This window comes from Elaeis guineensis, chromosome 10 (genome assembly GCF_000442705.2).
Source record: "Elaeis guineensis isolate ETL-2024a chromosome 10, EG11, whole genome shotgun sequence".
NCBI classification, from domain to species: Eukaryota; Viridiplantae; Streptophyta; class Magnoliopsida; order Arecales; family Arecaceae; genus Elaeis; species Elaeis guineensis.
Window position 1 is genome coordinate 26,306,855 of NC_026002.2, and position 144,179 is coordinate 26,451,033.

General features: G+C 36.4%; 6 protein-coding genes across 12 annotated transcripts; 2 read left to right on the plus strand and 4 right to left on the minus strand.

The window, feature by feature from the left end:
- Positions 1 to 2,459: 2,459 nt before the first annotated feature.
- On the minus strand, positions 2,460 to 24,152 carry LOC105059934 (nodulin homeobox). Of its 2 annotated transcripts, XM_010943455.4 has the most exons (19): positions 23,855 to 24,152; positions 16,593 to 16,718; positions 16,362 to 16,517; positions 14,043 to 14,126; positions 13,880 to 13,949; positions 13,721 to 13,776; positions 8,779 to 9,003; positions 8,255 to 8,386; positions 8,062 to 8,157; positions 7,828 to 7,989; positions 7,428 to 7,743; positions 7,204 to 7,326; positions 7,033 to 7,102; positions 4,865 to 4,925; positions 4,625 to 4,684; positions 4,349 to 4,535; positions 4,074 to 4,273; positions 3,951 to 3,985; positions 2,460 to 3,330 (listed from the first exon to the last, which is right to left on the minus strand). In XM_010943455.4, exons 1-19 carry the CDS (start codon positions 23,894 to 23,896, stop codon positions 2,751 to 2,753), a joined length of 2,781 nt encoding a protein of 926 aa, XP_010941757.1. In that variant the 5' UTR covers positions 23,897 to 24,152; the 3' UTR covers positions 2,460 to 2,750. The 2 variants fall into 2 exon arrangements, with proteins under 2 accessions (XP_010941757.1, XP_019711197.1); XM_019855638.3 differs by lacking the exon at positions 3,951 to 3,985 and having other exon boundaries at positions 3,122 to 3,330.
- A 5,361-nt stretch (positions 24,153 to 29,513) lies between these two features.
- On the minus strand, positions 29,514 to 35,231 carry LOC105059935 (uncharacterized). Of its 3 annotated transcripts, none has more exons than XR_834345.4 (7): positions 34,788 to 35,218; positions 31,448 to 31,505; positions 31,067 to 31,375; positions 30,938 to 30,986; positions 30,761 to 30,855; positions 30,529 to 30,664; positions 29,514 to 29,847 (listed from the first exon to the last, which is right to left on the minus strand). XR_834345.4 is itself a non-coding variant. In XM_010943456.4 (7 exons), the coding sequence occupies exons 1-7, from the start codon at positions 34,931 to 34,933 to the stop codon at positions 29,790 to 29,792; spliced, it is 870 nt and encodes a 289-aa protein (XP_010941758.1). In that variant the 5' UTR covers positions 34,934 to 35,231; the 3' UTR covers positions 29,514 to 29,789. The 3 variants fall into 3 exon arrangements, 2 of the variants coding, with proteins under 2 accessions (XP_010941758.1, XP_010941759.1); XM_010943456.4 differs by having other exon boundaries at positions 30,529 to 30,683; positions 34,788 to 35,231; XM_010943457.4 differs by having other exon boundaries at positions 30,529 to 30,653.
- Positions 35,232 to 39,183: 3,952 nt separating this feature from the next.
- LOC105059936 (sucrose-phosphatase 2) lies at positions 39,184 to 50,518 on the minus strand. The gene is made up of 9 exons (XM_010943460.4): positions 50,380 to 50,518; positions 49,792 to 49,877; positions 49,404 to 49,703; positions 49,188 to 49,289; positions 48,830 to 49,024; positions 48,428 to 48,718; positions 47,886 to 48,072; positions 39,596 to 39,642; positions 39,184 to 39,480 (listed from the first exon to the last, which is right to left on the minus strand). The coding sequence occupies exons 2-9, from the start codon at positions 49,849 to 49,851 to the stop codon at positions 39,388 to 39,390; spliced, it is 1,275 nt and encodes a 424-aa protein (XP_010941762.1). The 5' UTR covers positions 49,852 to 49,877; positions 50,380 to 50,518; the 3' UTR covers positions 39,184 to 39,387.
- Positions 50,519 to 57,369: 6,851 nt separating this feature from the next.
- LOC105059938 (NPL4-like protein) lies at positions 57,370 to 66,858 on the plus strand. The gene is made up of 2 exons (XM_010943461.4): positions 57,370 to 58,496; positions 66,366 to 66,858. Exons 1-2 carry the CDS (start codon positions 57,504 to 57,506, stop codon positions 66,618 to 66,620), a joined length of 1,248 nt encoding a protein of 415 aa, XP_010941763.1. The 5' UTR covers positions 57,370 to 57,503; the 3' UTR covers positions 66,621 to 66,858.
- Positions 66,859 to 79,062: 12,204 nt separating this feature from the next.
- LOC105059939 (syntaxin-132) lies at positions 79,063 to 96,806 on the plus strand. 4 transcript variants are annotated; one of them, XM_010943465.3, is made up of 14 exons: positions 79,063 to 79,304; positions 82,562 to 82,672; positions 82,810 to 82,866; positions 84,406 to 84,454; positions 84,581 to 84,669; positions 85,454 to 85,527; positions 85,625 to 85,667; positions 88,819 to 88,879; positions 89,007 to 89,032; positions 89,125 to 89,202; positions 89,362 to 89,442; positions 90,590 to 90,655; positions 90,860 to 90,941; positions 91,180 to 91,656. In XM_010943465.3, the coding sequence occupies exons 1-14, from the start codon at positions 79,287 to 79,289 to the stop codon at positions 91,206 to 91,208; spliced, it is 864 nt and encodes a 287-aa protein (XP_010941767.1). In that variant the 5' UTR covers positions 79,063 to 79,286; the 3' UTR covers positions 91,209 to 91,656. The 4 variants fall into 4 exon arrangements, with proteins under 4 accessions (XP_010941767.1, XP_010941768.1, XP_010941765.1 ...); XM_010943466.3 differs by lacking the exon at positions 91,180 to 91,656 and adding an exon at positions 96,790 to 96,806 and having other exon boundaries at positions 79,064 to 79,304; XM_010943463.4 differs by lacking the exon at positions 91,180 to 91,656 and adding an exon at positions 91,677 to 91,983 and having other exon boundaries at positions 79,064 to 79,304.
- A 10,826-nt stretch (positions 96,807 to 107,632) lies between these two features.
- On the minus strand, positions 107,633 to 132,911 carry LOC105059993 (pentatricopeptide repeat-containing protein At4g35850, mitochondrial-like). Its single transcript, XM_073245168.1, has 8 exons — positions 132,801 to 132,911; positions 131,073 to 131,270; positions 116,683 to 116,759; positions 109,504 to 109,594; positions 108,753 to 108,818; positions 108,592 to 108,669; positions 108,141 to 108,242; positions 107,633 to 107,889 (listed from the first exon to the last, which is right to left on the minus strand). The coding sequence occupies exons 1-8, from the start codon at positions 132,909 to 132,911 to the stop codon at positions 107,794 to 107,796; spliced, it is 819 nt and encodes a 272-aa protein (XP_073101269.1). The 3' UTR covers positions 107,633 to 107,793.
- Positions 132,912 to 144,179: the final 11,268 nt, after the last annotated feature.

Below are 144,179 nucleotides of genomic sequence, written 5' to 3' on the forward strand. Positions count from 1 at the left end.
TTTTTTATTTGAATTAAAGTTAATTTTTTTTTAAGTAATAATTATAAATTTTATTTTTTTACCATTCTTTATTTGAATTATAATTAAAATTTTTAATTTTTTAAATTTAAAATTATAATTTTTATTTTTAAATTAGAATTACAATTTTTATTTTTTTCAATTCAATTCTTTTCTTTTTTTTCTTTTTTATGGTGTTTTTTATTTTTTACACCAATTTTTTTTTTTTCAGATATTTTTTTAAAAAATAATTTGAAATGGAAAAAATAATTTGAAATGATATTTTTTATTTTCATTAAAGTTAAAATTTTTATTTTTTTTAAATTTTTATTTTTTATTTTTATTTTTTTTTCACTTTTTTTCTTTTTTTTCACTTTTCATATGGCATTTTTTTCTTTTATTTTTCTTGAATTTAAATTAAAATTTTAATTTTTTTATAACTTAAAATTATAATTTTTATTTTTTTTCTCATTTTTATCATTTTTTCTATTTTTATAAAATTTTTTTGAGATATTTTTTTATTTGTTTGAAATATTTTTAAAAAAATTAATTTGAAATAAGGAAAGTAATTTGAAATGATGTCTTTTATTTTAATTAAAATTAAAAATTTTATTTTTTTAAATTTAAAATATTAATTTTAATTTTTTTTTACTTTTAAAAATTTTTGACTTCTTTATGGCACTTTTATTTTTTTATTTTTTTATTTTTTTGGACATCTTTTTTTTAAAATTAATTTGTAACGGAAAAACTAATTTGAAATGATGGTTTTTATTTGAATTAAAATTAAAATTTTAATTTTTTAAAATTTAAAATTTTAATTTTAATTTCTTTCTCATTTTTTCTTTTTTATGGTATTCTTTATTTTTTAAATTTTTTAAGTTTTTTTAGATATTTTTTTAAAAAATTAATTTTAAATGGTCAAAATAATTTAAAATTTTATTTTTTATTTGAATTAGAATTAAAATTTTTATTTTTTAAAATTCATTCAAAATTTTTATTTTTATTTTTTTCTCAATTTTTTCTTCTTTAATGATATTTTTTTAAAAAAATAATTTGAAAAAATTAATTTTATCGTATTTTTTATTTTATACTATTTTTTAATATCTTTTTTGAGATATTTTTTTAAAATTAATTTTTAAATAATTTTAGAATTATAATTTCTATTTCTTTTTGATTTTTTTTAATGGTATTTTTTTTTTTACATCAACTTTTTTTCAGATATTTTTTAAAAAGATAATTTGAAATGGAGATACTAATTTTAAATGATAATTTTATTTTTATTAAAATTAAAATTTTTATTTTTTTATAAATTTAATTTTTTTTTATTTTTTTTCATTTTTTACCATTTTTTTTTGAGGGGGAAAACGTCAAATAATATGGTGTTTTTAAAAACGCCATTTGATATTTTTAAAAATACCATATTATTTATTATTATTTTATTATTTTTTTACGTGGTCTACGTGGAAAATAGGGGGTGACGTGGTCATGATAAAACGCCATTCAAAATGACGTTTTATCGATTTTATATTATTCTAATAAATAAGTTAAAAATTAAATTATTTAAATAAATAAATTTTTTTATATTAATTAGAAAAATAACTCATCGTACCAATGTATGTACGCCCAAAACAGGCAGGATTTGGTGCCTGTGGGACGTTGCCAGAAGGTAGATGAACAGACGGAGCCTAAGCGTAGCAGTTACAGGGGAGCGGCACGTGCGATGCGATTCAGGATGGGAGGGAGTGCTACAAGTCGAACAATTTGGTGGGGCATGCTTGCTACGCGTCCAATTTGTACGAGCAGCGGTTTCGAAAGTCCAGTAGGATTTGCCTGCTTCTTGCTTCTTTGATGACCTAAATTCCCCCTTTTTTATTTATTTATGCCTATTAATTTGCACCCGGAAAAATTGCAATGTAACCGATCTCCAGCAAAATCATCATGATTAACCGTTATAATGGTTAACAGCTATCGTTTGACCCACAACATACTATTTCAAATTTTAAGTATTAAAATTATGATATTATACTAGCTATAATATAATAAAAACAGCAGATAATCATTGAAAAATAATGATAGTTTTAATAAAAATATCGTTCTTCTAGATGGTACAAACTTTTTTGGAAGGAAAAATAGTTCAGAAATAAAGAGCTATGTCATCGGGAAAAACAAAATATTTACAAATATCGGTCATTCTGTTTTGGAATTTTAAAACTTGCATGTGGGTGAATAAGTTGCCAATTTTCCATGCTGGTACAATCCCATTTGTATCAACCGGACTCTCCAGTGATTTTATGAACAAGAGAGCATGCCAACCTGAATTTCTTCAAAAAAATTCACAAAGTATCACAAACTTCGATGTCAGAAGAAATTTGACAAAAAACCCCAAATCTTCTATCCATCTCTTTGTTCAGGGGTCAAAGAGTGGCTCTTCTGGGTTTCTCTATATTGCAAATTACCTGAAATTTGATCATTAACAAAGGGAGCTTAACTGTATATAAATTCAGAATGTCTATTCGAAAAAACAAAGAAAAAAGAGAGAACATAACAATAACAGCTACTTCTCACAGTGACTTTATATTGATACAGCAATGTCACAAAGCTTAAAATCTATCTTCTGAAATTCTTGCTGCTCTCAAACCACATCAGGACCTCTCTATAAACACAACACTAAACCCGGAGCAGCACCGTGTATCAGCTAGCTTCCTCCACCGTCAGAAGTAATAAACCTTCAGTTATGCATTTGAAAAGATGGTTTATCGAGACAACAAGACGATTCTGATGACATCCCATGCTACCCTCATAACACCCCCATTCCTCGCAGCAGCCTCCTCAAATGTCCTTCCAGCAGCTTCTGAAGGGTGTTGAACCTCTTTCCACTTATCGGTCTTGAGCTCTGTGACCTCAACAATGCACAAGCTACTATCATCCAAGTTCTTGCCATGCCATCTACCTTCTACCTGAAACACCTTACCCTTTGCAACTTCCTTTCCTTCTACATCTACCAGCATAACAAACTGGCCCGGTTCAAATGAAACAGATCTTGCTGAAGGGCGGTTTAGCTGCATCCCATGAACAAAATCGGATGGAGGGATCATCATGTCATTATCCTCATTGCTTGATGCTCTTGTCATCATGCCGCCAGATCTGGTAATGGATTGGTGAGTGCTTCCTCTGGTAGGTGGAACATAGAATTCTTCGCCAGCACTCTCTGGGGAATCATAGAAATGGGATACACTTGCCCCACCAGATTTTTCAGGATAGACAGTTTCTCCTTCAGATGGAGCTCGGGCTTCCCTGGCAGCACGAGCAAGCCTCGCTTTCCTATTGTTCAGCCTGCAATTCAGATCAATCATGTTACACAACCATCAGAGGAATTGCTGAAGAATAACAGAACAAAAGGGGAAAAGAAACTGAGGTAAAATGCCAACTTATGGCAACATTTAATGGAAAACATGTCCATCAGTTACAAAGGGAAATAATACCCAGAGACTTAGACTAACAGATGACTTCTTGTAAAAGCTGTTAACTGTTTCCTTTTTATGGGGAAAATATCTCATTGCAAGCGACTATGGAAGACATCATGATCTATGAAAATCTGTTACTCAAGATTGCTATATTCAAGTTCTTTCATGATACTACAAGAAAACTTCATAAATTTGCTCAATGTGACTATTAAATCCTAATACTGAATTAGTAGGAAAGAAAAAAGAAAGAGCAGGCCATAATATCAGAGAGCTCTCCTTGATGTCACTAGACAACAAAATACCATGAAACATTGCAGCACAGTGAAAATGGTCACAATAAGAATAGGAAAAGGTGGGGTGGGGGGGAGGGTGCAAGAGGGGAGATTCCTGCTAAAAGAGCTCAGAGCCGAGGGAAATGACTTGTTAAATTAACACAATAATGCGGGTGAACTTTAAGAAAATACTAACATAAGAATGGTGCTCTCTTACCAGTTCTTTAGTTGAGAGGATGTAATTTCTGAGCCCTGGAAAAACATAATAGCTCAGAACGGACACTAAAAAGGTAGTGTCCAAAAAAAAAGACGAAATAAAATTCTAAACAATAGTGAGCACCTGACAACTCAGCTTATCTGCCCATGACTGCAATGAAGCTGCATTTCTCTGCATTTCAGGTTCCTCAAGAAGGGCCTTCTCAATTAAAAAGATCTGTCTCTCATTCATAATATTTCGCTTTCTCTTTCTTGGTTGCTTTTCTTCACCCTGAGCACTCTCTGCTTTGTCATCTTCTTGCAAGCCACTTTCTTTTGCATGCTCTGATGATGTAGAGAACTCCCCACTATCAGATAAAAGGTAAAGATTGATTTTTGCTGGAATTCAATTCTTTATACCTCTTGTTTCAAAGTTCTCAGTAGGATCACTTGCAACTTTGAGCTGGTCCATCTCTTGGAGCGAACCTTCTAGAGTTCTCCCTTTTGCATCAACATCATTAGTATTGAAGATTAGAGCCTCATCTTGAGCACTTGCATCTAGTTTTCTCGGTAAAGATGGTGCAGTCCTCCCGTTATTTTGAGTATCCTGTTAACAAATGATTTTCAATTTACATTATGAGGGAACAATATTCGACATTACCTGATTATTCTGCAAAATGAAGTTTGAAAGATTACCTGGTGCATGGGATATCCATCCTTGTTGTCTGATGTACCTTCATCTTTGACAAGCAGTGCCTAAGCCATCATTCAATTTGGGACATGTGTGAAAAATCAAATTAACAAAATGAAACAAAAACATTAATCTAAATAATAAAAAATAATTTCATAATACTGTTAATTGAGTGTTGTTATGTTACAAATTTGCATCCGTCAGTAAGTATGTATATAAGGGTGACGGTGGGTGTTATTGCCTACCTGAACCAAATTATTTCCAATTTGTGGTTCAGCTAATTTTTTTAGTTGATCAGAGAATCCACTGCAAAGAAAATTTAACCAATGAGAACACAGAAGTCATTTTCAACAAACAAAATATCATAGGAAGAAAATGCACTAAATCTAACTAGCCCATAATACTTTCACTAAGTATCTTTCTCCTAATAAAAGGTACATGTTCATCTGAATTCCTATCTCTGCATACATCTATAGATATACACATGCATTCATACACACATTCATGTACACACACAAACAACAGTTTCTGGGATGAGATTTAGATTTCAATTTGATTCTTGGCTTACATTCTGTGCCTGAGGAATGTACCAAATTCCACCATACCAAACCTTGTCATCCTCCCTCCTTGTCCACACTCAAGTCTTGAAATTTTAATGGGTTCCTCCCTGTTTACATGAGCACTAAATGCAAGCAATAAGGTAGGTTTACCTACAAACTAACTAGCCTCCTAAGTTTCATAGCAGGCCTATCTCTTGCCTAACTTTACCTTAGCTATGAATTCCACAGCAGTTCTTAGAGCATTGACATCAACTTGACTGTTTGTCTTAAAGTACTACGTCTGTCCTAGTACTGTTGTGCTCCATAATTGACCCTATTTTAGCGAGAAAGAGAGAGAACAATGGTGACCACATAATGGACCTAAGAACAATCATCAAAATGGTGTGCAAAAACAAGATTATTCCCATTTTTGGCTCACTACAAAGTAATAGGATTCTTTGTAAATTAAATTTCAGTTGAATCAAAGTATGGAACTAGAAAAGAGAACTTTCTATGGGAAGCTAGTAAGGCAAGTAATCAATAACCTGTATTTAGAAATGTAAATCTGAATTTCATTGTTTATCACTATTCACTAGAAAGGACTTCTAGAACTCAGATCAGAATAATGAAGGCCAAACACTATGATGTAGATCCCATCTAGCAGCCAAATATACAAACGTGCATGGATGATAACTGAAATAAGAAGATTGAAGATAGAAGATACAAGAGAAGAAGACCGAAGAGAGATGATACAAAGATGAGAGATGATGCAGAGGCACAGGGACTACGTTACCTTTGCACCTACTTTCTTTACTTTTATGGTAGTGCATTCCCTTTCCAGTCAGTCTATGACCAAAAAAAGCCCTTGAGGCAGATACAGATAACATAAGTTGGCATGGTATTAGGACAAACATTAAGGCCAATAATATGCCAGGAGGCCCGTATACACTATGTATCATAAAAATGCAGTAAAGGAACATATTCAAGTGATAGCAACATGCTTTTATTTAAGAGTTGGATGGATGAGGAAGATAACCTATGCAGGACCTTCTATCTGGAAGGTGGAAATTATCTGGGCAATGAAAACAAAGTATTGGCAGTCATGCCAATTTTTGGGCCAGTAAAAAACTAACGCATTACACCAAGCCATGCCAAGAACTAGCACTGGTACAGATTGATGCACAACAACACTAAGACAAAGAATGCACACAACTAAACTTGCAGAAAACTATTCAAACATTAATCCAGATTATTTTTCATGTTTTCATAACGAAGTGTCATTTTAGTTTCCCATCCAACCAAATGCATCCCAATGGTCTCGAAAATGATGGTTCACTGTCTCAATATCAGACCCCATACTGGTACCATCTTGTTACAGCATCAGTACACCATTCAGTATGATACTTTGCAGCGTACTGGTATGGTACAGTGCGCCCTATACTGGGCCGTACAGCAGACCATGGGTACAGGGAATATATCAAGGACTACAAGTACAAAATACACAGTTTGCAAAATGTACACTCCATGTACAAATTCCTACAAAAAGTGTAATCATGAATCAATAGGCTATAATAAGTATATGATACAACAAGCTACTACACTGACCTTCTCAACAAATCTGACCAAACATCAATAAATCTGTAACTTGTCATATTCAAGCATGCTACTAGACATTAGCAAGCACATTTGATCACTCTAGTTCCCACTTATTTATTCTGGTATGCATTTGAAAAGTTTAAAATGAATTTGCAATCTAATCACAACCATGAACGTTTTTAGTGTGTTGCCTTTCATATGAGTCCTAGGTCTTAGTGAATTGAAGGAGAAAGATACTTGCACATAACTACTATTGCTTCACAAAGTGTTTCGATCACCTCAAAAGATGCACATCCTCATCATTTAATAGGTTGGGAGTCAAAGATCTCGCATACTCAGCTAAAGAACCTGCATATCCACGTCAATGTTTTCCAAGGGTTCAGAAATTATTCTATTACCTAGGAATGTCAAATTTCACAAACTTAACCAAAGCATCAGGAGAAGTATACTTAAGTTTTTACAAATTGTGGTAGCCTTCTGTATACCAGAACTCGAGGGGTATCTGGATAATTGAAGAATCTCCATAAGCATATACTTGTGAAATTTGTTAAGGAATAAATCCTTTTCTTCTTCTGTTGGTTATAGCACAGAACTCAATTAGAGGGACTCGATAGCTTCACAACTAACAAGATTACAATTAACACACATGAAAATAATGGACAGAAGATGTTACCTTCACATATATTAGGAACAAAAACGTGCAAATTTGCTATTATTTTAACCAAATATGATGTTCTTTGTTGTGCATATGCAACTGAAGGTATGCCACTAAAACTGCTTGGGCAAGCATAATTAGTTTCAGTCAGAAAAACAGGTGCTGATTGAGCAGTCTCACAGCCATCGTTTAGAGTACACAATGCTGCACCAGCTGTAGTAAATGGGTCATACTCAAGATTAGCATCTTCCTCTATCATTGGTATATTGACAGAGCACCAACTTGATAGGAACTCATCATGGGGAATTGCGAAAATGTCGGCAAGAACTGGAATCTGGTAAAAAAGACGATGGAGTACTGAACAAAAGCATATAATATATCAGTTAAGGACTAAGATATTGAATTACAGATAGCATACTGTATTAGTCATAAAGAAAGACCGGAAATTTGAATCATCAGAAAATATATCAGCTAGGCGCAGTGCATTAAGAAGCACGAGGCCCATCCGGCTACTCTTGTCATGAGAATCACCAAGTTGTTTGGCCTCCTGTCTGAATGCATTCTTCAGCGAATCAAGGAACTGCAATGGTGACATATAAACTGATGAATAACAGCTCAAAGTTAAAAATAAACACCCTTCCAGGGAACTTACCTCTAATGCAACAGAATTTGCCAGATGCATGGTCTTTTGGGACCCAGCAACCTCATCAAGGTAAGAAATACTCTCTGCTTCACATAGCTGCAGCAACTGCATATAAAAACATTGATGACTGACCACAATACTGAAAAATATGGCAAGGGTTTAAAGAGAGTTGAAAGAAGTAATGTGGTGGTTCTGGACTTACAATAGACAGAATTTTTGCCTTTAACCTGGACACGGTAGCCACTATGTCAAAAGACTCCTTAAAACAATCTGGAATGTTTAACTTTAGAATCATACAAGCCAGTAAAAGAATGCCCCCATTTTTACATAGTTCCTGTATTAAGGTTAGAGACTTGAGTAGTTTGTCAAGGAATAGATCAATGGATATTACAAGAGTCCAAGCAATACTTAAAGGGCTGCATAAAAGGATCAGATGTTACTCTCTGAAGTTGATCGAATGAGTAAGACTAAGATCTCTTCTAATATATGTAGTGCACACTTCATTAGCTGTGTGCCACCCAGTAATCATGGAATACTAGGGCGGTAGGGCCTACCCTTGCCACCAGCATTCTGTGACAAGCAATATAATGGTGGAAATGATGGTGCCACCATTTTCATCATGGACAGCGATGCTGCCCAAGTAGATATGTTATACATACCAGCTCATTTGCAGAGTAATGGAGTTGCATTCTCATAAGAAATATGCACTCTGTTAAGATATTCCACCTTGTGTTTAAGGACACGATCTCGGATCACCTTTTGCTGGCACAAGGATAAAAGGAACTGCAAGGAAGCCTCACACTGTTGACAAATATAGTGGGCAGTTCTTTCAGCAGCACGGAGACTGGATTTTTCACATAGGACTTCATTGTTTAATTCAGATAGCTTGCTATGTAATATCCTAATGTCTTCTTGCATGGCATCAAAAACTACATCCATAAATATATCAACCTGAAATTGAAAGCAATGGTAGTGAAATAACACCGTTGCAATACATGATAGACAGAGATGCAGAAGAGGCAAATATTTTGTAAACACAGATTTGTGTACTTGCACGCAAATAAACTGAGAAAGATATATTTTGAGAGTTGCAAAAGAATTCCTTCTCAAGGTAATACCACTGAAATATAAGCAATGGTCTGATCCAGGTAGTCTTTTAGAAGCACGCTCTCTATCAAGAATTAATCCATTACATTATGAAATGAATCATTAAGTTTGTAGTAGATGTAGAATGTTAGTCACCATACTTCATATCATCTTAGAAGTCGAATGCAAATCCTATAGGTATTAGAAAGTCAACTACTTCACCTAATGCTTGCTTAAGCACATCTTTGTTACACATGCAATATTACACCACTACAAGCTAAACAAGTCCACCCTCCCCCTTTCGTAATTTTTCCTTTTCATTTTTTTTTTTTAATTACATGTAATAGCAATATTCAAAATATTATTTACCTATTGGACCAAGGAAAACATTTTTCTCTAATAAGACATGTCAAATACCCATGTGTCTACGGTAAGACAATAAGTTACCTAAATATTAAAATAAAGAGTTCATTTTCCATTAAAGCCTTCTCAATAAAAATGCTATAGTAAAATATAAAAATTCTTGTTTCAACAGCCGACATTGACCCTCACCTAGCCCAAATTAGTTTTTAGCCTTTTTTCAAGTAAACAATATAGGAGTATAACCTAGTATGATTTAATATCCAAGCATCAAAAATATTTTCCTGTCTGACAAACTTAAGTCTCCGAAAAGTAATATTTGAGCCATTGTAGATCTATTGCTCCTCGATTTTTTTTTTTTTAAAAAAAAAATCAAGCTGAAACTCCAAAGTACACACCACAAGACTTCAAATAATCACCTGGGATGACAACTGAATCATTGACAAACTATCATCTTAAATAAGAGTAATATCTAGGAAGAAAGAGGAGGAAATTATTTACAAATGATAATAGAACCTCCAAGAATATATTCACTATTAGGCTTGGATTTTGCAAGTTCTAAGAAGTGAAAACATATGGGTATATGGTTGTATTTTGTCCTAGTAAGGCTCACTATGGGCTGGTCTGCAGCTCTAGTTTTATTACAGGTCTTGGCTTTAAAATAAAAATCTGGACTTACTTGAGCTAAAACAAGCCTGTTAGCAGCCTTAGTTCCAAGAAGTTCAAGATAAAGGTAAATTTTCACAATGTGTCTGACTCTTTGGATTTCTAAGGGACCTTCTGAAAAAGCAAAAGAAGAATGATTTATGGATTAAATTGAGCTTCTCAGAGCCTATATTTGCTAGATTTGTGGTCAGTTTGCAAAGGTTGAGTTAAAAAGCATAGAAAATTGGAACCAAAGGAGTTAAATTGTCACAAACTATCGAATGATGTAATGCATTCTTAACATGGTGCGAATTATTAATTTTAAAAGAATCTGTTTTTTGATTGTACAATCTTGTGATAGCTTCAACCTGAAATCAGGAGAAAAAAAAAAAAAAAACTACCAAATGTCATAAACTGAACAATATACTTTGTTGACTTGTTCTTTCCTTTTCTTAGCAGTATTTTGAGATGAAGACTGTATAGACATGTATGGTAAAACTCTAAAGAGGCTAGAATAGGAGAGGTTTTCAGAATCTTTGTTGAGAAGTTCGTAACAAGATGGGGACAATCAAAGTAGCATGGATAGAACTTGTGAGAAAGGATTTGGAGAAGTTTGCAATACCAACAAAGGTAGCACTTAATAAGAATGATTGGGAAATGGACATCCTGAAAGCTGACAACAAATAGTTAGGACAAAGCTATCTGAATATGGTTATACATTTAACTAAGAAGTTATCACGGCCTTGCGGCCCAAACTAGACCAAGATTCCCACAGTAATTACTAAAGAAAATTTTATTCTACCTAAATAAAACCAAAGTTGAAACAAAATTCTAACTGTAGGGAAGTGAAGAAATAATAGTAAAGAAAGGAGAGAAAGAAACTCAGTTGGGAATGATTAATCTTGCAGTAGTTTTTGCTTATATCAGATGAATGTGGCTGGCTGTTTGATAGTAAAAAGTAGATAAAAGAATTACAAATCAGTCTTTGCACGATGATTGGTCCATTATACTGGATGAAACCAGTTTATAAAAATCTCCCTCCAGTTGATTTGGAGATATTAATCATAATTAACTTGACATCAAATTCTTTAAAGCAAGCACCACTAAATTTTTTGGTCAAAACCAGACCATTTAAACAAGAAACAGTAGTCTTCAACTCCTTCCTTTGGAAAAGAAGCAAAATTAATACGCACGCACACACGCACACACACGCGCACACATACACGCGCATATTGCAGCCACCAATATATTCTCACCTTTCCTTCTTATCCTCTAGATTCCACTTCTTCCTCCACAGTTTCCCTCATTATTGCCTTAATTTCCTCCTATTTTAGGAGGCTTTTTGCTGTAATCAGCTTCGTTAAAATATTTCAGATCAGATCTGAAATTGTAGATCTGCCACAATCCCCAAAAATGGTCAGCATCTAGAATAGCGTACATCATTGCCCAGAGTATGCAGTAAATTAGAAACTTCATAGGTGCCTTGCAAATGCTAGTGCGCCCTTGAGTTTCCCAATGTATAGAGATGCCTAAAAAAATTCCTTAACTATCCCTAGACCAACCTTTGCCATCTCCCCAGTTAATATGTTCCAGCTGTCCATAGGCTTACACAGTGAATAAATTTCAAGAGGTGCATTCCAAATGCCAACAGGCCATGCACATCTCTTTAACTTCTTCAAATGTGGATCAACCTATAAAAACTCCTCAAATATCTCTAGCCTAAAGCTCGCCATCTCTTCGATTGGTATATTCAATCTAGCTTTGCATGTTCCTTTAGCACCCTGAACAGGGCATTGAATCCAACTTCACATTTTGCAACTAACATCATCGGCTTCATGCACCCACAAGTCTCCTAGGTAATTCATAAAAGCATTCATGTTACCCTCGATGACGTCTTTTCCCTGATAAAGCTGATGGAATCTAATAAATAAGAATTCCTAGTAATCCATGTGAAGAGCCTCCCAGTTTGTGAGGCCTTCATATAATTCCACCAAATGTGCAGTCTTCTTCAAGTTAGCAATCGAAGACTGCACACTTTATTATTCTGATAGCTAATGATAAGAAATAGTCAAGAAAAATGGAGAACCAAATAAAGGAAATTCCCAGTTTATCTCACCATTGAACTTTGCCACCTTTAAATCCACATCCTTTTCAGTTGCAAACTACCATTTTAATGAAAAATCTGCAACAAGAGGATTCACCCAAAAGACCCATTTGCTGTCCAAATCTTTTGGAATGATGCAGATTGCTATCAGTGCCATTTAAATCCACTGCTTCACTCTCCACAGACATTAATCCTCTTGGATGCTGTCCTTTGACATCAAACAATTGTTACGCCGTCCAGGGCATGAACTTTTTGCATATTGACACCCCATGGACAAGAAAATCAGCACTTAATTGCATACAGATTCCACAGAATGTGCCAACATCAAGTTGCAACATGTGCTTTCACATATCAGAATACTGCACCCCTTTGTCTGAAAAATCAGTATGTTTTGCAACAAGCTAGGAATTGGTCATTCATCCAACTTCCAGAATGAATTGAAGCCACTTTTCTCCTCAAAATCAGAAAGGACAAAATTTTATATTTTGTTTTGTCATTTTCCTTTAAGTAGGTGATGAGATCATCAAGTCTTACCATTAGGTCATTTATTCACTTTGTTTCCTCATCAAATTGCAATCTTCAACCTGTTCTGCAACATGTTGAAACATCATAATCCACGTTATCGCCATATCGCAGAACATAGATCTAGTTAACCTGACCATGATGCTATTATAGCAAGGTAATTTCAAAAAGTTTCCAGTTTCCAAATCCAATTAATATCAAGTTTTGCTTCAGCTCTGAAATGAAACATGCTCCATGCCTGAAATAAATGCAGGTTGCGTACAAAATACAAATTCCTATCTACAAGGTCAAATACAATACCTATAGGGTGAACGTGAGCCCATCGTTGAAACAAGCTTATGGATGATCAAATGGAGGGAAAAACAGTAAAAGTAAATGCACAAATGATTACACTGACTATGCATTTCCTAATTCATGAAATAGATCCACAAAATGATCACAACGAAGAGATATGGTTCAATGTGTGCATTTTATAAGGTTGATGTTATTATGAATGCCTATGGATAGTTCCCAGGTTTGCCGTACCAACTGTACCATAATGCATTGGTAAGGTACCAGTATGGTACCAAGGTCCGATTCAATATATGAGCTAAACCAGTACATACCGCTCCAAACCAAGTGGAACTGTCCCGTAATGCTTGGTAAGAACCCATACCACCCATTTTGGGCAATACTGCAGCTGGGAATTAAAAAAGTGTGGAAAGCTAACTCAGTACAAGATGCATATTGTATGGTATGACCATATTGTACAAACTGGTAGCGTACCGATACTGTTTTCAGTACCAGTAATGTGCCCAATTAATGAAGTAGCCTACAGGTGATTGCAAAATAAGCTCCAAACAAAGAGAGGAACTACATAAGAATATGTGATAACCAGCGAAACTCAGAGAGTATATAAATTGCTAATGAAAAAAGAAAATAAGAAGCACGAGTTATGGGAAGATCTTGTACCTTGGGATGTGCATTCAGAATAAGCACAAGTTCATGCCACTGGGATGAAAAATAACCTGTCAAAAGGAAAATAATATGCATGAATTATGGGAAGATTTCATACCTTGGGATATGCACTTAGAATAAACACAAGTACATGCCACTGGATGAAAAAAAAACCTGTCAAAACATGAAGACTACAGGCAACAAGCACCGAATGCAGAACGGGGGAACTTCCGATATGTTTGTCCTAATTCAAAAAAAAAAAAAATCAAAGAAAAAAGTTACAAAAAAACCCTGCAATTGGCAGTAGTGGTGAGGAGGTGGTTGGATAAGGCTTAACCTGCTTGCAATAAGCAAGAACAATTAACATATAGAATACCAGATCCAGTATTTGTTCAGACAGCTTTACATCATCAAGAAGAATCTGGAAGATCAGATATTAGAAAAGATCATTTTTCCCCAGATATTTTATTTAAGCATGATAAAATTAATTAAAGGAAATGTAAACATCAATATAAGCGTTAGATTGCAAAACATCTAGTAGCCACACTCCACAGCAGCAGGAACCCATTAGATGGCTGCAGAATATCTAAATTGCTAAAGTCAAACACAGCTTCTAATTTTGACCTGTATTTAGTGATAAACATGTAGGTCATACAAATAATTATAACAACTTCAGTTCTGGCAACAGACAGACACATACATACATACATGCATGCATGCATGCATATATATATATATATGGTATAATAGTAAGTTTACTGTGCTCCGCTATAGCCCATCTCTTGCAGAATTATCACACAAGAATGTCTGATCAGTAGACCTATTCAGCTGATAGTAACAGAGAATATATTTGGATTCTGGATAATGCCCGACCAGGGAAACCTATTTTTGGTAATATGGCAACCAAATAGCGCAAAGCCCTTGTTCAAGGATTGGTGGCAACAGATTAATCATGGCAAATGTTAGGGTTGCTAAACTGGTCAGTCTCTCCATATTAATTAATTATGCCATTAACTGATACATAAGAATTAGCAAACCAGCTAAAGAACATGGGGAGAAAAATTATCTAGACAATTACTACATAGATTCTAATATGATGGTTGACTCACTTTTGTGCCCTATGCTTTCTACAATTACTCACTATCTATTAAATCCATTTGTATTTATAGAAGTATTACTAAATGGTATTCCAAAAAGCCTTCAGCAGCAGGATCATCTCTTTCAAATTAACTGTGTGCGGGCACCACCAATGCATTTGGACACTCTACTCTTCAATATATCACTACTACTGGGACAGCTTGCAGACCCTAAAGCTCACCACATCAGAAGATGTAACCACGAACCAGCTAATCGGTTGGCAAATGTGGCAAGAGAGAAGAGATGGCAATGTGTACAAGATCCTTTTGATCAGCTTCCTTTAAGCTTAACAGCCTCATTAGAGCTGACTGTGTTGTAAAAAATTTTTGAACCATTAATTCTAAATACCTATGGGCCTTTTCCTAGCACCGAAAAATAAAGGAAAAGAAAAGAGCAGAAGACACCATTCTGCAATGATAATCCCACCCTCACTATGGGGAAAAAACTGGACCAGTTTTAACATCTAATAGCATGCCAGCAACTGCTAAAGCACCAAAAATGATACAGAGAATGTCTCAAAGAAGATCCTAAGCATCAAAATGGAAGTCCAATCAAAGAGATTTATGACGTGATTAGTTACGAATAAATATAATGATAGATGCAGTTAGGTACTATATTGAAATTCCTGATATGTAGGATTTGTTAACAACACTAAACCATATAGCTAGCTCCAAGGTTCACCGAACCATCCCAAACCACCTGATTTGGGGCATGCCGAACCGTACCGATAGCCAATCAGGATGGTTCTAGCATTTGAAATGAATTACCGAGGAGGACAGGGGGAAAAGAAGAAAAGAGAGAAAGAGAGAGGGGGAGAGGGAAGGAGAAGAAAAGGCCAAGGAGGCTGTCGGAGGCCTGCTGAGGCCTCCGGAGCTCCACCCTCCTTTGGAGAAAAAATATATATATATACATATATATATATATATATATATAGAGAGAGAGAGAGAGAGGGGGGGGGGGGAAGGAGTGGGGAGTCCGGCAGGGGCTGCTGAGAAGTAAAATCCGGCCATCCAGAGGCCTCGACGGCCCTCCATCAGCCCCCGCCAAACTCCCTGCTGCTTCCCTCCCTCCGCCCCTCCACCCCATCTCTCTCCACCTCTCCAGTTCTCTCTCTCCCCCACTCTCTCTGCTGTGTCGGTTTGTGCCTGATAAGAATAGTACGGAGGTGTACCGAACCATGTTGCCAACCGCCCGATATGGGCCCCAGTACGGGCACAACAAACCTTAGCTAGTTCTTTATTATCCAGAGCTTAGCATATTAGGCATGACATCCATCTTTAAGGAAAACATATAGTAGAACATATATAATCGTCTGCATAAATAGACCGCAATGCATCAGTTAATTACCCTCAAATGGCTCACAGTCCTTTTCCAAAATTGTTCCCAAAAAAACAAAATAAAGGGACAAAAGGAAACCAAATTATAAGCAGATCATGCAATAAATATACACCATATTTCTTATGTTAGATCTGTTTCCCAATAATTCTTAAGAAAGGATGAGATTAGCAAGGATGAAAACCTGCTCAAGTCTACCATGGCGAATTGCTAGGTCAGACAATGTATGCAAAAGCCTGAAACCACGAAGCACATGTCCCATGTGCATATCCCTATCAGGTGACAACAGTACAGCAATAAGGTGCAGAGGGAGAGAAGACGCAAGTTTTTCCATGTCAATCTGAAACCAAAAACAATGTCAGGCAGAAAAGTTTGAATATAAAATTTTCATGAAATAAAGTGAGAAGAAAATTACCTGCCACAGAAATCCCTTTACTGTCTTGAATTGTATGGTGAAATTCTCAGATTCTTTCAACAACTTATTCAGTTCTCTCGAAGAAAGTCCATTTAACTCTCTAACAGCTGAGATTAAGTCAATAATCTGTCCAGAAAATAGTGAGGGTTGTCAGGTTGATAATTGTTTCAGGCAGCTAACTAGACCACCAAGAAGGTCTATCAGAAACAGGGTAATAGAATTTCTAGAAAAAGCATAAATATATTCACTTTGTATTTCAACTGAAATGATCAATAACTGTACTCACGACCAAATGATAACATAAGCAGCCAGCCTTCACAGTTTCAGAAATATTGCCCTTTTAGAATAAGAATCCATATATAATTACTTTGATGGCAATGAAAAATGAGGAGAAGGAAAAGAACTTGTATATATTTTTTTCAAGGTACTAAACGGATCTTACATCCAAGCAGAAATGAGCTCCAAAACACTAAAGGTTTGCCAGTGGTTTTCAATAATAGGTGGGATACCTTGCAGATTGTTTTGTCATAAGACAATCTCGTAGGTGAGTAGCCATTTTGCAGCCCATTTGGTAAACAAACTTCAAAGCAAACGACATGAGAAAGGAACTCGAGCTCAAGTACAAATTTCAGATTTGATTTTACAATGATTCCCCCAATTAGTTAGATGACCCCCAACAAGTTAAATTTTTCACATTTCGTGTTAGCTGCCATTACACAAACTAGGCCCTTCAGTGCCAATTTGCTGCAGACTGTTAATAAGAAAACCAAAAGAGTGGATGTCAAGGTATAGAATCATGCCCTATGAGGAACTTATAAAAACTATTCGGTCATATATATAACAGCGAATCTAACAACCATTTGGAAATTTGTAAACCCTATACATTACATGATCCATTATGATCATTCAAAACTATAAACATATCTTCTCAGAAATCACTTTTGACCTGTTATCAATCAACACCTTAGTTGAACTTAAAAAAGGCAAGTGGAATGCAGCTTTTGTGGATTTCTTACACCTAGCAAGCAGATGGAGTGAGTAACAAGTAATTTCGTAACCAATAGTTTTAAATTGCTCAATTACATTGTACCAAAAGGATAAAAGAAAAAAATAAATGACACAAAAGGGTCTAAAACTAAGCTTATAAAGTGAAGGTATGCCTTTATAGGATTATGTGATAGTTGAATAACATAAAAACTTGCAGTCTCTAAAACCAATCTTTTTTCATGAATCAGAATGTTGAGTCATAAGAGAGTAATTAAGCATAATATGGGCATAATGGATTTTGTCAAATGCCACCTAGCTTATATTTTTTTCAGGGTTTTCAGAGCATAGATAGTTGGACACTTTATATGAGAATCTGATACAAAAGACAATCCTTAGCAACCAAAAGAGAGTGCATGTCTATAGCAGCCCAAGATGTCAAATACTTAGCATGACATTTTGGAGTGAATTGTTAGATCAAAACTGGCATGCATGATGAAAACTTCAACTCTCCACAATATATCTCCAAATTTACAGACGCTTACTAGCTAAGTGTCAGAAGTTAATATGGTTCATTAATAGAATATGAGTTACGAAGGCATAGATGGTTGTCAAGGAGCAACTAAGATTAACTAAAATGGATTTGGAAGATTGTGCTCGCGAATGATGGTAAGTGCTTCACCTTCAGTGTAGACACAAAGGTTCAGGTTCTAATACGAGCCCATGTGCAGTTAGGCTATGGTATGTGATACGCTAGGGTGAACAGTTGTGGATGGTGCTTGTGATGACGACTTTGTCATTATTTTATATTGTTTTAAAAAAGAAATGAAATTTAGTGGTAAGAGTTCACATGTATTGGTGGGGCATGGAGTGAAAGATTTCTCAAGCTAGGTGCAGATTAAAAGCTTATTACAAGCGCTTCATTAGGAAATGTGTAAAGAAGTAAGAAACCAATCCAGAAATATGTGAACCATTATAAATTATGTAGATATGATATAGTTGGGATTGTGTAGTGTTTTCTGAGTGTTAGAATTAGGCAACAGGAGATGAGAGGCAAGAAGATCAAGTTAGCTAGGCGAATATTTAGTTTTTTGCTTTGAACCCTTGGACAAAGTGTTGGCCATGATGTTTGCTATAAGTAGATTTAGATTTCAGAATATAAGAGCAAAATTAAACCAAGGAGCAGCCAATTTTCCAAAAACTGTGCGGCAAGTAAATAGTGGCTAGGGGGTTCACGGCAAGCAGCGGATGTGTGCACCATGGTGGGTGACCTAAGCCAAAGGCAGGCCTTTAAATTATATTAGTTTTTCATCAAAGTAATCTATTCAATGACTATGTCAATAATCAATAAATCAACAATCAATTACATTAGAGTTTAATTGTGCATAACCATATTGTTTTATCAGTTGTTTTTTCCTTGTAGCTTGGAAAAAAAATATAACCATATAAGAATAGAGCACAAAACAGCATTGCAACATATAACTACTACCAAAAAATGAAGAGCAGAAGCACAATGGTAGTAGGAAAGTGGGCTTCCTTCAGCTGCCAAGAGAGGAGTGAGAAAAGGGAAGCGTAAGCACAGAAGAGGGAAGAAAACTGAAAAGGGGGAAAAAGCAACTAGACTTCTCCAATAGATATCAGTGCGTCTCTTCTCCTTCAGTAACCAAAAGAGGAGTAAAAAGAAAGAGGCGACAAAAAATGTATTTAAAAAAGAAAAAATAATACGAAGTAGCTGACTAATTATCAAAAGACCAGTAATCTTTTGAAGTAGCAGCTTTTGACTTGAACAAAATCACCTATCCCTTCTAAACAAACAGGCAAGCCTACCACGGGCTCATTGCAGCTGCCATGACATGTTCAGGCCCACCACACCAGCACCATGGATGTGGATGTCATGTCCAGCCGCCAACAGCCATGGCATGGCCGTGGAGGTTCTAAAGTACCATGGCAGCCACTACAACCTTTCCAAACACTGGCACCATCTATGGTGATAAGATATTTTCTTGTCCCCTGAATTGGGTTGGTAGTGTGTTAGGATAGAACACGCGAAGTGTTACGTAATGAAGTACATGTTCGAGGAGATAGATTTCATTATCATGTTCCATGATGTATCAATTGCTTATGGATGGCAACATGGCATATTATTTTATTTTTCATGGTGATTTTGTAAGGGGCTTGTTGTATTTATGGGTTGGAATCCTTGTTTTAAAAGGGATAATCTAAACCCGTTAGACAGTCCACCGGCTGCCCTGCATAGGGCTGTTCCTGCAAGGAACCCCCAGCTACAAGAGCTACCTGCATATCAGGTGCACAAGCAGCTTGTCTAGGCCTTGGCAGCCCAGGCAGGTTAGGTCTTGAACTTTTTCAGAAAATTCAGAAAAGGGTGGGCATCAATTGGAATACCATAGTAACAATTTGCAAGTGATATTAATTTTAGAGTAATTGTCTATTTCCAAATTTAAAGACTTGTATGCATGATTCATCATTTGTCAAACACCCCATTTGCATTAACTTAGGAGTATCAATAAGGTGAGATAGCCTAGTTACTTAAGAAGGTCAGATTGTCCTCTATAGGGGCTTTGACAGGGTACAACAATCCACAAACCAGGCGCTGGCTTTGTTCTTAGCCCATTGGGCCATGAGCTTATAAATTAAAAATATTAAGCATTTAAATAATTATACAATGTAAATTCGTCTCATGTATACACTCCCTAAACAGATTTCTGCAACCATATATCTACCACAAAGTAATGGCAGAATAATGAAATAGTGGAACTGCTCACACAAAAAGTGTAGCACATGCATGAACATCGAGACAGCAACTTGGGCTTGGCAAAAAACTCTTCATGGAGTGCAAGGCCTAGCTTCAATCGTTATTTATGGTCCTAAGTCAGAGCCTTAACAATGAGGTCCATTTAGGGCCCACACCAACTATTGTCCAGCTTAAGCATGACTCGTTGACAACCTTAAATTTATTTGGATCATTAAGCACTTTTCCCCTGAATTTCATTATTGCTTAAGTTGTAGAAAAAAGGCTAAATATTACTAGTTGACATGTTATGTCAACTAAAAATAGGTCCTTGTTAACTAACAAGATAAAGGTCCTTTTTCAAATGTGAGTGCTTCGTTGATGTACCTTTCTTCCTTTAATTAGTTCTAATTTACTTCAAAATTCAAATCTTCTAGTGAATTTTACATAGTTATGAACTTTAAAATCTATCTAGGATTCCACCTAAGTACTAATGAAATCCTCATGACTCCTACATATAACAGCTGCTTTTCAAAACACAATTTAGAATGTATCCATGAAATAGGCATCCATAGGCTAGAAGCAAATACAACAAACTTGGACTCTTAGTACATATATCAATTTTAATGGGTTGAACATATGCTGTGGCCTGGATGTATCCATGGTTACTCAGTGACAAGGTTTGAAGAGTAAAGTAGGGGATAGGTACACAACATATCATTATTTGATTCAGCATCTTCATTTATATTATCAGCAATGTTACCTGGTAACTCCGAATTTTGGATCTTTTGATGTGTCAAAGACCTGGACAATTGGGACACTTGGAACACATCATGATACTCCAATGACACTCTTTGACACTTTGTAGTTTGTACTATCAAAATTATGATGTCATCATCATTATGCATTTGACACTTTGTGGTTTGTACTACCAAAATTATGATGTCATCATCATTATGCACCCATCTTTGTCACTTCTATATGAAAATCTTCAATTCTAATATAATAATCAGCAATCATTTTATCAAATTTTATGAACTTAAGGAGCATGGATGAAGCTCATTATTTATAATATGCATATACGAATACACATCAACATGTCTCCGTGTCCGAGATTTAGAAGATTCCCTGTCAGATTCTTTTGGACACTTGACACCCATATCATGTGTCCAACTAACATTTGTCATCCGATTTTCATACTATTTGGATAAGATAGCATTCTGAAAAAACCTTAAGACATCGACGGTGATCCTAAAATTTACAAACCCATTTAGGATATACCAAAGTTTGTGAAAAGTATAATAAGATCATAACAGAGCGTTGAAGAAGTAATAACATATTGTTGTACCGGCTCAAGTGACAGAGAGTGCTGAGTTTCATCCATCCTTCTCGGAGGTTGGAGTTCAGGTCTAGGTTTTGAATGAAACATCTTCCACAGTCACTTGTTTAATACTTATACAAGGTTTTTGTTTTAGTTTTTTAATATAATAAAACTTTTCGCTCATGATCTCACTCCCTTGGTAGCATCAATGTGCTATTAAAAAAAAAGATATTACCAGAAAATATTTTATATGTACACACACAGATATGCATACACATATTCAAAAAATATTATTTTTTTACATATTGTATGGGTATCACTGCACATATTGATATAAACTTACATATATAATCACATTGTACATTTACATGTCCATATATGTATATAATTATGCATAGCTATACATGCATATTTTCTTATTTATGTGCATGTTTTTGTATTTTTACGGGTCTGTCTGATGTATGCATGGATGCTGATCCAAGCAAAGGTTGCAAGGCATCCATAGACATGTCTATCATGCAAGTGGTTGCCAAGAAGCCTAAACGACCTCCTATAATGACAAGTATCAAAATAGTCTTGGTTTCAAAAAAATGAATTATTTCCATTGAACTTAGACAGTGAAATTAGTCAATTGGCTTCATGGGAACACAAAGAGGTAATTTAGGCTCACAAGAATATGCATGAATGTTGAAATGTGGCGGTTCCTCCTGAAATTTTTCAAACACAATCTGCAAATTGAAGAAGAAATTGGGCCAAGGGATGTTGCATGGTGAGTTGGTTTGTTCTAATGGTAAATGGACGACAATTAGGATGCAATTGGACCAAGATCCAATTGTAGTTCTTAGTCACATATCCATTTTAATTTAAGGGGAAAAAACACTTAGGAATGACATATAAGGAGAAAGGTTATGGAGAAATCATGTAAAACTAGTTAGTATGGATCTGTTTGACAAAAAAGTCAAACGAGATAATGATCTTACATGATATGAGTGCACTTGGCATTCATAGGTAAAGTGGCAGGCCCATTTGATCAACCCTAACAGTATATTGCAGAGTGGAGAGGTTATGTAAGGTAGACAGTTAAGATGGCATTGATGAGTCCTAGCAGTTTGTCATGGCTAGGACAAAGTTAAGGAAAAGAGTGACTGTTTTGATTGGTCAGTATACAGGGAGAAAGGGGTTCCCATTAGATTAGGTTCATTCTATGTCTTGTTCGAAGTATCAAGCGGCTTAAAAAACAACTTCATGCAAATCAGGGCATCTATAAGCTGTTTGCACTTCTTTTATGGAGAATGAGAATGATGCGTAATTGAATGGCCCAAATGATTCAATCATGTGAATGACATGATTAATTTAATTTACCTAGTTAAAACATAATTAATGGTTCCAAGTTTTCTAACAACTACTAATGACGCTAGTCCGGTAGATCATGTGCCATAACCTAGTACATTTTTCCTAGTTCATGCAACCTAGCTCCTGTGCTGAATAGCCATTTTGTGAAAAGCAGGTGCTTTATTGGTCACAACTTGTGATGGACTTTAATCCATCTGCTGAGACAAAAAGGAGAAGGCTTTTCCTGTTTCCAGCCAACCTGGATCCATTTTGCAGTGGCTCATTGTATCATATGAATGATACAATTCATGCATTACAAGGAAATTTTAGACATGTTAAAAATTGTTGTATGTCGTTCCCGCAAAATAGGTCCTTGTACCCCAATTTCAACAAAATTTTTTTAAAAAAAAAGGAAGAAATTCCATGTCTGTGAAGCTCATTTGGCATCATAAAGATAGTATAATTCAATGTTACATGGGCAACTGCTGTCTCGAGGCTAGCAAACATCAATATTCGATGATTTAAATTACCTACTCAGGGAAAAACCTAGTATTTATTGCATTTTGATTATCATGCACTTGTGCAACGCTTGTGTGTTCATGTTCCATATGGTGAAGATTTCCAGTTCGCACTAACTTTCATGTAAAGGAGACTAGAGCCATCAACCCAGAAGATCAAACTCAGAAAGTACCAAGAAAGCAAACAATTTCGGCAACTTTTTTTAAAACAAAATCTTATTGGATTTTATTTTCCAAATTCTAACATCGACCGAAAAACGGTTGTTTTCATAATACCAATAATCTCTACCAAAAAAAAAAAAAGGGGAGAATCGATAACCAGATTGAATGATGAATGGAGTCACCACCCAGAACGAACCTGATCCTTGCCAGACGAGGATTCCTCCTTGCCATGCCTCATCTCCGGAAACCAAATCGACGCGAGGGATCCCGAAAGGCTCACCGACTCCGAGACCCGGATTGCTACCGAGAAGCCGAGCCTTCGCGAGAACGAGCGACAAGGATGAGATGGGCGGTGCCGATCGCCGCGTATTCTGGAACGGGGACGGTGGAGACGTCACGGCAAGGTGAGCTTTTGGGTCGGAGAGGGGAGAGAGACGAGGGGAAGCGGGAGTATTGGGGTCGGTGGGGCGGGCTACGGACAAAAACCAAGAAGTTTGCACTTGGCTTGGGGGTGGAAGGGGATAGAAGCGACTTCGGGTTGACGGATTGAAAATTTTAGAAGAAGAGTGTTTTCCTTTTTTTTTTTTTTTTTTTTGATAAAAGTTTCCAAGAACAGTTTCCTGCGAGTCTATGGAGACAAGTGATTATGAGCTTGACTTGGATCCTTCACGAACTTCAGGACATTGAAAATTTTAATGATCGATACATGAATTTTGGATTATTTTCTCTTTTAATAAGAAAATAATCTCCTCTTTTGATTCATTTCAGCAAACAAGAATCTAGCATACACCTCACGTATAGGAATAGATTAAAATTGAGTTACAAAGGTTTTGCACTTGTCCCGGGTATAATACTTGCCACAAGTTTTGCCGTAGAAATTCCCTATAGCGAGGGTCGTAGAGGATTCGTTCTTGGCTCAAACATAGTTAAAGTAATAATTTGTCGCAAGATACATCCTTTTGAGGTAGTGTATTGTGTGACAATAAAATCTACATAAAGAAATTTTTTCACCTGGAGTAGAAAATGATGTTGAAAAAAGCAACTCATTGGAGCTAACCTAAATCTTACCTGTTAAATCACCAATACTAATGGTTAAGGAAATTTGAGAGGATTCTTCCAAATTTACTTTGAGAAATACTTGGCTCCAAAACTTAAATTTTTTTTATTATTTCCTCGGAAATAGTTTTCTGTATCAATATAGACCGGCTATCTGGTTGGCTCCTAACATCATTTTAGGGGACTAGCTCAAGAGATGAAACTACCCTTATTCCTCTGGAGGGTTATGGGTTTCCACTAATTGTTTTAGGGAAGAATTAAAGGGCTCCAACCCAATTCCTTTCTGCCACCTCCTTCCCCATCTTGTCCTAATCTGAACATTAATCAAGATCAAGTGCCATTTTTACAAACGCAGAATTGTACGACTCTAATTCTTTCACTAGTTGGTGTGAGGCAATACTTAAGCAAGAAAAGATAGTCTCTATGGAACATTGAGCACTTTGTTTTGGACAAAAATTTAAGAATGATGTCTAGGCTAAGCTAGGTCTAGACATAAGCATCAAGTTTAATTTCTATTATAGAGCTTATCTCGAGTCCAACCCAATTTGGTGTTTAACCAATTTTAGTCGGGATATTGTTTTTTCTTTTTTTGGAATTTTGATGAATTTTTAGTGAGAAGTTTAGCTACCGTATCAATTAAGCATGGAGATACTGCACTATTTGCTTTGACCTCGAGTCAAGAATTCATCTAGGAAAACCCAAGGAATCTCATCTTTATGTTAAAACTCTTTTTTCAGCTTACTTCATCTTTCTTAAACCAAGAAGCTCATTTAGGGTCATTCTAATCTTCGGACTTGTCAATGATCTTTTGTTGAATCCAAAGAAGTGCTTTTCTTATTGGAAAAAAAAAAAAAAAAAAGATAAATCTTCACTTGGAAGTCTTGATCGACAGTCATTCTTTGAACTTCAGATCGTCCTTTGCAGATTCATATATGGGAGGAAAAAAAGATAGAAAGCTCCAAGTCCTAGATCTGCATCATCATGTTTAGAATTACAATAAGTAAAGCATAGCCTAGTTAGAGTAGCTCGGTTGGGTAGAACGTGTTAACCACGAGGTCAAAAGTTCAAGCCCTTCCTTTCAGGGTTTATGTTCTTTGGCCTTTTTAAACAATAAACATTAGTTTTAGATTATTTCTTAAAATATAATACTTTTATATAAAATAAAATAAATATTTTAAAAACTTGAAAACAAAATAATCAATATTTTTCTTAAAAACTTGAAAATAGTATCCAATAAAAATAGGATTTTGTAGTTATTTTATTATATTTAACATTAAATGTCCTTATCTTCATGTATTATACTATGATATAAAATGGTTTTTATTTCTTAAAGTAAACAAAAATAATTCTTTTATCATTGGTAAAATAAATTAGTTTTAAAGTAACAAACAAAACAAAAACTATATTTTGTTTCACATTATTTTGTTATATTTTAAATATTAAATATTTTAATCTTCATGTATTGTACCGGGTCTCATTATGAGTTTAGTTATTTTGTACCATTATCTAATCACAAAAATTAGGTCTATTCTTCTTTTTTTTTATTGCTTAAAGTAAAAATAGTTTTAAAGAACAAATAAAACATATATTATATTTTGGTTTTAGTTCTTTATAATCATATTTTAAATACTGAATTATTGTCTTCATAGATTATATTACATAATATTATTGGTTAGCCACACTAATCATGTACTCTCAAGGAGGGGCTTTTACTAGAAAAAGAAAAAAAAAATTACTTTTTGGTTTGTCTCGCTAAAATACATGTTTGGAAAGGTGTCTATGGGAAATAATATTGATTTTAAATATTTTATATATTTATATTAAAATTTAAAAATATAATAATAAAAATAATTTATTATATTATTATCATTATCATATGTTTTAATAAATAATTAATCTATAATAAAGTAATCAAACTTTCTTTTCTCTACGAAATCAATTATTCATATCACACAAACGTTTACCTCTGATACCAACTATCATGTACCTAATTAAAATAGCATAATAAAATATAAAAAAAATTAAAAATATCCATATTGAAAAGAACCAATCTCATAAAATCTCTCTGAGAAGGCTTCCACTCATCCTCTCTAACAATTGGTTGGCTGAGGTCGGCCACCAAACCCCTCCTCCATTCTTCCTCTTTTTCTTTCTCCCTCTCTTCTTCTCTTCCTCCCTCTATCCCAATCTCTGATATTTTTGATGATTGGATCTAGCCAATCGTCGACTAGATCTAATCATTGACAAGCCACTGGACTTCCTTCTCTCTCCTCCATCATTCTATCTCTCATTCTCTCTCTTTCTCCCTCTCTATGGAGGAATTTTTCATATATACTATTTTCACCCTTTTGGACCCTTCCGGCCTAACTTGACCAAAGGTTCCCCATCCTTGCCACTCCCTAGTCTTCCTCCCTTCTCTTCTCACACATCCTTATCTTGACCAAGGGTACCCTCCCTTCTCTTTCTTTCTTTCCCCTTCTTTTTCTCTCTAATATACCCCCCACCCCAAGCCTCTCCGCATTGCAAGGCCTATGTTGGCCCCTTCTTGAATGGCTCTTACCCCACTCCCTCCTCTTGTCTTCTTCTTCGGGTCCTACTCTTTGCCTCCCTTTATTTCATAACTTCTCTCTCTCCTTTTGAATTTCTCTATGTATCTAATTTCTACATAGCTCCGTTCCCTCCCCTTTTTTCTGTTGCCTTCTCTTTTTCCTCCTCTCTACTTTAGGTTGCTATCCTCTCTCTGTTAATCTTTGAGCCACCATGACCTCTTGTCCCCTTTTCTTCTCAATTGCACATTGTTAGTAGTTACAATATGATCATATTGGGTTAAAATACACCAAATAAGCAAACTGATGCCAATTTCTAGCAATAGGCATTGATATCAGCAGGGTTTTTTTTTTTTGGTAATAAAATAAGAATGGGGGTGACCAACATAACAACCCCCTCTGAGTGTGACCATGAGGGCCCCCATCTCGCTGGAAAATATTCGTTATGGGGCGACAACAAAGATGGCTCAGCCCTTCTCCACCATGTCCAAATGGATCAGACGAGTACAGCCTCCCAACCCCACCTCAACACACGGAGGATCAGATACCATATCTTTCCCTCCCCGCACAGGCATCGGAGAAATTAATCCCCTCATTTAAACGACTCTCGCAGGCTCAGACCTGCGATGCAAGGAAAAGATGCCAAGACCCATTCCACCCAGGCTACCACCGTGATGGTATATCAGTGGGGTTTCTCTATCCCTTTTTCTCTCTACTTTCCTGCATGATGACTTCCAAATTTGATAGACTCCCCCTTCCTCCTTAAAAATCTCTCCTCTCTCTTCCATTCCAATGTGATTGGCTCCCCTTCTCTCTATATATGATCACTGTTGGTAAACTACTCTACCAACATCAATGGTCCAACCATGCTCTCTTGGCATTTCCCAATGGCATAATCTTGATGTGCTTCTCAAAAGCGAGTCGTCTAGTGACAACCTGATTTACAATTTAAAATTTATTTTTTATTAAAGCTTAAATAATACTTGATGATCGTATGAAGAAATTTTGAATTAAGGCTTCATTAATAGATAATTGTGTGGCCAACTAATGAGAGTTCCAAAATGACTGGTATAGTTTAGCAAAACTTCTTAAAGCAAGGATTTAAATGCAAACAGAATGGCATAGTACCATTGATCACATATGACTCTAACTTGAAACCAGCATCAGTACAAATGCAAAATCATTAGAACATAGAACAGAGGCAATTCGCATCCAAAGAGGAGGTAGGGGGCCAGCATCGAAAACATGGAAGATATGAGTTTGCATTTCACCTACAATAGATGGAAGAGGCCTAAGAATGGAGTTGAGATTATGAAGATTGGGTTTAAGAGAGAGAACTAGAATGCTATAGAACATGGTCAATTTTCCAACAAGGGTTTCTTCAAAGAAAAAAAAAAAAAAAATCCATTAGCTGCCGCTAGAAACTACATTGAAATTGTTCATCTTATGGCTTCCAGCGCTTCCCTGTCTACTTACTGTACTGATAGGTACAGTGCACCATTTGAGATCAAAATTGGTCCTGTATTTCTGAGTCTTGGACCACTTGACCTCGGGCATGCATATCAGGACTTGAGAAGATGCACAATGGATGGCCTTTTACCTCAATCTAGTTCAATATAGATTAGTGTGGTCTCACCTAAATAGAACATTACATAAGACAATGTGATCCTTGGAGCATCCTTTAGAAGACAATCAGAGAATCTATGCAGCACTGACACCAGATCACAAACTAATGTGGGAAGAAAAACCCAAGCAGAACCTGGCATTCCTTGGTGGACAGCTTGAGAAGTAAAACATGTCATCACATTCAATAACATACGGAGAGGAGAAAACTTCAATGGAATCCATGGTGACTACTGATTAGTTACAAAATGGAATTTAATACTTGACAGCAACTTATAGAAACGGAGCAACACCTGAAACCTACCTATGCCTTGAATAACCTTCCACCTGATTTGTACACCTCCTAATTCATAGATTCACCTCATACATATTCGCCGGTACAGTCAATTAGTTTTAATTTTCCTTTCTTAACCTGATCACTTGCTCTCCTCTTTGGAGAGGATCTGAACTCCTTTGGATGGAGTTTGTACTACTGCTGTCTTTCTTGTTTTTGGTGCATCTGACTTTAAATCACTAATAGAATAAAGGAATTAAGCTAATGAGGATAAGAGATGAATCAAGCTATATAGCGACTAACATGATAAGAAGCTTATGTGGTATGCTGTCCCTACTTCAAAACAAGCAATTACATAATCCCAAGGATAATGGCAATCCTTTAATGGCTCAATCCTTCTACATATGTAAGGCAATGATACACCAGAGAATGAAACTCTCAATCACGACAAAATGCTGCATCAAATCCTTTGTACCCCAGAAGAACACGCACAGAAGCACAAACCTCTATTTGGAGAATTGATAGTTTTATGGTTGCTTCTTTTAACTCATCCAAAAGTAGTTAAGAGGAAAACTGGAAAGGAACAGAAGCAACACACCAACAATCTGATATGACATGTGGATTCTGACGTCTCAACATTCTATTGGGGTCTTAGAAGCCAAACCCTTAATTATATGTCTGCACTGGAACCTGGGATAAGAATCAAAACAAGTTAATATTTATGCTTGAGTAATATTTGAATGGAGCAGGTGATGTAAATTGTGTCACTGGACAGTTGAACAAAATATGTATATATACCTGACTAATGAAGTTCTTTTTCAACATCCAATCTCCAATAGTTGAAATTATTTATATTTATTCTTTAGAGCAACAAGGTAATAATAAACTAGTCTAACAAGAGAACTTGACAACTGTAAGATACAACTTGTATCATGCCTAGATTCTAATTTTTTGAAATTAGATTTTGCCTCTATTCAAACATCATCTCAGCCTAACCTGCAATAGATGGATACAGATAGGATTGCCTGCAAAGACAGGTTAGTTGGTTTCTACCAAAAGAAGTTATAGCATCATTGTTTCCTGTGCTTTGAGAGCCTAAACTTCGACCTGAGTTTAAAACTGCAAAGATGCACCCACATCTGATGAGAAAGTTTATACACGAAAGACATCAAATTTCTTTTGCCTTTGGTATCCTAAAAAGTATGTAAATTCATTCTATTATCATAAATAAAAGAATGCTTCTAAAGTACAAATAGGCCTGTCCTCTCTTTGTTTTGGGCCAAGTTGCTGGAAGGAAAAAATATTCTCAGACTACACAAACACATGTAGATCATGCAACAATAATTGAAAGTCACAAATGAGATTAAGTACCAGATGACATCATTCAGAGTGGAATCTGAGAGGCAAGAGGAACTTGCAACCTTTGAAGTATGTTGTGAATCATTGATGACTCGATCTGGAATCTTACACTTTATATTCAAGTTGAATGGTGCAATCTGTAGTGTTGCTACAAAATGAGGAAAGTTCTATAGATGCACAGCTGCAGGAGAACGTGAGCATAGAAATGCTAGAACACAAGAAATTGTCTAGTAAACAATAATACCTTCTTGCTGTAATGGAAATCACGCTTGGGCAGGAAATGCAGGGGTAAGTTGAAGGTACTTGTACTTTTGACCAGCAAGAACAATTTAGATGGGCCTGTAAATAATTTAGAACTTTTCAAAACAGAGTTTGATTAATCTTTTGCATAGAAATAAAAATGGCATATCAACAAAAAAACCTGCATAGGAAGAACTCCCTGCACCACTTGATATTAGGGCTCGAATAGCCTGTTCATAGTTCAAAGTTAACAGAAGGGGAAACCATTTCCCATGAGGGAACAAAGAATATGGCAGTAAGAGAAATTAACCTTTCTTGAAAGAGCTTCAGCAACTTTACTCTTAGTGCTGTCCTTTGCACTTCCATAATCAAATTTCCCATGGAAAAATAACATCTGGTAAACATGTTGAGGTCGTAGAGGACTTGCTCCAAGAACCATAGTAACTCCCTGGATGTTAGGCATTTCATCCAGTGCCCCTTGAAGAGCAGAAAGTAAACTAGAAATGGAATTCATCAATTTTTCCAGCCTCTTGATTCCCTGTTTCACCTCTCTTTTTCTCAAGTTATGCTTCCTCTGAAAAGACGGCTTCGATTCTATAGGTTTTAAAACTGTCTCTTCCTGAAACCGGACAATATTATGATCAGAATATTACATCCCAAAAATTTTAATTCTGAGAGATTGTTAACATACCAAGCTTTTATGCTCTTCCTTTAGAGTATCATATTCATTTTCAAGGTGCTGCAAAATCCTGTAAAGGGGACAGCAGGAACATTATAAAATATTTCAATTCATATTCAAATTTAATTATTGCATTTCTGTGAAAGGCAACAAGAATAACTATGGCGAATACAAATTCAAATAGATGAAGAATTTCATGCTTGCTAACATTAAAAAGCTCTTTAACAATCTTGCAGAGCATAAATGAGGCTTTCAAGGAACTTTTATACTTTGGTTGCTGATTTGCTGGTGATATCTAAAGATTGCATATTAATAAAAATTTTACTATTCTTTCAAAAATTGCCAAGTTTTATTTGAATAACATCTTTTATATGTTAGAAAAGATATGCATGTTTGGACATAATTAAAGATCATAACAATTCATAAAGTTATGTGCTTTTTAAATTTGAAATAACAAATTATGTTTTTACAGATTTATATGTTTGGCTATGTGGTGCTAATCCAAAAGTTCTCAAATATAATAGAATCAGAGATTCTACTCTTACAGAATTTTCTCCCATCTTATCATTTTCTGTCTTTCCGATTTTGATCATTTTACATCTCACAGACAAACACCTCTTATCCAGAGCTCAAGTACTGGAATGGTACTGGCACCTGCATCTGTTAGGTACCAACATGGCATTGGATGCCATCAAAATAAAGGCTACACCAACTATAATATGTTGATATGATATGGTACCAAGGGGCATATCAAATAGCAATGTTCTACGATACAACCAGTGAGGACTGGTACAAACTAGCACTTCAATCCTTGCCTCACATAAAAAATAAAGGGTATCCCAATGCACAAGCCTCTTGCCGCTGCAAAGTCTGGGAAGAGTCTAATGTATGCAGCCTTACCCCCACATGTCAAGAGGCTGTTTCCATGTTCCAACTTGTGACTCCCAAATCACAATGGAGTATCATTATCTTTGTGCCAAGAGCTGCCCTTTACAACCCTTTCCTCATATAAAATATGAAATCTAATTCAAAAATTTTGAATTAAAAAAAAAAAAGAGTCCTGATTTTGAAATTAAAAACCTTCAAAAGCAGCCTAAAATTCAGATGAAGATGTTCTTCAAAATGAAGCAGGAAAACTTAAACAAATCAGACCCAAGTTATGGAAGGATGTTTTTTTTTAAAAAAAAAAAAGAAAAAAGAAGAGTAAGAGGGGGAATATACAAAAGAAAAAAAAAAAAAAGAAGAAAAATCAATACATGAATCTTTACTCGGATTCTTTACGTCAAAACCATAGTCTGTATATTATACTTCCGGTTTCCAAGTTTCTAACATACTCCCAAGCATCCCTGCTCAAGGATCTAAATCAAACTTGTTGGTTTCAAAATTAGTCCTCACCTTATAATTGAGTTATTAAAATATAGGGTACAGAATTCTCCAAAAACTCAGCAAGCATTCAAGATCCCACCTCTCATAAAAATCTTAGATAAGAAGACCAGAAATTTGTAGCTTACTCACTTATATAGGTTTAGGAAACCAGCAAGGAAAATATATTGATTCCCCATTATTGCATATGCCATATTGGTGGATATCATAACTGTTTTTGACTCCATAAACTTTAGTATATTGACAACTAAAAAAAAGAACCCTACCCCATTTGAGTTATCAAAGGCTAGATATTTAAGCAATTAGATATGCCAAATTTAAATGACTTTGTTCAAATTATTCCTTTCTCAAGTATGAAATTAGGAATGACATGTTGCATATTCATCTTAAGTCTGAAATATATGTTCCAGAAGCAAACAACCATACACATTATATCAGTTGAACCAATAAACAACATATAACAACCATCAATCTGCAACTACAAGCTCTGTCCTCATTTTTCGGGTTTTGTTATATGAATCCTTCTTTGCATTCAACTCCTATAATATTAAGGGCCCTGGTATAATGAGTCTTATAACATTCATGTATGATGGTTTAGGTCTTCCTCTCCTTTTCCCAAACTCTAATCCTCCAACACTAATGCAAGCACCTCTTCCTTACCAAGTCATCCTCAGATACACAAAAACACACACACACATTTTGATTCTCTCACTTATCATCAAGCACACTATGCAAGAAATGCAATATGATGATGCCCAGTGTGACCAGCTAAGGCATCAGTTCAAGTAATTTAATCATCAGAAATTGAATATAGTCAGAAGAGTTCCTCCATGGTGCTTTGGCAAAGAAACCAATCAAGCAACAGGTTTTGTGGAAGAATGATGGGGCAATACCATTGCAGCATGCCTTACAAGAAACTTTGCAAGAAGTAAAATATATAGAAGATAAGAAAGGAAAGCCTCAAGAAACTCCTGGAGAATAAGACAAAATAGGGTATCAGCAGTGTCTGGTAGTTATATAGGTTGAGACTTCGATAAAACTGGTGGCGGACAAAGCGTTTATGATACTGCCCTGAACTAATATGGAAACACATATAGGAACATCATTGATAAGGGTAACATCAAGAATTTTGCATCTTAACAGCTTAGTTGCCAATTTGATGTAAAGATGGGAACAAGCCTAAGCCATGTCAAGTTTTATGTGACCGTAATGTGTCTGATTCCCATCTCAGCACAGTATGCATGTGCAAGAAGGTGACTACAACTAAATTTAGAGAATATGTGTTTACTTATTCCTCAATTTCCCTTTTCACAATTGTTTATGTAGGATTTGGAATATAAAATTTCCATTATGTTGATTAGGACATCCACTAGCATGTGGAGATATTGTTCTAATTTAGTGTCTCAGATTGTTTCTTGCATTGTTCCTGAGGATTTAATCTTCAGGAAGGCCTTTGAAAGTTCTTTTTTCTTGCTTTAATTTTTTTTCCCCTTTTCTGGTACAATGAACCCGAAAATCTCAATAAGATAAAGAATCCAGGAACTTCCTGGAAATTGCAGAAAACGCTGAAAGAAAGATACATCTCAAGTGGTGGAGAAGTTAGAGAACAAATTCCAAGTTCCCAGATAAACAACAGATTCAAGCCACCATAAGGGTTTAAAATTGAGAAAGAAACCAAAGTCGAAATTCTCGTCTATCCAGAAAATAAATCATGAGAGATAAGGCATGCTGGTCTCGACATTCGTACCAGCAAGGGGATACGATGCACAATTTTGATTAAGCCTGTCACTTTTCTTTGATTTGTGATGTATAGAAACGTTTTCACCAAACACACTTTCAGCATCAATAGATCAACAAAAACTCTCTTTTTTATTTCTTTTTTTCTCTAACGTCCCTCAAAAGGATTAAGACTTCCAAAATCCCACAACCCAGCAATCCAACAAAAAATAGAGCCAAAATTAGGGCTTACGAAGGGATCTGGTGGTGCATGTAGAGGACGAAACCGAGGATCTCCTTGACTATGTGAAAGATTTCCGATCTTCCCAAGCCATCGGCAGCTGTTTCGATCTCGGTAACCCTTAAACCGACTCCGCCTCCTTTCCCTCTCGATTCCATTCCGCGCGTCGGGACCGTAGCAGGGACGTCGTCCCAAATTTGAATATCCCTAGCGGACGGAATTCCGCGACCGATGAGGGGCACGTGAAACGCACGTGATTATCAGGACACGACCCCACCCCATTGCCTGGGCCTGGTACTGTACACGAGGCTGGGCGCAACAACGCCGCCCGAGTCCACGCAGGGACGCCGTAGGCCACCACGTCATGCATGAAGTTCTGCCCAAAATCCGAAGGAAAATGAACTTTTAAAGGGCTTGTTTTGCAAGAATATCCTCGTCTGGCCGTGCGCCTGTTGGTCTATGAGAAGAACAAGACTCATGAGGATCTTTTTGTCTTCCTTCTGGGATTCAAGCTTGGAGGAGTGGGGAGGGTTGTTGAGCTGATGTCGACTTTCGCCCTTGTTTCGATCTTGAAGAGTTTAAATACAAGGAGGGATAATGTGGCGAGTGGCTATTGGCTCGGTCCATAGGCCTGGGTCCATCTAATAATTTCTTCGTATTTAGATCTTGTTTTACTCATCTATCTTCGTATCTTATAAAGATTTGCCAAAGTTTCAGCCTAAATCTTAACTTGTGGATCTTCCAGTCTACAAGAAGAATAGAACCAATGGAGATCGTTTTATCTTCCTCTAGGATTCCAACCTGGGAGGAGGGGAGAAGCAGCATGCTTGTTGGGCTGATAGGAACCATGGTTAAATGGACTTTGCAGCCCACTAATCCAAATAGAAATTCAGCCCAAATCCTACTAGATTATCCAAATGGACTCTTAATAAACCACTGTTTGGTAAACATGCTATCCAAATTGTCTTCTAGTTTTTCTCCTATTTCTGGATAGGGCCAACATTGGTCAAATTGGAAACTATACTAGGTCAACTCTAAAAAGAGTGCAGATATCAAATCATCGATGCCTTTTCTTTGCTCAACTCTCTATTCTATGTAGAAATGAAAAAATGAAGGTGAACTCTAAAAAGAATGCAGATATCAAATCATCGATGCCTTTTCTTTGCTCAACTCTCTATTCTATGTAGAAATGAAAAAATGATTCAATACACTCTTCTGAGAAAGGAGCATGAGGGAGACAAAAGGGAAAATTTTAGGGCTTGTCTCGGTAACCTAGCAAACTTTAGGCTGAATTTCTTATTAGATTGGTAGATTGGGAGTTTATTTGAGCATGCCATATCAACCCAACACCACCCTAGCCTGAACATGTGGAAAAGGAAAAAGAAGACCACCAAGCTAGGATTTAAGCCAAGAACCCAAACAAGTAGGGATTTAGGTTGACGATTTAGCAGGTGCTTAGAACATGGCCAATAGGCCTAATTCCTACAAGATATTCCTGGATTAATATCCTACCCTCAAGTATTTTTTATTTTTTTAAAAAAAGAAACGGTAGGATTCAAAACCGTGACCCACTGTCCTCTTCTTCCCCATTTTTGACAATGATCTCTCTCTCTCTCTCTCTCTATATATATATATATATATATAATCAAGTTGGATTTTAGCTTTTTACGTGCAAGCGGCCCAAACCCAACCCTCAACCCAGTAAGACTTGGATTCTAATTTTTAGAACCCAAATCCCATCAAATTGCTTATCTTATTCATTCTTCATACTCAATCCATATGTTTCCAGCGAGATTCGAATTGAATGAGCAGGTTATCTACCTCCATTGACACCCCGACTCCTATGGTCAGACCAAGTATCATACAACTGGAGTCATTGGCCAGGAAATTCTGACAAGCCATTGGCAACAACTGAACCATGGAAAGTTCGAACTCTTTTGATTGTCCCTTTATTGTTCTTGTGAGGTCATGCAAGCTTACCTCCTAATTAAAGCATAAACCAATGTTTTCAGAATCAGACCGGATATCAAACCAAAATGAAAAAAATGTAAGGGGTCAACCGGGTCAACTGACTGGCCCGATCCATTGACCCATGACATCAGCATGACATGGTCGAGGAGGGTGAGGAAGAGGGGGAGGAGGGTGCAATTGTGTAAGTCATCCCAATCACCAAAGTAAAATAAATAAATAAATAAATAAATAAACATTCATCTCTCTCCTCACTAAAAATCTAAAAGGGGTGGTATTAAGGAAATCTTATATAAGGAAATAACAAATCATTCCTCCATTAAAAGAAATACAGAAGGTAAGATTTATATACATGTTTTTCTTGTAGTTTTCTTCTTGGAAACATCAGGCTTCCACTTTTATCTGCGGTAATGATTGTTGATGGACATACTAAATATTACAATATATTATATAGAGACAGTATCAGTAAGAATGTTGATATCTGATCCTACTTCTATATTTTTTATAAAAAATAGAGCTTGATAAAGAAGTACTCTTTGCATATAGGAAAAACAAAGTATTTGAAGCCATAAACCTATGGACAAAAATCCAAAAAGAGGAAAACAAAAATGACCAGAGTAAACCGAGACAAAGATTGAAAGATAAAAAGTGAAACTCATCGGAAGAGGGGAAGCAGTTGCTTTGAATTTCCCCTCCTCTGGAAATCCATCGGGTTGAGAGCGGCAGCTACCACCTTGACGAGGACTTGATCTTCCTTCACCTCTAGGACCCACTTCACCTCTAGGACCCAGACCCCCTTGCTGAACTGCAAGACACCGGCGGCTCTGTACTCGTTGTACACCCAAGCCTCTACTCATTGTACACCCAAGCCTTTATTTGGAGGGGATTTCTAAACCAGTCGAAATGGTTTCTACCGAAGGAGTAGACTGAGGGCTTGCTACAGAGACTCTGAGAAGAAGGCTCTTGCAAGCTTGGATTCTTCATCCAATTCTCCCACAAGATCGCCTATGGAGAGAGAGGAAGGCAAGAAGGTGGGTTTGAGAGAGGAGCTGAGGCTCTGGGAGGAAAGGCGGTGGGTTTAGATAGGTGTGGTGGACTCTGAAGACACGTCGAAAATGAAGAGTCGGCACCGATCCAGAATACCCTCGGTGGTTTTTTATCCACAAATGATTAACCTATCATCCGACTGGTTCATCACGGGCCAACCGATTCACCAATCTTTTACAGGTTGAAGATCAACCGGATCCAACCCAAGTTCCGCTCCAAGAATAAAACTGATCCCTGATCGACCGGTGGACCTGACCGGTCCGATCCGATTATGAAAACATTGACATAAACTAAAATTTACCAATTGCAATGAAAAGAATTCTAACCATGCACCCAAAAAAAGAAAAAAAAATAAAAGAAAAAGATAAAGCTTCAAAAATATATACATGCAACCAAAGAATACAGAAAACTGACATGAAACCACACAAAATGTTCAATCCTTGGTCATAAAGCAAGGGGGTGAAAGAAACAACAACAGATGCAGAAAGAAGATAAGAGTATTCTGGACTCAAGCTATTTCTAACAGATTAAGGTAAACCTAAAGAATTAAGCTCAAGCTTATATATTTTTGGACTTAACCAAAAGAATTAAGTTTAAGAAGAATAATCACCGTGCACATTTTTTTTAGTCATTAGATGGTACCTTGATATGACCACTAACCTGCATCAAAAATTTGGAAACTACCAGTGCATAATAGGCAGCATCATTTTTTTCCACATCTCGCACCACTGATTTAATGCTGACATGCCAGTTCAGATGGTAAAATTGCTGAGAGCTATTACCAATGACCTGAATTCTAGCTCGCCTTGCACTGTTTTAAAGTTTGTTAACTCAATAAATTGGAAAGGGGGGGAATCAACATTTATCTTGAATATTTAACATGCAAAATGTGACAAGCTTCAAAAAAAAAAAAAAAAAAAAAAGAAAAGAAAAGAAAAGAAAAGAATGTAACAGAAACAGGAGACTCCAAGTCTGACACAAAAAGAGAAAATGAAAGAAAAAAAATCCTTCTTAAGAAACTGCATTTGCATCAAGCCTTTATTGAATTTATCAATTGTTACAGGAATACCAGATTTACATATGGGAAGCCATCAGCTCTGAATCTAATCAAGTTTGCTGGTTGAGGATGGCAACCGTTTATATACAAAAATATATACTTGAACTGCTGCAAGTTTGGGTCCATTGTGCAGTGAAAAAATACAAAGCACCATCACAATAAACAATGAAAAGTTTTGGTCCTTCTAAAACTCAGAATCCCCATCAAATTTCTGATATTTTAAAAATTTAGATTGTTAGCCATATATGGCACACAAGAATCTGTCCTCAAACCATCCTTAAAATACGCCATCTCAAACAGTGATGTAAAACAATCAAGATGGTACTGTTAACACCATTCTCACAGAACTCCTCAGAAAATATAAGACTGCAAGAGCAGTTTTACATCCACAAACTGAAGAAATATTAAAACGTTCTCTGAACAGCTCCAACACAGCATGACTGGACAAAATGGCTCAAAAATAGAGCACTATTCTAGTCCATAATTATTATAGGTTAAACAGATAAAATTCTCTGGCAGTTATTGGGAAAAATGCATGACCTACAAGACCCAGGCACGTTGATCATTCGCCACATATCCTTCAAGCCATGTCTGATGGACATGCACCCAGACAAAGCCACCCGGATTTTCAGGCTGGCAAATAATGCAAATCAGACATCTCAGATATAGAAGCACAACATGCCAAAATGAGAACACATTATAAAGCACAGTATATAAGAGTAAGAAATCATTCTTGCAATCGGTTTACCTTTGATTTCAGAAGAACACTAGTCAAACAACATTGCCGCCCTTCATCTGCAACAAAAAGACCAGCAATGATGAGGCATGTCTCCATGGAAAAAAAGGGGGAAAAAAAAAAAGGAGAAATGGAACAGATAGAACAGCAGCATTCTCCAATAACCCTTTAAGCAAAGCAATAGAATGGCACCACTGTTAAAAGCTGCCTTAGATTGGCAATGGCTACTACCAACTTCTGTACCAACTGGAAAAATGTACAATACAGCATGTTCACATTGCTGAGTCATATAACTCCTAAATTTTTTCCCTTTAGCTTTTAACTGATCTCACCATCTAAAGCTCTTGCTGTTTCTTTCAAAATTCAACTCTGTAGGCCACACTCCAGTAGATGTGCTTCCTTGCATTGTATTTGTATGCTTGCAGTATTTTTCAGCAGTGGATTTCAAATGATGACTAATCTGTGTTAACCTTCCAAAATCAGGAAGGCTACTGTATCACAATGCAAATTAGTCCCACTTTATGTACAAAGGGCAAAAGCTTGCACCTTTTAATTTCAGCCTATAGAAGGTAGTATACTTATACATACTTCTAACCACCATAGAAAGGTATACGTCAACAGAGGCACAAAGAAATCATTCAGATCATGAACACAATTGCCTTTTAAAGCCAACAAAACTTTTTGAACTTCAAGAAGAGCACAACTCTCAAAAAGGCCTAGCACCCTAAAGATGAATACTCAAATTAGCCCCACGTCCATCCTCCACCACTATGAGAAAGAAATAAGGGAAGAAAGAACATTTGCTCCACCCCCACGACAGCAAAACACATGCATAGGTGCATGCAAGCACCAGCACACACACCAAGAGCCAAATGCACATGCAAGCATGCCCAAGCATATATTAATGCATATGTGCATGCATGCTGACATGCTTGTATACAGCGACATGCACATGAAGATTAGTAGAGTGCCTGAAGAATGAAAAGAAAAACAGCATAAATACTTGTTGCTCATTAAGTCATGTTATCAAGCAGGTAACTTGATACCAGGACTCTTTAGATCATCTCCTCCTTATGAATGAAATGTCTGCCTTTTTCATGCTCATTCAAATAATAATAATTGTTCGCAAAGCCATTGGTTTGTTATCAGCATCCAACTCGTAAAGCCAAAAATTACACATCGTCCCATGTGTCCTAAAACTATCCATGGCACAAATATCATAGAAGTCATTGGATCTCTCCACATGGACCTTTTCTCTTCCAACAACACTAAAATATAGCAGGCACCAAATTCTATGCAAACTCACTACAATTCACTTCCCTCAACACCAAAACATGATCTCCACCTACCTACTACATAAATTCCCTCACTGCCTCCCCACACTCCTATTAATTTCTCTAGCAAATATGTATCTTAGATTTTATATAACTCATTACTTTTACTTCTTTAATTTTGTCTTGCATATATTGGATGGGCTTTGGTTTAGAGCGATCCATCAATTATATTGAGTCTTGTGGAATTCAATTTTATACTAAAAAAATTCCATGAGCAAACCTGACTACTATTCCTAGTTTTATCCCTTATAAAATGATATCTTCTTTTCTTACTACATACATTATGCATTATGTTGTTTTATGCCTATCATAGGTGACAGAAAAATGTAATTACCTCCCAATAGGAATTAAAAATTGAATAAGCCTGCTTCTAGAGCATAAATATACAACTCAGCGATGAAAGACTGATTTTAAGGGAATGATTATTGTGATAATCCGGCCCAATTGAGGCCCAAAACCAGCTCAAAGCCCACCCGAAAGAAAAAAAAAAAAAGAAAGAAAAAAAAACAGAGCAGGAAGACTCTCGATCGGAGTCTTCCTCTTCTCCGATCAAAAATCGGAGTCCTAGGGCCATTAAAAGACCCTAGGATGAACCCTATAAGAAACCCCTCTCTCTCCTCTTTGGGTAGACCCTTTAGTCGCCGTCGATTGCCGGAGATTTTCTCCGATTTTCCCGTTTGAAGCCGTGACTCCTCGACCCGTGTTCGCCGCGATTTCTCGCCGGTGGGGGTCACCGGAGGTTGTGGTAAGGTCTCCCTCCTCTCCCTCTCTTCTCTCCCTTCTTTCCCGTGCCGGTGAGCACGATGGCCGGCGACGGGTGTCGCCGGATTTAGTTGGAGAAGAAAACCCCCTGTTCGCCGCCTCTTTCCTATGATTTTCCGGCGCCGACGGTCACGCCGACCGCCGGCCCTGGTCTCTCCGAACCCGGGAGAGCCGGTCGTTGCCGCCGGCCACCACCGGCCATGAGATGGCCGTGATCGGCCGATCAAGGCACGGGGACCTCAAGGTCCCCTGTTTCGGCCCAATGAAAGCCCGGGAAGAAGAAGAAAAGAAAAGAAAAGAAAAGAAAAAAGAAAAAGGAAAAAGAAAAGAAAAAAAAAAGAAAAGAAAAATATAATAATAAGAAAAGAGAAAATTTTCCTCTCTCCCCTCTTTTTTCCCTCTCTTTCTCTCTCTCTATTGTCTCTCTCTAAAAAGAAAAAGAAAAAGAAAAAGAAAAAGAAAATATATATATAAATATATAAAAAAATAATAATAATAATATATATATATGTGAGAGAAAGTTTTTCTCATCTCTCTCTTAAGTCTTTCTCTCTCTAGAATTAGACTTTTTCTCTCTACCTTCTCTCTACATTCTCTCTCTAAAATTTCTTCCTATTTTCTCTCTCTAGACCTTTCTCTCTCATTATAGATTTCATCTCTCTAGGGTCATTCTCTCTCTCTGATTACATCACAAACCCTAGGATAAACTCGAGATGAAAATATGATGATCTGGAACTGCTCCGAAATTCGTGCAGTAGATCGGATCCCGATCCGATTCTTTTTCGAAATTGATAATATCAATCATGGTTAATCTATATTGAGTCACCTTGATATGACCTCTGATGATCTCAATCGTGATTGCCATTTTTAAAAGATACGAAGATTCTCTCTCCACTTTCTCTCTCTACTTTCTCTCTCTAAAAAAAAAATCCTATGAATCCCTTATTAGGCTATCTTCTTCACTTTTAGGGACCTATGACCTTAAATCAGGTTAGAGCCGAAGGGAGAGATTTATTGGACTGATTATCAAATCGATCATTTCTTTATATTATGTAATTTTATTAAAAAATATAAAATTTATTAATGATTTAATATTTTAAATAGGACTGTCTGATTCTTTTAAGGAAGATTAAAAGGTCCTGGATGATCGAGGTAAGTAGATCCTATGCTCCTTATTTATTTTTTTAAATGATCATGTTTTTATGCAAAGAATTGCTATTGATGAAATCATAATTTTTCATAAAATAAGGATCGGCATATGTGATATGAAAAAGCATGTTTTATTATGAGCATTGATTTCATAAATATGTCTTATGAAAATAGCATGATTATGAAACATGAATTTCATTGTTTTTCCATCTATGTATATGTATGCTTTAAGAAAAGATATAATGATTTCAAAGGCTCTCAGATGGCTATGAATGAATTCCTTCGGGAAGGTCGACATCCGAAGCTAGCATCCACACGAAACATGGCCCTGCCAGCGGGTATAAAGTTGGCACATGAATTAAGAACTTTGTCGATTAAGAAACATGGCCCTGTCACGGGTATAATAGTGACCTTAGCAAGAATGTCTTTGAGCAATGTTTTGAAACATGACATGAATACATGATGAAAATGATTTACGATTCATAATTGTGAAATATACATGATTTATGCATGCATGATGAGCTTATAACTTGTTTTATTATATGCTCTATGAAATATTTATTTTTGCAATAATTGTTATTTGCTAAATGATACATCATCATAGAAAACTTATGCTTGATCCGGTAAGGAAGCGGAAGTCTACTTACTGGGCTAGTGTAGCTCATATTCTTTTTGTTTTCTTTTTGTTTGAACAGAGAAATAATGTTAGGATCGGCAAAAGGAATCCAAGCTTGAAGATCGGCATAGCAAGCTGAAAAATTTGACAACAGAAGTTTAATTTATTTTATAATCATGAATTTGTAGTTATTTATGAATGTTGAGATTCGGGTTAGTACTTGCTTTTGGATTTAGATGCTCTGAACCCATATTGGTTCGATTATTTGATGAATAATAGAATTGAATCTTTTTATTTGACGGATTTTAGATGATTATGATGAATTGGCTTCGTGTTATCGTGGGTTCCATCCCTCGGTAGCATGGCCGTGTTATGTCCCGGATTTGGGGCGTGACATTTTATGGTATCAGAGCTTAGGTTATAATCTTTGGAGATTATGATATAAATAATATAAATGATTAGGATATGATAGATTAATATCAGAGCTTAGGTTTAAGATCATTGAGATTATAAAGTGATATCAAAACTTTATGTATGATCAATAGGATGTGACCGAGTGGAGTATAATGGATAACATCAGAGCTTAAGATTATGATCATTAAGGACGTGATAGAATGATATAAAGTTTAGGTTATGATCACTAGAGAATATGACTTAAGTGGTATTTGAGCTTAATGTTATCATTATTCGGGATTGTGACTTTAGTGATATGTGAATTTGAGGCTAAGATCATGAGGAACATGATAGATATAAAAGAAAAGATTCAATAATTTGATTTCAAATCAATAGGTATTATGATGAAATTTATGCATAAGTGGCATATGATGTCTATAATAGAATTGATGAGTTATATCTTAGATTTCAATTAGCAAGGTTGATCTGAGTACGAGAAGTGTTGACCCTAGAATGAAGTGGGAGGTATTGATATATTATGTTAGGTATATTTGATGACATTGGAATGCTAAACCTATATGGATAAAGGACATGATAACTTTGCTGATTTTGATGTTAATTTTTTTTACAAAGAAAAGTTGGTTTGGAAGTTATCTAAATGATTATAAGGTAACTCGAAGGTTAACTCAAATTAATTCTAGACATATTGGATTCTTGAGGAGTGATGAAGCTTATGTAATAAGTTCAAACATAGAAGGGGAATGAAGATTTAATTTTGATGTGCTATGTTTAAGAGATAGTAATAACAAGAAAATCTTAAATTTTATCGTAAATTGTATATGAAATATGAAAGTTGGATCTATCTTTGATTGATTTAATATACAAAGATATATTTTTTATTTTTGATAGACTTAGATAATTTGGTAAGTTGAGATCAGAGTGCGCAGCAAAAGCGTGGTGGTCTGAATTGATTAGAAATATTAATCTTTTAAATTTAAAGATATTATGAAATACGTTAGTTGGAAATAAGGAAGGATTTTACTGATAATAAATGGATGCTAGAAAAAAAAAAAAAAATTTCCTCCGAATTATTGATCGAAAAGAGCAAGTTCTAAGACGGCGTATCATTCCGTATGTAAAAATTCATTGGAGTAATCATGAAGAGAGAGAGGCTACTTGGGAGCTTGAAGACGATATGAAGACGAGATATCCACACTTATTTGAAAATGAAGGAATGTTAAATTTCGAGGACGAAATTTTTTTTAAGGGAGGTAGAATGTGATAATCCGGCCCAATTGAGGCCCAAAACCAGCTCAAAGCCCACCCGAAAGAAAAAAAAAAAAGAAAAGAAAAAAAAACAGAGCAGGAAGACTCTCGATCGGAGTCTTCCTCTTCTCCGATCAAAAATCGGAGTCCTAGGGCCATTAAAAGACCCTAGGATGAACCCTATAAGAAACCCCTCTCTCTCCTCTTTGGGTAGACCCTTTAGTCGCCGTCGATTGCCGGAGATTTTCTCCGATTTTCCCGTTTGAAGCCGTGACTCCTCGACCCGTGTTCGCCGCGATTTCTCGCCGGTGGGGGTCACCGGAGGTTGTGGTAAGGTCTCCCTCCTCTCCCTCTCTTCTCTCCCTTCTTTCCCGTGCCGGTGAGCACGATGGCCGGCGACGGGTGTCGCCGGATTTAGTTGGAGAAGAAAACCCCCTGTTCGCCGCCTCTTTCCTATGATTTTCCGGCGCCGACGGTCACGCCGACCGCCGGCCCTGGTCTCTCCGAACCCGGGAGAGCCGGTCGTTGCCGCCGGCCACCACCGGCCATGAGATGGCCGTGATCGGCCGATCAAGGCACGGGGACCTCAAGGTCCCCTGTTTCGGCCCAATGAAAGCCCGGGAAGAAGAAGAAAAGAAAAGAAAAGAAAAGAAAAAAGAAAAAGGAAAAAGAAAAGAAAAAAAAAAGAAAAGAAAAATATAATAATAAGAAAAGAGAAAATTTTCCTCTCTCCCCTCTTTTTTCCCTCTCTTTCTCTCTCTCTATTGTCTCTCTCTAAAAAGAAAAAGAAAAAGAAAAAGAAAAAGAAAAAGAAAATATATATATAAATATATAAAAAAAATAATAATAATATATATATATGTGAGAGAAAGTTTTTCTCATCTCTCTCTTAAGTCTTTCTCTCTCTAGAATTAGACTTTTTCTCTCTACCTTCTCTCTACATTCTCTCTCTAAAATTTCTTCCTATTTTCTCTCTCTAGACCTTTCTCTCTCATTATAGATTTCATCTCTCTAGGGTCATTCTCTCTCTCTGATTACATCACAAACCCTAGGATAAACTCGAGATGAAAATATGATGATCTGGAACTGCTCCGAAATTCGTGCAGTAGATCGGATGCCGATCCGATTCTTTTTCGAAATTGATAATATCAATCATGGTTAATCTATATTGAGTCACCTTGATATGACCTCTGATGATCTCAATCGTGATTGCCATTTTTAAAAGATACGAAGATTCTCTCTCCACTTTCTCTCTCTACTTTCTCTCTCTAAAAAAAAAAATCCTATGAATCCCTTATTAGGCTATCTTCTTCACTTTTAGGGACCTATGACCTTAAATCAGGTTAGAGCCGAAGGGAGAGATTTATTGGACTGATTATCAAATCGGTCATTTCTTTATATTATGTAATTTTATTAAAAAATATAAAATTTATTAATGATTTAATATTTTAAATAGGACTGTCTGATTCTTTTAAGGAAGATTAAAAGGTCCTGGATGATCGAGGTAAGTAGATCCTATGCTCCTTATTTATTTTTTTAAATGATCATGTTTTTATGCAAAGAATTGCTATTGATGAAATCATAATTTTTCATAAAATAAGGATCGGCATATGTGATATGAAAAAGCATGTTTTATTATGAGCATTGATTTCATAAATATGTCTTATGAAAATAGCATGATTATGAAACATGAATTTCATTGTTTTTCCATCTATGTATATGTATGCTTTAAGAAAAGATATAATGATTTCAAAGGCTCTCAGAATGCTATGAATGAATTCTTTCGGGAAGGTCGACATCCGAAGCTAGCATCCACACGAAACATGGCCCTGCCAGCGGGTATAAAGTTGGCACATGAATTAAGAACTTTGTCGATTAAGAAACATGGCCCTGTCACGGGTATAATAGTGACCTTAGCAAGAATGTCTTTGAGCAATGTTTTGAAACATGACATGAATACATGATGAAAATGATTTACGATTCATAATTGTGAAATATACATGATTTATGCATGCATGATGAGCTTATAACTTGTTTTATTATATGCTCTATGAAATATTTATTTTTGCAATAATTGTTATTTGCTAAATGATGCATCATCATAGAAAACTTATGCTTGATCCGGTAAGGAAGCGGAAGTCTACTTACTGGGCTAGTGTAGCTCATATTCTTTTTGTTTTCTTTTTGTTTGAACAGAGAAATAATGTTAGGATCGGCAAAAGGAATCCAAGCTTGAAGATCGGCATAGCAAGCTGAAAAATTTGACAACAGAAGTTTAATTTATTTTATAATCATGAATTTGTAGTTATTTATGAATGTTGAGATTCGGGTTAGTACTTGCTTTTGGATTTAGATGCTCTGAACCCATATTGGTTCGATTATTTGATGAATAATAGAATTGAATCTTTTTATTTGACGGATTTTAGATGATTATGATGAATTGGCTTCGTGTTATCGTGGGTTCCATCCCTCGGTAGCATGGCCGTGTTATGTCCCGGATTTGGGGCGTGACAATTATAGTTGCTTGTACTTGCAACACATAAGCACCTTTTCCAAAATACGTTCAAAAATTCCATCTACCCCTGTTCATGATGCTAGATATTTAGTCAAGGCTTGAGAATAGTTTATGCAAAAAATTAAAACATATAGCTTCATAGTTTAAAATGGAAAATGAGAGTTTCATAAAAGTCATATGTCAAAAATAAAGTTGAAAGATGGAAAAAGAAACAGGTATCAGAAGTAACACAAACTTAATTAATGACGGTTAAATTTTTAAACTCACCAGCCAACTCCCACTTATCAAACTTCACCAGCCAAGCATCTGAACTGATCTCTGAAGTGAAAACTTTATCAACCCACACTCGGAACTGTTTTCCTTGTTTATCACCATAGCATGATCCAAATGCATTGATGAATTCTTGAAAAGAATGCTCAACTCCAGAGGGATGAACAACTATTCCAGTTGGATGCTGTCAAACGCATATAGCCATTAATTAGTTTATACAAATTGTCAGAAAGCCAGATGGGATACCCAGAGAGATCATGACTTTAAAGCACTGGAGAAACCTATAATTGCATTCTGTTTGACAGCCAGATATGGTAGCCATAACCATTGGATGTTGTAAAAATGAGCTTATAAGTTTATAAAGCTATCAAAGAGTCAAAATAGCAACTCCTTAAATGGTCAGTAGGTGATCAAAAGATGTATCTGAGAGGATTCTTCTTATGAAAACACAAAATGACAATTCTTGAAAAGCATATACTACAAGTACAGTGAGAAAAAGAAGAAATGAGAGAAAAAAATTAGATAATTATCATACTTACACAAGTAGTCTTCAAGTTTTGGATATGCTCTTCAGACTTTTCAACTTCTGCCCGATGCCACCTCTCATACAACAAGTAAAACTTGACTACTTCATAGGCAGGGCTGACATTGTCTGTCTTGCAACATGATAAATCCGTAACATCTCTCGGGGATGTATTGGGACCTAGCTTAAAGTGGCCAACAGCTTGGATAATACCAGCAGCACATCTTTCAGTTGCATGAATTATCTTAGGGTTGTTTTTGGCATTTTCTGCGTACCATTGTAGCAACTCCTCTTGGGCATTTTTGACCTGAAATTTAAGAGGGTACATATTATAAAATTGATATGCTAGCTCACATCCGTTCATGCAGAAGACTCTACACTATTCAAGAATTTAGCAAATTTCTTTCAAACGACCCACCATGACACCATAAACATCTGGAATACTGAACAATTCAGCATCATTGCCAGAGTCACCACAAACAAGAGTATTAACAGGTGGTTTGCCATCTGACTTGAACTTTTTAAGCAAATAAGCAAGAGCTTGTCCTTTGCCGGCACCTTGAGGTAATATGTCAAGATCCATTCCACCACTGTAAATTATTTTCACATCCAACTGATTGACAAGGAAAATGAAGAAAAGAAAAAGAAAAGTTAGTTGTCAAGTTAGAGGAATTTTGCAGTATTTCAAAGAAAAAAAGGGAAAAAAATCTTTGGTCTAAGGAAGGGGTTTATGCTATAAATTAAGATTGCCATCTTCCGGTCCCAAGTAGTATTACCCCGCGTTTCTCTAGACATTCTGAAAGAGACTTCACAACTTCTTGAGCATGTGCCTTGTCTACGTAAAAGCTAACCTTGTGGGGTCGTTGCTCTGTTTCTGACTGCACATACATTTTTCAAATAAATCAACCTCCAAATTCTAGCATAATCACAAGCTCATCGACAATATAGTGCAAAAGAACAACATAAAAAAACAAACAGTTACATGATTTTACCTGAAATGACAGTTGGGGAAACTTTGATGTTTCCTCTATGACAATGTTCCGATCCCATTTCTGATTCAAAACATTCTCCCAGCCATCATCGGGCACCATTGATTCACCATATGTTATCTCCGTACCAACCGACATGATTGTTATGTCTGGTGTCAGCATGGGCTTCTCTTTCCTTAGCTGCTTGTAAAGTGTAGGTGATCGGCCGGTCGAGAAAACCAACAGAGAATCGTGGCGGTAAAGGGATTCCCACAATGCATTGAACCTTAGCAGTGAGAGATTCTCAGGATCATGATGATCAACCTGCAAAGAGAAATGAACTTCAATGACATCAAATGGGCATCGTTACAATTGAATCCATGTAATGGATGAGGCTGAATCCAGACCGCACCATCGTATGATCAAGATCTGAAACAATCATGAGACGGGCAGGACCGTTGAGCCTATTCATTTTTCTTGGTAAGACTACACAAAGCCCTGCAGATATCAGCAATTAGATTCTTTAGTGCCAAAAGTTCTTCTTTTCCTCTCATAATTTGTTTCTCGAGTGTTGACAAGAATATATGGATTTTTCATCATGAAAATTAGGTTTTCGAGGATCAGCAACAACCTATCGAATTTTCTGAAAACCTGATTATGGAGTATCCATGGAGCACATCAATTTGCTTACAAAGTTATTGTATTATTTTTAAGTATACACAAGGGCAAAGCACTCTAGAAATTGAGAAATCATACAGATATCCGGAAAAAAAAAAAAAGAAACAACAGCAGAAATGGAATTAGCTTCAGAAAAAGGAACTCCCACCGATCTTTAGATCAAAAATAGAATATCATTGGTTTATCTAGTTAATTTAGCCAAAAGGAAATTGAGAAAACAGTCTTTAAGTTTTGAGGAAAAGGAAGAAAACGAGTAAATTAATAGCAAAATTAGAAACAAAAGTGAAGGGCGATAGTAGAGAAGATGGAGTGGAAGGATTACCAGATAGTCTCGGTGTGGCTCGAGGAGATCAGGGATCGGAATTTTGATCGCCGGGAGTTAAAGGTAGGGCTTTTCGGGTGAGTTTCCGCCTCGCGATGCTGATAGATGTGGAGATGGCGACGGCAAGGAAGGGAAGTTATATTCTCGATCCAAATTCGATGGGGGCGGTTCCTTTCGTAAAGATATCAAATGGGGCGGTAGAGGACAAAACCGGGCAGCGATGTGGGCCATGTGGCACAAAAATTTTTAAAAAAACCATACCAAGATGTGGCACCGCCGCAGCATGATACCGGAATCTATACCGCAGCCAAACTTGTTCGATCCCATTCATCAGGCACTTATATTAGAATACATCTAAATGAGCAGCTGTCATTATTTATGCACGGTCACATGGTGCATGCAATATAAGATATAAAGTTTTTAGAACGAATTAAGGCCCCAGCAATTCTTGATCACAATTCTATTGTTGCTACTACAGCCAACTAACCGAAAACCCACACATTATGCAGAATCGGATGCACGCAAATAATTTTTTAAATATTATTATCCTACAGATATTACTATATTTTTATTATTATTCGAATTATTATTAATAATAAATTAATATTTTTAAAAATAATATTTTTATTATTATATTAAAAATATTATTTTTTTTTAAATTTTGAAATTAATTTTTTTAAAATAATATGTTGTTATACAAATAGTATTTTTAAAATAATAATAAAAATATTATTTTTTAAAATAATATTTTAAAAAATAATAATATTATTATTATTTTAAAATTAATATTTTTTTGCTTCAAATTATTATCAATAATAAAATAATAATATTTTTTTCTTTTTTCACTCTCTCTCTAAATTTTTTTTTTATTTTTTTTTCTTTTCCCTTCCTCCCGCTACCTCCGCCCCCATAGCGTAAGACCAAGATCATGGCCATCTGTGCCGCCCCGACCATGGCCCCGCTTCACCACCATCCATACTGAATACACAAAAATAATTTTTCTAATATTATCGTACTTTATTATTATTCGAATTATTATTAATTAAATTAATATTTTAAAAATAATATATTTAATATTATTTTAAAAATAAATATTATTTTAAAATAATTTTTATTATTAATTTTTTGAAATAAATTTTTTAAAAATGATATGTTATTATTATTAATAGTATTTTTAAAATAATATTTTGAAAAAATAATATTTTTATTATTATTTTAAAATTAATATTTTTTCTTTTAAATTATTATTAATAATAAAATAATAATTTTTTTATTTTTTCTCTCCCTCTCCAAATATTTTTTTTAAATTAATACACTAAGAAAATAATATTTAAAATTATTATTAGTAATAAAATAATAATATTTTTTCTCTCCCTCTCTAAATATTTTCTTTTTTTCCCCTTCTCTTCCCTTCCTCCCACCATCTCCACCCCTCCACTCCGCTGCATCTCTCGAATCCGATGCCGCCCTTTTGTGGCCCCACTCTATTGCCGTCTCCTCCTGTTCTCTCTCTCGGCTCCGACGAACCCGAGCTCCCATGGCTCCATGCGAGCACCAACGACCGCCCTTCTCTTCCCCTGGCTCTGGCGCCACCAATTTGGCCCGCCTCACCGCCATTCACGCCTAACCTACCGTCCGCACTGCACCCGGCTCCGTGCGACCACTAAACTCCCTCCCCTCTCCTTGCCTCTCCTGGTTCCAACGCCATCAACACCCCTCCCCTCTCCTTCACAACTCCATCCTGTCACTGTCCCCTCCTGTTCCCTCTCCCAACCCCAGCGAACCCGAGCCCTACGGTTCCGCATGAGCACCAGTGACCGTCCCTTCCCTCGTTCGGCTACAATGCCACCAACCCCCTCTCCCCTCCCCTCTTCCGGCTCCGGCACCACCAACCCCCCTCATCTCCTCTCCTTGCCCTCTACCTCCATGCGACCACCACCCCCTCCCTCTCGGACCCCGACGGCTGTCAGTGCAAATACCAAAACCATCTCGAATATCTTTGTCAGGAACGGTGGTGGGGCCATCTCGTTCATCCTTGCCATCGGCTGCATGCTCATCGTCGCCTCCTCCATCACCACCTCGCTGCCACCTTCCATCCTCTCCTCCATCAAAAACTCTGTGTGTATATGAATCTACAGCGATCCTCTTTAATCTCCTAGCAAAGATTCCGATCTCAGTGGCTGCTGTCATCGGGATCTTCTTATCCCTGATCCAGCGGTGATGATCACAACTGCCGTCGACACCGCCTCCAACGGTGGCTCTCCCTTCCCTCTCTCCATATCTTCGGATGTGTCATCAATATCTCAAGAGCTTCGAGCTTCTTTTGAACCCCATAACCCACACCCTGACCATGCCTTCCTTACATGCGACTCGCTCCTTTTTTGAAACCCTTCGTGTGATGTATCCTTTTTGTAGTATACGTGGTACAATAAAACTTATTTGAGAAGCTGAGTTGGCAACACCCCGATGCTTCTTCACAAAATATCGCTATATATATATATATATATATATATATGATATAAATAGTATTCAACTAACGATGGCTATTCATTCTGTTTATACACACACAGATCCCTGGAAGACCAATTCGACTGTACAATTGATATTGATATGATGAAGTGCTTATTTAGATTTTAGATAATAATTACACAAGATTTAAGCAAGATATATACAAATATGAGATCAATTTTAGATTATGATTACTATGATGGAAAATTTGCATTGATTTCAAACTAGTCCGTCAACATAGATTTATACTAAATTTATTTATTGTGATACACGAGTTATAGAATGTCTAGTTTGTTTTAATTGCTTACTAGGGATAATGTGAGTTTGACGTTCAATTAAATATTTTCATATTGTATGCTTCAAAATTTTGTATAAGCTTCATTCATAACTTACATATAAGTATTAAAAACTTGCGTTGGTCAAAAATTGATATGTCCAAACCTTATTCAATAATCATAAATTTCATAATATAAAATTTGTGCAAGTTTGATATTAAAACCCGTTTTTTTTTTTTTTTTTTTTTTGAATCATTCAACAACATTAAGCAAGTTCTACTCTAAACTTGTGCGGCTATTATCTAAAAATTAAACTTGTACAAACTTATTATCATACAACATTTTTTTCTTCTTTTTTCTTATTAATGAGAGAGATTGGAGTTGTCGAAATTTTCTATCAGAGGAGATAAGGAAGGGGGCTAGAGAAAATAGAAGAGCAAGGACACTTGTGCAAGTGTGAGCTAAGACTATGATGGCTTGGGATCTCAAGTTCATCATACATTTGCTGTGTTAAGAAATTTGTACAAATTTTTATAACTTACACACAAGTTTTAAGCAATCCTTGCATAAATTTGTAAAAGATAAAGTTCAGAATATACTTAGCATCATGTAGACTTGCACAATTAATCAATACTAAGAAAACAAACAAGCAACACTATAACTCCTCACAATAGATAAATTAAAGCATGTTGATTGATTTACTTTAAATCTATGAAAATTTATCATTATACCAGATATACTTCTAAAATCAGACTTTAATGAATTTATGCAAATATTATTCAAAACTTATACAATACTAGTTAAGATTTGAGTTGTTGTATAGGCTCGCCATTATGCATGAAATTAGTACATTCCAAACAGTGAGATGATTACTTTTCAGTATTCTGTAATTCACTCCATCAAATTTTTCTCTCCCTTTTTTTTTTTCTTCATAAATGAGGGTTGGTTTACCAAGCACTCTAGATGGAGACATGGCGTTCAGCAATGGTTAGATGGGATAGGGTTGCTTGCCATGTGCATGAGCTAAGACCGCAGTAGCTGGTATCTTCTTTCTTTTCTTGTTCGTCATGGGAAACAATTGGAGTTGCCAAAACTCTAGGAGGATGTGATGGGAGATGAGGAGGGATGGTGGGAATATCATCAAAGGAAGGGGTTGGCGTCCTAAGGAAGAAAAATATAAGAAAGATGAGGAAGATGGCAGTAGAGGGCATATAATGCAATGAATGTAATAATCTCCAGATCTAGGCCAACATTTATGGGTAGAAGCTCCAATATAAAAAGATGATAGCTTAGGAGGGGATGCAAGACTCAAGTAGGAGAAGAGGATAAGAAAAAAAAGGATGAAGAAGAAGATGTGAATATGGGGGGAATAGATGATATCTCAACTTTGGTTTGTCAGATAACCTTCTACTAGATTTTCTAAAAGTCAACTTTGATGACTCACACAAAGGAGATAATACGTTTGCAGCAAGATATATAATTTATGATGAAATGAGCCAAAATTTCACAATTAGCTATCAACCACTTTTTGCTGTGATTGTTCCATATACCAAATTGTCACTGCTTGTCACCTTCATTCTAGATCCAACACTTGAGGATGTATTGTGCTCTCTTCAATTCCTAAATTCACAGCCTAATTTGGTTGCAAGAGCAAGTTGTTACTGTTTAGCTAAGTACCGGTCATCCATAACTATTTTTATATGCACTAATTTGTACATAGAAGGTGACTCCAATACAGTTATTGCATGGATTTACTGCCAAATATAATTCTTTTCTACTTTAGACTAAAGAATTAAATAATATCTTCTATAGTTTCAAATTTTGTCTATATAGTTGAGAAGGTAATTTACTCGCTGACTAGGTCACCAAGTTTTTTTACTTTTCCCAAGAAGTTTTTGAGATGAAACTCAAAGTTTCCGCATGATCTTATTGCTCTTATAATTTTCTATTCCTAGTGAAGCAGCTTCTACAATTTGTAACATATTTGAAGCATCTCAATCCATTACTTAAATTCAATCTATTGCTTACAAGAATAAAAAGAATTCCTGGCAGCGCCTATGTCCTTGTTTTGTTACTTGAATTAGTTTAAGGACCAATGTGCATATGAAAATGGAGCACTTTGTAAGAAAAATACACAGAATTTATATTTTATAGATTCAACGTTTTATATTCCATACAATTATTTTGATACTAAGACAAAAATTGCCCATGTCACTTGAATAACTTTGATTTATTGAATAATAACGAGATTATATAAATTTTAAATGCTCCATACACAACTTTAGCAGCATGAACTTTTAATTTCATTTCGGTGAACTCACGCTATAATTGCATAAGTTTTTAGTAAATTATACACAATTTTTTGGGAAGTTGATTTCAGAGTGCCATTAGTCTCACAAAAAGCCACACATGTTTTGAGTACCTCTATCAGCATGCTGATTTTGTACTTGTTTATTATGATATAATAAAATATAGTGTTAAATATTTACTCTACTTTCTTATTACTGATTGATTTTGTGATTATTTATCTTGTTTGGTATTTTTTTGCAATCTTATCTTTTACAAGTTTGTATGCAAGGTTCCCTTAAGCCATGTGTATAAACTTAGGCTCCTTGCTACTGACATGGCTAGGTACCACAATGACCCTTGCAACTGTTCTTTTTTATTTTTCCTTCATGGGAAGGATGGAACTTACCATGGCCTTAAGTTTAGAATAGACCTGCTACATATGAAAACTTGCAGAAGCTTCTAACACTTTTACACAAGTTGTGAACTAGACTTGCACAGAATCATGAAAGGTAGAATTCGGTAGAATTCAGAAGTATACCTAACATGATGACGAATGTAAAATTGGTCAATCATGAATATAAACAATAAACAACTAATACTGCAACTAATAATGAATATATAGCTAATATGTTAACAAATTTATATAAAATCAATGTAAGTTTACCATTATGCTAACTATCTTTTAGAATCATTTATTTACCATCTTATGCAAATTCCATCCAAAACTTATGCAACCCAAACTGACATAGCATGAGCTAGTGAGCCAATATGGTAGGGTCAAAAGCAATTTTGACCTAGTATAGAAAAGACTATATGAAATCTATAAAATGATATCAAATCTATAAAATAAGAGAACGATGTATTTCTCACAAAATTCTCATGAAAACATTTAAATTGTTGCTCCATTTCTCAAATAAATAAAACAGCCTATTCTCACTTTGGAACCAATTAAGGAACAATAATGTCTTAATGACTAGAATTAGAACTACAGGACATGTTAAATTTTTTTTGAATGGTGCAACACCGCATGTTTTTGGGCTCATAAGTTGGGAAAGAAAATTGGAACAATCATAGCACAACACAATAAATATCCAAGTTGTATTTCATAGTTTCTATAAAATAATGATTTTATCTTTGCTTATCTCAACTTTTTGAGATTTTAAAAGTTGAATTTGTTTTTCTTTTTAGTATAAGGTTGTTTGGTTGTGGAAATGAAAAGAATCCAAAATGAGAATTTATATGGTAAGGGAAAAAATGATTCCATTATTTTATGATGCCTTAAATTTTATACATTCAATAAAATAACAAATGCACAAGTTCATAAGGTATATCCAGAGATTTGATGATTTGTCTTTGAACAAGAGAGATAAGGTTTCAAATCACTGGTGGTTCTGGCTCATGCATTCTGAAATAGGTGGTGATTTTGTGATCGAACAAGATTGGATGTGGGTATCATCTCGGCCTCCCCTAAAGACCTACAACTATCATCATGCAGAAGGTTGGAAACATGAATTAGATATTATTTTTAAAGCTCAAGCATGAATAAAACATAATCCAAAGTTCCCTAAAACAACAATTATAATTTTATAATCTCAAGGTACATCTATAAGCACCGCTAACAATCATCCTATACCAAATCCAGAATTCAATTCTTTATTTCCCAATTTTTCATTTTCTTTTTTTTTTGTCAGAGATAAAAGAATTCTCACCCAATTAAAGAAGTGAGATCAAAGATTTTATTCCCTAAATAATATCTTAAGCAAAATATGAAAATTGAAAACTCTAGGTCACAATAAGAAAAGCATTGATCCGAACCTTAGAACCCAAAGTACTTATCTTAGTTCACGTAATCCCCTCGTAGGCTTTAATCCCACCGACCATAAGACCTAGATATTATACTCTCCTTTTACCTCCCACGACTTAGTCTCTCTCTCATCTGTTCTTTCGGTGGTATCATTACTTGGACTACTTGCTCTTTTCTTACCTTTTTTTTCTCTTCCGGTTTTGATTTCGATCGAGAGAGGAGGAGGAGACGAAGCGAAGAAGGAGAAGATGATCATCCGTGTCCGAAGCCGCGACGGCCTGGAGCGCGTCACCGTCCCCGACGGCGGCGCCGCCACCGTCGCCACCCTCCAATCCCTCATCGAGTCCCAGCTTGGCGTCCCCGCCGCCGCCCAGACGCTCTCCCTCGACCCCAAACTCCTCCTCTCCACCACCCCCGCAGCCCCTGCTGCCTCCCTCTCCGATCCCTCCGCCCCTCTCTCCTCCCTTGGCCTCGCCCACGGCTCCGTCGTCTTCCTCTCCTACTCTGGCGTCTCCCGCTCCTCCGCCCCTCCCTCTGCCCCGCTCACCCCCGCCGGATCCTTCGGCCGCAAGATGACCATGGACGACCTCATCGCCCGCCAGATCCGCGTCTCCCGTCAGGAAACCCCTCACTGCTCCGCTGCCTCCTTCGACCGCGACGCCGCCCACGCCTTCCAGCTTTACGTCGCCGAGACCCTCGCCTTCGCCGTCAAGCGCGGCGGCTTCCTTTACGGCCGCGTCTCCGATGACGGCGCTGTCGTCGTCGACTTCATCTACGAGCCCCCCCAGCAGGGTACCGAGGAGGCCCTCGCCCTCCTCCGTGACCCCGACGAGGAGGCCCTAGTCGAGGCCATCGCTGCTGGCCTCGGGATGCGCCGCGTCGGCTTCATCTTCACGCAGGCCGTCGGCCGGAAGGGCGGTACGGGGGAGTACACAATGTCTGGCCGGGAGGTTGTGCAGGCCGCCGAGCTCCAGGCCGAGGGGGGGATTCCGGAGTGGGTGACTGCGATCGTCAAGCTGGAGGTTGGCGAGGATGGGGCGGCCGATGTGCACTTCGAGGCGTTCCAGATGAGCGATACCTGCGTCCGGCTGTTCAAGGAGGGGTGGTTTGTGACAGAGTTCGGCGAGGATGATGATCCCAGGCTGTCGAGGATGAAGAAGGACGTGGTGGTTGGAGGGAAGGATGTGAGGGAGGTCGACAATGACTTCTTCTTGGTGCCCGTCAAGATCTCAGATCACCAGGTCCGTTTGTCTCTTTATATCATTAGCCTTTTGCTAATTTGTACTTGCTTGTCCTTTTTTTTTTTTTCACGAAAACAGAATTCCATTGTTGATCATGAAAAATTCACATGTAGCCATGCAGGGTTTAGAGCGTCAACAATTGCAGAGGATGCCAAATGCTTGAATAACATAATTTTGAGATACAAGAAGCAAATTCTTTAGTATAATTTTATGGTCATATAAATTTCTATAAGTTTTGGAAGATTTTGATGTCAAATTTGATAAAGTATGAATCATAACTTTTGAGTCACGAGTCTATGCCCTTTAGGAATGTATGCATTGATCGTAGGATTTCTTGATGAGTGGACCATATCATTTAAGACGTCAATGATAACAGTTTCAGGAATCACCAGCCTTTGTGTTTGTAGATCACAATTACCATGATAGTTCCAAGCTTTTTTTTACCTTTGTCTCACATTTGATTGCTGCAATCAAGGGTGTATGTATCATATATGGTGCCAAAATCAGTTAACTACAAAATGTAACAGATGCATGACATATATTGGTGTGAAAAGATACCTAACAGTATGAGTTGCTACTTTTGTTATGCACCAGAAAAATGTGCCAGGGAAACTCTCCGCTTGATAGGTGTGCCACGACTTTAAAATAGATTGGTGATTCTTGTAATCACATTATACCTTTTGAATTAACTTGAATGTGCTTTTTTGTGCCTAAGTCATATCTTAATACACATGCTAAGCAATATTAACAACTCCAAAAACAACTGTTATTGACATTATTAAGGAAATCAAATATCAAGAATAACACATTTTCAAAAAGTCTGGTTCTAAGAAACAGTATATTTGTCTGTATGTAATTATGTGTTGCTATTAATACTTGTTCATTGTAGAATATCGTTGATATGTAATGGCATAGTTATCTATTTTGCATCTAGATGTTTGTAGTTGGTGTATCCAAGTCATTTATGTGTAGAGCTTCAAGGAACTAAGTCATTTCTAAAACTTCAATGCACTAAACGTAAGTATTATTTTGAATTATTGATAGACTCTCCAAAGTTCTTTGTTATAGTGGTTTATTTCCATTAGCTTCATTAGTGCAATGCTAATCATCCTGGTGGTGTGGCTTCATCAAGGCTCTGCTTAAGAGCCTTGTAGATGCTTAAAAGTGAGATACAAGAAGAATATAGTAAACTAGTCTAGAAGTAATAAAGTTTCGTTTAACATCTCTTTTCCATCTGGCATCTTCAAGTACCGAGATTCTAGATAAATAAGCTGCAACGACATGCATAAATCAAGGTTTCTGAACCTATAAAATAGTTGGAAACTATATTTTGTTAGCATTTATTGAGAAAGAACAATGCTCCTTTTAGTGTATCTTTTTCAGTTTGCAAACCTGAATAAGTTGCAACAAGTTAAAACAGTGTTCAACTTATATACCCTGCTGATTATTGTCAAGCAGAGCAGCCTAAGCACCTGTGAACATCCACTTAAGTACTTAGGTTGTCCTATCAAGCAGAAGCCTCCTACATAATTTGGTTTTGGCCCAGTGGTCACCTAGGTGACCATTGTTAAGGTGCCTACTGCCTAGTGTCCAGTTAATCCCCGAGTGGTGCCTCACGTAGTTAACTCATCCACATGCATATCCCATGCAACTCATAAAGTGATCTCATATGCATAAGTCAGTCAACTTATGTGATTCGACTACCTAAATATCGTTTTTAAGAAAATGTGGAAATTCTGTTGTGTGATGGATTTTTTATTTGGATTTGGATGCGAAGGTATGTTGGCATGTGATAATCACCTAATTTTCATGCATACTAATTGTTAAAGTCAACTTTAGCAAGAATGAAAAATTCATAAGTTCATATTATTGCTGTCCATAATTTTTTTGGTAAATATATTAAATTATATGAACAAATTCGTATGAAGTAAACTGATATAACCATTCTTTCCAAGTGTATCTTTATTGAACCAAAAGCTATGAAATTGGTAAAAAGAAATAAAATACTTGCTATTTAACTCTTGGCACCTGTTTTGCTGCCTAGGCAGTCATCCGGGTAAAGAAAGCAGATCCCAGTATACAACTGCTAAAGCATGTTCATAACCTTGGCCTGATTCACAGTGACATGGCCATCAAGTTGCACTTTCAGATTCTTGAATTGTATGTTGTCACTTTATGCATCTCACACATTCTCAAAGATTCCAATTTGGTATTACTTATGGGTCAAGATGCTTGACTACTAGGTTTCTATTGCATGGAGACCCATCTTGTTATTTCACTTCAGAGAATAAAGCTTTTTTTTCTTCTTTTGATTTAGCCATCAAACCCAAAATATCATCTGGTTGTTTTATTAATATCTTGATTAACATAACAATGACCATCAAGCCATGTCCTAAATAGTTGTCCTCATGGGTCCTTATTCAGTAATTTTATAATGAGGGTCTTTGTTTTCAGTTATAGTTCCCATCCCAAGCTTGGATGAAAAATGTAGAGGATTGGTGTTAGATTGATAGCCAATTGTTAAGAAAGTTTGAAAGGTCACTTATACTGAAATATTCTTTAAGATCTTCTTGGCTAACTTCAAATTGTATTTTTCAATCAAATCTAAGTTTTGGTTTCTATTTAGCTATAACATCCAAACATGTCAATGACCTGTATGGCTCATTTCAGTTTTAGTAGTTTTGTTTGACCAGATTGAACTATTTTGTTGACTGCTACTTATTTGTAAGGTGTATAATTGCTAAATGCTTGCTGACTGTATCCTCCGATTTTTTATGCCTTGACCTTGCATGATTATCTTTGTGTCAGATCCTATGGAAATCTCATCTTTAGCTTTCTTTGCTTCAAGCTTTTTGTTGTTGTTGTATTTGTTGGATCGGGTGTATTCTAATGCGGGAGACTTTTGATGTTTGAAGGATATAATTCAATTAATTTGAGCATCCAATTTGATCTATATATGTATGGGTTTTAATTGCTTCTACTATTTCCTTCAGACTTCTAAGGTAACCGGTCGGGAATTTTATGTCATAGGGAGATTGAGCAATTTGTCTTCTTGCTATTTTGATGGGGACCATGCAACTCCAATGTACACATATAGCTATAAACTCGAAATTTTTAGCAATGCTCCTTATTGTTCATTTGAATTTTGTTTGGGGTGGGAGTTTGCTGTTTCAGATCTGCCTTTACTTTTAATTGGACTATGACAAGCGTAACACAACTAGTTATCAATGCTTTTGAATGTTTCATCTATCTTCTATTTAGGGGTATTTTACTCTTTGCACTAGGTCAAATTGTTTTTGTTATTTTGTTTATTTTTGTATGGTTTCATTGAAGTGGACTACCATAAAAGTGGTTAAAAAATTATAATCTTAAGACAAGTATCTGGAAAAAAATAACTAAATACATGGTACAAAAGTAACAATTCATTATACGATAGCAAAATTCTATAGGCTTCAAGATTGGCTAATATAATCGAAATGTATAGTCCAATGATTTTTAACCATAGCATGTAATTCAGGAAAAATAGTATCAGGCAACTGTATTCAGGATCTAGAATCATGGATAATATCAATGTATACCTACTAAATTGTTAATCTAGGCCATTATATCTTGGGTTCGTATGGATATGTTTCATATGGATATAGGGGGTTGTCTGGAGCCCTGTATGTGGAGCGACACTGCAATTCAAACTACATGCAGCTCAAGCTGCATGTAATTGAGTTACATGTGGTTCAGCCCCTTTTGTTTGGAATGTCAAGGGAGCTATGAATGGGATTACCTTCCTCCTTAAGTGCTTTTCATGCACATCAATGTGTGAGGGAGACATGATTAGCAGCATCAGCAAAACAAGGGTAGTGAGGCTGTTCAACATGCACTGCCACCTCCAAGACCCGAGGATTGTACCATTGGTCCCACCTCATCTGCATGATTGTTGACTTTGGCGTTCGCTTCACCATGAACAGCGTCTCTAAGGACTAGTGTATTGTCAAGTTGATGTCAGACGTAACCTTGCACAGTTTCATGCTATTGCCTCTATCCATGGTTTATTGTTGAGATGTCCCCAAACTAGCTAAGATCATTGAAGGATTTCTTTGCTGCCACACCTGCTGCTGCATGTGATTAGCATAGATAAAGGATCACATGTGATCAACTGCCTCCCTATTGACCAAGATGGGCCCTACTCATTCATTGGTGCCGTGATGGAGGATGGTGTGGGGCAAGAAGGTGAGACCATCATTGTGGAGCATTGGATGGGGCATGGCCAAAGGAGGTTGGGAAATGTCCGACAAAGCATGGGGGAGGGAGGTTGGAGGAGGCTTCGCAAGGCATGGGTGAGGGGGGTCAAATGAGGTCCGGTAGACGAGGCATGGATGAGGGAGCTTGGGCTAGATTCAGTGGGGCATGGACAAGGGAGATCCGATAAGGTTGTAAAGAGGGAGAAGATGATGCTGGGGTGGGGTGCTAGGGCTTTGATTAGGATAGCAGAGAGAAAAACAAATTTTTTAGTCAGGATACCCACTTGAGAGTGGCTACAACTTGTTCCATGACCATTTTGGGTGCATGTTGACCTATTGCAAATCAAGCCTGAGTTGCAATCTAGTAGGCATCTCACTTAAAGGCAACATGAGTTGTGGGCATCCAAACAAGCAAGCTGGCCTACATCTGCAAGTTGAGCTGTATGTGGCTCTACCTAGGGGCTCCAAATGGCCCCTAAGTTGATGGTTGAAAACAAGCCCAATACCCTTTTTCTATAACCTGTAAAGACATTGGCATGATTTAAATCCTAAACCTTGGATTCCTTAGGGCCTGGGTTGAGTTGCTACTAGGAGGCCCCCCATCCCAAAGAATTTAGGATGGCTTGGCATCTCAGTTACTCACAAGGGCACCCCTTTCTTCTTCTTCTTTTTTTTTTTCCTTTTTTCGTTGTTAAATTATTTTTAATGTTTTTAGGAGTTTGTCAAAAATTTTAGGTCCTAAACTAGGAATTGTGATCCAATGGTTATTTATAGCGTTGATATCGGCACTCAGACCCATGGTTCGAAAAAAAAAAATAAATTTCAATAAATTCTAGTTATTAATGATATCATGCACAAGAATGAGGTGCGTGTTTATGGATCACATCTAAATATTTTTGTTGATATTTCTATTTTTAAAGTTGAGAAATCTTTTAAAAGAAAAAATGTAAACTAGTACAAGTGAGGTGTATGTCTGTTGCATGCACTTCATTCATGCCTTCAATATCTCGCACCTCTCCTTTCTGCCTCGCCTTCTTATTTTAGAATGATGTGTCTTATATTTAGAGTATATACTTGCGCAAGGCATTTCCTCAAGCCTTGTTCAAGGATTGAGATCAAAGTTGAAACCCTAAACCCTCGAAAGCATCCCTAATCCTATATCAGCAAACCTTGAAAAGCCTCTAAACATCCTTCAGGTTGTTTTAAACAAAAAGAAAATACTGACCAGCATATTAAAACTTGATGCTTTAAACATACTGGTTGATTTCAATGGAATTTCTAGTGGAATTGGTTGAATCCGCCAAAAGTTGTCCTAGCTAGTAAGAACATTTGGCTTCAGCCAGACCTGGTTGAAACCTCCAGAACTCCCAGAACTCATTGTTTCTAATCTAGTATGAATTTCACTAAAATGTATTGGTTTTACAAAAATTCAAAACCTTACTCAAGTTGTAATTGGTTGTCATTTTGATACAAGAATATAGATGGCACTAATGACCAATGTTCAGTATACTTCACATAAGCTACTATCATTCATAAAGTGGAGACTGTGATTTACATCAGTTGGTTTTCTTATCTTTAGTTAACCTAAATCGTCCATATCTAAGTCTAAACAACTTTACATGGAATTAAGGATATCTTGATCATAATTTATTAATCAGCTTTTGATTTCAGATTGCTGGGATTACTTTCTTCGAGTCTGGTTTGCGATAAGCCACGGTAATTTCAATATTAAAAGAGAATTCCTATTTTCTAGCATGTGGAAGATCGACTGAATTTACACATTAAAAGTTGCTGCAACTTTAACTCCATTTGTTTAATTTCATTAGTTTGGAGTTTGGACATTGAGGATTTGTGCTAGTTGTCAGACTATGGGCTGTGGTGTGATCCTTGTTTAGGGGATTTTTGTTTATTACGAGATGATTGCTGTATGAAATTTTATACTATTGCTCAGGTTGTCTATGTTTTTGACTTCCCTCCTGCGAATGTTGTCCAAGGGACAAGATGGTAGCAGGAGGCGGCCTTTTGTCAAGGCCTAGGTAGATTACCTACGAACCTAGGTGGGTGCTTGAATTAAAAATTTCATAACCTTTGTTGGAGCTTATGTTAGTTGTGTAAGTTAAAACATACAGATTCCAAAGCTATAGCATCTGGTTAGGGAGGTAGACAAGGAGAAAAAAGAGTATTTCCTTTATGGTTTGATCTCGTCAACTGATTTAGTTTGGATAAATAGAGTCACAGTTTTAGTTTTATATATTTTCCTGGCTTCTTTCTCAAAAAACATTATTTGGAGAGAATCTAGAGGGAGTACTAAATAATTAGAGGGCATTTATAGGACCATTGAAATATGCACGCCCATCTTCTTTCTACATCTTATGAAGATTCTCTTTAGAGTCTGTCTCATCATTATAAAATTAAAGAAAAGAATAACTGGATTGTGCTTATGGGTCAGAGTCAAAGCTGCAGCTTGAGCACCGGAGGGCATTTAGGCACCAACTTAAGCACTAGGACTGCTGCCTCATTCGAGACCCATGAAAGCAGCAATTGTCTATGTGCTGGGGATGCCAAAGCATCTAGGTAGAACCTGCTAGGTTTTTAGGTGGCATTTTTCATCAATTCCTGTTGAATTGGTAGGGTCTAGCTTTCGTACTGCCTTCATGTTTTTATTATTTCTTACAGAATATAATATGATGTTTAAGATTCAGAGAGCTGGGTGGAGATGATGTCAGAGTTCATGTCTGTTTGTAGATATAGTGATAGAATGGGTTACAGTTCAATTTAAACTTTCTGTTGCTCTGTTGCATTCGTTTGTGAAAAATGATATTATATGATGGTAGAAAGGTGGGGCAATATTTGTGAGCTAGCATGGGATGACATCTCTATTGTGGGCAGAAATGGTTATAGTCGTCAACTTTTGCTGAGAAGGAACAATATGGACAGCATGACTGGTGTTTACGCCATTTTATAGAACTCTCTTGACCTTTTCCAAACTATCCCTTGACCAGTTCTTTGAAGCTTTTAATCTACTATTGTATGATGCTTGCAAAAGCACATCTGCAACTGCTTTTATTTCTTTTCATCACCAAATTGACCAACACTTCATTCTGATGTGCACTCCTATGAATCATGTATTTCCTTTGTCTTGGTTTGTGTAACCCTTTTTTGATGCAGAGGTATAAGATCGTTGTAGCCATTCTTGTATAAATTACTTTCCGAAACTTGTTGGATACTTTCCAAAACTTACCATCAATTAACACCAATCATCTTCAAAGAGAGCCACCAGAACTGCTCCTTTGGTGGTAGCAGAATGTTCATTTATGCTACAGATTAACAAGGAACTTCTGGCTTCTAAAGCTAATAGTTAGAAAATCCTTCGACATTTGCATTACTCTAATAAGTCTGTCTCTTAGCATGCAAATCGTAGTAGCTTAAGTAATTTGATAGTGTAAAATGCAAATATTAGTGAAGACTCCACCTTTCTATTTTCAAATTTAAAAAAAATCCCAGATGCATACTGGTTTATTCACCGCATTCTTACTTAAATTAATGCTTTTTAATTATGTGTAGATATTGCTCGTTGATTGTCTTTTTAACATAAAACAACTAATCTCTGCATTCCCACAATTTTGATATGCAGGGGTCACTGTCATCGGGTTTTCCTATAGAGAACCGAATTACTACTGTAACGCTGAAGGCTCTGAAGAACCACCTGGATAGGATAAAGCATCTCCCCTTTGTGAAACGAATCTCTGACTTTCACTTTCTGCTTCTACTTTCCAGGTTTTTAGATGTTAATGCTGACGTCCCAGCACTGGCTGAGTGTGTACAGAGGCAAGCAACAGTCCCTGAGGGCTACCAGCTTCTGATCGAATCCCTGGCTGCTTCCGCTTGAGATGTTAAGTTTATTCTGTCTTGCAGAGTTAATACAAGGTCTTCTATTTAGTTGAATTATAATCATATAATTATCCCTTGCAATTATTATTCTTAAGTATTTACTCATTCAGATTTGTGAAATCTCATGTGGCTATGTTGCACCTGTCGTTCGAATTTTAAAGATCAGCTTCCTATGTGAAATTATGACGTTGGGATCTTGCATGAATGATGAAAATATTCATGACCGATTTATGGAATGCTGATTCCTCTGAAGCTGATTAGACATTGACCATCTTTATTGTTTCGAAACATGCCTTTATTCTTTCATGAAGCTGATGAAAATATTCATGACTGATGTATCAAGTTTCACTTGCCTTTTGCATTTTAAGCATGTGGTTTGTTGAATAGCATTTGTTTAAAAAGTCGCTGTTTTATTGCTAGGCTACAGCTGCGATGTCAAAATGTGAGCATACCCTGCAAGCTAGATCTTTACACCAGTTCAGGAAGACTGTCTTTCTGTCTCTATTTTAATAGAGTATGTGAATTCATCAAAAGAAATGGAACATGACTGCTACGCCTGTTCATCGGGTGCTGAGCGAGCTTAACCTAAGATAGAACTAAAATTAGTCCAGTCCGGCCTTCGGACCTATTTCCCAGGCCTCTGCTCGATACTTATTCGGGCTTCAGGTTTCAGACGAGGTCTCAGTCTTCCTTATTTTTTTTTAATTTAGAAGATATGAGATATGAAAGGAAAGAGGGGAGAAACGGGAGAGAGGAGAGGGGAGAAAGGGGAGAGAGAATACGGAAGGGGAGGATGGAGGAGGACGATGGTGGAGGAAGGGGGAGGAGGACGAGGATGATGATGAGGAGAATGGTGTAGGATGCGGTGGAGAGGATCGGCCTCGGGCCGGGTTGACCAAAAATCTAGTCCAACCCGTTTAAGAGGCAGGCTTCAATTTTAGGCCTGGCCTGGTCTGTTGGGCGTAAAATCCAGATCCAGGGCCGTCTTGAACTGGCCTGGTAAGCTGTTTGGCTCATGAACCGCTCTAGTGACTGTCTCACTCACGGTGAACTGTAGCAGAGCATTTGACAGTGTATAATGTTTCTTATTTTTTTCATTAATGTGGTTGACCAATCAAATTTTAATATATAATCATAAAATAATTTACTTTCTCCTCTTCTGCTTCTTTACCTCTCTCAGATTTGGGGCCCAGGAGTGTGTTGTATGGTCGATATGTTTTAAGCATAAAGTGATTAATTAAAAGGAGATTTGGTTACTTTTTAGCAATCTTAATTACTTAAAATTGAGTAAAAAGGGTTGCCGGATTTTCACTAGTAAATGACTTAAATTTTTTCTAGCCTAATAAATTGATTTGAAGGAAAAATATCAAGTAGTGAGTGGATCAAGATGATTGATGATTCATCTTTATCTTAAGAACATCCTTTTCAGTTATTTAAAAGCCATCATCCTTAGTTTTCTTTCCTTTATATATTTAAATTGCCACTATCCTCTATCAGAACCATCAGACGGATTATTCTCTATTATTTGTAATATGTTTCTTGTTTCAAGGATCTTTCTTGGGAAGAAACCTATGGCCGGCTTTGTTTTTAAAGTTGTAACTATTTAATTCAGATGGAACTTGCAACTGTAATTCCAAATCTTCAGTAAGCAGATACTGTAAGAAGCGTATTCTGACCATCTTTAGTAACTATTCTGCAATCCATATGATTCTCGGACTAAAAATAAAAACCTATACCTCCATGTTTCTCCATGCAGCAAAATCAAAGATTTGTAGAACTACTCCGCCCCCACCACCCCTCCAAAACAAAAACCACACAACCCACCCCCAAAAACACGCACACACACCCTAACCAAAAAATAAAAAAAAAAAAGAGAGTATATTTGCATGGTCATCCCATAAGGCTACAAATGGGTCGGATCGACCCGTAACTTAATCCAGCCCGACCCGCTTAGACCCAATCCAATTCATTTTAAAAGACGGCGGGGTCGGGTCAAGAATCCATTCAATATTTTGGGTCGGATTTAGATTTATTGAATTCGGATCGGATCCGATCCGAATTCAATATTGAATCCAATATATAAACTATAGAATAAATAAAATATGATTAGAATTTCAAATGCTCTTGTAGTATTACTATTTTTTATATAATTTTACTCAATTTGACTGTGAGATTTTGAGAAGTTATTTATAAAATAATAGACAAGGTAAAGTAATATTTATTTTTTTTATCATAAACTTTGCATATATTGGTTTATCGTACGAACAAGACACGACCAGAATTTGGGTCTGAGCCAGATCCAAAATTTTTAGATTGGGACTAAATTATATATGGATCCAATCCGATCTAAATGATTTAATGGAGCAGACGTTTTGATTATCGATCAGATCCGATCTGATCCGACTCAATTTTTAATTGGGTTGGGTCTGGATCCAACATTAAGACCCGATCAAAGAATGTGGTCGGATTAGGATCACTCATGACTCAGTCTAACCCGACTCATTTGCAAAGCTTGAACACATAAATTTTAGAATATATGTGTATTGAAAAATAAAAATCTTGATATATGTGAAAATCTTTCCCAAGGGCAACAAGAACTATCTCAAATACCTTTATATGAAAGGAAAAAGCTAGAGAAATTGCTATGCGTTTGTTTTTCTTTCCAAAACTGTACAATTGTATATATTGAAGTTTTGTTTGTGAATCAAATAATATTTCATGCTTGGGAAAAATTGATAGTCCCAGAAGGTGCAACCCTCTTTTTAGTATGGTATTATTATAGCTTAGTGACCCACGAAAATTTCTGGAAAAGATTAAGAGCACTAATAGGACTCTTATTAGATGGTTTGCACTCTCTCCTCTGCCTCCACTCGGGAGAGAGATCAAGTTTGAACTCTGAAAGTAATGCTCCCACCATTAATCTGGAAAAAAAAGAAAGAAAAAAAAGGAATTGATATTGTCCTTGTTGAGTTTTATTGTATTTTGTTCTTTGAGACAAGGTATCATATGTCAACTTAATGTTATTGGACATCACGTCGAAGCTAAAATAGGAGTTGGTTCATAGTCTGACTCTTTTTCTGCTTATGGAAGGAGAGATAGGAGTTCCAAAGCAATCGTTGTGTCAATGAATTCAGTTGTTTTTCTCCTGTCGAACCTAAACTGGAAGAAGAAAGGAAGAGAAATAAATAAATAATAGATGGATAGAGAGAAATTTGTCCTGGAGAGAACAAAATATTTTTTCTGATGTATAAGAATGTATTAATCTTAATCTAGTGAATTAATGGGAGTCCCCAACATTAAGCTACAAAAAATTTTGCCGATCTTTTTCTTTTCACTTGTACATGAGTCCTTCCACACAAAATATTAAAAGAAATCCCTTGTTTTATCAAATATTTTGTTCAATGAAGCACATTTGAGATCAGTCACAAGGTACACCATATTTTCTTTTTACAAGAATTTAAGTTCTTCACCATAATTCATGAGGTTGAAGCATAAAATTAACATAACCAATCTCTACATGCATGCTTTCATGCACATTTATTCTCAATTTACAACACTATGTTTGTTCTTAATCTCTCCATTGGTCTCAGTAAGTATACTTCAATTGCACTCTTCATCTTTATCGTATTTTTGAATGCATTGAAAAAGTTTTGAATCTTGAGCATCTCATCGAGGATGTTGCTTCAATAGTGGTTGGTGAGGAGTGCAACATCAGATTGGAACAACCATTGATGCAACTTCAAGTTCTCGTTGCGACGGATGTTGGAAGTAGTGCTACTTGTAGGTTTCATAGGTACTGCAATGGTGTTGTCAGATAAATTCTTGCATTGGATTTTAGAGAATGCTACATAAGTTGCATTAAGAGATGGATCAACATTACCCTTCTCAGTGAAGTCGTAGAGCCGAAAAAATTGCAATGCCCCATATGCCAGTGGACTGGCGTGTGCACCTGCCCAATTATAGAAATAGAAAAACTTTTATTATAGCTGGCTAGCCACTGGTGAGTGTTGGGGAGACAAGACGACAAACATAATTATTTTCAGAATAAATTCAATCTCTTGTATGCTAATTAAAACAAGTAATAATTTAATAATATCAAATTTAACGAATATAAATAAAATTAAATACAAGAATATTAAATTTGTATCGTGGATTTTCTATTATATAAAATAATGAGATTACTGTAGATTTTTTCTAAATCAGACCATATAAATATATATCATCAAGAATAAATTTTAATTTTATAATAAAATAATTATCATCAATAAAATAGATATTAATAATAGACAGATTTCATCAAATATATAAATATTTAAAATAATTTATGAAAATAATTTTTTAAATATCAAAATTATTTAATTTATAGTTTTCAATGTCAGAAATAATATATTAAAATTTTATCAAAATCGAGATATGATCAACCATCCGTCTGATAAAAAAAATAAATTTTTTTATTTTTTTCAATCTTCCAAAACGATGAACCAGCTTTAACGTACGTGAACCATATCCAAGCAGTAGGCGAACAGGTAATACCAAGTTGACGTACAAAACTTGTTGAAGATGCTTATCATGAGCCTGGATTAAAAGGTGACAGTGGATTTATCCGAGTTCACCTTTTGACTCGAAAATGAACAGTATTGGAAGAAAGTATCCAATAACTCATGGCACTGAGAGAGATCTGCGCAAAAGAAGAGGAGACACTCATCTGCATAAAGAGGAGCCCCACCTCCTTTTGATGCAAAATCTACGAGAGAACATCTCAACGAAGGAGGGGGATAGATGGCACCGTTGACGTAGAGCAACCAAAGAGGAGAAGCTTTTGCTAGGTGTGCTGTTAACTGGAACCGCAACGGTTGGAGAAAGAATGCAGCTTTTAATCCAATAGATCCGAGTAATGGTAGAACACAAGCGTCCAAAAGAGTTTTTTTCACAAAATCCCATCTCATTCTTTGTTGGCCCTTCCAAACTTTGGTGTCTCGCTTATGCACTTGCTAGGATAACAAGCTATATATATATCTTAGTTCTTTTAAAATTTCTCCACTCCCCCATTTACACCTACGCAAGCCAATATATCAGTTCATCTGGATCTTGATTGCCCACCAACACCTGTGATAATCGATTTTGGAAAAACCTTGTTCCTAGTCGAGCTAAGTCAAGCCATTGTGTCATTCTCCCAAGAAATCAGTTCTCTTCACTTTTTCTCTTCCTCATTGCTGGAAATTTCTCCAATGTTTAAATGTTTTCTTACTTTGACAAATGGGTTTGTTTTATTGGGGAGTTGGGTTTTGATATGCAAAGCTAAAATTTAGTTAATTAACTTTCATATCTTAAAAGGTTAGCGTCTTCTAGAATTCTATAATGATATGCACAACCATGACCTTTCTGCTCACAAGAGGACAACAAAGCATCTAAAAGAAGGGAAAAGATGAGACAAGTAGGCTCTAAACCTAACATGGCATGCAATTCTATACAGGTGATAAATTTATATGTATAATAGTAGCTTAATATTCTTCGAAGAACAATGCTGCAGAAACACAGAAATATCACAAAAATATCACACTAGAAAGTTACACAGTAAATATTTCCTTAATTGCTCTAATCATTAACACACTGTATGGTTCTAAGTATATATAGCTTGGTCGATCGATCTGGCCATATAAATTTTGTAAATTTTTTGTATGATATTTTCATCTTATATATATATATATAAAGAATAAATATACATATTTACTTGTTGTAGTCTACAGACTTCCTGTATTGAAACACACCCCCCCACCCCCCACCCTCTGCCCCCCCAACCCAACTAACAATGCAGCAACTACCATGTGAAGAATGAGTTTGATATCTGGAGAGCCAATGACTGGTCCACATTGCACAGCACATGGGGTAAGTGCCCTTTAAATAAGAAAGTTGAGTCAATCCAAAGGGATTATAGCCATGATAGAATCGAAGGGTTGGCTACTTATCCCATGGAAAGGAGATGGACTAGGACCCCATCTCCCTCTTAGATGGTATCTCAAAGAAGAGGACAAGGAACAGGAATAGACTCTCTTTTTTGTTCTCTCCCTTCTCCCTAGGGCTGGCTTCTAGGGGTAAGAAGGGTTGGTGGACATGACAAGCCAAACCAGGTCAATTTATTTTAATAAGGTTAGCTTCAAAATTATGTCCCACTTCTTTAATTTTCAGCCAAGCATCCCACTCCAAAAAAAAAAAAAAAAAAAAGAAAAAAGGAAAGAAGAAGAATCAATGAAGCATGGGTGGACATAGCTTCTATTCATGTTGGTCAACATGGTGGCATTTCAGTTCTCATGGTTCACCTAATTTAGACACGAGGATTGATACTTATCCTAGCCCATTCCTAGGCCATCCCAGTGCATGACCTATTAACCAATTATATATAATATTTGTGTGTGTAATACTGTCCCATACTTTGGTCAAAGGCTCAACACAATTCCAATTTGTTGACGATAATTGATGATGACAGGGAATTGGTGCCTGTTGAAAAGGAGGCCATTACCTATCTTTTTCTCTTTCTTTCTTTTTTCTTTTGGTGTGATCATTAGCTGTCTTTCAATTAGACTATATGGCCACTATATTAATATCTATCTATCTAACGTTGAAACCATCGCATCAAAACCTAAGCAAACTTGAAGTCATGCCTTGGCTGACGACTCCTTACCATGTTAATCAAACTAATAGCTTGAGAATTTCCTCTTACTTCCACTTATTTCCAACAGATTTTGCTCATACATTCTAATATTAATTCCGTACTCTCTATTGCCATACCATTTGTGAGGCCTCAGTCATGTGGTTGCATCTCCAAGCTATTTATTTGTTTATTCTTTGTTAGAATCATTTCTAAACTATTATGACTACTCTCATCTTAATTAAGTGTATCTGATTTAGTTGAATTTCTCAAGTTAAGAGAGAGAAACAATAGAAATGCACGTCTCATATATAGTTGAGAGCATGTTTATTGAAATATACAGAAATAACTAGAAATAAATCAAGAGTCACGGCCACCAATAACACCTCATCTAACCAAATATATGTGAAAATATCCAAGCTAAGAAACTTTTTCTTAATCAAATTCCAAATGCAACATCTATTCTTTTGAGAGGCTATGGGTTGAATGCAAGTGACCGGTGGGGGATTCCTAGGTTCAAGGTTGTGTTAACTTTGATTAATTTGTACTCCTTGTTTTTTGGGGAGGAATTGGAGAATGTATTTTCCTATACAAACTATTTCCTTTGTCTCTTTGAAAGGAAGCTAGATGGACCAAAAATAAGTTTCCTTGTTTTTTGGGGAGGAATACTAATTTTAGCTAACTGTTTATTAATTTGTTTGATATCCTATGTATTCAACATATTTAAAAGTTCGACACTATGTCTTCCTATTTTACGCAAGATTGTAAATATGCTTTCTACAACTAAATAAACCATACAATATTGTTTTAACTAAGAACAGATATTCATGAAAGTTATATTCATCTATCTCGCAAAAACAGGTTATGAATTTGAGTCTTGAACAGTACAGTATTTGAGCCCAGATAATCATAGAATAAAAAAAATTATCTCCCATTTCTTTAAAATAAAAATTAATATTCATATCACTGATATAAAAAATAATCATATATAATAAATCTTTCCCATTTTGCTATGTTTACTGATTCCAATTCTATGCTTATTTTTATTCTTGAAAAAAATAATTATATAGTTAAATTCTGTGTTCTAAAAGCAACAAAGTAACCACATGATATTAAATTCCTCCACTATGAGACAATGTTATAATTTAAATATTACAAAAATAAGTAAAAGCAAAAAGGGAGAGCATGTCTTCCTTCTCCATTATGATAAATGAAGTACTTAAAATTTACTCCAACGGCGTTACATAAATATTTATTTTACAAAGTTCTAAAAATTAAAATAAATCATTTGAAAAAACCATCAACATCATCCAACATGAGAGAATTATGGATATCCATCCACAAAACAAGCTTCCCAAAATAGTTTATTACTCTCTCTCTCCCTTGCCATCATAGACTTCTCCTCTTCCATCGGCATCAATCCATTGTCTTCTGTGGTTCCATGAGTGCATAATCTATCCCCCTCTTGCTCATCATCAAATTTCATATGCTTGCACTGCGAGGCATACTCTACCAACCAACTCCTCCAAGACATCTTTCTCTCATCCCTTGGAGAAGCATCGTTGTCATCACCACTACGGCCGCTGCAAGACTCTGCATCATCATCATCAAATCCAGCAGTCATCGATGGTGCAATCAAAAGAGAGTCAGTCTCGGAGTCGCCGCTGGCCTCCAAGATGGCTGGCGAGGACTCATCCTTGAAGATCCAATCCATGATTCCAAGGGGAGGCTAGCAGGTCCTAAATTTTCCTGGCGTGTTTTTATATTGTGGGTAACATTGCACGTGACAGTTCATGAAAAGGATAAAGATCACGTGATCGAGGCGTACGGCGTGGACATCGTGCGAAGGAAGCGGAGGGATGCCGCCTCCAAGTTAAACCTAAAACTATTTTTCCACGGAAAAGTAAACCCAAAAATAGTTACGCCCAGTCTTGGTTTCAAACATTCTGGTACACGTGTCATAGCTAGATTGGCCCTTCACAATGATCCCAACGAATATTGCCAATCGTCGCGCCACGTGGCAAAGGATCTGGAGGTGGTACGGTAGGTGGTCCTTTTATTTTAAACCGGCTCCGGTCACAGTCAGCCAAGTCCTGCTGCTATTTTTCTTTATTTTAACCTGAACGTTTTTGAAGAAGACCGGCTCTCATGGAGATGGGGGACATGACCTTCTGGAAGGACTGAAAATTTTGTCCAATCCCAGTGAGACGACCACATTGCCGGACCAACTTGTTAGCATGCCAACTTTACCAGCCACCGAAAATTCTTGATAAGGATGTATAACATATAAATACATCACTGCGTACCTTTTATATATATATATATATATGCACAATTTACAAAACTATTCAAGAACCAAGCTGCCCTTCTATATGTTGATTTGGGTACAAGTTGACTCCACAATAGTGGTGTACCACATAATTGAGTGGGATAGATTTTGACTATATCAATTGAACCAAATTATCCTATTAATGAGGTTTTTTGATCACATAACATTGAGAATTAATTTTTTTGGATTGTAGTCACATTGATAGCTAAAATTCTTATGTAGAGTTGTACCTAGTTCTCTCTCTCTCTTTTCATATTCTTTTTTGTAATATCAAGCCACATGGTCTTAGGCTTTCTTTTCTTTATTTTGCATCTTTAGATAAAATTTAATATATTGCATCCTAGCACAATATTTTTGTAGTTTCATTGTACATGTTCACACTATTTCAGACAGAGTATATGAGCACGTTCACACCATTTCAAACAACTATAAGAACTTGTAGTAACAAAGAAAACTAACTTTTACTAAAAGTATCTTGATTTTTGGAATGATTTGTTGAAATAAATGAACTCTAAAAAGAATTACTAATAAATTTGGTTCTAGATTTTGGGATGTCGACATTATTAGTATTAATCAAGATCTAATTTAGGTTTAAGCTATTGATCGATTTAGAGCCCCTTCAATTAAAATTTGAGTTTATCTTGCGACAAGTATGTACAACAAAAGATGGTTACCTACTCCCTTTCTTTCACTCAGAGTATTAGGCAAAACCTAAAAAATGTTGTGTCCCAAAATGGCTAGAAACACTACCTTATTATGGTGGCTATTGCTAGCCATGTGATAAGAATTCTAACTAACTCCTGAAAATAATAAAATGTGATCTTTTATATTTAAATAAATTTTCTCAATTATAGCTGCATATGTATCCACAAAGATTTTTAGTCTTGAAAATAATCTAAAATTGGTTGTAGTGTCTGTAGAAATTGCCATTATGATCCTAACATGTCTATAGTAGTGCTTATGTTTTAATTCGTTAAAAAACTAGATTGTTATAAGGTTTGGAGTAGTATTAATGCTTATTGGATAATTTAATAGATCAATATAACATTAGCTGCATATCATTCCTCAAGACACATAGCAAATATATATGTGATGTAAGTTGTTTCAAGTCTTCAACCCATTAAAATAATTTTATTTAAAGTCAATTCCATTTTATAGTTTTATTTGTCTCTTTTATTTTTCTTGTTACCATCACGCCAATACTATTAAAGAAAAATCTTTTCCAATGAGTCAAGCAAGATTTTAAAAATATAACACAATATTCATTAAAGTATATAAAACAATCTTTAGACTTTAAGTGAATTCTTTCTCAGCTCACCTTTCTCGAGAGATTTGAGTGGAAAGTGGGCACTTTTATGGTGGCTATTAGGGTTGTGTTATGCAAGCCAAATGACTAGTCAACAGAAGACCTTAGAAAAGGTTTTGGCTAAATTGTCCCATCTCATGCAACAAATGCAATGCTCTATGTATCACCCTAATTGAAAGTCAAGATAGGTTATGAAAAGAAGATGGATATAGTTTGGGTCCAATAAATAATTTGATTTAGGTCCAATATGCAGTGGAAACAAAGAGTTCTATTAGAATGGGATGTTGCTTGTAGAGATACTAAAATTTATCAATCTTAATCATCATTTAGAAAGAGAGCAAAATGAGGTTGCAGATTTTTTTTTTTTTCCTTTTTGCTAATATAGGAGCTAAAATATGTAAGGGCTAAAGAAGGGTGATTTGATGATCCTGATAAATTTCTTGATATATGGTTCTATCTCCGTTTCTAGTTATGATCAATAATGTTTTTTGTATTTAACTTGTTCTCCTGTAATAAAGAAAGGATTGGCGATCTGAACAAGAAACTTGGTGAAGGTGCTCTGAACTTTGAACACGAGACTTCCCGAAGATGGAAGTAACTAGCAGGCAATAGTCCACTTTGCTTGAACATGCATCCAAATTATTTTTGTGGCAATAAAAAATTGTAGGGTAAGTTTCCCCTCATCAATGACTAGCAGAATAATGGGGTCAATTATCGGTAAGATCCTAATGGTATTAAGGTTTATGTTGGGCTCTCATTATTGTAACTAGGGTTCAAGTTGTATCCTTTTTACGAAAGCATTGTTGATTTTCTTTTACAATATCAACCGTTGAATCGCGATTTGTATAATTTTTCAATAACAAATTTTATGCTTTAAAAATTGTACAAAATACAATCCAACAGTTTACATTGCGAAAGAAGATCGATCATTTTTTCACACAAAAGTTACAACCTGCACCCTATAACTAGATGGCTGAATCTTTGACATTATCAATAGTGAAATTGAGTAAGCATGCAATTGAAGGGGGAGTTTGGGCACGGTTTGAGTCAGACCCATTTAGGCTTCAGGCCATACCAAGGCTTGGCTCTAGCCTGACTTTGTTAAAACCAAAAAAAAAAGAATTGTAGGCTCAGCCAATAGCTCGAATGGACAGGTCTAATTTGTTCCAACTGTGCTCCACATAGACCACCCATCTTCCCCTCTCACACTCTTTTTTTTTTTCCCCTCCAAATATTTTATTTTATTTTGTTTTTATATGCTTGAGACTTGAGAATTTCAAGGTTCTACTACCCCATCTTCTCATCTGCTCACCTGGTGAAGTTCTAAACATGAAAAATCAGCTTCCTCTTGCAAAACGTAGGATCCGCTAACTCTTGATGTCCTCAACATCTTTGTTGCTTTTATTTTTAAAAGCTTAATCAGCCCGAACATTGTTAAGTTATTTAGAATGCTGGGAGTTGTTTAAAAATTGGGAATATGAAATTATCTTTTGATTTGAACTTACAGTGAGAATTTTAAAAAAAATTACTATTTTGTTCCCAGCAGGCTTTCACGAAAGTTGAACTGCCAGACTTAATATTACAATATAGCCTCGTATACCCTTTATAAAGATTCAATTAATGGCATTCATCTCGATGCATCACTACATAAATGAACGGCTATGGTTATATGCATAGATGGCCATCTAGCACACATGGTGCGGAGCCCAATTTCTCCAATTTTGCCTCCATGTTGCGTTTCTCGTGCTACATGAGAATGTTCTCTGTCCAAGACCAAATCCTGCATTAGTTTATCATGGTGTCAGCAATGGTGAGTCCCACGCATTCTGAGCCTGAGACTTCAATGACAGAAGTCTACTCCCAGCCATTTAAATAAAAGAAGCTGTTCCCAATAAGACAAAATTAAGTCTGTTTCGCTCTCTCTTCCCCTATAGTTTTTTATTGTAGAATCTCTGTTAACTAAAATAAATCTAACAATCATCAAAAGTATACCTCGTCAGCTGGACTTATCCTTCTCATGGAGTGATCGAATGGCTGCCGGCTCCACTCATTCTCATCTGAAACCGCGTGCTGTCTCTGTATTTTGCATACGTGGCATGCTTCTAATGGCTGAGTGGCCTTGCTGTTTGCTGTTTAATGTGAAACAGCTGACCCAAAGTCTTACACAACTGCCGCCGAAGCGTTCCCTCCTTTCCTCCTCCGTCCCAATTTGGAAACCCTATACCTGGATTTCGCCCGTATCCTCTAGGAGACCAGGTCCCCTCTTGAAGATTTCAAGTCGATTTCGATTTGAAATCTCGGGTCTTGAGACCGGTTATAGCTCTATATTTGTAGATTTCCTACGGGAATTTTGGTATCTCCGGGCGATCTCCTTTCCTCCAAGATGAACAATCTTCTGACGGTATTCTTCTTGTCTTTAAATCCAAATCTCTGTAATTCTTTGGTTTTTCGTTGAAAAATATGATTTGGCGAATGAAGTTATGTAAATTCTTGGTTCATGTCTGGAGGTTTTTAATTTTTGCTGATTTTTTTGTCTTATGTTTTTAAGATATTATGGCTGGATAGAATCATGCTTTTTAGCTTAAAGATATCGGTTGACTTTCCCTTTACTGAATTTGAGGTTTCTAGTTCATGATGGTTGGGTTTGTACAATGGATGTAAAGGAAGCTGATTGCTTTATTTGAAATGATGCGCATAAGTCGTTTGCCAAAAGTGGATATGTTGAGATAGAGTTGGACAGAAACCATGTCGGCTTTAAATATTATGTGCAACTTCATAGTTAGGATTATGTGGTACTGGTACTTTAAGTATTACTTTCAACTTCATAGTTAGGACTGTGTGTTACTGGGTACTTGAAGTCCTTTGTTGGGTCGATGGGCATGAGAATCACTAGCATACAAGCCTCACCGTTTATTTGATTTCTTAGTGATGTTCTATGGTGATGGATTGTAGCGTGAGGTAGACAGCTACCGAGCGGATCATTCTGTTTAATGATGACTGCTCGCGATATATCATATCAACTCCAACTCAAAGTCAAAAACCAGTTAGTATCATTGGTACCTTAAACTAAATGTTATCTGGTTTATATGGCATTGATTTTATAGATGAAGGTCAGATTCATGAAGCATGAGAAAATTCTGAGGCCAGCTCTCAAGTTGTCACCAAACCTGTTGTAATTGGTGCTGTATATGTGGCCAAGGCAGCTCTGGGAAAGCAACCGGATATAATAGAACCTAGATCCAGTTCAGGATCAAAGAGTGCTAGCTGATGCATTGCATGTTTTTTGCTGGGGATCATAACACGTTGATAATACAAGTAATTCAATCATTGTTTAGGTGAGGCTTCATAAAATGAATGACACAAATCTCATCCAGATATGTTACTAGTGTTGCAAGGAGATGGCTAGTTCCAAATGGTACCTTTGTTGCAGAATACTGTGTGACATTAGGATGCCTGATATGTGTAATAGATAGTTGAATTATGAGTCATACTTTGTAATCTCCAGTTGTTTGCAACAGATTGAAGTGAATGGTGATCAGTCCTTATCATTGGAATTTAAACTTCTAGTTGATTGAATCATAGGTTACATTGAGCTATATGATCATACTTTAACACCCAATCAAATAAGGCATGAAAATTTTGGATCATTATGGTCTTTAAAAATTTACTATGGGTGTCTTTGGAATGTATCTACCTTCATGGAGACATCTTAAAATACCTCGCTGACAATTGGGTAAATTGATGCCTTATATGTAGATTACTTGGGGTTTAAAACTTTATGAGTGAACATAGAGCATAGAATTTTTCTTTTTTTGGGAAAAAAGATGAGAAAGACATCCATCTTTTCTTATCTTGATCCTCCATGCTATCAAGCTTTCATGAATGAAAGCATGTTGAGTTCCATCTTAAAGCCCAGATCAAAAACAACCATCATTTTGTTCTGAAAGTAGTTCACGATTTTATTCGATAGCATTTTTCCTTCATTCTAATCATGGCTATTCGATAGCAATTTTCCTTCCTTCTAATAATGGCACTTGAAATGATGAAGGTTGCATATGTGCATGCGAAGACAACCTAACATTTGAATGTTTGAGATTGGATGTTCACATGTTGAGTTTGAATATTCAACTTGTGAGGACCTTCTATGAAGCAAAAAAAATTGAATGTTTGTTATCATCTCCAATACCCACAACCTATCATTGAAAAATGTCGTTTGGTTAAAATTCAAATTTACTTAGGATTGCACTGGACTGCATCTTTTAGAAATTATTATTTGACATGACAAATTGTATAATAATTAATATCCAAAGTTACTGTGGGTCGAAGAAGATGATGCATCCATTTTAGAAATGCATCATTATTTAAAGTTCTCGTCTGATACTTGTCATGGAATTGCATTAAGGATTGTAAGTATCAGTGAAATGCAATCTTTTGTTGCGGTAAATTCAGCTGAAATGAACAAAACCTGCACCCAAGGATTGTAGAACCACCCCAAAGGACCCAAACCACCTAGTTCAGGGCATACCTAGCCAGGCCGGCGGTGGACTAAGACAGTTCTTAGCATTCGGAATGAGAAACCGGTAAAGGAGGGGGGGAGATAGAGAAGGAAAGAGAGGAAAAAAGAGAGAGAGGGGAGAGGGAAAGAGAGGGAGAGGGAGGGAGGGCTAGTGGAGGCCATCAGAGGGCTGTGGAAGCACCGGAGGAGGGGCTCCGCTCTTCTTGTGATTGAAAGAGCGGAGGATGACCCTTGTTTCTTTTTTTTATTTTGCCGACTTTCAATGAAGTCCACCCTATTTCAATTGGGAAGAGGGTGGAGCCCCTCTTCCAGCCCTTTGGCACTTCCACATTCCTCTAGTGGCCTCCACTGCCTCTCTCTTTTCCTCTCCCTCTCTCCTCACCTCTCTCTCTTCTCCTCTCTTCCATTATCCCTCTCCCCTGCCCTCTTTGTTGTTCAGGCCCAGCATTGAACAACACAGGGGCATTTCGAACTATGCCACTGGCCGACTAGTCTAGGCCCTAATATCGGCACAGCGAACCTTGCCTGCAACAATTTTATTCTTGCTTTTGAAACTCATGTGAACATAAAAAATGTTAGACATGAACCATTACATGCTTTTTAATATGGAAAACCCTCATATCCTGATATCTACCCATTCTATGTTGAACTTCGTTGGAAACTAGTGGATACTATTTTGCAATATTTAACTCTTTTATTTATTTATTTATGCCCTCATGTCTTAAAATGATTTGTCGATTCTTGCAAATATTATGCATGACAACAAGTTTTATGCATTGTTGTAACAACATCTTTTAATGTCATTTGACATTCTAAAGAACTCCATTTAAGATTTATTTCTCTTCAATTATTTGCACAAAAAAATGATCTTAATACTGTACAAAAATTAGAACTTGATCAGGTATTGAATTTTTAGTAATTTTGTATGTGACATGACAACAATTTATGTGTTTGTGCTTTCTATCATTTGTCTTTATTGGGAAATTGAAAAAGTAATGAACAGATATCATCAAACTATCGTTTATTCTGAGAATGATATTTGCGCCAAGTGGATCTTGCCTATTGTTTTTAATCTTGTTCTCTTCTTTGCCTAGTTCTGCTTAAGAAAATTTATCTTTTCTTCTCATTGTTTTGTCTGACAGGACTCATTTGAGCTCTCTCGAGGTGAAGCTTCTAGAGATGGAGATATTGAATTAGGAACGCAGGTTCCAATGAATTCTGGAGAACTGGGGTTGGAAGGCTTCTTCAAACAGGTAACTATGGCTTCATTTTGCTTAAACGAGAGATGGCTGCTATCATTATTCTTTTGACAAACTGTATGTACAGCTGTGACTATATCATCCACTAAGCAGTACAGTACTCTTAATACTTCTTTCTGTTTCTGACTTAGGTTCAAGATATTGACAAGCAAATTGAGAAGCTCTCAAAACTATTGAAGAAGCTTCAGGTATTGATGCTTATGTTATTTCCAGTTCACAAAAGTTTATTAGATTTATGTTTTTTTTCAATACTGGTGTAAGATCTTATCCATTTTCACTTACAAGTTTTCAATAATCTTCCAATGCACCATGAATACCTGTTCATGATCACAACTAGATTAAATACATTGTTTCTCAATATGGAATTCCTGCATTTGGGAAATGGTGGCGTGATTAAGGTAGCTATTGTTTTGTCTGGCTAGTCTGACCAAACCTGCCTGATCTGTAAAAAAAAAAATCATCTGATTACTGTTTGTGGATCTTAATTTTTTAAATTAAAATACAAGTCCATTCCAGGTCTTAAATTAGAAATCCAGATATACTGCATGTACAGGTTATATGGTTTATAAAAGAATACGTATCATGATAGAATCTAAGAATGTAATAGTGTTGGCATTTAATTTCTTATTTTTATGGAGGGTGTTTGAGCATGATATTACTATGTTAATCTCCTATAAGGCTTTCCATTGAGCACTAGCAATCATTCTTGCACTAAGTGCTAATTTGCATAGGCTAGGACTTGGATGCTCTGAAAATATTATTGTTATTATTTTGTTAGAAAGGTAAAGTTCTTTCCTAAGATAAAACAAAAATAGAGGTTACCTTTTGGCCTGGGCAATTGTTTTTGGTGTGGGAAAACTTTATAGATCCTCATTTTAGTTTCCTGGAGTTGGATAAGCCTTTCAATGATTGTAGTCTGATTTCAGGATGGGTGGAGAAATAGTTGATCATATGGAACCATAATAGTCTTTCCACAGTGACATGCTTGTTTTGATTGAAGCTTGTCTAGCTCTGAGTTCATTTCTTTTATGCTTTTGTTAGTTAAAGAAGTGAAACTATTTTGGAAGGTTTTCATAAGTCTTCCTTTTGGAGACTGAGGAGAGTGTGAGCCTTTGTTTAGTTAATTTTCAAGGAAAAGCCTTTATATAGTTCTTAGCAGCAGGAAACTCCACTTAGGCTTGCATACCTGCTTGGCTGCTTCAGAATCTTTCCACAGAGTCATTCCTGCACCCACTTCCTAAGCATTTTGTCTTTAAAACTTTTTAAAGAGATCTGCTTCCTTGTACCCATACCCGAATTTGCTTGGTCACCCACTTCACGTAACTAAAGTTTACCTGCAATGCAGCATGGGTTTTGAGGTGCTTAATGGGCTGGAACCTGAAAGACTGAAGGTTTTACTTTGTTACCATAAGTGGTTGTGTGACTTTGGGAGTGTTTAACTGGCTTGGTTTTAAAGTTTGAAGATTTTACTTTGGTTACGGATAAGTAAATGGTTGTTCTTTTATAAAGTCTCTATGACTTGCAATATAAGGTATGCTTAATTTGTGATCTTTTTTGCATTCTATTGTGCAACTGTTTAAATATTGTTCCTCCATATTCTAATTATTTTTTATAAAATAAAATTAAGTACTTCTAGGGCTCAGATGGCAAAGATCTGCTGACTGTTACTGTTCCTTAATGATGGCCTGTTGTCTCTCCTGCCAGTAAGTTTTTGGTTGCATATGCAGGATACTAATGAGGAGTCAAAAACTGTTACCAAGGCACCTGCCATGAAAGGTATTATGGATATTCAATAGTTATTCATTAGCTAGATCTTCTAAAGGGAACCTGCATGCTTCCTTAGGTTCAATTTTGTCTTCTAGTTGACATCCATAGTACAATTTAGTACATAACTGATTGCAGCCATCAAGCAGCGCATGGAGAAAGATATTGATGAAGTTGGGAAAATTGCACGCCTAGCAAAATCGAAGGTTGAAGAATTAGACAAAGAGGTATGCTGCTTCAATCCTTGGCTTGTTATAATGAGAAGAGAAGGCAGTGAAATTTACGATCTGTTTCAAAGTTTTAATATTTTCACATGATAGTCATGAAATATCTTGCCTGAAATTCAATTTATGAGGCACATCAGAACGTCTATCGACTTGTTTGGGCTGGCTTTATCTTCTTTTCTATCCTGAGAAGTTTTCACAATTCTATTTTGACCAATAAATTTTTACTATTTAGAACTTTCATCAGATTAATGTTTCATTTATTCATTTTGTTGCATCTTATCTAATTGGTAAATTTCTTCAAAGTCTATGGAAATTGAAGATATGAATCACTGGTAATATTTAAACTATTTATTTGTATTATGTTGCTTCTCTTGTGAATATTATTTTCTTGATCTCTTTTCTAGTGAAGATCTTTAATATTTTCTATATCACACTGCAAAATATTACCATTTTTGAACATTTTCCTTATTGATTCTTTTGGGAATATTTCCAAATTTCAATTAATGCTGCCTCTATTCTTCACTTTGAGTTAGCTAAGCGTACATTAGTTCTGACAGAAGTTCTGATTATACCACATTATTTACTCACATTATTTACTGTTGAAGAAGAAAGACTTATCTGGCTTAACTAATTTAAAACATTTATAATTAAGTTTTAGGTAATCATTTTGTTGAATCACTGGGGACACTTTTTGGCTACTTTTCACTTATATCTGAGGTATGAGAATTTGACTTCATATTAAACCTTATATTTGACTGACTTCTGGCTTTATTTCTTACTTCAGAATCAAGCCAACAGGCAGAAGCCTGGATGTGGAAAGGGATCAGGCATAGATCGATCTAGGACTGCAACTACCATGTAAATTTTCATGTCAAAAGTGTTCATTTTCTGAAATATTTATTATGAGAAGTACTTTGACAGTTACATCTGCCTCACTTACTGAGTTTGAGTGCAGTGCATTGAAAAAGAAGTTGAAAGAAAGGATGTCTGACTTCCAGGTATTGCATATATTCCCCATAATTCATACAAAGCAATGATTTTCTGATGACACATGTAAATCTCAATCTTTTTATTCTACTTTCTTGGAACCTGGTGATAAAATTATGGGAAAAATTTTGGTCTAACAACAGATGATTTTGAAGGCAAAATAAAGGAAATTGCCTTTTTTTTTTCCTTCTATACTTATTTCATGAGACAATTTTCTTATTATTATAGCGTAATATGTTAACTATGTTGAGGAAATTAGTTGGTAATTTTCATTAAATCTATCAGCATTCAGGACAGAATACTGGTACTGATACTACAAGATGGTTACAAATTTTCTGAAAAGAGAGAAACTTTTGCAAACTTATGATGACATTATATATTCCATTTTTGAATAGATTGTTTACTTGATCTGTGTCACCATCAATTTTAGTGGTAAATGATAATCAGAAGCAGGACCATGCAAGATAAGGTCCTAAGCAGAACTTCTTGCAGAAAATTACTCTTCTTAATTTGTTCCCAGGTAAAGAGCAAAAGAATCACTCTACAAAACGAAGATCTCTCCTACCAACTCATCAGCAAATCACTTCACATACACAATGGCCCAACTTTTGACAGTATAAGCACATTGTCATTGAAAATCTTCTTAAAGTTGACTCCATGATAAACTCCTTTAACTTTCAAACCAAAGAAGAGTGCCCTGCCATGAGTTCCTAGAGTTCATAGTGTTGCAGCCTGCAAGTGTGTCTTGCTCTTTCTTCTCCCTGAGGCTAAGGCATCCATCTAGTCTTGATTAGAGGAGAGGCGATTAGGAGAATGATCTCCTTTATATTTATTATCATAGTGAGTAACAAAAAAAAATGGAGGTTGGAGTGTTGTCTTTCTTTCCTTCTCCTCTTTGATGGTTTCAAGCTTCTAGTTATCATTAGGACCTCCAACCAATCTCGAATAGAAGAAAGATAGTGGAGAATTCCCTTGTTTCCCCTATTCAAACAATCATCAATAAGAGCATAGGAAGTTAGGTGCTATGATATCCATAGAGAACATCCCTTTGGCGTCTACTCAATGAAAAGACCCAATCCTATCCCTAACAACAGCATGTGGCATTAGACATAGCACAAGAATCATTTAGTTATTTGTCAACATATAAAAGCAACACAGAGGAGTCATCACCTTAAAGCACAGAAGATGGTAGGTCATGTGAGGATTCAACTAAGAACAAATCAGTAGATCAAGTAAATGAAGTTTTAAGGATAGTGACATGCCTTACTCTTCTTTTAGGCATCTGAAATTTGAACAATTCAACAGTGTATTCTGCTTTTTAACATCCATTTTTCCTAATGCATTGGTATGCAAAATGAATGATGACATAGACTTTTTATCACCTAAAGAAGTGAAGTTATTGATCCATCTTGTCTTCTCTTTTACCTGTTCATATCCCTCCCAAAAAAGAAAACCATGGATTGTCCAATTCTGCTAGGTTGGCACCTGACTAAGATGTGCACTGTTTATTCTTCAGGAGATTTTTTTTCCCCCTTTTGTCCCGTTTGCTCTCTTTGTTCATATTCTCAATGAGATGAAGCTGATGGGCTTACCATCATTTTGCTCAAGAAAACAAAGGGTGTACACTTTGCATAATTTTTTTTTTTGTCACCAATTCAATAAAATTTTATTTATTTGCATTAAATCTCCACTGCAACATGGTTATAGGAAGGTTTTTACATTTTAGAGGAACCTCTGGCCCAAGTATTTATGTACTCAAAATCTCAAACGAAGCAAATGAAGTAATGCTCCAGCAGTGAAAGGGCAATGTGGAACATATTCACCAAATATATCTAACTCTTGTTGATATTAGTTCATCGACAACCACCAAACAGGCACATAAAGTTTGTCCCATTCTTGTAAATGTTTGCTTTGAATTTTAATAGTAAAATTGTCCGGAACATTTTCAAGATACATTATCAATAGAAGGATTCAATCCACCTCTAACTTTAATGGCCCGATTAAGACTTAAGCCAGGCATGTGGAACCCCTGTGAGGATTTTATCACAGAAGTTTAGAAGGAATTCATGTTATCTTGGTCTACTAGCAGTTGTGCTTGCTATACGAGTTGAAATCATTTTTCAAGATGTGGGATCTCTTTAATGCCATAAATCCTGTTTGATTCCTTAATAAAACTATTAAGAACTACTGTTCTCTTTCTTGCTCTTGGGAGAGAGCTTGTTATGGTGGATTTGTTGCTATGGCGCATTAGTCTGTCTTTTGCACTCCAATCAAATGGAATTTCCTATTAGCCTGAATTTTCCCCTTAGAATGTAGGACCCCCTTTCTAGGTGATTCCTTGAATATTTTTCTAAAACTATAGTTCCCCACTACCAGACCAAAAACTGCTTCTACTTCAGGTAACTAAGGAATTTTCTCTCCTTCCTTGATCTCTCTCCTTCCACAATTTTACAAGCACCATAAGGCACAACTATATACATGCATAAATGAGCGATTACATATGGGTATGTTTGCATGCATGTGTGTTTCTGGTGCTCAGGTATGTTGGACCGCAGGTGCGTGTCCATGTATCATTTTAAGGTTCTGCTGTTGCTTCAAACATACTAAGGAACTCCAGCAATGCTTAGGTACTTAGACTTAGCCACCTTGATCAGGAAACTAGCCTCTTTTCTGATCCCTTTGGACCTTGTATTTTCTTTCAGGCAAGATTATTGCAACATTTCTCCATAGTATTTACTTTTGGTAAAATTGAAGAAAAATTTCCGAACAATTTGCTCAGCAGTTTCCAAACAAAACTATTTAGACCATGATCTAAGCTCGAGAGGTTGATTTCCATTTGCTTCTCACAAAAATGAAATTAAGGAAAACGTGCAAGTGAGGAAAAAAATGAACACAAACCTTTTTTTAGAGGTTTTCTATCGGGGGCAGCTTTTTAGCAAAAATTAGCGAATTGAAACTGAACCATTTCAACCAAACCTAAAAGAAAGAAGGAGGTTTAAAATTTGATTCCTAAATTGAATGATAAGGGATAAGAATCTAGAGAAAGTTATTATCCTGATTTCAAGCATGCAAGGTGATCAATTCTTAATAATTACCAAGAAAGCTTTAATTCAAGTCACTAAATGATATTCTCAGTTTCTTACATACAAATTTTTGATGCAGGCTCTGAGAGAAAAAATCCAGCAAGAATACCGGGAGGTTGTTGAGAGAAGGGTTTTTACAGGTTTCTCACGCTCGTCAAAAATCAAAATATTCTTGTAGAATTTACAGATTATCTTTGTAGGTTTTTCTTTTAGCTACTCTACTCACTATCTGTTTTTATTTTTCCTTCTGGACTTCCATAAGAACAGTAACAGGCAATCATGCTGATGATGAGGTGAGGTAATTCTTTGTAAAGGCCTAAATTTTTGGTTGGTCCTACTGCTAATTTTATATTGATGTTATTGTATGGTTGCTTTAAATTAACAGACAATTAACCAATTGATAGAATCTGGAAACAGTGAGCAAATTTTTCAGAGAGCAATTCAGGAGCAAGGACGTGGCCAGGTTTTTCTGATACATCAGTATACATGTTTCTGAGTCGATTTTACATCATAATTACATGCAAGAACTTCACATATGTCTATTTCTAGACTGCATCCCTCATGAATCTTGACAAGACCATAGACAGGCTGGACTGCTAGTGTATTTTCCTTCCGGTTGCAGGTACTGGACACCCTTGCAGAAATCCAGGAGCGTCATGACACTGTTAAAGAAATAGAGAGGAAACTTCTTGATTTACAGCAGGTAGTTCCACTTCAGAAAATGCAAAAGATCACATTAAGTTATCCTGACCCGACAAAATAATCTTATTATGTCTAAGTTTGGGAGCCAAATATGATTATTTTCTGATGAGCTGGCTGACTTATCATATTATAATCTAAGCAGCCCTAACTTCGACCACTAATTACAAAAAAAATAAAAAATAAAAGAGTTTAATCCTCAACATTTTAGTAACCGATGCAGCGCAAGCTGCCTAAACTCTGAAATTTGATACTTGTGATCCTAAATTACAAAGTTGACCAGACTATATTAGTTGCAATGATGGCAATTTTGTAATTTCTGCTTTATTTTTGGGAATTTTGGTAAAAAATCATAAAGAAATCAAAATTTGTCAATTAGAATAGGGAAAATAAAAATTATAAGAAACTGATATGAGTTGAGAAAAGCGGATTATCCCTTATTTCAAAATATTATGTAGAACTTTTATATTGCTTTGATTTCATGCTGAGATAAGTAAAAATGATCTTCTTTAAACTTTAAGTGCTCAATATAATATATTATTTTGCTGTTTGATTGCAATCTAACAAATGGCAATAGTATTATTTATGAGATTTGAGTTTCAGAATCGCCAGGCATACACCAGAAAAAAATTACTTTTTCTGCAAATCTCTTGGGAACCTGAGTTTGCAATTCTTCCAACTCATCTCAAACTTGCAAGATCTTACTTTATTTTCGAGAAATGACATCCCAACATATAACGAAATGATAAACTAGTTCCAGCCAGAACCCCCACACCAACTCCACTTATTAGTTTTGTCTGAAACTGAAACTTCTCATGTTCGGGTTCAGAGTATTCATTATTGGATCAAACTTCAAACCATGGATGAGGAATCCCTTCTAAAAGAGATGATATTTAGCTAAAGAGTGGAGGGAAGAAAAATTAAGCTGTATTTTGAAAGGACACAGAATTTTGATGTGTCTGCTTATGTGGTCTATGAGTTCTGTCCTTCCAGCATGCTCATCCTTTCGGAATCTGAAGGGAGGTTGACTACTCGAAAGATTGATCCCTTAATTTATGTTGTGCTATACTTTCCTTTTTCCTTCCTGCTGATGCTGTTTCTCATGCTCTGTTGCCACTTATAGAAACCATCTAATCCAATTTCTTGCATAGATTTTCCTTGACATGGCAGTGTTGGTTGAGGCACAAGGTGACATGCTGGATAACATCGAATCCCAGGTATGATGTCATCTTCTTGACCAGGACTGGATATCTATGATAGATATCATTAATCTTCATAATCGGAACGGAGTCATTTATTACATTCCTGGTGCACCATATTTGTTCATTTTTCATGGTAGAATCAGGGATGAGTAAAGTTCACATGCTTGTAAGGGGAAGCTCTCCCTTGTGTTTTTACAACTGTGGTATGTTTTCCTGCAGGTTGTAAATGCTGAAGGCTATGTTCATTCAGGAGTAAATGCTCTGCAAAAGGCACGGAGGCTACAGAAGAACTCCCGAAAATGTATGTGCATAGCTATACTTATCCTTCTTATAATCGCTGTCATTATTGTTGTAACCGTGATCAAACCATGGTCAAAAAACTGATAGTGTTTCAGAATTAGAAATGTTGAATTACGATAACTTATGGATTGTATTGTTTTATAGTTAATATATACATGTTGTCTGTTAAATGTATCTTCTTCTGTGAGCTTAATAACCCATTCTTGTGCATAATTCATAATTTCATATTGTTGGTTCAGCATTAAGGCCTCACTTGCCTTGGGAATAAATAAGCATGGGGCCGGGAGAACACCATTGTGCAAATTATTAGCCGAACTAACTTCTGAATTATGTTTAGTCCTTGTAGGCCAAACATTTTATTTCCACTCCACTCCTTGGTTGAGATGGATATATTGTGTTTGATCTCTGACCCATGGATAACCGTGTATCGAAGAGGTATGGTTGTGTATATATACAGGTTTAACCTTGTGCAAGGGACTAAACATAAAATGGCCAAGGATTAACCATCAATTTGCAGTCTCTCTACAAAAGAGACCTTAAAAAAATTAGGGTTACAAAGAGCCTGGCTAGGCAACGAGCCCTTCACCCTTAAACAGATGCTTGCTCTGATTTTAATCAAGGTTGTGTTTGAGAGTTGTCGATTGTTTTAGCTTTTTTTTTTTAATTAATATTTTCTTAAATGACTCGTCAACTGATCCCATTCATAGACTCCTGATCTGTTTTTGTCCTTCACAAGCTTCCTTGCATGCTGGCATATCATATGGTTGATGGAAGCAGATGATTTAACCAGGGTGATGAATTTAGTCATCGAAGTAAACTGATACCTTCGTCTGTGGAAACATATGCCAAAAGTTCTACCGGGAGCCAGCCACCATGTTTTCACGTACATGAAGGGAACTACATCACACATTAAAGACATTATCAATAGGGACTAAAAATTATTGTCTGGTCAATGGAGGGACCAGCTATCAATATACTGTTATTTATACAGGTCGGACACTTGCTATATGTAAATAGGATTCAGGATGACTAACTGTTGCCTACATTTGTTAGATGTTCAACTGTCTCATGTGATTTCATGTGAAATTGAGTCAGATATGAAAGGATAGAAAGAGATCAAAACAAATATATACATATAAAATAGATAGATATTTCTTTTTTTTAAAAAAAATTCCTCTAAAGCAAGGGAAGCCTAATCTCCTTTGCAAAGCATTGTTTCTATGGACCAATCCATGAGCTACTGATATTTGCTTAATTCTGAACTTTATAATGAGCCATCATGTTGCATACCTAGCAGAGACAATTAGAGGAAAAAATAATAATAATAACTCACCTGCTATAAAAGGTGAAAATAGATAGATAGATAGATAGGTAGATATGATCAAGTTTTCTCTATTACATTTTTTCCTTAATTTTTTTAAAAATAAAATGCCTCTAAAACAAGGCAAGCCTAATCTCCTTTGCACAGCATTGTTTCTATGGACCAATGAGCATCTAATACTTGGTTAATTCTGAACTTTGTAATTAGCCATCATGTTGCATGCCTAGCAAAGACAATTATAGCAAAGCGGAAAAAAAAAGAAAACACACCAGTTATAAAAGGTGAAAAGGCAATTTCCAGGTAAGTTTCTATGGAGCAATCCATGAGCTACTAATATTTGGTTAATTCTGAACTTTGTAATTAGCCATCATGTTGCATGCCTAGCAAAGACAATTATAGGAAAGCGAAAAAGAAAAAACTCACCTGCTATAAAAGGTGAAAAGACAATTTTCAAGAAAGAAAAATAATCTCACCAGTTACAAGGTTTACAATCAAATAACCATGTGGCGACCTATCAAAGTTCTTCTCAACTCTGAAATAAAATCCATTACAAACTGAAAGAAGGGCAATATTTTACTTGAAATTATGTCTATGCTTATCATAACTTTGTAAGTGAAAGACCCCAAGTGAAACAAAAGGCCACCATCTTTTTTCCTTCTTTCAAAACATTAAAAGAGCTGAAGGGGATCAAAAGATAAAATTCAGAGGTAAATGATGAACAAGCCCAGCAAATCTACACGAGAGTTAAGTACACCACAAAAATATATATGTAGGTAGGACACGTTTTTCTTCTCCGATGCTTATCATGAAAGCTCCTTTGGGAACACAAACAAGAAAATAAAAGGCATGATCTTCATCAACTATATGCATAATTTTAGCTTTCCCTAAAACTTAAAGCTGCAATCCCCTACCATAAAATCTTCCACTCCCAACTTAAAACAAAGTGATATATAAACCAAGGCACCCATGAGAGGAACCTACTTCCATTTATTGAAGCGGACAGAGGAGGAAAAAAGTAATAAAGTAAAATAATTCAGAGTCTAACACACTTCAAATGCTACCGATAAAGAAAAATATCTATGGATAGCCAGAAGCCAAACAAGTCTCCCAGAATACCCGGTCCTCTTCAGTAGAATCAACCACTCCTTCCTTCTCTAATCCCATCATCTCCTCCAGTGACCATGTCATCACTCTTTCATCCTCCATGTTAGCATCATCTTCATCATCAAAAACACCATCATCATTGTTGAAGTTGTGCTTGGTGTGGATGTTGTCATGTGGCTCATGGGTGCATGACTGTGTGTCATCTTCATCGATGACTGCTTCTTCCTCCATGGTAAGGATGGCATGCCCAGTGATGGGATCCAAGTCGGTCTCCGAGTCACCGCTGGCTTCCATTGCTGGTCACTAGGAATTAATGGGTCAGCTCTTGATGGATGGAGAGCACATGTTGCTTTCTAAGGGGAAGAGAAGGCCATCCTTGATGTGATGGGAAGCATGACCCCAGGAAAATGGAGAAGTCTACCAGTGGCTGTGTGGTATTTCTACTTGCCTATATCTATATGCAAAATTTGCTGGAATGACTGATGGTGAACTTTGTGGAAAACAATGTTGCAAGGTAACAAGGAAATAGTTTCTATTGCTTTTCCTGAAAATTAACTGTGGAAGCATCATATAATGGTATTTTCTTGGTCAAATACACTTAAAAACAAAAATGATGTCCCACAATTTAAATCCAGAACCTCCTCTTATGTGAAGGATGGATGAATTCAGTAGGCTACAACTTAGTTGGCTTTCTCTCCATTATTTTGCCAAACTAGATTTCATATGTGCAAATTTAATAGAGGACTGTGAATCTGATCAAACTGGCTTGTTTACCTTAAAATCAAAGCTGAAGTTTGAGCTTAATTTCAATATGTTTATTATTTAACGGAGTCTAATTTGACCAGAATCTTAAGCCAAGCCAACAATGAGTCATTTCAATAACACGCATCATCTTACGTGGAGCCAAAATAATTTCTAGTTTGCATCAAACTCTGATTTGAGCTTAAAGCAAGTTTCTCGAGCTCAATCTTCCTTTCCATCATTTGTTGATCCAAGTAAGATGACTTTCTTTGCGAGAGAAGGAGATGAGGGAGAGATGCACCTTCACTATAAACAACCAGATCCAGATTTTTGGAGATGCACCAACCAAGAATCAAGCCAGAATCTTTGGTTGCTAAGCAGAGGGGTGTGACCACTGGAACAAGCCCCACTTCAAGGTGAAATTCAACTATTGAACTAGATTCAACAGTTGATTTATACTGGCTTGAATATATAATATATAAAATTTATTTGAAGCCTATTCATTTTAATTTGACTTGAAATGAATTTCGAGCTTATATTAGAGTTCAAGCTTGGTTCAATTACATTTAAATGAAGCCTGATTTGCACTTTGAGCTAAGCAAACTGACAGCCCTATCATACAGAAAACAGAATCTGCTTTACCCTTAGAACATTATTTGTTTAAAGGAAAAGAAAAAGAAAAAAAATAAATTTTGCCTCACATAACCATAACTGCGAATATTCAGAACATCTAAAGCAAGAAAAGAATTATCTAGGAAGGATTGGGATTCTTAGCACTGTAGCTTAACAAAGAACCTCACAAAAACTTGCATAGTTGAACTGTAACTTCCTGTTGCTTGCCTTGCAACTAGGACCTTTTGAAAGTTACACATGAGCTGTGTAACTTTTTTCTCTGAGATCTCTTTGTTACTAAAGCATGAGACATGCTTCAGTAGCACAGCAATCTTGTACAACAAAGTTACAACAGTTACAAGAGCTCATGCTTTAGTAACAGAGATCTGAATCTGAAAAGTTGTATAGCTCATGCGTTGCTCCTCATCCTGGTAGTCAGTACTGTAGTAGTTGAATCATGGTTAATACAGATTGCAAATCCTCTATAATCCTAGTTGTGAGAATTTCATTTATAAATTGCTCTGTAAAGGCAACCAGTATATTGTTACCAAAAAAAGGCAACCAGCATATAATATTTTTCTTTATAGAAATGGTGATTTTAGAGAGAGATTTTTCATGGTTACAGTAGCTGTGCCCCCTATCTGCATCATTGCAATGCTAGCTGGAGCCACATAAAAGAACTGCTCCTTGTGATGGTTAATCTGACATATTGGTAAGCCTTGGTGTTTCCACATGCATTGTCGCATAATGATATGTGATAGAGAAACCATCAATGGGCTCCATCAGCACGAGTTTATATAATACATAACATCATGCGCAGAGCCAGAAATTTTATACAGGGAGTATCAATTTGCTTAGTAATTAACCATTGAAGCTAAATCATAATCCTTGCAATCATTTTTTTTTTTTAATTTATTTATAGGAGACAACTACTTTGATATCATAACTGTTTTCCTTAAACCTTTTAGTCAAATATGGTCCATAAATTATTCATAACCATTATCCAATAACACTTAGTAATTCAAAATATTTGCTAATAATATTTTATTTTTAAAATACATCAGTGTGTTCATTTGTTAATTATTCCTATTTTGTTAATAATTTAGAGACTTAAACTTTGAGTGACTAGTATATTACAGAGAAAAGGTAGGACTTTTCATTCATATGTTCAAATCTGTACTAATACCTATGATATGCAAGTCTATCTTCAAATAAAAGCATAAAAAACCATGCATCAATACAAATAACAAATATGTATAATGAAAGAAAAATATCCAAACTAACGAATAACACTGCAAGTATAAATATAGAGAGAAGAAAAATTAAAACTTCATACCTTCACTGCTAGTTCCTAAATCTATTGAAGAGATCAGTAAGTCACCCAGTAACCCAATCAATCTCCATTCTAAAATGTTGGGAAGGAGATTAACCTGATTACCCTTTAACTGTTCATGTGGCTTAGCTGGAAAAAAGAAAAAGAAGGCAAAAAAAAAAAAGCAAATGCAGAAGAAATATTATAAGAATGATTTGGAATAAATACAAATTCAAAGAAAATTTTCTTCTATGTTTGGTAACTAATTTTGGAATAGTCTTAATAAAATTCATGCACAAATTATATATAGGAGCTAAAGTCTGGGAATAATTTTCTCTTTTTCTTGAGAGTAGATTTTCTCCTTTACTTTTATTACTTGTCTTGATGTAGTAGAGGCTGGGAAGGAAAAATAAAGTTAATTTATAGATTTACACCTTGTTGCTGATATGCAATATGAGTACTCGACAGCCCCAATTTGAGTGCAAGATAGATTATAAAAGACTAACCAATTCTATTGGACACAACCTTTCTGATTAATTGTGGAACATAATTGTAAAACTAATAAATAGTTGTTGGGAATAATACTTATAGTCTCTTCTAGAAATTTCATGCAATTAGGATTGTTGGGAATTCATTCTCTTGAGGTACAAGACATATCATGAAGTTTTCATGTTTATCTTAAGTGACATCATCCATCTTTTATTCCAATAAAGTGGATCAACTGTTAACTTCTGCAATTTATATGAATACCCTTGCCAGAATGAGTGGAGGACGTTAGGAGAGAGAGAGTGCCGGTCCAACTTTAGATATTCAGTCAGAATTCTTGACATGATACCCTTGCCACAATGGATGGAGGAGGTTAGGAGAGAGTGCTTGGTAAACTTTTTCAGAATTAATAAATGTAATCTGTTCTGGATTTGATATGGTTTGAAGGACTTATCTTGTCAACCAATTAGCTGCACAAAAATGGATGTTGTTTAAATTAATACTGTTAAGTTCTTGTGTGGCAGTTGTATGACCTGATATAACTAAGCTCTAGTTATAACTACAGTTCTGCTAAAACAATTATTTTACTAAATTCTGTCTAATATTAAACCTATCAACTTTTAACAGTGTACTTAGCACAAAACATACATCCCATCAAATTCCTCCCCTATAATATCCTGCTAATTAATTAACCACTTAATTGGCTTCTCTAAATCCATAAGTGAAAATTCAACCAACAGAAATAATGCTCTCTTATAACTGTTGACAAGCTTCTTGTACACCAAACAACAATAACAATATCAAACAACAACAATAATATCAAACAACAACAGCATATTACTGGCCTGCATGGATTTGGCAGGAAAAAAATTCTTTCAGACTTGGCTGCGGGGATACCAAATTAATAACATATAGTTTTCTCATGGTTTCTGATATCAACAGACACCTCCACAACCTAGTCTTAGGTTCCAAGTCACTTCGTGGGAAATTCGAGAGAAGAGAGATCATAGCTTAATATCAAAAGGAAAGGGGAGCCCAATCAGATGTTTATAAACAAATTGCTAGCATGAATACTAAATTTGCGTGCCTCTTTTACATCACCATGTTTGGATCGATAACACATCGCCTATCTCAAAAATGGATGGGTGAAGTTTATCGTGTTAGCATGCCAAACACAATGAATTGAGAGATGGATGATAGCCGCCCATTTTTGATATGGGCGACATATTGCATTGCCCATCTAAATATGCACTGCTATCTACAGAGCAAAACATGCACCACAGAGGATCCTGACTCCGTGGAGGCAGGTGCTACTAGTATTGCCTATATGAATGCTTGTATGGATTGGCTCCTGCAACATGTGACAGTGGATATGGGGTTCAGACTGTTTGTTCTTGTCACGCCCCAAATCCGGGACATAACACAGCCATGCTACCGAGGGATGGAACCCACGATAACACGAAGCCAAATCATCATAATCATCTAAAATCCGTCAAATAAAAAGAATTCAATTCTATTATATACCTCATAATCGAACCAATAATGGTTCAGAGCATCTACATCCAAAAGTAAGTACTAACCCGAATCTCAACATTCATGAATAACTACAAATCCATGATTATAAAATAAATTAAACTTCTGCTGCCAATTTTTTCAGCTTGCTATGCCGATCTTCAAGCTTGGATTCCTTTTGCCGATCCTAACCTTATTTCTCTGTTCAAACAAAAAGAAAACAAAAAGAATATGAGCTACACTAGCTCAGTAAGTAGACTTCCGCTTCCTTACCGGATCAAACATAAGTTTTTCATGATAATGCAATATTTAAAAAATAACAGATAATATAAAATAAAGCATTTCATAGAGCATATAACAAAACAAGTTATAAACTCATCATGCATGCATAAATCATGTATATTTCACAATCATGAATCGTAAATCATTTTCATCATATATTCATGTCATGTTTCAAAATATTGCTCACAGATATTCGTGCTAAGGTCACTATTATACCCGTGACAGGGCCATGTTTCTTAATCGACAGAGTTCTTAATTCATGTGCCAACTTTATACCCGCTGGCAGGGCCATGTTTCGTGTGGATGCTAGCTCCGGATGTCGACCTTCCCGAAGGGATTCATTCATAGCCATCTGAGAGCCTTTGAAATCTTTATATCTTTTTCTTAAAGCATACATATACATAGATGGAAAAACAATGAAATTCATATTTCATAATCATGCTATTTTCATAAGACATATTCATGAAATCAATGCTCATAATAAAACATGCTTTTTTCATATCACATATGCCGATCCTTATTTTATGAAAAATTATGATTTCATCAATAGCAATTTTTTTTTGCATAAAAACATGATCATTTAAAAATAAATAAGGAGCATAGGATCTACTTACCTCGTTCATCTTAGATCTTCGGACTTCGTTAGAAGAATCAGCTAATCCTATTTAAAATATCAAATCATTATCAAATTCTATTCCATAAATATAATAAGATTAAATCATAAGGAAAGAGGATCGTTGACCGGATGTGTCGGACCATCCAGATACCAGGACAATTTAGGATCTTTTATCTGAGAGTCAGATTCAAGTGACTTGATCAAGAAATCGTGAGGCACAGATCGAATTAAAGTCAAGATCAATCAATAGGGTTCTTTAATAATAAATTTGAAAGATCTTTGATACGATCAGATGAGGTTGACATACAGCACGGATATCAAAGCAACTTCAGATCATCTTGTTAGAGTCAATATGAGCTTCTAAAAGATAAAGGCATGACTCGATACAGGATTCATAGATATTTTTTAGAGAGAGAAAGTCGGTCATGAGAGAGAAAGTGGAGAGAGAATCTTCGTATCCTTTAAAAGTGGCAATCATGATTGAGATCATCAGAGATCATATCAAGGTGACTTAATATAGATTGACCATGATTGATATTATCAATTTCGAAAAAGAATCAGATCGGGATCCGATCTACTGCACGAATTTCAGAGCAGTCCCAGATCATCATATTTTCATCTCAAGTTTATCCTAGGATCTGTGATGTAATCAGAGAGAGAGAATGACCCTAGAGAGATGAAATCCATAATGAGAGAGAAAGGTCTAGAGAGAGAAAATATAGAGAGAAGGTAGAGAGAGAAAGTCCAATTCTAGAGAGAGAAAGAATTTAGAGAGAGATGAGAAAAACTTTCTCTCACATGTATTTATTATTATTATTATTAATATATATATATTTCTTTTTCTTTTTCTTTTTCTTTTTCTTTTTCTTTTTCTTTTCTTTTTAGAGAGGGAAAATAGAGAGAGAAGAGAGAGAAAGAGGGAGAAAGAGGGGAGAGAGGAAATTTTTCTCTTTTCTTATTTTTTTTTATTTTTTATTTTTTCTATTTTGTATTTTCTTTTCTTTTCTTTTTCTTTTTCCTTTTTCTTTTTCTTTTCCTTTTCTTTTCTTTTTCTTTTTTTTTTTCCTTTTCTTTTTCTTTTTCCCCCGTGGCCTTCTTTGGCCGGAACAGGAGAGGACTAGAGGGACGTTGCCTGTGGTCCGACGGGCTGTGGCGGCATGACCGGTGGTCCGGCAGCGGCGACCAACGGCGATGGAGCCTGAGATGGCCGACGGCGAGGTTCGGCCAGTGGGAAGTTAGAAAAAAAATGGAAAAACAGGGGACCGCCCCTTTCCTTGAATTTTCTCCGGTCATTGGCCGATCACCGACGGCCATGACCTTCGGGGAAGATAGGTAGAGGGGTGGGGGTCCAAACCTAGGGGTGCGGCGCCATGGACGGCGGCGCTGGTGGCCGGAAAAGGGAGGGAGATGGCTCGGCTGAACAGAGCAAAACATGATCTTGGCTCTTTGTGGATTTTTCGATGAACCCGACGGCCGGCGAGGGTGTACGAAGCCATGGGAAGGAGGGGAAGGAAGAGAGGAAGGAGGGCCGGGGCTTACCTTCGACTTCGGTGAGGTTTCCGACGAGAAATCACAGCGAGCACAGATCGAGGGGCCGCGGCTTCAAACGGGAAAATCGGAGAAAAACTCCGGCGATCATCGGTGACCAAAGGATCTACACTTAGAGGAGAAGAGGGGGTTCTTATAGAGCTTGTCCTAGGGTCTTTTAATGGCCCTAGGACTCCGATTTTCAATCGGAGACGGGGAAGAGGAAGACTCCGATCGGGAGTCTTCCTCCCTGCTCTGTTTTTGTTTTTTTTTTTTTTTTCTGGTGGGCTTTATGGGCTGATTTTGGGCCCAATTGGGCCGGATTATCACATTCTACCCTCCTTAAAAAAAATTTCGTCCTCGAAATTTAACATACCTTCATTTTCAAATAAGTGTGGATATCTCGTCTTCATATCATCTTCAAGCTCCCATGTGACCTCTCTCTCTTCATGATTACTCCAATGAATCTCTACATACGGAATGATACGCCGTCTTAGAACTTGCTCTTTTCGATCAATAATTCAGAGGAAAAATTCTTTATAGGTTAGATCTTCATGAACTTGCAATGGCTCATACTTTATTACACTGTTTGGATCAAGTGCAAACTTTCTCAGTAGTGAAACATGAAAGACATTGTGCACTTTGGATAAATCTGGTGGTAAGGCTAGTTCGTAAGCAATATCTCCTACTCGGCTTAAAATTTCAAAAGGTCTAATAAATCGCGGACTCAGCTTGCCATATCTCCCAAACCTCATGACACATTTTGTAGGTGATACTTTTAGAAAATTATGATCACCAAAGTGAAATTCTAATTCTTTTCTTTTTCTATCTATCCAACTCTTCTGTCTATCCTGTGCTGCTTTGAGTCTTTCCTTGATCAGATAGATTTTCTCTCCAGCATCTATCTATTATCAGTAAAATCCTTCCTTATTTATAACTAACGTATTTCATAATTTCTTTTGATTTAAAGGATTAACATTTCTAATCAATTCAGACCATCACGCTTTTGCTGCGCACTCTGATCTCAACTTACCAAATTATCTAGGTTTATCAAAAATAAAAAAATATCTTTGTATATTAAATCAACCAAAGATAATTCAACTTTCATATTTCAACTACAATTTAGGATAAAATTTAAGATTTCCTTGTTATTACTATCTCTTAGACATAGCACATCAAAATTAAATCTTCATCCACCTTCTATGTTTGAACTTATTACATAAGCTTCATCACTCCTCAAAAATTCAATATGTCTAGAATTAATTTGAGTTAACCTTCGATTTACCTTACAATCATTTAGACAACTTCCAAATCAACTTTTCTTTGCAAAAAAATTAACATCAAAATCAGCAAAGTTATCATGTCCTTTATCCATATAGGTTTAGTATTCCAATGTCATCAAATATACCTAACATAATATATCAATACCTCCCACTTCATTCTAGGATCAACACTTCTCGTACTCAGGTCAACCTTGCTAATTGAAATCTAAGATATAACTCGTCAATTCTATTATAGACATCATATGCCATTTATACATAAATTTCATCATAATACCTATTGATTCGAAATCAAATTATTGAATCCTTTCTTTTATATCTATCATGTTCCTCATGATCTTAGCCTCAAGTTCACATATCACTAAAGTCACAATCCCGAATAATGATAACCTTAAGCTCAAATGCCACTTAAGTCATATTCTCTAGTGATCATAATCTAAACTTTATATCATTCTATCACGTCCTTAATGATCATAATCTTAAGCTCTGATATTATCCATTATACTCCACTCGGTCACATCCTATTGATCATACATAAAGTTTTGATATCACTTTATAATCTCAATGATCTTAAACCTAAGCTCTGATATTATTCTATCATATCCTAATCATTTATATTATTTATATCATAATCTCCAATGATTATAACCTAAACTCTGATACCATAAAATGTCACGCCCCAAATCCGGGACATAACACGGCCATGCTACCGAGGGATGGAACCCACGATAACACGAAGCCAAATCATCATAATCATCTAAAATCTGTCAAATAAAAAGAATTCAATTCTATTATATACCTCGTAATCGAACCAATAATGGTTCAGAGCATCTACATCCAAAAGTAAGTACTAACCCGAATCTCAACATTCATGAATAACTACAAATCCATGATTATAAAATAAATTAAACTTCTGCTGCCAATTTTTTTCAGCTTGCTATGCCGATCTTCAAGCTTGGATTCCTTTTGCCGATCCTAACCTTATTTCTCTGTTCAAACAAAAAGAAAACAAAAAGAATATGAGCTACACTAGCTCAGTAAGTAGACTTCCGCTTCCTTACCGGATCAAGCATAAGTTTTTCATGATAATGCAATATTTAAAAAATAACAGATAATACAAAATAAAGCATTTCATAGAGCATATAACAAAACAAGTTATAAACTCATCATGCATGCATAAATCATGTATATTTCACAATCATGAATCGTAAATCATTTTCATCATGTATTCATGTCATGTTTCAAAATATTGCTCACAGATATTCGTGCTAAGGTCACTATTATACCCGTGACAGGGCCATGTTTCTTAATCGACAGAGTTCTTAATTCATGTGCCAACTTTATACCCGCTGGCAGGGCCATGTTTCGTGTCGATGCTAGCTCCGGATGTCGACCTTCCCGAAGGGATTCATTCATAGCCATCTGAGAGCCTTTGAAATCTTTATATCTTTTTCTTAAAGCATACATATACATAGATGGAAAAACAATGAAATTCATATTTCATAATCATGCTATTTTCATAAGACATATTCATGAAATCAATGCTCATAATAAAACATGCTTTTTTCATATCACATATGCCGATCCTTATTTTATGAAAAATTATGATTTCATCAATAGCAATTTTTTTTTTGCATAAAAACATGATCATTTAAAAATAAATAAGGAGCATAGGATCTACTTACCTCGTTCATCTTAGATCTTCGGACTTCGTTAGAAGAATCAGCTAATCCTATTTAAAATATCAAATCATTATCAAATTCTATTCCATAAATATAATAAGATTAAATCATAAGGAAAGAGGATCGTTGACCGGATGTGTCGGACCATCCAGATACCAGGGCAATTTAGGATCTTTTATCTGAGAGTCAGATTCAAGTGACTTGATCAAGAAATCGTGAGGCACAGATCGAATTAAAGTCAAGATCAATCAATAGGGTTCTTTAATAATAAATTTGAAAGATCTTTGATACGATCAGATGAGGTTGACATACAGCACGGATATCAAAGCAACTTCAGATCATCTTGTTAGAGTCAATATGAGCTTCTAAAAGATAAAGGCATGACTCGATACAGGATTCATAGATATTTTTTAGAGAGAGAAAGTCGGTCATGAGAGAGAAAGTGGAGAGAGAATCTTCGTATCCTTTAAAAGTGGCAATCATGATTGAGATCATCAGAGATCATATCAAGGTGACTTAATATAGATTGACCATGATTGATATTATCAATTTCGAAAAAGAATCAGATCGGGATCCGATCTACTGCACGAATTTCAGAGCAGTCCCAGATCATCATATTTTCATCTCAAGTTTATCCTAGGATCTGTGATGTAATCAGAGAGAGAGAATGACCCTAGAGAGATGAAATCCATAATGAGAGAGAAAGGTCTAGAGAGAGAAAATATAGAGAGAAGGTAGAGAGAGAAAGTCCAATTCTAGAGAGAGAAAGACTTTAGAGAGAGATGAGAAAAACTTTCTCTCACATGTATTTATTATTATTATTATTATTAATATATATATATTTCTTTTTCTTTTTCTTTTTCTTTTTCTTTTTCTTTTTCTTTTCTTTTTAGAGAGGGAAAATAGAGAGAGAAGAGAGAGAAAGAGGGAGAAAGAGGGGAGAGAGGAAATTTTTCTCTTTTCTTATTTTTTTTTATTTTTTATTTTTTCTATTTTATATTTTCTTTTCTTTTCTTTTTCTTTTTCCTTTTTCTTTTTCTTTTCCTTTTCTTTTCTTTTTTTTTTTTTTCCTTTTCTTTTCTTTTTCTTTTTCCCCCGTGGCCTTCTTTGGCCGGAACAGGGGAGGACTAGAGGGACGTTGCCTGTGGTCCGGCGGGCTGTGGCGGCACGACCGGTGGTCCGACAGCGGCGACCAACGGCGATGGAGCCTGAGATGGCCGGCGGCGAGGTTCGGCCAGTGGGAAGTTAGAAAAAAAATGGAAAAACAGGGGACCGCCCCTTTCCTTGAATTTTCTCCGGTCATTGGCCGATCACCGACGGCCATGACCTTCGGGGAAGATAGGTAGAGGGGTGGGGGTCCAAACCTAGGGGTGCGGCGCCATGGACGGCGGCGCTGGTGGCCGGAAAAGGGAGGGAGATGGCTCGGCTGAACAGAGCAAAACATGATCTTGGCTCTTTGTGGATTTTTCGATGAACCCGACAGCCGGCGAGGGTGTACGAAGCCATGGGAAGGAGGGGAAGGAAGAGAGGAAGGAGGGCCGGGGCTTACCTTCGACTTCGGTGAGGTTTCCGACGAGAAATCACAGCGAGCACAGATCGAGGGGCCGCGGCTTCAAACGGAAAAATCGGAGAAAAACTCCGGCGATCATCGGTGACCAAAGGATCTACACTTAGAGGAGAAGAAGGGGTTCTTATAGAGCTTGTCCTAGGGTCTTTTAATGGCCCTAGGACTCTGATTTTCAATCGGAGACGGGGAAGAGGAAGACTCCGATCGGGAGTCTTCCTCCCTGCTCTGTTTTTGTTTTTTTTTTTTTTTTTTTTTTTCTGGTGGGCTTTATGGGCTGATTTTGGGCCCAATTGGACCGGATTATCACAGTTCTAGCGTTGTGGTCTGTGGGAGCCACCTTTCCAGAAGAGGGTGAAGAGATGCCAACCGAGGGAAGCAATAATGGAGGAAAAGGCAGGCAGGTTCTTCTGTTTTTTTAGAATTGCTTCTGGAAGGAAAGGTGGCGGAAAGGTGAAATGGACCCATGTATTCAACACCCCTCGCCTTTTCTAGACAAAGTGGTAGGCCACTAGGCCAACATTCTCATTGCCTTGGAAGGTGAAGGTCAAGAGGATCATGGATTAAAGTTTTAGTGAAGCATGCCATTCGATCATAATCACCAGTAGCCTTTGTTAAAAACTAACATGACCTCCAAGAATGGTGAGATTTAGATGGATGGATATCATGAATAGTTGATGGGTACGATACAAGAATTCCTTGTGACTAAGTTTAATATGAAACTTTTTAAGCCTAGAGACTAGAGCAAGTATTTAATATGGCCCTGTAGTGATATAGTTCAACCAAAGAGAGAGTTTATGCATGTTTTGTAACGTATAACTGTCATGATGGTTTGACACCTCTCTAATTCTAGATTTGGCATATGAATCACTGTATTTCTATGGGTTTAGTATTAAATATCAGATATTACATAACCACGTGTATATTGTTATTTGACCATGCCCTATACATTTGACAGATTATAATTAAAAGTTATTACTTGTTAAATTATTCTCACATATGTAAAATGGCTTACAGCATGAAATTTAGAATTCTAAAATCATCATCTAACGTGGTTCTTGACGGTAGTATATGCCTTAGATGTGGTGCCACGAAATAATCCCTCTATAAGTTTAGGTGCCATTTGTCAATACTTAAAACTTTTTTGTCTTCAAAAATATAAGAATAGAAATTCAATTTCTATTTTTTTATTTTTGTAAAAAATAAATATATTCAATTGTTTTTAAAATGCAAGTATAGCGATGGCGGTGGTAGAGTATGATGGAAGTGGTGGTCTTGCTTTTGATAGTGATGGCAAAGGTGGCAGCAACAGCAATGATATTAATAGTAGCAGCAAAAGCATGGGTTTTTTATTTTAAAACATAAACAAAGTAAAATTCTTATTTTTATATTTAAAAAAATAAAAAAATTAAAAATAAGATATCAATCAAGAAATAAAAGTGACGCCAAATGGCTCCTAGGTTTCGTAACCGGATTAAGCTAAATATCAGTCAAGGAAAAGTGAGCGCTAATTAACCAAATGTTACTACTCACAGATACTAGCATGGCTAAAGATGACCGATATATCAATTAATTCATCTGGTTGAATTGAGAGTCAACCCAAACTCAACATGAAACCATCAACAAAATTGTTTGGACGTGGGATTGAATCCTACTTTTGAAACTGTTGAGGTCATAGAATACTTGCAAGAAGACCCTCACCAATCCTATGTTTAAAAGAGGGACAGGCTGAACACAAACACAGATGGAAGACAGACCGGCGCTTCCACCGGTCACCCTGAGTTAAGTTTGATCATATTTTAGCTCATAACATGTTCCTAGCCCTTTGCCCCATCACCCCCTAATAATACAATAAATCTTGCAAGTCACTGCTCGATCTTACTGCTGAATGAGGAAGAGACAGACAGTGCAAGGTTTTGACATCTTTATGTTTGCCATCCTCGCCACTAGAGCCAAGATATTCGCTAGCTCGTCATATGTAACTTAATGTTCATGGTGAAACAAAATCTAATTGTGACCATCTTCAGGAAGCTCTTACAAAACCGTAATGATTGCCAAAGCTTCTAGTCACATACGAGGCTTGAAAACAAATTCAAGTATATGGAAATAAAATGGAGCCTATGTTACAGGACTGCGTCACATAGCAGTTCCCTTAAATGGCTAGCTGTGATATAGGAAATGCCGCTTGCAATGCTTTCGCTCGATTCACATGGCAATAATGTGTCACTAACCTGCTGGGGAGACCAAGACCATCAGCAAAAGTTCAAGGAACTATGTGCAGTTTTAGATCACACAACGCAATAATCAATCAGACTAGCTACGAGCAAAGAATTCTACAATGACCAAAATTCAGCAACAGTGTGCAACAAAAGCTGCTGGCTCTACCAATACCAGGTTAATGTAATTTGAGAAAGAATGTGCAAATGTGAAGGAACTCAGGTGCTACTGAAGTTGCTAACCACTCTTTAGTTTAGCTGATTTGCATCCCTCTCCACTCGGACCAGGTCCATGGTTCAAACACTGGTGGTGTCATTCCCATCACATTTCTCATTCAAAAAAATTACAGTCAAGTTAGCTTTCTTACAATTAAACAAATAGCCATCAAGTTGTTGATCTGTAGAAGAGTACATTAATTAATTTTTTATCTGTAATTCAACACTAAAACCATGCTCTCTTCTGAATCTTCTACAAGTATACCACAGTCATATTACCATGTTATTTTGGTAGCATGTAACTGAAGATGACCGCATCTGAAAAGCCAAGAAGCTCCACGAAGTGGAGTTGCCCGAAAGCAGACTGCAAAATAGTGGCCCACTAAGCATTTCTTCTTCCTCCAAATCGAAGCCTAAGATTATCGAGCGTGCGTGAAACCATCAGAAGCCGTGGATCATCAGCTGGAATCTCCCGTTGCTGGAATAAAGAGAACCCATTAAGTATTTTCTCAAGCACCATAGCCCATTCATAGGAATCCACGACCTTAAGACCTCCACTTCTAAGGCTGGCCATTGTAAGGCCAGGTTGACACATTAGGCCATAAAATTTTACGCATGCATCCATTAGAAAATAACTCTATATATTGTCTGTCTAGTTCTTACACAACCATTTTGAGTGACTTAACTATGTTGAAGCATCATATGCAAGAGTAGATGGAAATATATTACCTTTAAACCCTCATGGTAGGTCTCGACTGCAGGAAGAGAAGGATTGATATTGCGGCTTTGCAATAGATCCAATATATAATTGGCAGTGGTGTACTCTCCCGTCTAGCTGCATGCAATTATCGAATTAATGTATTACTAGAGTTCATTAAAGTACAGTTTCTCAGAGCATTATAATTCCATTCCTGAGCATCTAAAGACATGTAATCAAGTACTTAAAGGAGTCCGTTCTTTCAAAAACCTTCTACAAGTCCAGTATTGCATGCAGTTGACCTAACAGAAACCTTCAATGCACTCATCACTAGCTCATGACAGCCAATTGTCAGATTAGACATAAAAATTCTCAGGACAATGTGATCATTGACTTTAAAAAAAAAAAACTATATCTTGGAAGAAACATAAATGGAGAAATCACTACCTATTTTAGTAATCAAAATTATATTCGTCTGCTTGCCTTTTCGCCTGCAGCTACTAAAAGGAGATCACTTCCCATCTTGGGGTTCAAGAAAAATCCTCGTCCATTCATTTTTTCCTGACAAAGTAAAATTTGTTATGTAAGTCTAGTAACTTTGACCAAAGTAACAGTCAGACTCAAAGATCAGAGGAATCAATTACCAGGGTATCTTGAGCAAGCTGCATCCCTTGAGGAGTATAACCAACCGTTGCTACCTCAACTAGCGTCTATGAAATCACAAGTATAAGAAATTAATAAAACAAATTTTCAAGTACTACAAAGAAGATTATCAAAGCAGAAAATCAAATTTGTGCAATATTTGGTTGCAACATAGAAAGCAACACAGAAAGCTAGGCCACAACAAGATCACAAAGACACTACTTAAGAGGAAATTGAAACATTTACTTGTTTCTCCTTCCACTCCTATTTTTTTCGAAAAATAGCTTTCTGATCTCCTACACGTATAGAAATACATACATATGTAATACAATGCATGCAGACATGCAGCACAGACACATATATACCATGTCCATGTCCTTGTGCCTACATTTTTGGAGCTTCTCATGTCCACACTTTTGAGGACACTTGGACGCTTGGCATCCATGCCAAGTATCCAGGTAAGGGTATTGATCCTACAATTCATATTTTGGGATACCAGCAGGATCTATAGGCTGCCAGTTCTTTCCACTTCCCTTTCCTCTGCCTCCTCTTCTAAGATAAACCCTATTTGTGTGGGAGATGTCACATGGATACACAGCCAGGAATTCACACAGACCCAAAATTAATGCTACAACAATGATAGAAAACCACAAGCATTTACAATCTTAGGTTCCAAGATGCAGCTGGTTAAACGAACCATTGTTTACTGAAAGATAGAATTTGCCAGGTGACCAATTATATCAACAGACCCACCACATACAACTCAGCAATCGGGGGCCTTGAACTTGTATACTCCTCAAAAATCTTAACGCCAGAATCCACATCACTGCAATGAAAATAACACCTGTTTTAAGGCAGTTTACTAGTAAATTAATGCTGAAAGTTTAGAATAAAGCAACAATGATTAATATACAGTTATAACTCCAAGAAGATGATGAAGCATGATAAGCAAGATCTCTCAAAAGGTGTTATTTCAGAAATGCTACATAACAAGTATATTTCTACATCTGCATATCTGGCATGAGAAAAACAAGAAACAAACTCATCAAGATTTGTCAAATAACGTAAGGCTCCAAACAGATGCTACCTCAAGAGGGTGTGGACACAACCACTGCCTTTTGATGCAAATAGTCTTGTTGGATAAAATGTGAAATCACAAGCATTGGCGAACATCTCACAAACACAAATATAATACTAATATACCACGCAATATCTTGTTTACTTATATGCATGTTATAACATTCACATTATAATATCATTAATAAAGCTTGTTATCCAGACATTCCAGTCAATATGTGACTATGAATGGTCATACTTTATTGTTAAAAAAGAAATTAATTATTATTACAATATTGCAGTCCTTACATCAGAGATCACTAAGAGTAAAAGCAAACTTAATCACTTATGATGAAGATAGCCTTAAATCCACTTCTCTTTGAAATCATGCTGGCATAATGACAGGTCCACAAGCACATTGAGACAGTTTCATCTTACATGTTCCTCAACTCAGTTGCTAATGCAACATGTCTCCCAATTTAAATGACAAAAACATCATTATACCCATCTACACTCATCTAAAGTCAACAAATTTTGTCAAATATAAACTTGCAGTCCATTAACTCCACCCTATCATGGCTACCCATGCATACCTGAGCAAGCAAACTTTGTTAATTATAAATTTCCAGTCCACTTCCCCTATCAAGCATTGTAAACTGCTGAAGTACTCATCTCTCACCCTTCATCTGATGGTATAAATTTAACGTCTAATGCTGGCCTTGCTAATAGCAAAGCATCAGGAGTTGCGGTAGTAATTTCTATGATTGGTGATTTATATAATGAATTTGGTGATCATTAATGTAATACTTTGTCCAAATCTTTAATCCTATCAACAACTTAATTCAATTACCTTTTTTCATTATAATCCCCACAGAAAATTCTTAATGATTTTTTAATTCTTTGCATCATCATTTGGGGATTACCAATATGTAATTAATATTCACAAGGATATAGGACTTGGTTCATCCTGGATCACATTCCTGAGACGTCAGCTCCTAGGATTGAACCCTGAGTCCTTGTAAATCAGGATGCCTCGGTTTATGCCAGTAGTCCCAACCAGGACTAACAAGGTTGGTGATCAGGTCAGTTGCTACCTGCCAGTACAAGCCTATGACCTAGTTAAAAGAAAGAGCCCAAGGCTTTTTTCTTCTTGTATGCCTGTTTTGGCATGCAGAGGAAAGGAAGAGAAGAAAGGAGACAAATAGCTCTGATCCGACAATGGCACCATAATCCTAAGCATCATCTAGGACAACCTACCCTAACCCATAATTTTTGCAAACCCTAGAAACCCTCTAAACAACAATCATTAAAAGCAGCATAAACAGTAAGAAGTAAAGAAGACAAAAAGAAAAATGGCACCCCAATGATCACCAAGACACCAACCCATCACAAGTGTCAAGACAGTACAATCATGGTAACTTCCCAACCCCGTCTCTGACCATTGCCGAGTCCAGAAGCATCTAAAACCTTGAATTTTCATACTTCATCCCTAGTCAACCTATAATTTGTTGATATCTTATGCTCAAAATCAATTTTGAAGATATTTAGTTGCAATATTTTATAATCCTGCTAATTTTTAGGATACCAAGCTTTTATTTTCTTGTAGCTGTGTCTTTCTACAAACCGGCACTACTGAATAAAAGCATCAACATCTGCTTAAGATAGTCCATTCTGTGGCATCAATATTCAGATTCTTCGGAGTTGAAGATGTCCCAGAAGCAGTTTATCTAATTAAACAGACTGAACTGCCATCAAATTCATCTTAATTCATTAAGATTTAAAACCTCCATAATACAATAACGACATTGCAATGTCCACAGTAGCAAGTTTTTATATGGATTTCAAAGGAATGAGTTCCACATGAGTTGCTTTTTGCTACAAATTGCATCCTGATTGAATATAGGACGGGTTTCACTCTTTTCAGGTCATTCTTCCCAAGCTAGCCCATGTGGATGTTATCAAGTATATGGTAAAAAGATGTGCACAGTTGTAGGATAACCTGCATGTACACAAAGTGCATTTTCCTTTCTAACAAGAGAGGAGAATAGTTCATCATGGTATCAAAAAATACTGACACCCCCTGCATATCATTGTGTATTCGATAATACATGGTGTAATATGTCTGTACATCATTGTCCACAAAAATAGAAATGAAACAAATGTGATCATTTTATGACCATCGCAACAATTTTCACTAAGAAAGACATGAAAAGTTTGTAAGATATGTCTTAACAACAAATTCATGGACCTCAACTTAGACATGCATTTTACTCATCCAGTAAATTATAGATTCTCCACCAGAAAGACAATAAAGATAACTTTTAAACGAATTGATCAAATCACCTTTGAATCACATTGTTGGGTGGATGTCTGGTCAGGACACCACCTCCCAGTACTTTTTTAGTACTATACGATGCAGCAAGAAGAAAGAAAAAATAAAACAAAAACAATCAAAATATGTGGATTAGCCACAAAATGGCTCGCCTCCGCGGAACATGCAAATTTCACTACGAAAAAAAAAATTTACAAGAGGAGATCTCACCCTCAACTCTTGTACATCCAATTCTCTCTCACCTGAAGTTCTCCTCACAAAAGCTCTCTCTCTTGGAAGACCCCCCTGAACCCTTGAAGCGATCAGCGTCCGCTATCTAGGAGCCTCCTGCTCCTTCTCTCTCAGCAACGCGCGCCCTCGTTTCTCTCCTCAGGAATTCCGTATGGCGTCCACGGCAAAAACCAAACCACACAGCCTCCTTGTTTATTGTTCCCAGCCTTTTATAAGGCTTAAACCCACTTAGATTAGGTTTAAGACTCCTTAATCAACCCAAATAAGGATCTGGACCGTTGGATCGAGAATCAGATCAACCCACACCCTCCGATCGTGCTTCGGTCCATGGAATAGTGCCGTGGACCATGAGAAATACGTGAAAAATGCCCACGTGGTCCATGCGGTCCGCCATGGACCATCTGGTCCACAGTGGACCGGGGTACAGGGCCCAGGCAAGGCACCTGGGCTTGGGCCAGCCCGCGTGCGTGGGCTGGGCCGCGCGCCCACCTGGGCAGCATGCCCGGGCCACGCGCCTGGGTCGCACGTCCCATGCGTTGGCCCCGCCTTGGCCGCGCTCCACCGCTCCACCGGCCCATCGCCGGCTGTCGGCAGTCCTCCACCGCCTCGAATCTCGTGTTAGCTTCAAAAGCTCGTATTTTCTCCATCCGAGCCCCGTTTGGGGTGATCTTGATCTCGTTGGACTCCATTTTTCATCACGAACCTCGTTGTGGGCTCCATGTGGGTTGAATCTCGAGGCATCAAATTCTAACAATCTCCACCTCGACTCGATATTCGGCATCCTCCAAACTCCGAGAGCTTCTGGGGATCTCCTCGCCCCCATGCCTTGGGGTAATTGCCTGCTGATCATGAAAGGGAAAACATGAGAGTCGAGCCAGGCTGCTCGATCCCATCTCCGTCGTATGCTGTGCTCCTCCTGATCTGAGACCTGCTCGGGGTATCGTCCTGCGGCAATAGGAATTTCACCTTGCGACGTCACCTCTCGTCCTCCCGAGTTTCCTGTCTCATATCCGATCCGCCTCCACCCGAAGCTCCACCTCGCTCTGGGCTCTGCCTGGCTCCCGAAGCTCTACCTCACACTAGGATCCCCACCAGATAATAATATCCTCTGCTCCCCTTCTTCCCCTCCAGCAAAATTCTATCGTCGCGTAGCACCCATAGGATTCCTCCACCAGCTACCGTCCTATAGCCTCTCGAATCCAATCTGCTAAATGAGATAAGATTCTGCCTGAAATCGGATACGTATCGGATCTCTCCCAATCTCCTCACTGCACCACCATGTGTCCTCCAGCTGACCGTCCCGATGCCTTTGATCACACAGCTCGATCCATCCGACAGATATACAGTGCCCTCACTGTTCTCTAGGGAGTCAAACTGCTCCTCTTTGCAACATACATGATAAGGATATGCAGAATCTAATATCCACTGCTGGAAAGAAGTATATATCTCGTTAGATATCTCTAGGACATCTCCATCTGAATCGCTACCGACTGTCGCTACAGCAGCCACCGTCTGATTTTTAAGTTGAGGACAATCTCTGACTAGATGCCCAACTCCTCACACCGGTAACATCTGATTTTGCTCAAGTCTCTCCTGGACTTGGACCGCCCTCGTCGCGATCTCCTATCGCTCTATCTACCGCCTTCTGCTCCTTCAGAAGCCACCAAAACTAAGCTACCGCCATCTGAACTCGAAGCTGGGTTCTCCCTCCTGAGAACCTCGTTCTGGAGTATCGCCGCGGTGACCTCGTCCATCTTGATAGTGCTATTCTCCACTACAAGAGCAGTCACCAAGGACTCGTACGAAGGAGAAAGTGACGTCAACAAAACCAGCATCCTGGTCTTCTCCTCAACATTCTCACCAACGCTGAGGAGGTCAGTGAGGATCTTCTGGAAGTGGCTGAGATACTCCTGCACGCTTTATCCCTCAGCCATCCGCAGTTGGTAGAACTGCCTCCAGAGAAAAAGAGTGTTGGTGAGAGATTTTGTCATGTACAACTCCTCGAGTTTCGACCACAGCACCATTGGAGAAGTCTCGCTTAGCACATGGATTACCACCTCATCTGCTAGGTACATGCGGATGGTACTCACCGTCTGCATCTGTAGCCATTTCCAATCCCGCACCTCCATGGTAGTCGGCTTCTCATCGCACAAGAGAACATCGATCAACCCCTGTTGGATGAGCATGTCCTTCACCCTTGTCTGCCACAAGGAGAAATTGCTCTTACCATCAAACTTTTTGATCTCGATCTTGATTGATCCTGTCTTCTCCATTTTCAGTCTTGCTCATCACCACTGCAATCTGCATTCTTGTACCGCACAGCTCTGATACCACTTGTTGGGTGGATGTCTGGCTAGGACACCACCTCCCAGGACCTTTTCAGTACCACGCGATGCAGCAGGAAGAAAGAAGAAATAAAACAAAAATAATCAAAATACGTGGATCAGCCACAAAAGGGCTCCCCTCCACAGAGCATGCAAACTTCACTATGAAAAAAAAATTTACAAGAAGAGATCTCATCCTCAGCCCTTGTACACCCAATTCTCTCTCACCTGAAGTTATCCTCACAAAAGCTCTCTCTCTTGGAAGACCCCCCTAAACCCCTAAAGCGATCGGCGTCTGCTGTCCAGGAGCCTCCTGCTCCTTCTCTCTCAGCAATGCGCGCTCTCGTTTCTCTCCTCAGGGATTCCATACGGCGTCCACGGTAAAAACCAGACCACACAGCCTCCTTGTTCACTATTCCCAGCCTTTTATAAGGCTTAAACCCACTTAGATTAGGTTTAAGACTCCTTAATCAACCCAAATAAGGATCTGGACCATTGGATTGAGAACCAGATCAATCCACGCCCTCCGATCATGCTCTGATCCATGAAATAGTGCCATGGACCGCGAGAAATGCTTGGAAAACGCTCACGCGATCCACGCGGTCCGCCATGGACCGCCCGATCCACAGTGGATCGGGGTACAAGGCCCAAGGCAAGGCACCTGGGCCTGGGTCGCGCCCACGCTAGGTGCCTGGGCCCGAGCCGTGCCTCCCACGCATGCGCGTGGGCTGGGCCGCGCGCCCGCCTGGGCCGCGTGCTTGGGTCGCACATCCCGCGTGTTGATTTCACCTGGACCGCGCTCCGCTGCCTGTGGCTGCACCGCCGTCGCTCCGCCGGTCCGCCGCCGGCCGCCGGCGATCCTTCGCTGCCTCAGATCTCGTGCCGACTTCAAAAACTCGTATCTCCTCCATCCGAGCTCCGTTTGGGGTGATCTTGGTCTCGTTGGACTCTATTTTTTCCCGCGAACCTTGCTGTGGGCTCAATATGGACTGAATCTCGAGGCATCAAATCCTAATACACATCAAATTTGTAATATTTCTGAGTGCCGGAAAAAACTGCATCAACTAAGTTGAGTTTTATCATAATAATTTATGATGATTTTTTTTCCAAGGAACTGCAAAACAAAGACATCTGTAATATGCTCATCACTTATTCTTATGTATATTTGTCCACCTTTCTCTATAAGTCATCCCGAGTTAATTTAAGTTTCAAAATTTGAATGGTAGAAGAATTTACGTTCAGCTATTGCATATAATATGGAAAACAGATGATACATAAAATGAACGAAAATCCAAAGTCATACATGTGGAAACAGGATTGTATAAATCCCACTGGGCATGAGGATCTTTATTTTCTCAAATAGCCATGACTTGCCCTACTTTTTTGAATCCAACATGAAATAGGAATCTTTTTTTTTTGTTTTATTCTAGTTCAAAAATATGTCATCCCCAATTGGCAAAATCAGTTCATATTTTAGAGAGCAAAATTTGGAGCCTGGTTTTGATCTCAAGTAGGCAAATGAGTTTCATTTTTGGCAATTTCAGTAGTTGCAGCTTCAGAAAGGCCAAAAACAGCCTTTAGTATGCTCAGCGCCCACCAATTTTTTTCACGTAGCCTAACAAGCAACTTCATGAACCTTCAATATAGCCACAACATACACAAACATAAACCATGTCGCCATAAGAAAGTTTGAGCATATAGTTCTCCTGTATTTTTAAAGGTTACGTACTAGGAACTAACTTTCAATATAACAAAAAACCATAATCCTTCACTATATCTAATGATGTTACTAAAAGAACGCTATATTAGGAAATGAAATATTACATCAACTGAATGTATTTCTGAATGAATGATGTCCAATGCAACGCAACAAAGTACGGCATGAGTATAAGTTTAATCATTAAGTGCATTGCAGGATCTTTGATAAGAATATACAAATCTACAAGCTAGAATTAGCTCTTCAAAATAAGCCATCTTGACAAAAAATACCTCATTGCTTGCATCATAATGAAGACATCATGAGAATAGCCATCTCTTTTTAACATTTCAAGAAGTGTCTCCATTGTCTACAAAAATAATAGAAAGCAGAAGTTAGTTAACAACTCTTGCTACAAGACATGAATGAATAATTTATGAGCTATTGTCATATAGCCCACTACTCACTGAATTCATGCTCCCACAATTATTTTCTTTTGTAATAACAAGGTATAGTTCAACTTAAGAACCAAGAGTTCAATGATCAGCCATATTCTATGGTTTCATGAATACCAATCCGATAAAGCCAAGAATTCAAAGCTAAGGAAAGTCGGGCAAACATTAGTTTATAGCCTAGCAATAAAGCAAAATTAAAAGCAACATCTGAGCTGGTGTTATCATATCCTGGTCAGTTGTTATAACAAGATCCAACTAGTTACAATCAAAATCTATGTTTCAACTAGTTACCTAGAAAAGAAGTCAAATAAATGATCAATAAAGGGCAAGGACTCACATTGGCATGTATTGAGTCCCCCGTAGGGTATGCATTGAGGAGGTCCTGGATACTTAAGCAATGTTGAAAATTGTGTCCTAAAATCAATCATGTGATGATTAAGTTCTTCTTTGTATATGAATTATTGATTATTGAATAAAAATTATTCTGATATTTTCATCACAAAGTTACATTCTCCTTGAACTCTTGTGCTGTGATGAAGTCCTTAGAACTATGCTAGTGTGCGATAAAAAGAGATTTTATCGTATAGTTCTTAAATATGTTCGCGATCAAATGATACATCATTACAGGACAATAACGTTTATCAAGTACAGGTCGTTGTGTGCCATATGGATTGGTTGTCCCCTTAACCAAGGAGTGCAGTGACACTGATATGGCATATATGTGAAATGCAAGAGTACATCATCACTGAACAAGTAACTCACCTACTGAGCGTTTCGCTGTCAAAAGCTGCTCGCGAAACACATAGGTATAAGTATCCTTCAGATCTGAGATCATCATAGTGACTTGCAAGCAACTCACTGTACTTTAGTACCGGACTATCTAGATTTCTAATGTAGTGACGGAAAGCTACTGGATAGAAACAAGTACTTGCGAAGTCTGTGTATGGATCAAGATGGGATTGACCCCTCCAGATTATTGGGGTTGATGTATTGCTGTATTTCAATTTAGCAAAATCTTGGCCACGATAATCCATGAGATAGATTTAAAAGGTTGAAATACAATGCGGATGAAGCAATCTCGATTAATAGTTAACCTGAGATTATCCTAGAGCATTCAGGATCAAAAGGATAAATTATGTGGTAACCATGTATATGGATTCTGAAATATTCTTTTACGATAATTTGACCTATCTGGATATCAAAAATTATTACTAAATGGTATCTCAATTAGTGCAGAAATTAATTTCTGTGCTACCGACTTAGTGTTTGAACCTATGGAGTCACATACATAAGTCGGACAAAGTAGGAAAGAATTGGTCTATGTTTAATATCCAATTTGAAAGTACTTGACTTGATTGAACATATAAGCTAACTTGATTGAGAATTAAGTTATGGATCAAACGAGATTAAAGAGTTGACTATGTCTAGCTAGCACTACATATAAGCTTCAGGTTCGATCTCGGAGATGAATATTTTCTGATCTATGATCCATGGAGCATATGAAAGATTGAATTTAAGTACTGATTAATTTTAGATTAGATCTGAATTAATTAAGCTTAATTGGATTCAAAATCTAAGTTAGACTTGATATAAAAATCTTAAAAAATTTGAGATTGACAGTCTTTCAAAATTATTTCGAACCAGCTTCGAATTGGATTCGAATTGAACCCATTTTGATGAGATATGAGAATTCTCACTTGCATTGGGATTCTTCTCTCATGTGAGCTGAGCAACACCTAGAATGGTGCTGGTTTGGGGGGTCCCATGTGGGTGAGGGAGTGGGTGCAAATTGGTTGTCATATGTGATGGCAATTATATCTCATGTAAGAATCCTTCTTTCATGAGTATTGAACTTATTTAAATCAGATTTTAGTTAGGACTCCTATGCTTATTGGGTCATAAAAATCATCTATAAATAGAAAGGGTCTCTACCTATGGATGCATAGCAAACAAATCAGATTAAGAGAAGAGAGAAAGAGAGAGAGGCGTGAGAAGAGAGAGAGATCCCTCCTTCTCCTTGACCCTCTCCTCTTGTTGCCGCCCCTCTTCCCTTGGGTGTGGATCCATCTTGGGCATCCCATCTGCTGGTGTGAGGTGTTACACTAGCACATCTCCTCCCTCATTTGATTGAATTGCGAAGGCAATTGGATTGAACTTCAACTTGCTTTCCTACGGTGTCTGACATGCATGCGAATAAGGGATCTGCACATCCAGACCTCCGCGAAGGTTTATATCAGATTATTTGAGATTTGATCTCTGGTTCTGCTACTAATCAGATAAAAATTTGATCCTTAATCATGTGGATGAATAAAAAAAATTTCAGATGCAACCTGGGCCTTCTGAAGAGAAATAGTTTTCCTTCCCTTCAATTAGTATCAGAGCAGGTCTGAAATACATGCATGCATAACTGAATTTTTTGGGATTGATTACATAAGATGCAATTGAGATTTTTTGTAAGACAATAAATTTGATTTAAATCTATTTACATAAAATTTTTTATCTGATTTGGATTAGATTAGAGGTGCCTAATCAATGATTGATTGAGGTTGTTATAAGTTTGTTATAACAGAATTCTACTATTGCTGAATTTCTAATGGAATAACAACATGAATTAAAATCTATTTTAAATTTATTTTAATAAAATTTTAATATTATTTTTTTTATAAAGTGAAGTTTATTTTAGATCTGAATTGGATCTATTTCGATAGATATTTAGATCTGAATCCTGTCAAAATTCAGTACTGCACGAAAATAGATTTCACCAAAAATTTATTCCTTATGCATTCATTTTTACATTTAATTAATTTTTTATATGATATCAAATCTAAAATTGATATTTTATAATCAATATAAGATATATTTCAGATCTGATATGATGTATATGATATATCAAATATAATTGGATTAGATGAAGAACATAATTGATAAGATCAAGGATATATTCATGACATAAAATAGTTTTGTCAATAATTGCATGTTGATGTAATTATGTATAAAATTAGATTTTAGATTTTAGTAGCCTAGTACTTAGGTTGATGAGATCGCTAGACCATCCGATCATAGGAGATTGAAGAGATTAATCTCTCTTTTGTCTATTCGATAGATTCTCTTATAACGTGTAGGGGTATCATTATGATCCGATTTTATGAAGAAAAAAAGTGAACAGATTTTTATATATTATTTTAATCATAAATATATTTAGATTAGATCCAAAGTGATTTATGATTCATTACAAGAGGATAAAATTTAGATATAAAATTATTTTAGATATGAATTGCATGTTACATAAAATGTAAACTTTGGTATAGATCTAAAAGTTGTCATAATGCATAAGATGTATGTATGAAGTTTAAATTATACCTATGTATATTTAATTGTTAAACATATTATAAAAATTTATTTTCATGTGTTGAAACATATGGTATGCTTCGTCTGAAACTTTTGTAGAATAGTTCTACAGACTGAAATACATGTTTCACACATTTAATTATGAATTAAGTTTTGAATAATCTAGATTTGAGAATTGAAGATCATTAAGACACCACATAAAATGATGGGCAAAGAGTTAGCATGAATCAAGTCCTTCTAATGGGTTAGATCTAGGGTTAGAAACACATATGAACCAAGTAGAAAAAATGATTAAATCTAATCAAGTATTGAATTAGATCAAGTCAGTATTTCTCTAAGTCAATCTCAATAGTTGAAGTTTGATCAAGTCCATGTGTTTGACCTTAATAAATGGACTATGATCATGGCTCCATGGTTGAGCCCAAATCTTCTGGTGAATCAAATCAAAACTAATTAACCAGTTGGTGTCTTAGGTAAGTTTGACAGATTCAATTAAGTAATTTTTAATTGGGAGCTATTCACCTAGATGCATCTATGGTGAGTTAAGGACATATCCTTCTCACTAATCTCACTTACGTGGCCAACATGGTAGATTATATTTTGATTAGACCACTAGTCGATTCGTACAGACCCATACCATTAAGGTGAATCAGTGTGACTGATTTAGGTGTCTTTAGATCAGCTTGTGTCTAATCCTTTACATGACTTGATAAAGTCAATGAAAGAATTTGCAGCTTGTAGGTCGACTTCTTCTCTTATTCTCAAATCAATAAAATCAAATCTTCTAAATTATTAGGTCCATAAAATGATAATGAGTTTAATATTCCAAATAGGCATTGAAAGTACCACACGCCTGGTGTCTATTACGTATTGAAATTATTATTCATCATATGACCATTATGATATACCTTCATATTAATGCTCAGGTTGGCCGAACCACACTCGGGCCTAGACATTCGTTTGTTGAATGCACTTCGTGTGTCATGTTAATGGTTGGACCTAACTGAAATTTTCAGTAGAGGTGCCATATGCCTGCTGAAGGGATGCCTGGGATAAAACTTATTGCTAGAAATTGTTCGGAGAAATAATTGGTTATGAACCTACCCATAGATGCACTAGGGTTGGCCGAGCCACACTCAGGCCCAAATGTAGTCCATGTGGATTCTAGTATCCGCTAAGAAATTAGTGTACTTCCTTGAGTTGGAGGTAGAAGCTATCAATTCATAAACATAGTAGGAAAATCTTTAAACTAAAGTCCATGTCTTTAGGATTAAAAATAATTCATATACTAATAGGCTAATATTTTTTCTTTCAGTTATGGCCAACACACTATCCCTCCATATGCTGTTGGATAGTGACAAGCTTATTGAATCCAACTTCGATAGCTGATATCGAAAGTTGAAGATCGTCTTGGAGCATGAGAGGATTTTATATATCCTTACGGATGAGGCACCTGAAGAACCTACAACCAATGCTCCTCGTGTCATGAGAGACACTTACATAAGGTGGCTCAATGACCGCACACTGTACATTGCATGATGAGGATAGCTATGAACGACGAACTTAGTCGTAAGTTTGAGGATGCATAGTCAGAGGAGATCATTCAAATATTGAATGAGTCCTTCGACACCCCTAAGGATGCAGAGAGACACAAAACCTCCTGCACAGTATTCAATATCCGAATGTGAGAGGGGGCTTCAGTCATCGATCATGTATTGTACATGATTGAGCAGATTGAACGTCTTAGCAAACTTGACTTTCTGTTGCATGAACAGTTAGGCAAGGATGCTATTCTCAACTCGCTACTAAAATCCTACCTACCCTTTCTCAGTTATTATAGAATGACGAAGCTTGCGGTGAACTATCATGGTTTGCTAGGGTTACTGTAGACTTTTGAAAAAGATCACCAGCTCTAGAAGGAGCCAGTGAATTTAGTGGGAGGTTCATCTGCAGGGCGTCGATCCTCTAGAAGAGGAAAGAAGAAAAAGATGCAGAAATCTCATACCGTCGATCTCAAGCAGAGCAAACCGTCAAAAGTTAACAAGAGCCAGACATAGTGCTTCTTCTGCAAGAAGTTGAATCATTGAAAAAAAAAAATTATTCTGCTTATATAGCCACCCTTGACCCAAACAGACCTAAAAATAAGAGAAAGAAGCAACAGTTGCTTCACAAGATACTTATATGATAACTTTTTATAATTTTTCTATTTGTGATACTACTACTTGGGTATTGGATACCGAAAGTCCTATTAATATATGCAATTCATTGCAGGGACTGTAGGTAAGTAGAAAGTTTCGAGAGGACGAGCGATTTCTTAACGTCGGAGATGAAAGTTTTGTTCCAGTTCTGATTTTGAAAACTTTGCAGCTTGTCTTCGAGTCCAGTAGTATCATGTTAGATGATTATCATTTTTATCTCTTTTTTTTTTATAAATATCATCTCTGTAGGCTTTTTGGCCAAACTTGGTTACAAGTTTATAATAAAAGATAATTTTTGTGATATTATATAAATGATACTACAATTATGCGGGATAATTGAAATATGGCATATACATAATATCACGGTTTGTTAATGTAATGTACACACCCAGTAAATGCCCTAAGTTAAATAATATCAGTGAATCCTACCTTTGGCATTGTAGGCTTGGTCGTGTGAACAAGAATAGGATTGACAGGTTGATCAAGGAACATATCTTTGAGATAGATGATTGTGAATCATTACCAACCTGCGAGTCCTGTCTACTTAGTAAGATGACTAAGTCACCTTTTAAGAAAAAAAGTGAAAGAGCCAGCGATGTCCTAAGTTTAATATATGCTGATGTATGCGGATCTATGAACATAAGCGCTAAAGGAGGATATTGCTACTTCATTACGTTCACAGATGACCTATCAAGGTATGGGTATGTCTATCTTATGAAGCATAAGTCAAAATTATTTGAAATATTCAAATGATTTCATGCTGAAGTAGAGAAACAAACTGAGAAGAGTATTAAGATCCTTCGATCATACCGAAGAGGTGAATACCTCACCAGTGAGTTCCTGACATATCTGAAAGAGAATGAGATTCTCACACAGTGGACCCTTCCTGTAACACCACAACATAACTGAGTGTTAGAGAGAAAGAATTAAACCTTGTTAAATATGATCCGATCTATTATGAGCTTTGCGAGTCTGCCAATCTCCTTTGGAGGATTTGCTCTAGAAATTATCTGCTATATTTTGAATAAGGTGCCAGTAAGTCTATCGACAAAACTCCATATGAGATATGGACTGGACGTAAGTTGGTGCTCTCACACTTTAGGGTCTGGGGGTGTCCAGTTTATTTCAAGTGTTTAAAGACAGATAAGTTTGGACCGAAATCCGACACATGCTTGTTCGTAGGGTACCCAAAAAAAATTAAAGGGTACTACTTCTACCTCACTGTAGAACAAAAGGTGTTTGTCAGCAGTCAGATAGTTTTTATGGAAAAAAGTTCTTTGGTGAAGGAGCTAATATCTGTAAAATTAAACTTGATGAAGTTCATGAGGTGGAAGGACCGACACACACAGAATTGGATTTGATTGGTGAATCAAATTCAGAGCCAGTAGAAGCGTCATTGAGGAGACCGGTAGAGTACCACGTCAGCCGGACAGAAACTACAGTTTTCTAGTCCAAGACGATGACCCCATCAAACTTGATGAGAATGATGAGGATCCGATCACCTATATGGAGGCCATGCAAAGGTTCAGCTCCCAAAAATGGCTTGAGGCCATGAAGTTCGAGATGGAGTCCATAGAGATCAATGGTGTATGGACACTAGTTGATCCATCCGAAGGGATAAAATCTATATTTTTAAGAGAAAAAGAGGAGCGGACGGAAAGATAGATATCTATAAAGCCTGTCTAGTTGCCAAGGGATACCGTCAGTATTATGGTATTGACTATGACGAGATGTTCTCTCCTGTGGTAATACACAAGTACATCCGAATTATGCTTGCTATCACTGCATACTTAGATTATGAGATCTAGCAAATGGATGTCAAAATCGCTTTTCTCATCGAGGAGCTGGAAAAAAAGGTGTATATGATACAATCTGAAGGGTTCAGATCCACAGATGAGTCAAAAGTGTGCAAGTTGAAAAGGTCTATTTATGGACTTAAGCAGGCATCTAGGAGTTGGAACATGTGTTTTGATAAGGTGATCAAAATGTCTGACTTCGTTAGGAATGGAGAAGAACTTTGCATCTACAAGTGGACTTCCGATTCTGTAATCATCTTCTTTATGCTGTATGTGGATGACATACTGTTATTAGAAAATGACATCCTGGCTTTGCAGAGTGTGAAGCTATGGTTATCATCATAGTTCTCTATGAAAGACTTAGGAGAAGCATCCTATATTCTTGGAATGAAGATCTATAGAGATAGATCTAGAAGGTTGCTTGGATTGTCCCAAACCACGTACATCGATACCTTGTTGAAGCAGTTCAACATAGATAATTTCAAGAAAGGCTATCTTCCGATAGGCCATGGGATTACTCTTTCCAAGAAAGATTGTCTGACAACTTCTAAGGAGAGAGAGCGCATGAGTAAAATACCATATGCTTCAGCAATGGGATCTATCATGTACGCTATGATATGTACGAGACTGGATGTGGCCTATTCAATAGGGGTAGTGAGTAGGTACCAGTCTGATCCGGGTGAGAAGCATTGGAAGATTATGAAAGTAATTCATAAGTATTTGAGAAATACTAAAGATCAATGGCTTATCTATGGAGACACTGATCTAAAACTTGTGAAATATACTGATTTCAGTTTTCAGTCAGATTATGGAGACAGCAGAAGCATGTCGGCATGGAATGCCATATCAGACCGAACTGTCTGATACAGGACATGCCAAACTATCCCGATGGGGATCGAGACGGTTCCGGTATGCAAAATGGCACATGCCGGTGTTGGAAAAAAAAAGAGAGAAAGAGAGAGAAATAGAGAGAGAGGGAGGGAAGAAGAAAAAGAGGAAGAAAAATTCATCGGAGGGACCGTCGGAGGGCAGTTGTGGCCGTCGGGCGGCGGAAAGGGCTCCCGCGGCTCCGCACGGGGAATAAGGACGATCCGCTCCAATTTTTCAGAGCTTTTTTTTAAAGAAACCTTTTCAAAGTGAAGTCGGCATGGGGTTTGCCGACTACAACGGCCCTCCGACGATCCCTCCGATGAATTTTTCTCCCTCTTTTTCTTCCTCCCTCCCTATCTCTTTATTTCTCTCTCTCTCTTTCTTCCTCAATTCGTCAGTATTTTTCTTCATCGGTTCACCTCGATTCGAAATGAAATGGAGGCGTGCTATACCGTACTACCGATCAGTCGATCCGGCCATCGATACTGGTTCTGCTGACCTTGCGTGTCAGGCTACGTATTTACTCTAAATGGAGGAGCTGTTTGCTGAAAGAGTTTCAAGCAACATACTGTGGTCGATTCTGTATGCGAAGTGGAATACATTGCTGTATCAGATGCTGTAAAGGAGATGGTGTGGTTTCGAAAGTTCATCAGCGAGCTGGAAGTTATACCTTCCATTGATGGTCCTGTCTTGCTGTACTGTGACAGCTCCAGTGCTATAGCTTAGGCAAAAAAAACTCAAGTCGCACCATCGCACCAAGCATGTTCTGCGCCGCTATCACCTGGTGCAAGAGATCGTGAATCGAAGTGACGTCGAGCTTCAGAAGATCAACAGAAAGAAGAACTTAGCCAACTTCTTCACTAAAGCTCTCAAGATCAAAGAGTTCGATGATTTCAAATGAAAGATGGATATAAGATATTGTCCCGATTGGCTTTAGTCCAAATGAAAGTTATTGAGAATTGTGTCCTAAAATCAATCATGTGATGATTGAGTTTCTCTTTGTATATGAATTATTGATTATTGAATAAAAATTATTCTGACATTTTCATCACAAAATTACATCTTTCTTGAACTCTTGTGCTGTGATGAAGTCCTTAGAATTATGCTAGTGTGCGATAAAGAGAAGTTTTGTCGTATAGTTATTAAATATGTTCGCGATCAAATGATACGTTATTACAGAACAATGATATTTATTGAGTAGATATTGTTGTATGCCATATGGGTTGATTGTTCTCTTAATCAAAGAGTATGGTGATACTGGTATAGCATACAAATGAGATATTGGAGTACATCGTCACTGAATAAGTGACTCACCTGCTGAGCATTCTGCTATTAAGAGCTGCTCGCAAATTATATGGATATAAGTATCTTTCAGACCTAAGATCATCATAGTGACTTGCAAGCAACTCACTGTACTTTGATGCTGGACTATCTGAATTTTTAATACAGTGATGGAAGGCTACTGGGTACAAACAAGTACTTGTGAAGTCTGTGTGTGGATCAAGATAGGATTGATTCCTCTGGATTATTGGAGTTGATGTATCACTGTATTTTAATTTAACAAAGTCTTGATCAGGATAATTCATGAGATGGATTTAAAAAGTTGAATACAATGCGGATGAAGCAATCTCGGTTGACAGTTTACTTGAGACCATCTTAGAGCATTCAGGATCAAAAAGATGAATTATGCGGTAACCATGTGTATGAATTTTAAAATATTTTTTTATGATAATTCGACCTATTTGGACATTGAAAATCATTGCTAGATGGTATCTCGATTAGTGCAGAAATTAGTTTCTGTGCTACCGACTTAGTATTTGAACCTATAGAGTCACGCACACAAGTCAGATAAAGTAGGAAGAAATTGACCTATGTTTATATGTCCAATTTGAAAGTACTTGACTTGATTAAACATATAAGCTAACGTGATTGAGAAATAAGTTATGGGTCAAACAGGATTGAAGAGTTGACTATGTCTAGCTCGCACTATATATGAGGTTTAGGTTCGATCTCGGGGATGAATATTTTTTGATCTATAATCCATGAAGTATATGAAAGATTAAATTTAAATACTGATTAATTTTGAATTAGATCTGAATTAATTAGGCTTAATTGGATCCAAAATCCAAGTTAGACTTAGTACAAAAGTCTTAAAGAGTTTGAGATTGACAGCCTTTCAAAATTATTTCGAACCAGCTTCGAATTAGATTCGAATCGGATCCGTTTTGATGAGATATAAGAATTTTCACTTGCATTAAAATTTTTCTCTCATGTGGGGCAACGAACACCTGGAATGGTGCTGGTTTGAGAGGTCCCATGTAGGTGAGGGAGTGGATGCAAATTGGTTGTCATATATGATAGCAATTCTATCTCATGTAAGAATCCTTCTTTTATGAGTATTGGACTGATTTAAATCAGATTTGAGTTAGGATTCCTATAGAGAGAATCTCTACTTATAGATATATAGCAAATAAATCAGATTGAGAGAAGAGAGAAAGAGAGAGGCATGAGAAGAGAGAGAGGTCCCTTTTTCTCCTTGGCCCTCTCCTCTTGTTGCCGTCCCTCTTCCCTTGGGCATGGATCCATCTTGGGCGTCCTACCTACTGGTGTGAGGTGTCACACCAATACATCTCCTTCCTTATTTGATTGGATTGCGAAGGCAATTACATTGGAGTTCATCCTGCTTTCCTACGATGTCTGACGTACATGCGAAGTAGAGGGTCTGCACATCCAGGCCTCCACGAAGATTTATATCAGATTATTTGAGATTTGATCTCTGGTTCCGCTGCTAATCAGATAAGGATTTGATCTTTAATCATGTAGATGAATAAAATAATTTCAGATGCAGCCTGAGCTTTTTAAAGAGAAATAGTTTTTCTTTCCTTCAAACAGGTGCAACAATCCCAACTAATAATCTTCTGGCTCCCTTTTTGGGTGTGTTCTAATGTCGTTACAAATGATAACAAGCCAAACCAGCCCACAACCCATGAGTGGCCAAGGAACATTGCATTGCGGGCCCTTTTAGGGCTAACCACGAGCCAATCGTGGTGTTTGTAATTCAACCCCTCCTTGGGCAATGATGTTGAGGCTTAAGTAGGAGCATGTAAAGATCCACATAGGCATGTGTTTAGTCCCATATCATGTGTGCCTTGGGGAAGTTGTTGGCACTTAAGTAAGGCTAAAGGCCCAACCTTCAAGCTAGCCTTTTTTGGGTAACTCTTGGGATGTTAAAAAAGTAAGCTGACAAAATTATGATTATAAGCGAAATATTATTCCTTTTACATTAATTAATTTTGTAAGGAAAGTCAAACCCCCAACTTTACAATCACAACGAACAGCATGGATGTTATGGTTTAGAATGTTTAGTGTCGGAGCATGATGGAGTCAAATGGCCGGATAGTCATATATGAGAGTTGCAAATGACTAAAAGTTTGTTTTTCCATAGGAAAAATAATATGTTCAAATCCTCAAAATGAGTGAAATATTTAAATTTAGCAAAGATTAATGGAAGAACTACACCATAATTGAAAAAAATTAGCTATTTCTCAAACTAGGAACCTTCTTTCTGCATTGATCTTGCAGCAAGCCTAGAACTAAATATCAGATATAGATAGTTTCTCCACGCAAAAGTATCTGCAAGACTTGGAGCATAAAAAATTTAAGATCTACATGACTAAGCTTTCTGATAATCGTTATCCATGTCATTTACTTAACATGTGAACAGAAGATAATTTTGTATCCTGCTTCTAGAGTGATCTGTTTTGAGAGATCTCGCATCTAAGGTCAGGGAAAAGATGTCTAGTTAGAGTTCAGGGAGGACATGGATGCAAATCATTGGCTATAGTTGTGATTCAAGTGTAACAATCATGGTCAAAAACAAGTAGCAGTGAACCTTGGATCTTTTTTTTTTCTCATTGGTAGCAGCCAAAAGATTATGTCATGAAATAAAATATATGATGACTTAGAATCAAGCTCAGATTCCCCAGGTATATTAAATAAGATTTTAACCACATCAAGAATCATGCAAATTTGAGTCTAGATGGAAAATAAGGTTTGAACACTTAACAATTCTCAAGGCTGATAGTCAAAACACAACAATCTAGGGTTTGGCATCTAAGGCTGGCTCCCCAAGCTTCCTTATGTAGAACATTGGATGGTTTAGTAATTACCCTGTGTTTGGTTAGGGTTCATAAGATGGTGGATGGATGAGGTTGGAAGGATGGATGACCTCCATCCACTGTTTGGTTAAAAAATTGTAGAGATGATGGATGAAAAAAGAAGGATTGTCCATCCACACTAACTCACCAATTTGCATTCTTACAAATTGAGATGATGTGAAGAAGGATCGATGGAGCATTGATGAGCGGATTTTGCATTGACAAAATTATCTCTCATTAATTTTTTTTGATAAAATTATAATATTTTTTATTTTTTTATTCATATTATTTATATATATTTTAATATATACTATTAATCATATACTATTAAATTTTATAACTAATTATTTTAATTTCAAAACATAATTTTAATAATTATAATTAAATAATTAGAATTATCTTCTATTTCTTTATTTTTGTTTGCTATTTTTTAGTTAACTATTTGTATAATATTAATTAACTATTTAAATTAAATTATAAATTAATAATTTATTTATATAATTAATTTATCAATATTTAATTTATAAAATTATTTATTAAATTAAAATTAAAATTAATTTTTATTTATCATTTTTAATTAACCATTTGTCTAATATTAATTAACTATTTAAATTAAACTATTAATTAATTAATTAATTGTATAATTAATTCATTAATATTTAATTTATAAAATTATTTATTAAAATAAAATAACATATTTATATAATTTTTTATATAATTATAGATTTTAATAATTATAAGTTTATACCTTGATTACTTTTTTAGTATAAATAAGTATTATAAATTAATAATAATAATATTTTTATCAAAGGATAGTCTGATAAAAATATTATATAAATATCATCCATCCTTCCTCTTATTCCTCCTATACCAAACTGAAGAGAAGATTATTTTTATCCATCCTTCCATGTTTAACCAAACATATGAAAGGATGGATAGATCTTCCATCCATCCTCTTCTTCATCTATCCTTTCTTTTTCATCTATTCTTCCTTTAATCTATCTTTCATACCAAATAAAAGGTTACTCTTACAAAATTTGAGCAGGAGAAGAAACTAGCATGATTTTTTTATTGGACTTTTAAAGTTTGGAATTTGAACCAAGAATGCATTGACCAGAACTCTTGTGATTAAGAATGCATAGAATAGAAAAGGTAGCCAGTCTTACTTGGGAACAAGTTCATGGAAGACATGACTTTCAAAATGGGAATATGGCATTTGCATTCCCAATATCAGATAAATAAACATAACCATCAAGCCACGCACCAACTATTTGAGCCACCGTAGGATACATTGACATAACTAAAGATTATTCATAAAAATAAAGAACATGATAAATCCAAGTGTCAAAAGTGACTTTATTGAATTCATTCGTGCATTTAGGACCAACCACATTGAAACAAAAGAGCAACCCAATAAATTTTGAGCATTGCATTCATCCTCTACTCAGGACCTAATGTAGCATTTTCTTTTCTGATTACCAGAAGTATCATCCTCATATGCTTCAACTGCAGACCCCCAAATGCAAATTATAGAACTCTTAGTTGTAAGATCAAATAATAGCTCACTCATGCATCAATGGTTAATCAAAATTAGTCAATTATTTTTAAAATAAATGCATTTTTTCTATAAGCATTCTAATATGTATACATTATATGCATATAAAAACAGGTCACTGAAAAGGATTTACGAGGCAACACTTGTAAAAACTAGTTACTGCTACAAGCCTACAACATGTCCTTGTACAACCCAAGCACTACAGTGCTCAGGTACTGTATATATAACATTATCATGCTAGATGGTGCACCCATATATCGATCGACAACAGGTCTCCAGCTTCAAGAGAAGATAAAGATAATACCTCTTTACTCTTTAAATCTGCACAGGCATGTAAAGCTACATGATAAACTGTTAACTGCCTGTTTATAAATCCCCGTCTGTGCACATACTCTACAGTTGGGATATTATACAATTCCTCCTCAGAGACATTCATCATCACATTCTCTCCACTGTCAGTTGAAGTTTCAATTGATGACCAACCGTCGGTCCCCGCCTCTCCCTCTCAATCCCCGACATCAATTCCCGGCATGAGAACTCTCTCTCCCCCTCGGTCCTTAGCACCGATGTGAGAACTCCCTCTCCCTCTCGATCCCCGACGTGAGAACCCTGCAATCTCTCTTGATTTTCGACAGCCCTTTCTCCTCCTCTCGGCCCGCCCCCCTCCTCCTCCTCGATGTACCGCCGTCGCTTCCTCCTCCTCTCCGCGCTCCCTGATGAGAACCCCCCTCTCTCTCCTTCTCGGCCCCGACGACCCTCCCTCCTCCTCTCAGCCTGCCCCCTCCTCCTCCCCGACGTACCGCCGCCGCTCCCTCCTCCTCCCCGTGCTCCTTGGCGAGAACTCCCCCTCCCTCTCCCTCTCGGTCCCGATGGCCCTCCCTCCTTTTCTCGGCCCACCCCCCCGACATACTGCCGCCTCGACCTCCTCCTCTCGGCAATCCTCGGTGTGCTGCCCCACCCCCTTATCCCGAGACATCAGGAAGATAATTTTTATTTTTTTATTTTTATAATTTTATTTTTTTATATAAATTATAAATTTGTTTGTTCAACAACATAATATAGGAGGAAGGCAATTTAACTTAACTTAAATAATGTTAATTTATAAATAAATTATCAAAATAATTTCTTACTCAGTCATTATTTTTTAAAAATTTTACATTACATGAAATCATAAACCCATCTTTTGATTAATGTATATATTCTACGGCATGCATATATTTATATATTTTTGTATGAGTGGTAGAATTATGTACATTGATCAATTGATTATCCAGTTTGGACAATTTGAGAATTACAATTAATTCTATAAGTAATTACAGTAATCAAACAATGCACAGAGGGTTTGAAAGAAATTTCAAACAGTATTTTTTTTTAGTTCTCCCCAAATATTTTTAGCTGTATGGAGAGAACTAAGAAGAAATACTGTCAAAATTTTTTTCGGCTCCTATTACGTATCGTTTGATTACTACAATTATCTATAGAATTAATACAATTTCTGAATAGGATAGGACCTAACTTTACCAATTAGATAATGATAGGATGCATTTATTATGTAAGTCATTTTAAATATTAAGTACTTCCTCCTAGTAAACATCTGTTTATATGTTTATGTAATTTTTCTTACAATAATTTTCAACAAAATAGATCTAAGCCTTGTCACTATTATCTTCCATTGGGATGGAAGGATTAGTCAGAATGCTAACGGTGCATATTATATTAGTGGAAAGATCTGGATGACCATGGTGGACCGTAACGCAACATTCCTAGAACTTATGCGAGTTTGCTATACTATTACTGCATGGAACCCCAATCACTATAGAGTTTTCCTACTATGTAGATTTTTTATGCATACTATTGGATAGTATTTGGCTATACCTATTGAAGATGATCAGAACACGAACATCATTTAGGACATCCCATCATTGAGGATTTTTCGAGTGGTTGAAATTTTTATTGAGCCAGCAGCGGTAGGAGTTTCAGATGGTGGCGAACAGTATGTTAGTGTGTCTCAGACTATATCTGCCCAACTTACGCAGTCGAGGATGCATGGTTCTCTACCTGATATAGCTCCAATGACCAATGAAGCTGGATATGAGTACGGAGGCATCTCTATATGTACCATTGATAGACCAGCAGCATCCATGACTGATAATTCTCAATACATGATAGGTGCAGAGTTTGCATATCAATATCCATATAACACCGTATTTGATAATATGGGGTCTGGTCCTAGTTATATGGTAGCTACCATAGAGCACGTAGAGTACGAATCTTACGATCCTATATCACTTAATCAGCTACATACAACACATCGAACTTGGAGGATTGGGAACTGCAATGGTTGATATAATTTTATTTGAAAATGAAGCCGCCATTGGTTATAATCCTAATCCTACTAATGACGAAAATGAGGATGATGATGCAGAGTCTAATGGCAGTGATAGTGAAAAGTCTAGTACAGAAGGAGATGTCCTACTACATGAGGTACCCCTTGATCCTAAATTCGAGCTAGTTGATGCATCCGACGACGATGAGGCCATATCCTATGGAGCATTGCTAGAACATCCATTCTTTGGTAGGAATAAAAAGTTAACAAAGAGAATAATATTCGGATCGAAAGAACAAGTCCAGCATGCCATAAAACAATATGCCCTTCACACCCACCATCCTTTCAAAGTTTTTGAGTCAGATAGAGTTAAATGGAGCGTCGTGTATAAATAGTCTGGTACTTACAATTGGCATCTCTATGCATTCCTTCAGACCAAGACACAATGATGAGAGATTATGATATATAAAGGGCCACACATATGCTTGAATATAGATATAATGTGAGATCATCCACAGCTTTATGCACGCATCATTATCGATATCATTAAAAAATTAGTTAGAGCAGAGATATCCATATTCATATCAGTCTGTCAGACTTATATATGTGATGCATGACAGTGCGAGATATCTTACAGAAAGATGTGTATAGCTAAACAACTTGTTATAGACGAGCTGTTTGAAGATTGGACAGAGTCCTATAATACATTGGGTCTTTGGCTAGCTGCAGTTCATCGTGCCAACGAGGGAGACCATGGTAGATTTTGTAAAATTTTCTGCAACAGAGGCAAATGCAGAGGTGTTCCATCGAATTTTTTGGACAATTGATCCATGCATTCAAAGCTTCCAGTTCTGCAACCTACTGATTAGTATCGACACAACATATCTATACGATCGATATAAGGGTACTCTCATGATAGCTATGGAAAGAGGTGAAAATAGGAGTATCTATCCGCTAGCATTTGTCATTTGTGAAGGCAAGACCATAGTAGTTGTCATGGTTTTTATGGTGTTTGTGCTATTATGTGACATGTGACCATATAGGGATTAGCATAATTTTATATCGGCATAAAGAAATATAAGTTGCTATTTCAGATGAATCTGTTGGATAGATAGCATCATATGGATATCATAGATTATGTCTTGACATATTGAGGCTAGCTTAAATGGTCAATTCCATGATGCTGTATTTTTTACTTATTTTCATCAAACAATAAAGCAAAATTAGCTTTGAAAGTTGGATCGAAGTATGCAACATATTGAGAGAACATGACCCAATTGTTTTCAATATCTGGAAACATATCCACTTGATGATTTGAGTAAATAGGTGTTGGTGCATGACATAGGTGGATGTAGGTATGGAATAATAAATATCAATCTATCTAAAAGCTTCAATAAGGTGTTGAAGGGAGCTCACTCAGTGCCTATTACTGCTCTTGTTCTTTTTAAACTATTTTGATTATGTAATCATGTCATGTAAATACTTAAAAAAATATATGAAATGATTCTATCGTTAATATTGACTATTTATCATTTTTGATATTTCTTACTATCTTTGTCGTATGCTCATTTTTACATTTTGCACCTCAAACATGGCTGGTTCAGACTCTGACATACATCCAGGACCGATTGACCCTATCATGCTCTATCTCCGGACTTGACACCATAGTAACAATATATATTCTGGGGAGGACATAGGGCCCCTATGCTACAGACATACAGGCTCCACTGTGATGCACGTCTGATGGCCACATTAGAGAATTGTAGAGTATCTTCATGTGAATGATTTTTATAGAGTTTGCGATATACAGTTTGAGTGGACCCTCATTACAGCCATGGTAAAGCGATGACTTCAGGAGACACTTTCCACCTCCACATCGGAGAGACGACGATCACATTGTAAGATATTACTGTTCTCCTTGGATTACGAGTTCATAAACCTGTCATCATCTGTACTACATAGATCATTTAGTTGGACCTATGCGAGGAGTTGTTTGAGATTAAACCATCAGAGACGATATTGTCGGAGTTTTTATTAAGATTTCACTGGCTTCGTGATACATTCCACCACTTATCGGATGATACAGATGATGAGATGGTGCAGAGGGATGCACGAGCATTTATTCTTTGCCTTATCGGTGGCCATCTGTTCATCAATAAGTTCGGATCTCACGTACAGTTATTGTACTTACCCCTACTACGTGATCTTAATGTATGTGGGCAGTGGAGTTGGGATAGTACTATCTTAGCCTTCTTGTATCGCGAGCTCTGCAAGACCACCAGACCAGATGCACATGAGATAGCAGGACCGTTGGTGTTATTTCAGCTTTGGGTCTGGGAGCATTTACATGTCGGATGGCTAGATCAGGTGCTTTCCAGGATAGGAGCCCACCAGCCAGCAGTGGGAGGTGATGTAGCAGGACATATCTCATTAGATGTGGATGATGTTGATTTTAAGGATCCATTTACATATAGCACGACAAGACTGATCTACTGATATGCAGGTATGTAACCAGTAGTACTGATTTTATATGATAAATGCTGTATGTTTTCACACAATAATATAATGACTTTATTTTGAATAGGTAGAGGACTCAACTGACTGATGCTAACAATCTGGTGCAGCACACAGTCATATACTATAAGGATCAACTTGATCAGTAGTGCGACAATCAGATGCTGTGGGTGCCTTACACACCAAAATTATTAACTGTATTGCTCGAGGTATGCCGATCAGATCAGCATGTACGGAGGACATGCGTACCTTTTATTTGTGTCAACGTCGTAGAGATCTATTATCCAAAGTGCATGATGCAATAGTTTGACATGCATCAGGATGTCCTCCCACCATGCGACACTCGTGATGCTCTCCATCGTTTGGATCGACAAGGGCGGCATTGCCACGATTTGGTTTGAGAATATCGAGAGCATATTGACGTATGGGAGCGACGGGAGGATTTGATTTTGGCTAGTCCACCCATACTTTCCATGATGGATTATTACGATCCATATTTGTAGTGGTACAAGAGCATCATTAGGTGCTTCATCTCGCCATTGATGAGGGAGCGGTCTGAGATGAAGTTTCATCCTTTGGGCAGCATGATGGACATTGTCGTAAGTATATTTTGCTTTTGTCTCATTTTGTTATATTGTTATTGTTATACTTATGAATAATATTTATTTTTCTTTTCATACTGACAGTTTCAGAGAATCACACAGTAACGAGCGGCTTCCATTCGATCACTATTGAATGAAGGACCGAGCACTTGTCGATATAATGAATATTAATAATTGTATCCTAAAGTTAATCATCTAGGTTGTAGATGATTGTGCTCTATATATGTATATAAATTATAAAATGATAAATATTATCTGACAAGATTCATCATAAGGAATACATCTTCTTAAATAGAATCATATGTCATGATGAAGTCCTTAAAGCTACTTTCAAAACGATAAAGGAGGATTTATCGTGTGATTTTTAAATCTTGCTCGTAACCAAATGATACAATTATTACAAAGATGATAATTATATCGAGTGTAGATCATTGTGTGCCATATTAGTTGGTTGTCCTCTTAACCAAAACGTATGGTGACAGAGATATGACATATGGGTGATTTGTAGGAGTATATTTCACAGAGCGTGACCACTTTCGAAGTATTCTGCTATCAAGAATTGCTCTGATGGGATATGGGTATATATGTTTCTCTGACCTGAAGCTGTCTTGGTGACTTGCAAATAACTCACTGTACTTTGATGTTGGACTATCCGAATTTTTAATTCGGTGACGAAAGATTTCTGGATACAGTCAAGTACTTGTGAAGTCTGAGTGCGAGTCAAGATGGGATTGATCGCTCCAAGTAAAATTGAAGATGATGCATCACTGTATTTCAATCTAGCAAAACTTTGACCAAAGTAGTCTTAGTGAGGAGTCACAGGATTTTTGAGGTTGAGATACAATGTAGATCACTTATCCTGGGTTGACAGTTTAACTCAAAATCATCCTTGAGCATCGAGTGTCAAAGGGATGAATTATACGGTAACTATATCCACATAGATTTTAGAATATTACTGGGCATACATTCATCCTATCCGAACGTCGAGAACTATTACTAGATGGTAACATCGATTAGTACAAGAATTATTCTTGTGCTACCAGTTTAGGTTCGAACCTATGGGTTCACACACATAGAAGTATCGTCTGATCAAATAGCTGATCAATAATTTTAAATCATTGAAGGGTTTAATTATCAATGTGATTGATGATTAATCCTTTAGAAAGATTGTAATAAATTATTTACTAATAGTTGGTAAATTAAAGGAACGATTGATTAACAATATGATTGTTAATTAACTCAATTTGATTGAGCAATGGAGATTGGATCAGATCTAATTGAATTAGATTCAGTTAGATTTGTTTTGGATTGATTGGATACAGTCCTATTGAATGACAGGACTTGTTCCAATTGATCTTAGGGATGTAAATCAAATTTTGAGTTGAATAAAATTCAATTTAATTTTATATAGATTTTGATTGGATTAAATTCTATTGAATAATAGGCTTAATTGGATCAAGCCTTATTGATTAAAAACTTCCTTGATATCCATTAAGAATCAATCTCTTGATCAATGGAGTTTTAATCTAACTAATTCTCTAATTAGATTAGGGCCTAATTGCTTTCATAATTAGGCTAGGACCTAATTAGTTAGTTTGTTATAACTAATTCCTAAATTAGTTAGGATTGGATCCAAGAATTAGTTAGAGTTTGATCAAGATTTATGAAACCTATTTGAAATAGGACTAAACCAACTAAACCCCATTTATTTAAGTGATCCTTCATGCCTCCACTCCTTTTCATCATGAGATCTCATGCCCAAAGAAAGGTCCCACGTTCTCCCTCCTTTCCATGAAAAAAAGTGGGTGTCCCTCCTCTTCTTGTCGCCAAAAAGAAAGGAGGGGCGTCCAAGAGTTGGATGCCCCATATCCCATGCATCTAGGCTTCCTTCCCAACCCCTTTTGAAGGGATTTTGTTAGGCTTTTGCTGCTAGTTCTTAGGCATCAAAGAGAGGCTCTCTTGCTGGTTTTACAACAGAAAGAAGACCCTTTAGTATTTTTCTCCTTCAGTATTTTTCTCTTGTTGGTTCTTAGCCTTTTGAAGGGTCTTCTTTCTGGTTAGGTGTTTGGGACTTCCTAGAGTTCTAGATCAAGGAGAAAAAGAGAGAAGAGAGAAGAATGATTCTTCTCTTGGATCTCTCTTTTGGGTTCTTCTAGAGCTTAGGATTTCATGTGATTTTCAGTATGAGAAATCAGATTAGATCTGATTTTCATCATGAAAAATTAGAGAAGAAATTTTTTTCTTAAAGGTGTGAAAGGAAGAGAGAAAGATTCTCTCTATGCATTGGAGAATTGAGAAGAAAGGGTTCTTCTCTTGATCTCTATTGTAAAGATCTGATGCGTGGATTCAGGAAGAAAAGAAGAGGGTCTCCTTGTTCTTCATCTTCTTCGTGTTTCTCTTAGATCAGCCAAAGTATGGTATCTTCACGAGCTAGCACTTTCGAGAAGATCGATCAGCACATGGACTTCATGTGGATACCTGTAGAGACCGGACACATGTGCGGCTACCGAGCATCATGAAGAACCAACTACCATGGATTTCAGATACGATGATCTGCTATCCACGCTCAGATATGGAGTTTTGAACTCAATTCATTTTTAGATATGATCTAAATATAATTTAGATATGATCTAATTACATATAGATATGATCTGTACTTACTGAATTTTAGATTTCAAATTTACATACATGCATATTAGTTCATGTCATAATTTCTATATGGTAGTTTTAGATTTGATCTATGGTATATCTTTAATTTACCACAAGCGTATGGTGTGCAATGTAGCACGTCCAACGAGTACGAGTCGATCCAACGAGTACGAGTCGATCCCTTTAGAGAAAAAGGGAAGAGATTGTTTGTTGTATTATGAACTACCAAAGCAAAAAAACTAATTAATTATGAAGGTAAATTATCTAAAAGATCTAGGGCTCTTGAATCCACTAAACTAATGAATTAGAGAGCCTTCCTATGATTTCTCTTATAATGTCATTTGATTAAGGTGTAAAATATGAACAAGCATGGATCATGAAGAGATTTAACTCCACTATATTCATCAAATATTTTGTTCTCACCCTAATCAAGAGACCCTTCCTTTCTTCACTTCTCTTATGTTATCCAAGTATAGGCTATGAAGGGATTCTGACCCAACTATAACCCATCAAGATTTTCACATAGAAAGAGAAGAAATGATTTAGAAAATTATGATCCTTCTATCAATCATCCCCTCTTATACTGAATCAAGCATGGACTATGAAGGGATTCTGACCCAATAATAGCCCATCAAGTCTCTTGACGAAAGAGATGAAGGAAAAAAGATTTTAAAAATTTAAAAGCTCGAAAAAAAAAATTGAATAGAGCAGACTTCTATTCATGATTTAGCTTCATCGCAAACCCCAGAGAAATTACTTAGCCAGACATAGTTGATTTAAAGTCCAAAATAAAATAAAAACTAATTTTACTTGCTAGAGTTGAACTTGTAGAAATTAAAAATTACAGAATTAAAAGATGCAAAAATTTAAACTATCCTATTACAAAAATTAAAATTATAAAAATTAAATAGAAAGAAAATAACTAATTTATTTTTGAATAAAAATTCTGATACAAAAATTTTCAACTCCTAAGCCATTAACAAGGCTTGAAGTTTGAACAGAAAATAAAATCTCTTACAGAACCAGACTTCTCTCCTTCTCTTGGCTTGGGATCAACCTTCCTCTGGCTGACTCTCCTTCTCGTGTGTTGGAAGGATGGAAGAAAGTAGAAACAAGGTGGCTAAAAAATTTTAAAGGTGGGTATGTCTGCCTGTCACACAGACCCCCTACAATAATTATGGAGTGGAGAGAGTTCTCCAGAATAAAGGCATTGACCTTTATTTATAGTTATTAGGGAAGAAACAGTGTTTATGGTTTTTAGATGTGGGACTGAAAAGAGAGAATAGGTGAATGATTATGATTTTATTTTTTTATTTTTTTATTATTTTTTTTTAATTTTAAAAGCATCTCTATCTTCACCGTGCATCCTAGGTCTTATTATCACGTTCGCTCGTTGCTCGCATCCTTTCCGTGTCTGCACCTCTAAATGAATGCGTACCGCATTTTCAGCCGCCCAACAGCCTATAAGCTCCGCAAAGATTCCACTTCTAGAACCAACATGGCCCCCTCTTTTCTTCCAAATACCGCATGTGTCCCCCTTGTCTTTGATGGATGGCATGTGGGCGTTGCTTACTCAGGCCCAAATCTTTTAGTTATTTACTTTAAACTTGAATCCAATTCTGACAAGTCTTCAATGATGCATGAGTTGTGGGCTGCCTTTAAAAGTGAGAGGTTTCAAGTTTGTGACTTCATCCACTTCTAATTGCATAATTGGTTCTTCTGACAAATTTTGTATTGGATTGAATTGACTTTCGGCTTTGAATTTAATTTCATTTTAACTCTATTTTTTATCTCGTTTAATCCTTCTAAGCCTGCAGATTAGACTCTTCGTGTTGGTGCAGTTTTTTTCTGTAAAATATACAAAAAAATATCAAGTTTAAAAGAATAAAGATAATTTCATCCATAAATTAATATTTCTATGAGCAAATTTATACACCTATCAATTTATACATGTATTGTAGATTAAATTGTTTAATCTATATATGTTATACTGAAAAATTTTTAAAATACATGCACAAAACCACCACGCTTCCCTTAATGAACGGTCTTATCGATACTATGCAAGTCATCTCAAAGGATAGACGACTTCAGACTGTACCATCAGTGGATGATCTGAGTACCTCTTCATATGCCTAACATACTTCATACCCTGACTTCTTGGACTTTGACCACCCCATAGATGATGCATCTATATCACAGAGGATGAGCGAGCCGGAAGACACATCGTACTGACCCAATAAGTAGCATGTCGATCAGCATGGGAGGGCTAAAGGTAAGGGTGGACTGAGAGTCTCTTGAGGTAGACGTCAGGTATATGTTGATAGGCCGAGTACATCTCCACCTTTCTCCCCATCGATCGATATCGTGCCTGAGCCATCATGCCAGCGGTCAGAGATGACATGCGTTTACAAGAGGCGGACGCGGAGAAAGCCCCAATATCTTGATATATACACCTCTCGATAGTTGTGATACTTATATATTTTTTTTTGATAAAAAAATTTTGTAATCAACTATTGAATTATATTATTTTGAAAATAATGTTACAAACTTTTTTCATTTGATTTTTGCTAGTTGCATAAAAAATTAATTGCTGATCTTGATACAGATTATATGGTTGGAGTTTGGGATTGTCCATTATTTCTAAGATAACTAGTTGGTTCCTAATATACCCTTAACTATAATATAATATAATATTTTATTTAATATATTATAATAATATAATAATATATTATATTATATTATATTATATTTTTATATATAATTATATTATATAATATATTATAGTATATTAATATAAAATATTGATATAATATAATACTATAATATCATATATATTATATTATAATAATGTATAATAGTAAAATAATATCATATATTAATATTTTATGATATAATAGTATAAATAATAATATAACAATATAATATAATATGTTATAATAAATAAATTAATATATAATAATAAAATATATTATATTACATATTGATATAATACTATATAATATAATAATAGAGTATAATATATTATATATTAATATTTATAATATATTATAATATTATATTATATTATAATAATGTATAACAATAAAATAATATAATATACTAATATTTTATAATATAATATTATAAATAATAATATAATAATAATATATATTATAATATATTATAATGATATAACATAGAATAATAAAATATAATAGTTATATAATATATTATAATAGTATAGTATATTCTTATATATTATATATATTAATATAATGTAATATAATATATTATTATATTATATTATATTATATTATAATAATATATAATGTTAGATAATATATAAAATCATCCTATGATAAAGCGACTCATAAAATCGTCCCACCGTAGGACGTCTCATAAAGTCGTCTCATCAAAAGATAACTCATTCTGTGATCTATCTGTTCTCCAGCTCGCGGTCAGATTAGTGAGTTGGTATAGAAAGCAGTCCTATCAAAAGATGATTTTTTTTTAACAATATTTTGATAAATAATTTAAAAAAAATATTATTTTGATAATTTTTTTAAAAAATTAACTGTAAACCGATAAAAATTTCAAGATGTAGCTTTGGCTTATCTTTGCCTCGTGGGTTTGAATATTATGACTCTTTTAATAATATTTCTTGTATGTCCATTTTTTCTTCGATACAACATGAGAATCAAACCGGGAGAGAGAGAAGAAAAGAGAGCACGACCTGTGGAGATAACAAAGAGAGAGAGAAAGAGGTCGGGGAGTGGGGTTGGCTTCTTCGGCTGAGAGAGAGAGGTGGCGTGGTTGGGATTCCGACGAGATTAATGGATAGGTTAGGGGAGTGAATTCCAGCGAGAAAGATACAGAAAGACGGAGGGTTAAAGTTCCGGCAAGAGAGAGAGAGAAACGGGGGGTTGGCCTTTCTTCGATCAAGAAAGAAACAGATAGCATGGTTGTGATTCCAACGAGAGATAAAGGGGTGGGCTATACGGCTTCCTTTTGATGAGAGAGAGGGAGGTTGGAGTTCTGGCAAGAGAGAGGTTGGGGGTGATGGTTCCAGTGATAGAGAGATGTCGAGGATTGGGGCAGAGGTCAGAGGGTAGTGAGTGTTCAGGAAGAGGTTGGAGGTCGAGGGTTGCAAGTGAGGTCGAGGGTTAGGAACCCAGTGTGAAAGGTGGTGGTAAGAAGGGTTCTACCAAGAGAGACGAAGAGGGAGAGAGGATTCTAATGGCGAGAGAGATGAAGGGTTCCACGGAGAAAGAGAGGTTTTTGTGGAGAAAGAGAGAGGCTTTAATGGCGAGTGGATAGGGATTCAAATAAAGGAAGCTAGGTGTGCGTGGGCTCCCATCCCATTCTCATTAATGATTTGTTTTTTTTATTTTTTCTCATCCAAACGAAGGGAAAGTGGCCATTGACTTTTATTCTGCTGTATGGAGATCCATGTGGATCGGATGGTGGAGAATCTGACCGAATTTGGAGCCAATTCCGATAGACTTGAGCCTAGCTGACCTATACACTAGAAGGAAGGAAAAAAAGAGAGGGTTTTGGAGATCCAGATATAGGGATTTGTATTAAGAAGAGGGTGAGAAGAGGTTAAGGGGAGAAGAGGAGGCAGGTTTTGAGATGAAAAGAAGAGGAAAGTAACAGTGGACGTTTGAAGAGGAAAGACACCTACGACTTTCGTAAAATTAAAAAGCATTATGTGGGGAGACGGTAGTGTCCTGGTGTCCCAACTCTTTCTATTATTTTTATTATTATTATTAATGCAAAAAAATTGGTAAGGAAGTCCGAGAATCGAACTGAGGAAGGTTCACAACCATAATAAGAATCATAGCGGTAGACACTGTCAATAGATGCTTAATTGAAAAAGCTCTTATTCATGAGAACAGGACTAGAATGATTCAAGAACCTTATACATACATTTCTGGCACATGAAGTCAGCGAGACTATTCTGTTTCTCTCTTACTCTCCTTTGGTTTCCTCTACTCTCATGACCATTATTTTTTGTGAGCTTATATTCTGGAAATTAAGGGTGGCAATGGATCAGGTCAAGTCACATTCGGATTGAGTCAAGCAACGATGATGATATACAAAACCTTGACTGATATCCTACCAGACCTATCAACCCATCACTGTTCATTTGAGTCACTAATTTGACATTTATTTATTTTTTTGAATAAAAATTTGGAGATGCGGAGGATGTTAATTAATGTCATTCACAGGATTTAATTTAATTTATTTTGCAAGACAATCACTTGTAGATTTTAACTAAATTATCAAATCCAATCCTCGTAGTTTTTCCTAACTAGTTTTCAAAATAATTTAAATATCT

What these genes read in the sequence shown, in the direction of transcription:
- LOC105059935 (XM_010943456.4), bottom strand. Translation starts at nt 34,933, where the DNA reads ATGGAATCGAGAGGGAAAGGAGGCGGAGTCGGTTTAAGGGTTACCGAG. An exon ending in AGGGAGTTCTTCCTATGCAG is followed by an intron (nt 30,856 to 30,937) that starts GTTTTTTTGTTG and finishes AATTATTTACAG; the next exon opens with GCCCATCTAAATTGTTCTTG. An exon ending in ATTTCCATTACAGCAAGAAG is followed by an intron (nt 30,684 to 30,760) that starts GTATTATTGTTT and finishes GTGCATCTATAG; the next exon opens with AACTTTCCTCATTTTGTAGC.
- LOC105059939 (XM_010943462.2), top strand. An exon ending in AAAGGATGTCTGACTTCCAG is followed by an intron (nt 85,668 to 88,818) that starts GTATTGCATATA and finishes TTTTTGATGCAG; the next exon opens with GCTCTGAGAGAAAAAATCCA. An exon ending in TGAGAGAAGGGTTTTTACAG is followed by an intron (nt 88,880 to 89,006) that starts GTTTCTCACGCT and finishes CCATAAGAACAG; the next exon opens with TAACAGGCAATCATGCTGAT.
- LOC105059993 (XM_073245168.1), bottom strand. Translation starts at nt 132,911, where the DNA reads ATGGATGCTGCTGGTCTATCAATGGTACATATAGAGATGCCTCCGTAC. An exon ending in AACCATGCATCCTCGACTGC is followed by an intron (nt 131,271 to 132,800) that starts GTAAGTTGGGCA and finishes GGGGATTGAGAG; the next exon opens with GGAGAGGCGGGGACCGACGG. An exon ending in CCTACCATGAGGGTTTAAAG is followed by an intron (nt 107,890 to 108,140) that starts GTAATATATTTC and finishes TCTTTATTCCAG; the next exon opens with CAACGGGAGATTCCAGCTGA.
- LOC105059936 (XM_010943460.4), bottom strand. Translation starts at nt 49,851, where the DNA reads ATGAATAGGCTCAACGGTCCTGCCCGTCTCATGATTGTTTCAGATCTT. An exon ending in CAGATCTTGATCATACGATG is followed by an intron (nt 49,704 to 49,791) that starts GTGCGGTCTGGA and finishes TTCTCTTTGCAG; the next exon opens with GTTGATCATCATGATCCTGA. An exon ending in TGATAAGTGGGAGTTGGCTG is followed by an intron (nt 39,643 to 47,885) that starts GTGAGTTTAAAA and finishes TTTTTGTTGCAG; the next exon opens with ATGAAGGGCGGCAATGTTGT.
- LOC105059934 (XM_010943455.4), bottom strand. Translation starts at nt 23,896, where the DNA reads ATGAGGCATGGCAAGGAGGAATCCTCGTCTGGCAAGGATCAG. An exon ending in TTCTGAATGCACATCCCAAG is followed by an intron (nt 9,004 to 13,720) that starts GTACAAGATCTT and finishes TTTCAATTTCAG; the next exon opens with GTTGATATATTTATGGATGT. An exon ending in CAGATAAGCTGAGTTGTCAG is followed by an intron (nt 3,986 to 4,073) that starts GTGCTCACTATT and finishes ATGTTTTTCCAG; the next exon opens with GGCTCAGAAATTACATCCTC.
- LOC105059938 (XM_010943461.4), top strand. Translation starts at nt 57,504, where the DNA reads ATGATCATCCGTGTCCGAAGCCGCGACGGCCTGGAGCGCGTCACCGTC. An exon ending in TCAAGATCTCAGATCACCAG is followed by an intron (nt 58,497 to 66,365) that starts GTCCGTTTGTCT and finishes TTTGATATGCAG; the next exon opens with GGGTCACTGTCATCGGGTTT.